This window comes from Ammodytes marinus (assembly GCF_949987685.1).
Source record: "Ammodytes marinus genome assembly, chromosome: 14".
NCBI lineage: Eukaryota > Metazoa > Chordata > Actinopteri > Uranoscopiformes > Ammodytidae > Ammodytes > Ammodytes marinus.
This window is the reverse complement of record NC_137218.1, coordinates 28157039-28301217: the sequence shown is the minus strand read 5'-3', so window position 1 is coordinate 28301217 and position 144179 is coordinate 28157039. Positions and strand designations below refer to the sequence as shown.

The following is a 144179-nucleotide window of genomic DNA, read 5'->3' as shown; positions in this document are numbered from 1 at the left end:
CTACATAGGCAGTGTCACATAGTCATTGAAATGGCTGTCACATCGCTCGTCAATGTCACTTTTGATCTATCTTTAATATTTTTTTGAATAAAAACACTGTTACCCATCTTAATTAGTACACACTGTGAATTCCAACCCAATGGGTATTTACCAAGCATTTAAACAAGAAGAATAAAACACATAGATTACATTTCACAGCCAAATCTATTTCACTACTGAGAAAACAGATGGAACTTAAAAGACAACATCTGTCCTCATGGAGTTCCCTGTTTACTGTTATTTAAAATCATGTCATCATTTTCTTCCCTCCAAGAAAAATACAAAAGACACCCATAGACCAAGACATAAGTGTTATGAGAAGGAGAATTTCTTTTTTCAATGGCAGTAAAAAATCTCATTGTCAATTGTTACCCATTTTAATGTACGCTACACGTGTGACAAATCTCCTGCTGTGATTGTCAACAAAAAATTCATGTCATTTTTCACACATCTGAAACACTATTTGTTTCTGCTTGAATGCATAAAGATCCCACAACAGGTGCCCAATAAATCCAGAATGAGTTGGTATCCCGTTGCTGGCTGTGTCTAACAGAATTAACACTTTAGAAAGTAATCACCTGTACCCTCAAGTGCAATCAATACACATCTCTTGTAAGCATGTCGATTTGGTATACTTTTCCAGACTGATGCGTCTGTGAGAGCCTGTGCGTCTGTGTGGATCAGTAGAGCTGGAATAGATTTGCATACATTTACTGTGACAAGATACTAGCCGCTTTTAGCTATAGGCCTGCATCCACTTGTCTCCAAACCCAATGGAACCAGCATCAGGATGCTATCCAATTGGATCATATCAGGTTTCTCCTGAGAGCTTGAAATGCTTCAGAGTAACATCTTAATCATGTTAGTATATATGGACTTGTGCCTTTCTTCTCAGTGTTTCTCCCTCACTATTTTCCTCTCTACCAGCAGACATGTGCCCAGAGCTACAACAGGGAAAAAGCAAATACAAAGAAAGCAACACCATCTGTGTGATACAGTATATACAATGATGCAACTTGTCTGAAACAAGCTGACTTGAGCAACCTAAAGATTCAACTATGTGCCTCACAAGGTTTGCATTGTCAGTGGTTCTTTACATTTTCTGCTATTTGTTGACACAGTTGTCTTTTTAGATATAGCATTCTCGGTGCATATAACTACCCTAATTAAATTTTTTTTTTTCCAGAGCATTGTACAAGGCACTTCAGTAAAATCCCTGAGTTAGTATTTGCTGACTTATGCAGGGGTGGGTCCTCAGTATGATGCTTTTTTGTTCATGGTCGATATAAATTTCAGTCTGTTTAGTACACCAAGAGATTTTAGTAACTGTAGCCATGAGAAATGAAGTGTAACCCAGAACCACAGACATGCTGTGTCTATATAACAAGGCTGAATCAAAGTGCTACCCACTTGATGGGTGGCAAAAATACACCAGGATGAACTGAATGTAAAGTATGGTGGAAATCAAGTGTCTGGGTGGTGCTCTGAACTTTGTTTTGAACCTTCTCACTAAAACCCTGAGCAACATATTTTGGACTTTGGTTTGAAAAGATCTTTGTGTGATCTTCTTCGGGTCATATTAGAAAGAGGAAGATGCTGTGGTGTATTCACTAGATCTAAAAACAAAATGAAGTGTTACTTGTTGTTTTTAACCAAACTGTAGAAATTCCTCCTGAGATCAGAACAAGGATGGGGAAACTTATTGATTTGTTTTCTGCTTATGGGAAGTCTCCTTATTTGCATTTTTGGTTGTCGTGGAAAGAGACCATTGGGGCTTTTTTATTTTGGTTTATGGATGCTGTGTCAATCTTTTTTCAACATCAGCGCAATTTTGTTTAATTTTGTAAACTTAGCTCCCGTATCAACAGTGGACATTTTTCTGGTCTGCTTAGCAATCGCTGCTATTTTCCTGAAGAAAAAGAGTGAAAAAGGCAAGTGAGAAGTAACCCAAAGCGAAAAGAAAAAGATGAAAATAAATCACCACTGCACTGCCCCTAGGCTCAGCTCACAACCAGGCCTTTGCTTAAATGTGCAAAGATGAATAGTTTGCTTTTGCTCACCTGGCTCCCACCTGAGGGAACTATTTGCAGAGGAATTTCTCACCACTTTCCCTGGGTTATCTCCTGAAGCATCAACACAGCGCTTCATTCCTAATTTATCCACATTATCTCCAGGGAGGGGAAGAAGAAGCCTGCCTCCCCAGAAACACATTAAAGAGCTCAGAGTTTAAATCTTCTTCCAGGAGATCACTTGGAGCTCCCTGTCCGCCTGTGAACATACAGTAGCTACATGCAGATCCCAGTGCTGCAGGCTTTCCTCCAACTTTCTCCTTTTCTCCTATGCAACAACTCGACAGTCCTCCCAGCCAGGCACACAGGTGAGAGGAATTTAGAGAATGAGAGAGACATCAAAAAACATACTGCTATCACCGTGAATAAATAAGCTTCTCGAAGAAAGAGGAAACAAAGAGCCAATTTGCTTTTGCATTCTTTTTTTTACCTTTATTTATACAAGTATATCCCATTGAGACCGAATACTCTTTTGCAAGGGAGACCTGTTTTCCTTCCCCATGTTACCATTCACACACACACACACATTCATACACCGATAGCAGGCTAACTATCGACATTCACATGAGGCAAGTTGGGTGAAGTGTCTTGCCCAACTCTGACACAGGTGGCAGGGCAGAGATCGAACCTCCAACCCTTTGATCATCGGCCGACCTGCTCTACCAACTGAGCCACAGTCGCCCCAATTCTGAAGTCGATAGTTGTGTGCTTGTGTGTTTTAGGGACATGCATAGGGATAATTCATGTACAATACGCTCCAATATACTGTATTTCACCCACTGGATTGGGTGTTAACCAAAAGTGTGTAATGCATTTGATGCATTTGAGATCTAGTCTGCCAGACCGATAAGACAGCTTCAAGTGGGTGAAATAAATAATTCGCAAATAAGCCTTGTTGCAAATACCACCTTATTCTCAAAGGCCAGCGCCTATTGCCACAGGCAGTTATACCGTTGAGTTTTTTTTACCGCCGCTGGAACGCTTGTATTATTGCACAATTTATCTCTTTCTTTTTCTGTCTCTGTCACTCTTTCTCTCTCTCTCTGTATCTCTCTCTCTCTCTCTTTTCAAAGCTTGTGAGCTTTTAATGATATTGAATTAATATTGAGTTATGGATGAAATGCACAGGGAGGGGGAAGTGGATTGTGTGTGCAAATGTAGGTCATATACACTGCCCTGACAAAAAAAAAAGTCACCACATGGATTTTACTAAGCAAATAGGCAAGAGCCCTCCATCGGTCAAAAACTGCAGTGATTAATATGTTCCAGTTGGCAACAATTTAACCCTAACTGATGCAGTGAATAGCTTATAATTTTTTAAACAACCATGTCTGAAGACATATGCTGTGGTTTTGGAAAAGATGTAACTCCTAAGATCATGTTAAGAACTGTCCCAACACATTATTAAAACCTGGATAGATAGTGGTGAACCGTCATTTTTGAGGAAGAAATGGGATGGGAGATCACTTAAAATAAAAACTAATATTTGGTGGAGTTAAAATTTAAAATATCGACAGTAGAACTCCTGGCTATGTTTGATAGTGAAAGCATTTCCACACGCACAATGCAAAGAGAACATAACGGATATGGACCATGCAGATGTGTGTAGCCTTAACAAAACCACTTATCAGTGAGGCTTATCAGGAAAAAATGCTTCAATTTGTCAGGAGGCATAAAGATTGGACTGTGGAGCAATGGACAAAAAAAAGGTTGTGTGGTCTGATGAGACCAGATTGACCCAAGCCTGTGTGGTAGTAGGATCTGGGGTTGCTTCAGTTGGCAGGTCTAGGTTCTAAGCAACCATATGTGCCAAATAAAGCTTATCAGAATGTGTTACGGCGAGTATGTGCCTTAATCAAAGCTAAAGATGGTCTAACAAGATAATTCATGGTGTGACTTCATTTTGGGCGGGCAGTGTAGGATAGGTGCAAATTATTTTGTGGAAACACCGCTAAAACAGGGCAGATTGCGGGTGCTTTTTAAAACCGACCGACAGAGAAACCGTCAACATATTCAATACAATGATTATATTGCCCTCGAAACTCTTATTTTAGCCTTTACTTTGATTGCACACTTTGAGAATTCATTGATTTTTGGGTGTAATGCAGTGTACTCCTCTAAAGCCTGTCAAGAACAACAATCTATTGCCGCAGCTTTGCAGTGCCAAAAAACATGCTCTCCCACTTGATTTTAACCGTGTATAATGATCAAAGCAAAACATTGTTTATGGACCATAAATGCCACAGTTATAACCCAGCCTAATAGCTAAGCAGATGATTTGCAATAAAGGCTTTAAAGCACTCTGGATTAAATTACATTTAGGCAGGAGCTGCATTCAGCAGAAACAAGACCCTGCTCTATTACTTCCATATTATATTACAAGGCCCGTAAAAAAATACTGTGAAAAGCGGGCAAATGAACGTCCGCCATCACAGTTTCTCTCTGGCTACAACATAACAGAGAGCTGTTAGTATATTAATGCAATATCAAGAACACATGTCAAGGGATTTTAAAAGAGCCCTCAAGTGTGTCTTAGAAAAGCCTTATCAATGTCATCTACTTCTACTCTAATAAGTGTTTAGTTTTTCGCCTAAGGAGCTGTCACTCGGAAACGGAGGATGGGAGTGGATCAATTCCTTTGCCCAGGCGACTGTGAACATGTTCAGAAAGAGATGTATGACAAGTTCATTGAAATCTATCTCGGCATGGGACAATGTCATTAAGTGTATAAAATATCAAAATGATATCTCATTAAAGGATGACAGAATCATTCAGATACAGACTTTAGACGTGTGGTGTCTCGAGAATAGTGACAATCTGCTCAAAGCAGGCATGTTGAATGATGTACTGCATGAGTGACAGGTGACAGGTGTCCTGAAATGACTATGAATCGGCTGTAACTTTTCAACTTTTTAAAGACATAACACTAAAAGTTATTTCATAAGCACTCAAATGATGTATTGATCAGGTTAACACACTCAGGATTTGACGTTCAGGATGTAAGATTGATATGACAAGTGTCTTATGTTAAGCTAAATAGCAAACATAGGAAAGACATTGCTATATAACATGTATTCCTGCGCCGGTTTGGTTGAGTTTATGACTCTTCTCCATATAGCATTTATGATATCCCATCATTTCTCCCTTACATGTGTTGTCTTACAATAAAATGCCAGCTTTTACAAGCTCACAAGCTGCCTTTTTATATCCGTCTTGTAACTTGTCATTTCATCTGAGCGAAGTTATGAGGCACTTATTCCAAACTGCGACATTCCCACCCTGAAACTGAAAATATGTAAACAGCTCAGAGGTGAAATAAATAACCATCAAATAAAAGTTGGGTTGTGCACATTCTCATGATGAAAAATATCAAAACATGATCATTCATTGTATGTGTTGCACCAACAGTGGTCCAAATGAAGATGTAGTTATTCATCACTAAAAGAAATGAGGTGAATATTGTAGAAAGGACGTCTTTCTAAGTGGTTGGATAATGTGGGTCTTAAAATAAAATGTTACATTGAGTGGAGGACAATCATAGCCCTCTGTTAAACATGGAGCCATTCAAGTAAGAATGTCTTTATCCACTTGACATACCAGGGGCATTCATTACGGGATCTTAACTTTTAACATCAAAACTCCGCCCTGCCACCCCGAGACACTGGATCGGAATTAATATTACACCATTCACTTGAGCTGTGCTTTTAGTGTCAATTATTAACTCTGGCCATTCTCAAAGTAGCAGCCAGCAGAGGTAAAAGATGGAAAGGCCTTTCCTCTTTTTTTCCCATAACCCTCTCTCCCACTCCTTCCCCGCTGCATTTCTTAAGGGCTTCTCTTTGAAACCTGGCTGGGAGAAAGGAAGCACAATAGGTGTGCTATCAGTGACAGGTGCCCTTGTTGTGCCTCTAGCTCACACTGTGAACAAGCCCTCGGCCAGCCGCCCTCATAAAACATGAAAGGACTTGACATGTGTACCAGAATTTTTTTTTCAACAGAGGCAAACACAGTGGCAGCCTTGAGCGGACAGGGACACATGCAGGTACAAGCTGGTGTAGAAACGTACGTAGGACACATACAAAACAAGCTTCCCCTTCAGGCTACACAGCACATGTCTGAGGAAAGCAAACACTATAGCAGCTCACACTATGAGGTTTGCATATGTTTTATTATACATTTTATTAAACTGCTGCATGCCCAAAGGAGAAAAGGAAGCACAGTCAGTTATTCTTGTGCATCCTCTCTGCCAGCAAGGAGAATCCATCCATGAGCTCTTATAGATTAAGAGGTGGAGTCAGTGATGCTGGAGAACACTTGTTGTCAAAATCACTTTTTGTCAAATTCAGTGAATATCTACTCACGATCCGTCACTGTGTGTATGCTGAAATGAAATCCAGTCTTAAAACACAGCCTAGGCTTTTTTAAAAGGGCATTTCACTAGCCATTGTGGCCCCTTTTGTTTATAACCAGTTTGCAGAGCCTAGACTGTGTATTAACACAGAATTATTTTATTTTCAGCACACTCAGCTATTGGATCATGAAGAGATATTCACTATTTTTGACAAATTGATTTTGTCAACAACTGTCTTCGGAATCGCTGACTTCACCTTTAAGATGTCAGTGGAAATCAATAAGGAATTCAGTGTCACAATCCTGCTATCAAGAGTGGTAATTTTGCTTGTTTAGATAATCGTTTGCCAGCTGAATGGCGGGTTGCTTGAAGTATAACATTTACTGCCATTGATTTGATCATCTTTTATTCGCTGTGAGTCCTGTTAGACAAGTATTATGTAAACCATTCACTACATCAGCAGCTGTGTGTGAAATATATATACACATGGCTTCACTGAATTTAACCAAAGTTGACAGAAGGTTAAATCAAATGGGGGGTTTTGCTCATGGGTCCTTGAAGGCGCGTGAGCAGACGTCTTGGGTAAACTGGATTAATTCTGGATTGTCCTTCTGTCACTTGACTGTCAGTTCCCCCTTCTGAATTATTCACTCTTGCTTTTTCTGCCCCTCCATCTGCCACAAACATGCTGTGTAAACTCTCCCTGACCCTTCGGCCAATCCCCCTGCGCATTCATTCATGAAATGCATTATTTATACCACCTCATCTCCCACATTAAAGTTACTGTTTACATCATAGGCTGCAAAAACATACAGCATACCATGGGGCCGGAGATAAAAGTTCATGTTACAACTCATAGAATAATAGCAATACGGAGTAGCCTGGTCCTACCAGACCATCGTACTTCATTTAATTTGTGCAGAAGGTCTGGAATTGCTCAATTGACAAACATAAAATCACTTGAAGGCGGGTGTCTGTTGAAGTTTAAAACTATTGGATGTGCCCAGTGCCACTCTGGATCTGCCAACCAATCATTATCGTTTTGTTGTGACGTATTACATGCACCCGCTTCTGACCTTAACTGAAACTGGCGCACAACCTTAACGTCATTGTTTTTAGCCACTCCCTCTGTTCGCTGATTGGACAGCCAAAAATCTGCAAAGGAGAAAACCTGCGAATATGCCGCGGACCCAGACTGACTACTGAAGGGAAATGAAAATTAAACGGAAGTAGGTAGGCGGGCGGTGCCAGGCTAAATACAGAGTGGGGAGATAACAAATGTTGTGTAAATATCAAGCCCCAACCACAGCGAGTTCTACAAGCATCCAATAAGGAAGTGACAAATTGCAGTACCTTCCAGTGGCCACGATGACGTGGTACCAAGACTGAGCCATTTTTCTTTGACTCACTTGTTAAACAGGCCGTTTTCACAGTCTTATTAAACCTATTTATGGCCTGGTCCAAAAAAACATTCTAGTCCGTATGTTTAGGTCATATCTCCATGACAACACTGAGGGGGGTGAATTTTTTTCGAGCAGGCTAGTTTTTATTCTTTTGGAGGTTAAAATGTATTGGCGCGATCTCTTGACAGCTCTCCGCCCGTTGTCCCTCACTTTGCCTCGGAGGTATACGTCAGCTAGATGGGCGTATCTCCCTCCCCCCGACGTGAGGCGGAATAAAAATCTCACAAGATGGCGACGCACATAAGCCATGAGAATGCTACATCCATTTGATATACTATCTATGGTAAATATCAATCCGATACAATAACAGCTGGAAGGCCCAAAGAAAAAACTTTTTTTTCCCCACATATATACAGTATGTGTAGGCAAAGACGGGGCAGTTTAACTGGATTGACACATTTGAAACCTGTCTTGTATTATTGTATTGTATTATATTATCAGTCACCTTTTCTAAACATACATAGCTTACACTCCCATACGCCACCATCAAAGTCTATTTCTATCTTGCTTACAGTTAACATCACATTGGTAAAATAGTATCACATTTCGGGAAACTACTAGATATATGCATTACCTACTACATAGTTTTTTTTTTAATTATTCACTACTACATGTAGGGGAGAAAGGGGGAATCTGAGGCATCGGGTAATGTGAGCCACCCCCTGTATCTAGGCAACGGAAAACATTTGTGATCATGTGAGATATATGTTTTCAAGCCCTTCTCATTTCCCCATAGCCCTGAAACAGAGGACCTCATGGTGATGTTGTAAGCATGTTTTTTTCACCAAAATAGGTATTTTGCATGTAAAAGTAAATTTTCTTGCTGTCAACTTAATCAACTGTTGTGCCAAAGCAAATGCATTCACGTTGAAAAACTTCTATCATACATGTTGATGAACTACCAACATATGAAACCATGTGATGATGATAACTGAAGATTAGCCTGAATTGCCGAGAGAGGTAGTTTTTTCTCAAATTGTGGTTGGAGACTGTCTCACATGAGGCACAAGTTAAGTTTAGTCTTAAACCTATTTTAATGTAATATTACATAACATATGTTTTATTTAAATGTCATACACATTGTAGAAAAGCCATCATGCCAAGGAAATACACCAGGAAGACGACCTGGGGCAACCACACGGAAAGAGCACCTTCTCATCTTTCCCTGTAATCTTCAGGGCTGGAATGTAGAGTAGGCCTAGTTGTAGAGTATGACAGGCTGATGTTATAATCCAGTTGGGTCTTCTAATATGTTGTATTTGATTTTGTTCAGAGTTACTTTCAAGTGTTTAGAAAATTTGCTTTGCTTAATTGACCAAACCCCATCATTCTTTTACTAGTCCGACATTAGTTCTGGAATGTGTGGCTAGCTTTCAGGATCCTAAATGTTACAATATGTGTTGTTATGGTATAGTTTCAGAGTGGAAAAAGTAAGTGGATCAGTCTATCCCCAGCTGGTTCACTTTACCCCTTTGATTTTTCTGGTCTGTCTCAGTTTACCCCACAGCTGGGGTAAAGTGAGCCACATGACAACTTTTTTTTAAAACAATCATATTTTCACTGCCCTTTGTCTTGAAAAAAAAAATTCTGCTAATGCCCATTTCTAGGAAACATCCTGAATGAATGGGAAATGTGTACATTTGAGTGATAAATCATTTTAGCTCACTTAGAGCGAAGCAAATGTAAAAAGTGGCTCAGATTACCCCGTTCTCCCCTATATGCATCACCTAATTACATTTGTTTTAGTAACTACTACATAGATATGCATTTCCTACTACATAGGTTTTTTTTTTATTAAAAAGAAATGTAGTAACTGAGGTGGAACTCTGATGGCTCAGGTATCACCCTTTGGCTGAATGTTGCGTTCCTGCCAAGGTGCTTCCACGCAACCACCTTAACCAGCCCATCCAGCTGGCACTACTATGCCCAATGCGGGCTCTTAGGGCTTATATTTCTGCTACCGCCTGTATTCGTCAGTCAGAGCAGCTCTTTGTTTTGCCATGGTGGCCTAACAAGGGTCATGCTCTAACAAAGCAGAGGCTGTCCCACTGGACTGCCTATGGAGGAAAATGATGGACTCTGACATCCACTGCGGTCCCCCCCCCCCCGCTGAGCAGCGGATCCGGGTTCAATTCCAGCCCGCGGTCGTTCTCTGCATGTCACTCCCCTCTCTGCCCCATTTCAACTCTGTCTCTACACTATCAAATAAAGCATGAAAATGCCAAAAAAAAAATCTATTTTATTTTCAAAACTATTTCCGATCCAAAATCAATTTCTCGATTGAGTTCAAAAGAGGATAATCTACTTTCAGGATCTACTTTTTTTTTAACCGATTTTGGCTAATTATGAATCGATTTAAAATCACAAGAGATAGGAATCGCGATTTGTACATGAATCGGCCTTGAAATTGTGTGTGAGTTACATTTTTTTCTCCCCGATGAATTTTAAATGGACAGGGTGTGGGTGTGGTCTTGTCAGGCCGTATGACCAGAAATGAGTCCAGAAAAAAGCAGCAATGTACTGATGCAACATGAAATCTCACTTGAACGTTCAAAATAACTGTTTGTTAAGCAGACAGAATGGCAGTATGGCAGAGAACTGTCTCCAGTAAAGCAGCTAACCAGACAGACAGAATTAATCCATCCGTTCATTTATGAAGAAGCCATTACCAAATGTGGACGTGCTGCAGCATGCTTCTCTAACTAACACTGCTGTTTGGGCAGGATCCACCCCATCTCCTGGGAAGGAAGCCTTAAAATATTCTTTCGTTCTCTATTGGCTTTGTCGGATCGGTTATTATCATTTCCATATATGGAGTAAATCAAGGCAGGAAAACCAAGGCAGGGAAGTGAGAAGAAAGGGGAGCCAAAGTGGTTCCAGGTGGCGCACTGTGATTTTAACAGGGGTGGAATAATTGGCTGTATTATGAAATCATAAAAGATTCATTACAGCCGCTATGCAGGAAATGGGACGAGAGCAGGGCTGTTTGTTCTGTGAGGGTGTGAATGTGCAAATCAGGTGGCACAGACAGGAGGGTGTGTAACGGTAATACAGTATAACAGTGTTTTTCTGATATGGAGCTGCAAATAAAGGTTACATCAGACTTCATCATCACTCTGTTATTGTGTCCTGAGGGAAACAAATCTAATCTGGACAGAATCAAACCTATATCTAATCTATATTACTTTACATCGCTGTCTGGGGGAAAACTTGTCTCCATCTTTTTACATTTTAATGTTTCTTTATGAATCAGTGCTATTGGTCAGACTTCACGTCTGTGTGTAGGTTTTTTATAAAGTTTAAACCCATGAAAAGTATAATTTTGAAAATGCAGTCTTTGGGATCTGCTGCAGTTATTCAAGATTAAGAAAAAAAAAATCTCCCGCAGGACTGGAACATCTGCTCTTGTCTTGGTGGGGTCAATGTTGGGGTCATGTGTATTGGGTAACTGCCTGATTCACTTGTCACAATCACTTTGGATGGATCCACATTAGGTGCCAGATTCCTGTCTTCGTCGTCATTGTAACATTTTCAAAAGAGGATAAAATTGGGAAAACAGGTGTTCCTCATCATCGGGAGGCTAAACAAATTATTTTGTATGATTGAAACGTGAAAAGCAAATCCAAATAAAGCCAAAACAAAACCCCTGCTTCTCCGTACAGAGTGATATATCCAAAAGCTGTCGCACTTTGGTTTCCTTCATGACCAGTTGTTACCAGTTGCAGCACACACACACACACACACACACACACACAAGATTAGGCCATTATATGAATATCCAGCATCTGCGGATTTTGAAGAATTTATGAAAGCTAATTAAGTCTTGTCGGTTTAATAGGCATGGGGTATGTTCGTCATTAGCAGACTCATCACATATTAATTATCGACCTAATTGTGTGCCTTACTTCCATCTTTGCTCCAAAAAAAGCTGCTTTCATCCGCAGAGTAGCTCATGAAATGTCTTTAGGTTGTATGTAATGAATATGCCGGTATTCCCTTCACCAGATTAAACACCCCTGAATTAATATCAGGACGTTTCCGTGTATATATAGCCCGCCAAGTCTATTTGTTCCTTGAATAAACCTGTTCCACTATAAAGTTTATGTGTTCATTGACCATCACCCTTCAACGTGGAAAGAAGGACCAAAGCCGATTCACACAATTCCCAAAAGGTTTTACTTTTCACCAAAAACCTTCACACCTTTTATTACCTTAAAGGCTCTGGTTTAAAGCATGTAACCCTTTGACTCCTGCCTATCTCCAGATCTCCCCCTGTTTTGTCACCTAATGACACATACAATGTCTCTTCTAATTTATCCTAGGTTAAGTCCAGATTTCAGACCTTTTTCCTAGATAGGTTTTTAGAAAGGGGAGATTAGATAATAGGTTTTAATTATTCTGGTGGATGAATACCTTACATTACCCCTGACTTCAAATTAGTCCTCACTAAGTTCATACACCTGGATGAGCTAGGCCAGTAGATAAATGTAATTACCTCCTATTTCAAGGAGTGTGTTATGGGATGTGTATCCTTAATTATCAGTGGTGTTGCCGTAGTGTAGGTTTGAATTGCTTACCTCTGGAGCGCCGCAATCTCTTTAAAGAAAAACCCTAATTAGGTCCTTGTTCCCAACTCTAAACTAAAAATCAGGCACAGGATTTATAAAGTTTTCAAGAAATTTTATTCAACCAATATAAAAAGATTATACGTTCACTATATAGAAAGAAAAGATAAAATAAAATGAAAGGAAGGAAAATAAGTACCTACACTCCCATTAATGTGGTTAATATATGTAGATAAGTCTAAGACTTAGCTTATTTGTTTTATGTCATTTGTTCACATTGAATTTAGTTCATGAGTTCTCTTCTTTAAATTTCAAAGTTTGTCCACTGTTTACACAACTTTAAATATTCTCTGAGTTGATGGCCGAGCTTTCACCAAAGTCATATAAATTTGAATTTCTTCAAACTCCTATAACAATGGTGATTTTGCAACACAAAGAGTCAGGAAAAGTTGGTCACAACAGCTCAAAACTTCAACTGAATGCCATTCCGTAACCTGGTTCATCAATTAATTCCTATTAGTAACCCAAATGTTTCCTTGCCAATCTTCTCAGAAAAAAGAATTGGTTCAGAGCTTCACCCTCTTCTCTAGAACAAAAAATTAACAGCCCTCAATTTTTCTAAGTATTTTGCACTCAAAAAGATTCAGTGTTTCTTTCTAGTTTTTCTTCTTAGTCTTTCGTCCATGCTAAAAGAACAAAAAAGTGGAACAGTCAAAACTTCCCCCAAATAACAGCAGACCTGTCTTGCTCAAAACCCTGGCTTTATATAGTCTGAAAACAGAGAGAGTGGGTGTGTGTATTGGGAGGGGAGAGGATGGGGGAAAGATGAGGGTGTGTGTGTGTCCAGCTCAAGGACCCACTGCCCCCCTTGTCTCTCTCACCAATGACCTGTCCCAGGACAAGCTCAGGCATGCCTTTTCAGAGAGGCCTTAGGAATTCACAATTATATATTTCAGGATAAAAACTTGAATTCAACACTTTTAGTGATTCTACCTTAATATTAAAGGTCACTTGTTACCTTGCCTGTCTTATTCAAAATATCATACTTTTCCATACGAAAAAACAAGAAATATACATTTCCCATTCACCTAAGACCAAGATATGTGCAATGAAAAGTTGCAATATTCTTGCCTATCTCAACATGTTAAAATGACATACGTATTGTTGTACTGGACCTTTAGGCTCTGTATATTGAGCTCTGCCTTGTTCCTGCTGACTGCAGCACTCAACCCTTAAGCAATTATTTTTCTCTCCAAATCATTTACCTGTATCAGACACAAACAGTGTGTGAATTGTATATATACAGTATCTCGCAAAAGTGAGTACACCACTCACATTTCTTCAAATATTTCATTATATCTTTTTATGGGACAACACTGAAGAAATTACACTTTGATACAATGTATAGTAGTCAGTGTACAGCTTGTATAACAGTGTAAGTTTACTTTCCCCTCAAAATAACTCAACCCACAGCCATTAATGTCTAAAGTGCTGTCCAAATTGGGCCCAAAGTGTGAATATTTTGTTCTCTGCTTCAATATGTCACAGTACATGTTGGCATTCAATGAACTGTAGCTCCCCAGTGCTGGCAGCACTCATGCAGCCCCAGACCATGACACTCCAACCACCATGCTTGACTGTAGGCAAGACACACTTGTCTTTGTACTCCTCACCTGGTTGCCACCACACACGCTTGCCACCATCTGAACCAAATAAGTTTATCTTGGTCTCATCAGACCACAGAGATGGTTCCAGTGATCCATGTCCTTAGTCTACTTGTCTTCAGCAAACTGTTTGTGGGCTTTCTTGTGCATCATCTTTAAAAGAGGCTTCCTTCTGGGACGACAGCCATGCAGACCAGTATGATGCAGTGTGCGGCGTATGGTCTCAGCACTGACAGGTTGACCCCCCACCTCTTCTGGCTATGACACGGAGCACGTGCACTCAATCTTCGTAAACTGGGCTGCAGGGCAGTTTCCAACACGCTAACGACCCCAAACACACATCCAATATGACCACTGCCTTGCTGAAGAAGCTGAAGGTAAAAGTGATGGACTGGCCAAGCATAAACCCTATTGAGCATCTGTGGGGCATCCTCAAACAGAAGGTGGAGGAGCGTAAGGTATCCAACAGCTCCGTGATGTTGTCGTGAATGAGTGGAAGAGGATTCCAGTGGCAACCTGTGAAGCTCTGGTGAACTCCATGCCCAAGAGGGTTAAGGCAATGCCGGAAAATAATGGTGGCCACACAAATTATTGACACTTTGGGCCCAACTTGTACAATATGTCCAAAATTGGACCATAGAAGATTGGAAAAATCTTGCCTGGTCTGATGAGTCTCGGTTTCAGTTGCGGCATTCAGATGGTAGGGTCAGAATTTGGTGTAACAATATGAAAGCATGGCTCCATCCTGCCTTGTATCAACGGTTCAGGCTGCTGCTGGTGTAATGGTGTGGGGGATATTTTCTTGGCACACTTTGGGCCCCTTAGTACCAATTGAGCATTGTTTAAACGCCACAGCCTACCTGATTATTGTTGCTGGCCATGTCCATCCCTTTATGACCACAGTGTACCCATCTTCTCATCATGGATGTGCAGCTGCCAGATCTGCAGCAACTGTGTGATGCTATCATGTCAATATGGACAAAAACCTCTGAGGAATGTTTCAAACACCTTGTTGAAAGTATGCCACAAAGAATTAAGGCAGTTCTAAAGGCCAAAGGAGGTCCAACCCGGTAATAGCAAGGTGTACCTAATAAAGTGCCTGGTGAGTGTACATTAGCTGTATGAAACGGTAAAGCACATGATAAATGGGAAAATGCTGCCTGGCTGTTGCGAATGGTGTGCGTGAAGCATGAAAATGGTGTTTCCATGGTTATTCGTAGGAAAAATGCAACCATTTCACACTCTCTACTACTGGGTTCAGCAGTATACTGTTTGCTTCACAAGCTTGTAGTGTTTTCAGACTATGTATTATTTTTCATTATATTTAACACTGTGACAAGGAGAGTAAGCATACAGAAGTTGTGTTGTAATATTCAGACACATACTGTACAGTGCAACTGTAGTAACATTATGAGCATACAGCTGTTTATAGCCGTTGCTGGATTGGATAACAGCACCAATACCCCATAGTCCAATTAACATGCCCTTTACATCGTGTTCAGTATAGGACTATAGTGGCCCACACATCTTAGAAAATACTCTTACACTAAACCCAGATATTAGTCATTAATCAAATTATTGGTGTAACCCTCAGGTGTTGCAGGGAAATCACAACATTTTTTTATAATACTTTATAATACTCCAAGGTTTGGGGAATCTTTGACTAAAAATCACAGAAGTTTTTCGTTGGTGAACCACTTTATAATTGGGAGAATGAAACTTGTGGCAAAGCTGGCCCCTTGGGCAACTTACCTTTGCAGAGTAAAAACCTAGCCTTGTTCAATTTGCTTTACATGAGATAGCTTTCCTACTCCCTCAGGAGTCTTACCAAGGCTGTTCATAAGAACTCAGTTATTCAGTGCAAGGATATGCTGTTTTTTCTCTCTCTCTCGAGACAATCAGTCACTCAGCTAAGGCCAATAATTGTTTCACGATTAAATATATATATATATATATATATATATATATATATAAATATGAAAGGCAAAAGTAAAGCTTGTATAGCTAGCTGAAGTGACCTCAATAAGATGATTGAAAGAGAACATTTCCGAATGAAATGGGCTATCACTGCATCTCCAGAAGGTAACATACTAACTATGCATACCTTATATAACCCTGCTTACACACTTAACTATCCCTTTAAAGACCTGGGGCCGTATTCACAAAACATTTTAAGGCTAAGAGTAGGTCCTTACGTGCTGATTTAGGAGTAACTCTCAAAAATAAGAGGCGTTTCACTCCTAATTTTAGGACTCCTAACTTTTTAAGATAAGTGTAATTCACAAAGCATTTTAGCGTTAAAACTAGCTCCTAAATCTATGAAAAGCTAGAAGTCCTCGAGAGGACTCCTAAGTCACTGAGAGTAAATCACAGACAACCATTTGATGGTGTTTTGGAGAGATTTAAAGTGACTCTTACCTTTGGTGCATTTTTACACTTTTTTTGGATTAGGTTAAAATGGTATTAATAAGGTAATTACACTCTAAAATATAAGACAGACCCACCAGGAGTAAAAACAAACAATGATTTCAATCTCATAATATTATGAAAAATATATATAAAATTCAGCCAATCAAATTGTTCGGACCGAACGATTTGATTGGCCGACAGACCTGTCTGTTTGCGGTCTGCTTCTGTATTGAGCATTCTCAACTAGAGGGTTTGTTTTGATTCCACGGCAGACAGTAGCGAGTAGCGACCATTGTAGAAAAGGCCCCAACGTTCATAAGTTACAGTGTTGTTAGTTCTTACAGTGTGTTAAAATGTGTTTTGTTCAGTGTGGATAGCAGTCAGTTAGGGCCGTGACGTCAGTCGGACAGAGAGCCTGTTTAGTTTCCGTTCTCTTCTCCCTCGGTCAGATGTGTGAGCGTTGCCGCAGTAAGCGATCATTCCACATGGAAACGTGTTTATCTGAGTTTAAATGTGAATCACCGTGTGTGAGTATGTACATGCAGTCCCGATCGCTGTTATAATATAGTTTGCATGCGATTCGCGGGTCGCAACAGCTGTTGTAACGTCTCCTCACGAGCATAGTTTAAACCTTTGTTCTTTTCCCGCGACCTATATGCGACTGTGCCTGTGAAAGAAGGAAAATAAAGAGCGGATAAAACCCTACTCCTCCTCTCCTAGTCTCATGCTTATAGTCTGACGCCTTTGGCCATAAGTGGTATTCTGGCCGACACCTCTGAAGTGAAACCAGTGACACAAGCATGGAACGAGGGTGTGGGGGCATTGGAGGGAGGCGGGATAGTATGATAGTGCTGTAATTCTCAATTGCACGATGGGTGTGAGTCCATTTAATGCTATTGAGCTTTATAAAAGGTAGCCTACCTTTAATAGCTGTAAGGGTTTAATGATCGTAAAGCTAGCCTATATTTAGAAAGTATAGACACATTTATATTTATTATATTTATATAAAACATTATTCATTAAGTTCCTTTTCCTGCAGTTGCTTTGGGTTTACAATGCACTGAAAGTTACTGTTGGTGTCACGTTTGGGTTTAATTTCCTACTAGAGTAGGCCTATATGTGGCGCTTCGCAGCATCTCCTCCGTCCCACAGGTCCGCTACTGTATAGTTGCACGTCTCGCCTTTTTCCTTCAGCATGTACTTTACGATTTCGCCGGCTGTTGTTTCTGAATTGTGAATTTCCTGGTTTGTCGCTGTCTGACTATTGCTGCATAGTCCGCCGTTGAGAAAAATACAGTGAGAGTGCATGGCTTGCAGCTATTCAACGAGGATATTTTTTCCGATTCAAATCATTGTAAAATTTTAAATGAATAGGCCTATGTGGTAGCCTGGCATTCCCAGACCTGCCACTAGGCGCTGGCAAATTAAATTTGCTGCGCGTTTTGGTCTGGACACGCTCCGTTGAAGCTTTATCAAGAAAGCCAGAAATCTGGCTGGTGGTTTCAATTGGTTCTATCTAATATGGGCGCGCCAGAGCCCTTTATATGGTGCTCTGGTGAGGACGTAACCGGATGACGACAGTGACGTGCATGCGACGTCGAAACCGTGATAGTAAACATCAAATATGGCTGCGGATATGTTGTGTGAGTTTGAGACTGCTTTGGCCTCGACCCTTAACGATTTGGAAGACGGCACTCAAATCTTTCATTAGCAAGTAAGTGGAATGTTCTATTTTGCCGACCGACAACGGCAAACGTTTAATTTAACAGTTTAACAGCTGTTCGCTAAACGAAAGGGGCTTAAGTCGCCTTGTGCATCGCTCTGATTGGTTGTAGTGCTATCCAACTGCGTGCAGTGGCATTTGAAATGCACGAGTAGGAGCCGCCCCTTGAGTTGGAAATTACTATTGATCGTGGCCAGACCCTCTATCGTTCAAGATATCAGGGTCTGGATTTCCAGGCTACCTATGTGGCGCTATTGTAGGTTAATTGTGAACGAATGTGTGGGAAACCCTGCAGTATCTTGGTTTCATGTTAAATCAGTGTCACTTGTCATTAATTGTAGGCGATATAAAAACTCTTTTCTTTAATACAGCGACACACTATGGATATCTCCCACAGTGTTTCTATCATAAACTCACTCTTAGGGACTCATTCCCTCTCAGCCAATCACTGTGGGCATAGAAGGTATGAACATGACGTCATCCATAGCAACAGGGTCAACACCACCCTCTAGTCTTAGTTTAGGAGACCCTCCCATTCCTTAGTAAAAGTTGGTCTTAGCAGCTTTGTGAATAGGTTTTAAGAAATTACTCCTTACTAAGAACTTTTAGTGCTCCTTAGGAGTACTCTTAGCGCTAAGATAAAATGTTTTGTGACTACGGCCCCTGTTCCACTACGATGTATCAGGCCCGGCCACCTGTCTGAGCAGCTGAAGGGCGTTTTCTAATCTGACAGGTAATCTGCCCAGCAGACACAGTGACAAACGAGTCTCTGTTACACACAACTCAACTAAATACCCCTCCCTTCTCATAGGAGCCTTATTAATGGAAGCAGATAGATCTTATGTGATAAGTTGTTTGCAGATGAAAAATAGCCTTCTGGCTAATTCTGGCATATTGACAGAAATGTTTGATAATATGCACTGTCCCTGTATTAAATAAATAAATAAATCAGGGGCTGTATTCACAAAACATTTTATCTTAGCGCTAAGAGTACTCCTAAGGAGCACTAAAAGTACTAAAAGAGTATTTTTTTACTAAGGAATGGGAGGGACTCCTAAACTATATGACTAGAGGGTGGTGTTGACCCTGTTGCTATGGATGATGTCATGTTCATACCTTCTATGCCCACAGTGATTGGCTGAGAGGGAATGAGAGCTAAGAGTGAATTTATGATGGAAACACTGTGTGAGATATCCATATTGTGTCGCTGTATTAAAGTAGAGAGTTTTTATATACAATTAATGACAAGTGACACTGATTTAACATGAAACCAAGATACTGCAGGGTTTCCCACACATTTGTTCACAATTAACCTACAATAGCGCCACATAGGTCTATTCATTTTAAATTTTACAATGATTTGAATCGGAAAAAATATCCTCATTGAACAGCTGCACGCCATGCACTCTCACTGTATTTCTCTCAACGGCGGACTATGCAGCAATAATCAGACAGCGACAAACCGGGAAATTCACCATTTAGAAACAACAGCCGGCGAAATCGTAAAGTGCATGCGGAAGGAAAAAGGCGAGACGTGCAACTATACAGTAGCGGACCTGTGGAGATGGTGCGAAGCGCCACATATAGGCCTACTCTAGTAACAAATTAAAGAGGACCTATTATACTACTTTTCTGGTCTTAATTTCTTGTTTTACACTGCTATAGAGCAACCTGACACGAATCACATCACAAAAACTATGTAGATTTTCGGGAAGCTCTTTCTCTTATTTTGGCGATCCAGCACGTCCTGTCAACACTTGAGTGTGTGTGCTTCGGCAATCTCCGCTCCCTCCGCCTGTGCATCGGCCATCTCCGCTACCCTCCCCCCCCCCCCTCCTGCAAGCATGGACCTATAAGGGCGCGAGGCAGACGCGAGGTAGACGCGAGGCAGACGCGAGGCAGACGCGAGGCAGACGCGAACAGGGAAGTGACAGCATTACCATACATGGAAACATCCGCGTGGTGACTTCACAAAGTTACATGCGACGTCACAAAGTTACAAAGGGTAGACCACTTTGAAGACGTAACTTCTCGACTGGCTAGAATAGTGTTTAGTGCTCTGCACAGACACCCCAGACGGTCAGCAGGGAATACGTCGAAATGCATGTAAGTCATTATTTGATAATTTAGTATGGTTAAGCATGACTATGAATCATCATAACAACGTTTATAGGTCATAAAAGTCAAAAAGCATCATAGGTCCTCTTTAAACCCAAACGTGACACCAACAGTAACTTTCAGTGCATCGTAAACCCAAAGCAACTGCAGGAAAAGGAACTTAATAAATATAAATGTGTCTATATTTCTAAACATAGCTTTGCTAAGATCATGACTTAGGAGTCCACTCGAGGACTCCTAGCTTTTCATAGATTTAGGAGCTAGTTTTAGCGCTAAAATGCTTTGTGAATTACACTTATCTTAAAAAGTTAGGAGTCCTAAAATTAGGAGTGAAAGGCCCCTTATTTTTGAGAATTACTCATCAGCCTCTGTGTACAGTACACTGTTCTCCGACCCTGCCAATGTATGTGACGTCGGGTCAAGCTCAACGCTGATTGGCCAACGCGGCTAATCGTCTCGCGTAGGAGCAACAAAAGTTCAATTTTTTGAACTCCTCGCGTAGCTGCGTAATATATACGCGCGTAATATATACGCACGTAATATATACGCGCGTAAACATGTTGCTTTAGCGCGAGTGAAAATGTTGCTTTAGCGCGAGTGACGCATTTACGCGCCATGTACGCGCGTAAACCAATGGTTCCCTATGGAAAAACGGCCGATTTCATACGCGTCTGTACGCGTGTAAAGTGCCTAGTGTGTTCGCACCTTTAGCCTTAAATTTTTTTGTGAATACGGCCCCAGAGCTCTAACACACACACACACACACACATACACGCACACACGTTCATGTTGCCGAATACATAAAGCCACACCACATGTACACTAACAACACTAAACATGAACACATAATTAATTCATATGGTAATTGTTATGGTAATCCCCCTTTCCCCCTGTTGCTTTTTAAAAAGCCGCACATCATGATTGATTTAACAGACCAACTGCACATGAGGTGTACAGATGAGAAGAGAGTACAGTATGCTTTCTCATTTGCCACTTTTCTTTTGGAGCACATGCTAACTAATTATGTTTGAAATAGCATAACTGAAGTTGAGGTTAAATACAGGCAATCAATCATCATCTTCCCTCCTCCTTAATCTCTAACATTTTGCATGTACACACACACATACTGCCCCCACCAAACACACACACACACACACACACACACACACACACACACACACACACACACACACACACACACACACACCATCACTTTAGATAAGCAAATATAAAACTTTCGAGGATGTAGATGACCTTCAAAAAGGTTCCACTGCTACATGATTTCATTTCCTCTTAATATTTAATAGCCAAGCTGCCAAAATGGTGCAACCTGTGTTACAATATCTCCAGGCAATTCTTCCTTTCGTATAATATTTAAAGGTGAAAGACTATTTCCCTTCCTAGGGAATTCTAATCAAAAATGAATAATCAAGGTGGTTCTCACAAATCTTCGGTACTATCCTGCAACAGGCAAACACAATTTTGCTTGAGCTGGGTCCTTGTCTCCAGCCATCCCCTCTCTTTCATAAACACAGGATTGGGGTTAACAGTCCAGAAACAACAGACAGCAACTATACATTTACCACAGACATTTCTCTGTGATGCATTTTAATGTTACAGCAAAACTTCCACAGCACCATATCCACTATCACTCTGCCAAGGGATGACTACACATATATTTCCCTTTTCCACCTTAAGGCATATCCGGTCTCATTTCATTTGGGATCATACATGTCTCACTGCGCGTAGTTTCCCCCTCTCTCACTTTACGTTTTTCCTTTTCTTGAATTCCAGCTAATGTTTACATTATTTTTCCAAGTCGTTCAAGTCCAGCTTGGATCATTATTTTTCCTTACAGGCGGTTTTGAATAGAAGCACTAAGAGGTAGAAAATCTAATTCCAAAGGACCTGGGGCCTCATTTATAAAGCTTGCTGCGCACAAAAACCTTGCGTAGACAGGCAGAAATGTGCTGTGGCAAAACGTTGGTATTCATAGAAAAATTCTTTGCGGAGAAGTGTGCGTATTCCCACGCCAACTTTCAAATCATGCGTAGAGCTCCCGCAAAGTTTTCCCAACTCAGGGGAATCAGCGACACTCAATGGCAACACCACGAAATAAAGCTCGGTCATCAGAAAAACACTTCACAGTGCCAAGCACTGTGAAGTGCTTGGCACCCAATATAGTTAAGCAATTATATGTATAAGCCTACCTATATGGCATGCAGTTATGATTGAATTATTTATTAACATGTTTTGGTTATATTTTTAAATTGGATCTTATAGCGCTACTCTATAATAATATCATATACCTCGGAAGGTGTTTCTGTGTGCGGCCAGCGGGAGAGCAAAAAGTCTATATTTTAGGCGGTGTGTTAAAAGTTGTTTTGTACAAAGTTAAGGCCAACACTATTATTAAAACTGTATATTTTGTTAGATAAAATCATGTTATGGATTCAGCAATTTATTACATGCATTCCTTTCCCATAACAATTTACCCTGGAAGTTTAAACCTTAATCTGACGTTGTTGGAAATGTGTGGATCTCACGGGAGGGAAACACTGCTCTGGAATAGGCTATAGGCTAATACATTATTTCACTTCTCACAACACATTTTATATAGGCCTACATAGTCAGGTAGGCTAATACGTTTTTCATACAGTACAAAGTTGGGCGAAACTGCTTTACAAAGACTATAATGACTGTGCCAATCATGATATGTGACCACAAGCTTTCTTCCTTTCCAGTCGCTTTCTTTGCGGCCGGTTGCTTCCCTTTCTCCTCATGTCTGTCAAGATGCTGTGCTTATTAAGAGCGTCACCATATTCAGGAGTTATTTAGCATTCACCATGTATGGTAGATTGTGGGATGAAACTGGGAGGTGAAGTGAGAGGACATGGGGCAGAGATCGTCCGCGCACAATTCACCGCAGGTTGGTAATTATAAAGGGAAGAATGTGTGCAACTGTGCGCAGCAGGTTTTATAAATCTCTTTTTTTTTGCGAAGCACATTCTCGGTTTTGTGCGAATGCAATGTTTTGGGTCTCCATTACTGCATTATATCAATAACTGATTCCTCTTCACACTGTTAATATAATCCTTTCCCTGCCTCCCTTTCTTCTTCACATATTCCCCCTTTTTGGTGTGAATGCTGAAAGCATTCTAAGCAAAAGGATGTCTGACCAACTGCAACAGTTTTTTTAATATTTTTTTTTACAAACTGAAACTAACTGACACATCCTGACGCAGTGCTTCAAACTTAGTACACAGGTTCATTATGGCTCAATGATGACCTCATAGGATTTTAGAGGTCAAAGGTCAAATTCACTGTGACCTTAAGATCATAATTCATTCAACATTTCAGCTATAAAGTCCATTCAAGATTCCAAATATTCCACATGTATGTTTCATACATTGTATTATTTAACTAACGACTCAATGATGACTTCATAGGATTTTAGAGGTAAAAGGTCAAAAATATTATTCAACTATTCTATTCATTCAGAAATACTCATCCTTCGTACTTCATCAACATTCAGCCTTTTCAGCATCAGCTTCGGCACTCAAACCGCAATTTCTTCGTGAATTGCATTTTTAGCTTTGTGATTAACTAATCAGCCACTCACTATACACTGGACTCTTTCCTTTTGTCTCTGTCAGCTTCTTCAGCATCAGCTTCAGCAGCATTAGCTTCAGCAGCATCAGCATTCACACCGCAATTTCTTCAGGAATTGCATTTCTAGTTTTGTTTTGGTGTTAATACTTTTGACATTTTGATTTTGTAATTTTAAAGTGGATAGCAGCTTACAAGTGCTCGTATTGCCATTGAACCAACAGTGAGTAATGAATTGGTCTCTTCCTGGATGTGATGGGTGGTGTGATGCGTTGTGGCTACCTTCGTCTCTGTCATCAATATTACCAGCACATCTAGGCAGCACATCATCTCCCTTGATAATGGCTCATTAGCTTCTATTACAGTGTCATTGCACCACACTCGTCTGCATGCCAACAACTATGGCAGCCAGTCGCCTTCAGTCTGCTACATAAAACCGAGGAACATTTTCACTTCTTCAAAAGTGACTTCTAGAAATGACTTGTGTAATGATTTAGTTCATGCACATAGTTTTCTCAGTTGTTTGTATGACACTGTAAGGGCAGTCATAAATCAGAATTCAAATTATGGTGAATGCCAGGGAATAGGGAGAGAATGTTATGGCAGCTCTACATCATGAATAAGTTAATAGGCATATGCCTGAATACGGATGACTTTCAGAGTCGCATTTAAGCGACTAAACCAACTTCAAGCCACTCAGTAGTAGGGGTGGGGAAAATAATCGATTCTCTGATGCATCGCGATTCTCTCTCGAACGATTCCGAATCGATTCCGAAAATGTAATAATCGATTTTTTTTTACTAGTATCTAATACTAGTATTCCCTGCGCTACTGCGCATACACACCACACAAGTGCGAGTTGTTAAAAGTGGCGACAAAAGGGCTGAGAGCAGCAAACCCATATGACCTGCACTGGCGTTGTTACTGTTTACGTTTTTGAGAGCTAAATTCCAAGCCATACTTTTTGCACAATGTGTTGAAATGACATAGAAAATAATAGAATAGAAATCCTATAGAAACATGATTTACAAGAGTAGAAAGAAAATTTAACTGAATCGGTTTAGTTTTTACATACTTCCATATTGTGTTGAAATGCAAGCTGCATTGATTATTGCACTGTTCATAGAAAGTTATATTTGTGACAAGCAGGGCCGGCGGTAGCCAGGGGCCAGGGTGGGCCGTGCCCACCCAATCAAAAAAAATATATATATATTATTTAATTTTTTTAGGTGGAAGTCCAGACCCACTATCAGACGGACCTGTTCATTCGCTGTCCAAGAACATGTCAAATAAAATTCAGACAATTAAGTAATACTAAAGAATATACCATTTCCATGCATTGCTTCTAATTGTATAATTGGGTGGGCAGGACAGCCTGCCTCCAAGTTACCCACCCGCTTATAGTGGTCACTGGTCAGCAGAGCCGGCCCGAGGCATAAGCGAAATGAGTGGTTGCTTAGGGTCCCGACTGCCAGGGGGGCCCCCCCAATTTTTTTTTTTATTTAGTTATTTTTTTAGTTTGTGTGTTTGATATCAATATCATATTATGTAAATGATCATACAGTAAAAGGAATACAATGTTTTGGTAGATAGTTAATAGCTTAATAATTGAATCAGTTCATCTGGTAGGTAATCCGAGGTTAACTGATCACGTCACGTTGCATGGCATGCACAGTGTGTATTGAGTTTATTTAAAAATATTTGAAAATGGGGCTGCCCTCAATTGCCCATGCACTGTGTATAGTCTATAGCCTATTTCAGCCTCGTCTGTGGGAAAAAAGATAACTGGACAACAGAGTTCTTCTGCTTCGTTCCTCTCACTGCATTTAAATGAATTCATTGTATTACAGAAAAATATGTCCCGTAAAAGAAAAAGAGCACCAAGCCCATCCCAGAGGACCCTGCATAATATTTTATTTCAAATGTATATTTCTGTGGAAAATCCATGTGTCTTTCTTCAATAGCTTCTAATTCATCCGACCCAGTGTCTCCAAATGATTTGTTCACACAAAATTCCTCAGATTTAGCCTCTTAGGGTGTATTCACACTGGGAAAGTCCGCTAGTTCACTTGCTTTGGTCCAGACCAAATAGAGTTTAGATTTTTTTTATTTGGTGTGGTCCACTTTCATATTGGCCCTTTTGCAAGTGAACCAGCATTAAGAAGTAAAACCACACGTAATCTGAGGCCATTCATTCATTGGACAGACATTCTGGGGGTGGAGAGAAGCAGGAAGCACAAAGTGAAAACTGCGAAATATATAACTGATACGATATGGGGTTAAAAATAATAAATAAATAGGCCTACATCTAGCCTATGAATAAAATAAACATAAAATTATTGTTGTTTCATTATGGGCTCAGCTCCAAACTGACATGGGATAGTATTGACGGTCCCGTAACATGGGAAGCAAAATAAAAACACACACTTCATACAAGGCGCAGCGTGAACCTGTTGTCACTGTGTGGGAGACGCTCCCCTCTCCTTCATCTGATCGCTGAACACATCAGCATGTTTACGCGTCCTGTCTATCAAATAAAAATTAAAAATATTCGCTCGGGGCTCCCGGTCAAACCTCAACTAATCTTCCAAACAGTGGCGACAACAACACTTTCCCATAATGTGAAGCTGACAGCAATTTATTAAAAAAAAAGGCACAGTGCTTCCTGCATTTGGTTTGGATCGAGTCCGGACAAATTCACACCACAAACGAACTGCAGCAGAGTGCGTATGGAAGCGCATCGAAACCACCTCTTCAGCTGGGTCTCGGAGCGTTTGTTTGGCCCGCCCCCGAGTGCGATTGCTGTATTCACACATGTCTGAAAAATGCGCACCGAAGGCGGACGTGCATCTGAGTTCGTTTCAACCGAACTAAACACGGCATGTGTGAATACACCCTTAATTTTCCTCTCAAAGTGCACCAGATTCATGCATTTCACTTTAAAATGGTAAAAAAAATCTCCCGGGGGTATGTACGTAAAAAAAAAATTGCATCGGGATGCATTGATAATCGATTTTGAATCGAATCGTTGACCTCGGAATCGAATCGTTAGGTGCCAAGAGATTCCCACCCCTACTTAGTAGTAGTGAAAAACGTTGCCTAGGCTTTACAAAATTTAAGCTTTAATACAAATAAAAACACATGTTTTCCAACACGGCAATAATTGAGGTTATTCTTGTTTTTTTATGTTTGTATCAAATTAACAATTATCACCAAACACACACACACACTCCTTTGACAGACAGATGGAGGAATTCATTGCACATATTGCCATTCATACTCCACTCCGCTGTCTGGCAGTCTGAGCTGTGACATCTGTATGACACGCTAAGTACATGATGTCAGCTACAGCTCAGGCTGACTCTGTGTGTGTGTGTGTGTGTGTGTGTGTGTGTGTGTGTGTGTGTGTGTGTGTGTGTGTGTGTGTGTGTGTGTGTGTGTGTGTGTGTGTGTGTGTGTGTGTGTGTGTGTGTGTAGACATTTGCCTCAGTGGGCTTTACATTCCATACAGTATGACACCCTCTGTCTCTGTCGGCTGAGAAATAACTCCCAGTAAAAACCCTTTATCGGAATTAAAAAAATTAGAAATCTCAGGGAGAGTTGACAGAGGAAGAGATCATTAGATCATTGCCCAGATGTTCACATGGTAATACTAAAGTAAAATGTGAATAGTGAATAGTGTGGATGCAGGAGGACTTCAAATGCTGCCAGAGGAGGGACCTGATCCACACGTCTCATCTCCACCAGGGAAACCTGGACGAGGACAGACAGACAACCAATGAGCCAAGCAATCTGTATCTGTATCAGTAGCTGTGTATGTGAATCTTATGGCAGTGGGGGCGGGACCCGATAAGCCTTTGGCTTCTCCTACCACGATAACGCAAAGTAATATGTATGAATATGCAAAGGGAAAATTGTGTATTGTGTGTAATTGCCCGGAAGAATAATAATAAAAAAATAAATAAAAAATAAATAAAAAAAGTGAACATAGAGAGTGAACAGGCATGAGAGTAGAACGAGTACTATCCTGCTGGGCCATGAATCAATGCTGATGTGAGGTACTAGCAGCAGGGGAGAGTTTGTTCCTTGGACGGCTGATCCCGCACAGAGATCCGAGTTAGTAGAGAGACATGGAGAGTGCTTGGAAGACAGGGGGGAGAGAACACCCGATCGTGGAAGATAGAAAGAGAAACACAATGTAAGACAAATGCATGAATAGATATTCTATAATCAGTTATCTATATCTATTAACTGTAGCGGTCACAAGTGGTTCAGATTAATTTTGCTATTAGAAATTATTTGAAGATTAATAATACCTTAATAATGTATCAAAGTTCAAAGTTCGGGATACCAGCGATCCACTTAGGAAGTTTGTCTCGTTTTATCAATGATTTATTCTCAAATGTTGATTAGTTTAATGTTCAGTTAAATAAATCAATATTAATAAATCCTAGTCACAATGATCATTTCCATAAAATAATGTAATCAAATAATTACTATTATAAATTTGTTGATATGACCATAACACTGAAGGCTACAGAATTCTTGACTTTTCGGTTGTTGACTTTCCAATAATATCCACACAAATAAATCACAAACACTTCTGGTTATAATATAAGAAATTATTTTAACCACAATGAAACTTAAGGTAACATCCATTTTATACAAGCATAAAGCAAATACACTTAACAAACTTAATAAAAGAAACGTCAGCTGAATCTGTGCGGAGACGGCGAAAGGGGACAAATCGGATCGACTTACTCTCCTTGTTCCAATTGTGGCCACGAGAAACAACCACAGCCGACCCCCCAACCACAGCGACCCGACCGACCCACACAGACCCGCCCTGCCAACGAAGCAAAGCCAGAGGCAACGAGCACAGAGGGCACGGCGCATCCGCCCAGAGCCAGCCAGACGCCAGGCAGCGAACACAGACGCCCACAGCAACGCCACAGAGCGGATCCCCAGGGAGGGATAAAACAATTAAAAACTGTTTAAAACGCAATTCCATTACTTTGAAACGATGTATCCGCAGATCGGCAAATCATCTCAAAGTGATTAAAACCAACCTATGTCCAAACGATTAATAACATCAGAGTGCACACCACCTACCAGTGCACCAATGACACAATCCGTCTTTATGAATGTGTGTGCATTTAGTGTGCAAGGCTCTTCTCCTCACACTATATGGTGTGGTATCAAGGGACTACATTGAGTGTGACATACTATTAACACCATCCTAGGTTGCAGATTGGGGCTGTATTAATGAGCTGTTATTGGAAAGCTGTATTTAACTGGGACTAAAGCAGCGGACTCCATTTATATTGGCATAGTGATTAAGGGGTTCCAACGCTCCGATCTCCTTCATTACACACACACACACATGAAAGGCGTTGTATCATCCAAAGCAATTAAAATCTTAAAACTAAAACATTGCTACCTCAACTCACAATCTGATTATCACAAGAAGAGTGATAAGCTGTAACCAATAATACCAGCCTCTATATCTGCTCTTGATCCACACATTATTTTTCTGTAAACAACTCCTCTGAAACTCAGGAAGTGGTGTGTTGTATACGACCCCAATTCCGAAAAAGTTGGGATGTTATGTAAAACCTATATAAAAACTGAATGTGGTCATTTGTTAATCCTTTTTCACATACCATCAAGTTGAAAACTATGGTGGCGCTGAGCATTCAGCAAATAAAAAAAAGTTTTACACTTTATCTAGCCGTTAGCACACCAGGACCTCGTAATTACGACATCAGGATCGCCCCTGTGACCCCTCTCTCATTCATCAATAACATGGCTGGCTGGCTGCAGGACGGCAAAGATGACGCTATCCGACGTTAGTCATTGACAAAAAACGCATTTTTTTTTTCACATGACGTCAACAAATGAAACTGACAGTTTGTAAGGTAGCAGCCCTTTCTTTGAATTAGTTCAGTTCACATACCAACACAAAGCAACTATCTTAACCAACATCTTTATTTAATACAATAAAAAATATAAGTTCTTTCCCTTTTCCATGGAAAGGGGATCAATGATTCCATGGCTCACGGTAATATGCAATCAATAGGAAGGAGGAGGAAACACGGTGATGGATAAATCTGGGGGGGGGGGGAAAAGATGAGGTCAGAGGTATAGGGATGGAAAGCCCTGGACTGGCATTCAAGATAGTCAACTGTTGTATATATAGGAGGTTAAATGGGATCAGTGCATGCACGGCTAAAAACTGCCCCCAGTGTGTGTAAGAGAAACAAGCCCGGGGAGGAAATGATTAATATTGATGGAACAACTAAACAACAATCCAAAATTGCTCTGACTTCCCTATTTAAAACCGTTTGTATTCTGACATTCACACTAATTGCTGTGGCTTCTTAGTCAGCTCTTTTAAAGTTACAACAGCCACGCTGTCCAAAATGATTTATTACCCCAGCAAATTCAACACTATAGGCATTCCTTCCTTTTCGTGTCAGAATATCTATATGTTACAGCAGTTTTTTTTCTTCTTCATTGCATTACTAGTGAGGATCTTTGTCCCTCCTCACACAAACACACACAGTCGTGTTTTCATCACTTCGAAGGACATTTCCTGGAGACTTGCCCTTACAAAAGCCACCACTTGCCTTATCCTTACGGCCCCCACACACATCCTGCGTCTACCTCTGGAGCGCGTCGCGTTACCTTACTGCTGCCTCTCTCGGACTTTTCTCGGACACACATGCAACGTCTCAGCAGTTGCTGCTGCTGCAGCGCTGCTTCTAAAAGCCCTATCTTTCTACATAGAGTTTTCATAGATAATTCCCATTAAAAATGAAGTTCTTTCATGTCATCTATGATGCATATGATTTATATTGAGTCTGGACAGTAATCCGTGCGCCCCATTGCCATTTTTTTTTTCTTTTTTTTGCCATATTTTCGCTTGTTGGAAGTTTTATTTTGAAGGGGACACACCAGGAAATGGTGAAACTACAGCGAAAGATGCCAGTATGAAGTCAATGCGACTCTCAGCAGAGTATTTCAAAAATCACTTTACTGATTTATACGGGAGAGAGAGAGGGGGGTGTGGTCGGGGAAGAAGAAGGCTGTAGACACAGAGCAACGGAAAACTGTTGCGCTCATCATGATCTTTTTTATTTCTTCACTATATTGGATCTCTATATGTGTCATTTATCCAAAAATAAAATGCCAGAACTAATTGAAAATTAGGTTTTAAATCCCTCGGATTTTGATTGCACAATTAAATCGTGAAATAAAGGGATTATTCGCGTATACGACTGAGGGATGTTTTATTTTGAAATAAACACACCGGGTAAACGTGTAACTAGAGTGAATGCTGCTGGTATGACTGTCAGCAGAGTATTTCTCTATCAGTTAAAGCACAGAGACGCGAGAGAGACGCGCTGCTCTCAGAAAAAAATAGGCGAGCCTCCTGAGGTGAAGGGGAGCGTCGCTGCAGACGTGCCTCCGACGCGCCTCAGCAGTGCGTCTGAGGTTGGATGTGTGCTCGCTCTACGTTGATTTCACAGTCTGTGACAAAAAGTCAGACGCAGACGCGAGGTAGACGCGCAGTAGAGGTAGGATGTGTGTGGGGGCCGTTACCCTTACCCTAACCCAGTGGTTCTCCATTATTTATTTATGTACAAAACCACTGTATGAGTTTCTGGCACGAGCATTCTGCATACAATCACCTTATTATCAAATTAGATAACAAATTAGCTGAGATAACTTCTGCAGCAAAAAAATTCAAAGTGCAGTTTATTAGCTCAATTTGTAACATTTAAACAAGACTGCTCAGTCTGTGTGAATCTCAGGACAGAGAAACAAGAGCAAATGATTCACTGAGGTTTGCATTTCATTCAAAACATTTTTAAACTGTAAACATAGTTAAGGTGGTGTTTTTTTTTATTATTATAGGCAAATAGGCCTTCTGTGATGCGATAACCAATAATTCATTAATGTTATTATTTCTTTTTAAATAGCCTACAGAGACACTTGGAGACACATGTGGACATTTATTTACTGCAAGTCGCGGCCTTTCGCGCAGATATGACCATACACAAGCACACATCGCGCTTGCTAGCACTTAAAAAAAAAATATATATATATATATATATATATATGTATATATATATATATATATATATATATATATAGGGGAGAACGGGGGAATCTGAGGCATCGGGTAATGTGAGCCACCCCCTGTATCTAGGCAACGGAAAACATTTGTGGTCATGTGAGATATATGTTTTCAAGCCCCTCTCATTTCCCCATGGCCATGAAAGAGAGGACCTCATGGTGCTGTGGTAAGCATGTTTTTTTCACCAAAATAGGTATTTTGCATGTAAAAGTAAATTTTCTTGCTGTCAACTTAATCAACTGTTGTGCCAAAGCAAATGTATTCACATAGAAAAACTTCTATCATACGTGTTGATGAACTACCAACATATGAAACCATGTGATGCTGATAACTGAAGATTAGCCTGAAATGCTAAGAGAGGTAGTTTTTTCTCAAATTGTGGTGGTGGGGGAAAGTGAGCCAAATGCTGTGGCACAAGTTAAGTTTAGTCTTAAACATATTTTAATGTAATATTACATGACATATGTCTTATTTTAATGTCACACACATTGTAGAAAAGCCATCATGCCAAGGAAATACACCAGGAAGACGACCTGGGGCAACCACACGGAAAGAGCACCTTCTCATCTTTCCCTGTAACCATCAGGGCTGGAATCTAGAGTAGGCCTAGTTGTAGAGTATGACAGGCTGATGTTATAATCCAGTTGGGTCTTCTCCTGTGTTCTGAGTCCCAGGCTGTTCTCGCTGGTTCTGGTTTTCCTATGCTTTGACCCCCAGACACAAGCTGGCTCTAAGGGTCCTGTGTTCTGACCCCCAGACTGAGTTCTAATCTAACTGGTTCTATCTTTCATTTTAATCTTATTAAAACCGTTTGAATTATAATATGTTGTATTTGATTTTGTTCAGAGTTACTTTCAAGTGTTTAGAAAATTTGCTTTGCTTAATTGACCAAACCCCATCATTATTTTACTAGTCCGACATTAGTTCTGGAATGTGTGGCTAGCTTTCAGGATTCTTACTGTTACAATATGTCTTGTTATGGTAGTTTCAGAGTGGAAAAAGTAAGTGGATCAGTTTACCCCACAGCTGGGGTAAAGTGAGCCACATGACAACTTTTTTTAAAACTATCATATTTTCACTGCCATTTGTCTTGAAAAAATTCTGCTAATGCCCATTTCTAGGAAACATCCTGAATTAATGGGCAATGTGTAAATTTGAGTGATCAAATAATCTTAGCTCTCTTAGAGGGAAGCAAATGTAAAAAGTGGCTCAGATTACCCCGTTCTCCCCTATATATGTTTTTTTTTTTGGTCAGTTGGAAATCAAGGCAGCCCGCGCCCCCCTGACAACTCACGGCGCCCCCCACCATTTGAGAAGCACTGCCCTAACCTGAACCTTAACATAAATCCAGACCTAGTCTACCGTTTCCTTAAAGCAAGTATTCACCCTAAAATGTAATTATTTAGGTTATGAGGACTTCCATTTAGTCCCCAAAAGGAAGGCACGACCCCACAATATCACTGTGTTGACATAAAAATGTCCCCACAACATGAGTTATACACACACGCAAACACAAAACCACACAGCAATCAAATCCACCAATCCCATCCTCCAATCTTCCTCCAACCATTTCACATACAAAGTTATTGAAACGCTGCATTGTGTCATTCACAGACAGACACCCAGTTGGCGGATTAGTGACAAAGAGAGGAAGCCATGTTCAAACAGTGGTAAATCCCTTAATTGAATGCAGATTTATACAAGCCCTGTGCATGGACAGGATTTAACACACTATTCTGTTGGGGGAAAATCAGACTATTGCCTGCTGTGTATAGAATATTGATTCTTCACGCCTTTTTTAGAAGACCAATGTAATTTTACGCATCACATTAATTCCTGGTCCCTGCTCTTTCATGGCGAATGACGCTGGCAGTATAACCTCTAGTGGTTGCCCCGTCAGTGCTGCTAAGGCATCCACCTGTCAATGGCCTTCTATAGCACTATGGCTGTGCAAATGAATGTCATGTTCAGCCAATCAAATCATCTTTCTGTCAATTATTTATTTTATTTAACCTTTAATAACCAGGAGAAAAACCTATTGAGTGAGGTTTCCCTCACTGTTCTATATTCAAAGATCCGACTGGCAGTGAGGAAGTAACATGTCCTTACATTTATACAAGGGTTCATTATCATTCTAGCTACTGCTCACATGTGTTTATGCCTGAGGTGTCAGTGGGTTTTATTCACTGGGGCCTGAAAAGAGATCTATAGAGTCCCACTCTTCCAGTGAGTGCATTGCAGTTATTTCAAGTGTGTAAAACATAGTGTGTCAGTGGTTTGATTGCATTTATGAATTGTACCTCGAGAGAAAATCAAAACGTAAAGAGAGTAATTTGCCATGAGTTAGTAGTGTGTGTCAGTTGCGAGCAGTTGCAAGGCCAAATGGTTATTCCTGAGACATAAGAAGTGACAGAAAACAACTGTAATGGTAGACAATTTGTACTGTGGCTGAGATCTCTGTGCACTGCTGCTAATAAAGAACACAAAGGAAGCAAATTAATTGAAAACATTTGCAGATAATTGACTAAGTAAACACATGCAGCATGGTATCCGCCAGTGACTGTGAGGCACTTTTTTCGGACACTTTTACCTAGCAGCCTTTGCTGAAGAACCAGGCTGACAACTGCGCACCCTTAACACTTTACCATCACATTTAGGGTTAGGAGTGAGAGTTATTAGGGGAAGAGATCAGCAAATTAAACCGGCCAAATAACTACAGGATGTCCCCCGCTCTGATTTTTTAATTAACTTTTTTTAATTAAGCAGTTTTTAACGTGATCAGGCATGACATTTAGCCTACGTGATAAGGGCTTATAGTTGGTTATATTTACTTAACACCCAGTCCATTTTACCTGCTGAAAAATAACGTTTTATTTGACTGAAATTACTTTTAATCCCCAGTAGCAGGATTGGAAATAATATTAATCTCAAAAGAAATCTAGTTGTAGTCTTGCAATATGATACCCCCTGTCTTTGCAAAATCTTACCCCTGAAACACACATACCTCTACTGCACGTCTGCATCTGATTTTTTTTCCAGTGACCGTGTAAACACACTACAGGGGCCATACATTCGCCCTGCCAACGGCCATCCACTTCACCTCACGAGGCTCGCCTATTTTTTCGGGGAGACGCGTGTCTCTCTCGGGTCTCTCTTCCTTAACTGATAAATACTCTGTTAAGAGTCATACCAGCAGTTTTTTTTCATATTCCGTCTTTTGTATATTCTTGTCTTTCTGTGTTGTGTTATAAAATTTGTATCAAAAAAACTTGTATGAATAAAATATATATATATATATATATATATATATATATATATATATATATATATATATATATATATATATATATATAAAGAGTCATACCAGCAGCATTCACTGTAGTTTCACGATTCCTCTGTCTTTCCCTTTCAAAATAAAACTTCTCACAAGCGAAAACGTGAGAAAAAAAGGAGGAGCACTAGGATTACTGTCAACTCAATATTAATCATGTCACATGCCATTGGCATCAAACACAACCATATTCCTATACGTTTATCAGAAAATTATAAATGGCATATAAGAGAATACATTTTACTGACATCCAACCTTTCAAATGTAAGAAATATAGGTGGATACTTTTAAGTGTTATTTTATCTCAAATAAGTACAACCATAATTTTTATTTTTATTTTCCAAAAATGAATAATTTTAGCCATAAAATTCTATTTATTTTTTATTTTTTTTATATTCAATTTGTGTAGTATTATGCCTAACAAGACAACACTCAGTTAATGCTATCATTGTTATAACAGGAAATGTTGATATAGAGTGATACAAATCCAAATTGTCAATAGAATAGAAGTTAAGGTCTTTTGCCTTCGTATGACCCATTATTGTTTTGCAGATAATACAAAGGCAGAGTACAGTAACTTCCGAATAAGGGTCAAAGGTCAAGTTAAAATTTTAGATTTTTGAGGGATAAATAACTTCCTTTTCATACAATAACGTGCCAAATTTTCAAGTATCTACCTACAAATGATTTGGCAGGACAACAAAATAACTTTGAACTCATTTTTCTCAGTTCTACACTCTGGTGAGTTAAGGTCTTTTGCCTTTGTAGGGCAGTATAGTTAACAGTTGAAACTTATAACTGTCCACGCGTTCCTCAGGGTTTAAATGCTTACTTTTATTCATATACAAACAAACTGCAGGTACGACTTGTACAGACAACTATTCACTGGTAACCTGAGCTTTGTAACCACGGTCGAAAACTGTTTGCCTTCCGGCATGCAACACCTTGCGTCCCTACTACGCCTGATTAGTAGGCCTGCATCCGGTTTCACTGTGTTGCCACCAGGGGCCTGTTTCAGGTAGCTGGTGTTGAGGCAACCCAGAGTTTGGTCGCTCTGAGTTAGTGGAAACTCTGGGTTTTCCGTAGCAGGTTCAGCGCAACCGAGAGTCAGTTACTGCGGCAACATACGCCGTGGGTCTAACCTGCTGGATAGGTGATTTGACCTACTCTGAGTTTGTTTTCACTTTACGCTGCAGCTCCGACTGAAGAAAGAGTGTCACTGTTACAACGCGTCACTGTACAGTTTGAAGCAAAATCACTCCATAGAAATCTCCACCGGGATGTTTTAATCATTTCCTGATGATTTTACGTTTGATCGATCATTTATCTGATCAGTAGCCTTGTTCTCAGCCCTCGGCCCGTTCATAAAGGCGGCCACCTTACACATCGTGACATGCTCTACATTCAGATTAATAAACCTATTTGTATTGTATGCTTTTTAACATCTGTGCCACTGAACAGATTTATGTCAGGTGGATTAATGTAACGTTGCGGCTGCGCGCGATCGTTACTGTTCACTTGTGCGGTCCCAAAGTCCCAGACGAGCCTCTAGTCAGCTGCAGATATGACTTGACCCCCAACAAATTCTAACAAAAGGTTTTTCAGTGGATTACAGTAGTATCAGATGTACTTAAAAACATACTAAAAGTTTGATGCCAAGAAAGGCCCCATTTTCAAAATGGCAGCCGTCAGGTCCTTAAAGTGACCATTACTCCTTTAAGTCCAGCAGAAAGGTGCAATATATGAAGGAATTGTGGTTTTGATGATACACACATGAGCTTTGGCACACTGTTAGAGCATGCCCCAAGGAAAATTGTTGGCTAAAAGGCCATCGCCAATTTTTTCCTATGGCACCAGTTACGGTCGTCATTTTACATGTAGCTTAGTTTCTAGACCACCTAGGATCTTGGTTCTGGTGGCTAATCCTACATTTTCAAGGATGAGGAAGACAGTGGCACTATTTAAAACATGCTGGAAACTACTAAAGTACATATACCTGGCACTCAGGGAGCAAAATCATAGTAAAACCATTGAATATTAGCGGAATATTACATATTTTCCTGAATTACAAAATTATTCCATGAGTTGTGTGTAGACCTCTTATGTTTACATGTATATATCTATTCAAGAGCCTGACCAATACATTGTTTTTGCCTGTTTGAGCTGTGTAATTACTATTGTAACCATGTAACCCACTCTGAGTAAACGGCTCTAGGTTCCTAAAGAGCTTAGTGGTATAAACTGTAAACACAAAGTAAGTACTAGGCAAGGTAAGTTTCAAGCAGACTTTTACTCACATAAAGTTATATATAACAACCCAAATACATTTGCATAAACAGGAATTGACTTGCCTGATGCAGTTACCTCTGCTCTCCCATGTGACTGTAGTGACAACTGTCATACTTTTCTGGTTCAGCGTATGGTGGAGTGGTGGTGCTAGAACTAGTGGTGGTGCTAGAACTAGTATATTGTCCTCAAGTAGCATAGTGCATTGAGGGACCATGGCCAAACTATTCAAAGTGGTGGATCCTAATTGGCACAAACCCCTACTCAACAAACTTTGTAGACCTCTTTGCCCGAGAGGCCAAGTACCAAACTCTGTCTTCTCTCTCTGTACAATAGAGTGAGATCCAAGAAAGCACAAAATATAACATAGACAATGTTAACCATGGCATTGCATTCGCTGCACTTGTCTCCTATAATTAGGTGCATTGAGAATCCCCTGTTGCACCAAGGTGCAGGGTAACCAACCAGGTGAATCTGTACAGTACCATGCTGGAATAACTAGAAATGCATGTGAAGGGGCCTGTCCACTCCTTAAAAATAGAATACTGAGTTACATCCCAGACATGGGTGCTCACAAGCAAGGTTGTGATGTTGCCCTCATTTGCGATGAGGATTTTGGTGCTGTATTGGGGAAGGCATGTGAGCATGATGCTGACAATGAGGAGGAGTCAGAGCCAGTTTCACTCTCAACACTAGTTTCCATGGTGTTGTATGGCACAAACATCACAGCCCAAAACAGCTCTATGTTTATGCCTTAACCAGCCCCTCACCCTCTCACCCTATCATGTACAACAGTTTGGTACGCCAGAGGGAGATTTCCAACACATGTTGGTCCTCCATCAGGCACAGCCAAGACCGGGAGACACCATAGCCCATATACCTGGGCATCATGATCCATACGAGGACCCACAAACGAGTCCTTGTGGACATCCTTTTTGACCTGGTACTGTGTGCATTTCATATGATCAGGTGCTAGACATCTCCACAGAACTTGTAAATGTGGAGCTTGCCAGCAATTCAAGGTGAAGATTGAGATTTCAGCACTAAAAGGTAATTGGCACCCTCTTTGAAGATAGCGAGGGGACAGAAGCAAATGTACAAGCTGGGGTTGCTACTGCTGGGACAATAGATCCCTTTCTGAAAGTCTCCAAAGTGACACGTAGCTGCCATGCTCATCAGGTCACAGTCAGCATCCTATACAGGTGAAACTCGAAAAATTTGAATATCGTGCAAAAGTTCATTTATTTCAGTAATTCAACTTTAAAGGTGAAAATAATATCGTATACAGACTCATTACATGCAAAGTGAGATATGTGAAGCATTTATTTGTTATAATTGTGATTATTATGGCTTACAGTTAAAGCTGCAGTTGAGAGTTTTTTTACTGTAATATTTGGCAAAACTGTCATAATAGCCATTCAGCTATATGTAGGTGAAGTGGTCTGAAAATATTTTTTTATCACTTTGCTCCCCCCTGCCTCTGTGTGCTGCCCCCCAAAATTGCCACCGCTCATGTTAATTTTGACCAATCAGAGCGAGGTCAGATTCTCCGTTCTTATTGGCTGTGGGACCTTGGCAACGACGTTGATGCGTCAGTTGCGTGAGCGTTCACGACCCTAGCAGTCTGACACTAGCCTACTGTTTGGTACAAGGCTACTACGGCGGACAGCGAGTAGCAATGTCTTCACAAACGAACCCTCAATTTACCATTCCCAGGATACTAACAACTAACACCGCTAAGACAGCAAAAAAACGAGGAAAGACGAATGTTGAAAAGTTAACTGCTGAAAGGGAGACGGAGAGAGCTTGAAAAAAAGTACACCGGCCATGTCTTCTTGCCCTATCACATCAAGACCTCTCTGACCGCGACCTCGTCCCCTTGCTCTGCCCCTAGGCTGCCTGCCGCTGGCCCCATATAGCCCTCGTCCTGTGATCAGTGTTGCCAACTCAAAGCGATTTTGTCACTATATTTAGTGACTTTTCAGCCCCCCTGGCGACTTTTTTTTTTCAAAACAGCGACAAGCGACAAATCTAGCTTTTTTTTCTGGTGTATTGGTGACTTTTTTCGCCAAAGCAAGTATCATCTCTTCTCAACGAGCAGCGGGAGCACTGACACGCAGCCCGCTCCTCGCGCAGCAGCCCCGAGCTGAGAGGTGTATCTCCTGCTCTGACCGCAGCTGGAAGGGCTGCTGCGCGAGGAGCGGGCCGTCTGTCAGTGCTCTGTGACGGGGGACGGGCCAGGAGGCTCCCGCTGCTCTTTGAGAAGCGTTAAAAGTGATATTTGCTTCGGCGAAAAAGTCACCAATTACACCAGAAAAAAAGCTAGATTTGTCGCTTGTCGCTGTTTTGAAAAAAAAGTCGCCAGGGGGGCTGAAAAGTAGCTAAATATAGCGACAAAATTGCTAAGTTGGCAACACTGCCCGAGCAGCCCCTCCCAGCTGCGGTCAGAACAGGAGCATAGATAGTAGGAGATACACACACACACCTCTCCGCTCTGTTACAATTAGTTTGCCATCTTGCCTGGCTGTTACAGCTACTTTTGTTAGGCCTACCAGCACACTTACAGTGATTTTAAGCTAACATACATGGTATGTCTGTGATTAAAATGTATGCTCAATATGTACGTATGTAGTTATCATTACTAATGTTTAATCACCTCGGAATCGGACATGGTGTTTGTCTCCTGTCAATGTAACTGAATTCACGTGAACGCGCGTAGCTGTCGTTCAGAGGGAGGAGCTACAGCAGGTAGAGCGTTGGGAAAACAGCCGTTGGGATCCCAACGGCTACAATTATCAACTGCAGCTTTAATATAAACCCCAAATTCAAAATCTCAGAAAATTATATAAAATCAATAAAAAAAGGATTTTAAATACAGAAATGTCGGCCCTCTAGAAAGTATAATCATGCATATGTACTAAGTACTTGGTTTGGGCCCCTTTTGCATGAATTCTTGCGTTAATGCGGCGTGGCATGGATGCTATCAGTCTGTGGCACTGCTGAGGTGTTATGGAAGCCCATGTTGCTTTGATAAGAGGCTTTCAGCTTGTCTGTATTGTTGGGTCTGGTGTGTATCATCTTCCTCTTGACAATAGTCCATAGTTTCTCTATGGAGTTCAGGTCAGGAGAGTTGTCTGGCCAATCAACACAGTAATACCATGGTCAGTCAACCAGTTACTTGTGGTTTTGGTACTGTGGACAGGTGTCAAGTCATTCGTTAATATTTCTAAGTCTAGTGGGAGGAGCGGAGATTTTTTTTTTTTTAAATTTGAGAAGTGGGAGGATCAATCATTTGTTTCTCCTGTTTCTATGGTGAATCATGTTATCAGCGATCCATTGACGATGGCTTTTACACACGCGATCAACCCACAGTGAACACGCTCAGAGTTGATTTACCCAACACTGATCCACTGTTCTGAAACCGAAAACCCAGAGTTGCTCATCAACCCTGCGCTCTGAGTTGACCAACTCATAGCGCAGGATTAAAACCAGCTACCTGAAATAGGCCCCAGGCGGTCGAATAAAGGCTGTTACATACTCCGCGAGAAGAAAGAACAAAGTTCTCGGTGACAGAGCTCCGAGAAGAAAATTACGTCATTTTCTTCTCACAGCTCTTGTTTAGCTGTTCTCGCAGCTTGTTCTCGACACATCACCCGGGCCGAACTTTCTTCTCGCAGCTTGTCCGAGAACTATTGTGTGATTGGTCAGTCTGAAGTCAATGAGGAAAGCGAAGTGAAATCAGCTGGCGCTACTGAGTCAATTACCATGGTAACAATGCGCCGCGGTGAGGAGTTCGGCAGTTGAGTTCTCATGAAGTATGTAATGTCAGACCAGAAAGAACTTCTCGCAGCTCTGTCACCGAGAACTTTGTTCTTTCTTCTTGCGGAGTATGTTACAGCCTTAAGGAATAACAAGACAATAGAAACAAACAAAGAAAAGGGTATATGGCTCTTACAGGGTTTATTAACTTTTGAGAAACTGATTTACTAATGATTAGTTAATGGCTAAGCAATCCTTAAAAGCAGACACAGACTGGAGTTAAAACAGACCTGGAACGGGGCTGGGAAATGGCTTGTTGGTGAATGGGGAAGCAGGGGAGAGAGTGAGGCAGGCAGGCTGGAGTGAATGATCCGGGGGTACACGGGAGTGTGAAATATGATCCGGAGCTGACTGCAGAGAATACAGGAGTATATGAAGAGGAGTTGATTGCAGATGAAGACCAGGTGTAAGAAGATTGCAGATGAAGAGGTGGCTCACGTTTTGTCTATTAATGTTGGCCAAATGATCAAATGTTAATAAATTATGCTTTATAATTGAAAACGCTTTAAATAAAAACTGTCTACATCACAGCTTTGCATAACGGGTTTTCATAAATTTTGTTACAAAAAGGGTTGACAGTTAATTCTCTAAACTGCAGCCTTAGATAAGTCAGGATGGTGAATCCTATGTGTTAGGTATTACACCAACAAAAATAAACCCCTATGTAGTAGATAACACACAAAAAAACTGTTAGGTAGCACAAAAAAAACGATGTAGTAGGTAACACATATCTATGTAGTAGGTACTACAATTTTGTGTACCTTATTGTAAAGTGTTACCAAAGAAAGAAACCGACTGACTGATGAGACACTCTTTCAGCTCATGCAGATTGGATGCACTAATATTGAGATTGACATTCAGTCTATTGTACGCCAGCAGGAGAGGCCATAAGTGTATGTAATATATGACTCAGGAATGTGGATGTTTGTTTCTGTGTTACGTTCACAACTTAACCATGTTGAAATGTTGACTTTTCTTATGAAAAACAGAAATGTTAAAATGGTTGGCCCACTTGGGAGCCTTGTCTGGGTCATGTGTTCTTGAGAGAGCCAAATCATCTGGGATTTTTGAAAATTGGGATAATAAGCTTTGATTGCAAGTTTATATTTCGTTCTGTTTATTAAATTGGTTAGCTATAGGCCAAATTACAAGGTTATAATGGTGGAAGTGCATGTTGATATCTGGCCCCTCTTGTAGAGTAGTGACAATTTGTGTGGCCCTCCCTTTCATCAAAGCTGCCCATCCCTGTCCAAGATTTTAAACAAGAAAAAGGTTTTGAGCTCCAGAGGACATGGCAGCTGCTAGCTTTCATATGAAGATTGCCTCAAAAAAGTCTTCCAGGAAGATGCATGGAAGATGCAGTGACTAATGTGTTCCAATAGGACTATTATGCATTCCACCATTTAATACATGATCTTTGGTTTACTAGGGACAAGGACAACTTCACAGCAGGTGAAAAGATTAGTTGCATGTCTTCTGTGGCTCTGGAGGGAGCTTTCAACATTTTAAATAAATCCAGAATTTTGAACACAAACCTACGGAGCCCCTCGGGTGACAGAACACCCGCTCCCCCCATTCTTCATAAGTTTGTTTTAATTGGTGTATATAATTAGCCTGGCATTCCCAGACCTGCCACTAGGCGCTGGCAAATTAAATTTGCTGCGCCTGTTGGTCTGGCCACGCTCCGTTGAAGCTTTATCAAGAAGACCAGAAATCTGGGCTCACGTTTCAATTGGTTCTATCTAATATGGGCGCGCCAGAGCCCTTTATATGGTACTCTGGGAAGGACGTAACCGGATGACGATATGACGTGCATGCGACGTCGAAGCCGTGATAGTAAACATCAAAGATGGCTGCGGATATGTTGTGTGAGTTTGAGACTGCTTTGGCCTCGACCCTTAACGATTTGGAAGACGGCACTCAAATCTTTCATTAGCAAGTAAGTGGAATGTTCTGTTTTGCCGACCGACAACGGCAAACGTTTAATTTAACAGTTTAACAGCTGTTCGCTAAACGAATGGGGCTTACGTCACCTTGTGCATCGCTCTGATTGGTTGTAGTGCTATCCAACTGCGTGCAGTGGCATTTGAAATGCACGAGTAGGAGCCGCCCCTTGAGTTGGAAATTACTATTGATCGTGGCCAGACCCTCTATCGTTCAAGATATCAGGGTCTGGATTTCCAGGCTTGTATATAATCCCTGCCAATAATAATAATTAAAATGTTATAAATATTTGATCACTTTATTCTGTGTATCTTTGCTAGTGCGTGCATTTGTTTAGGAAGCCAGTGAAAGCAAGACATTAAGTGCAGGAGGCTTCTACAACTTGTTTCAACCGTTTAGTTTTAATCAGAAGACAAATTAAACCAACATTGCATTTCTATTTATGCATTTTCTTGCATACACAACATATTTTGAACAAACTTAGCGAGGTAATTGTTGAGTATGGATTGGTGCATGTACAGGGTTTTTCCTGGCTCAGAATGGGCCTTTGGGGGGTCAGTATACGCGGACCGAGTTTTTGGGGGTCGCGACTATGTGCAACAGTAAAGGCAAAACGTTTGTGTATTTTAAGAGGGGTGTGGGGTTGGGAGAGGGCAGTTTCTGTCCAGATAAAGAGCATTTCAGTCAACCTGTCAATCACTGTGTTACCATGGAGCTCACTGACTGATAAAATCACAATAAAGAACCTGTAGATATGAAGTCAAAATACTAATAATGACTAGGCCTACCTATTTAATAATGTAATTGTTTCTAATTGATCAAAACCATGGAAATTGCAAGAAGGTAGGGCTGGTCGATTATGAAAAAATCATAATCATGATTATTTTGATTGACATTGTGTAATCACGATTATTAAAGACAGTTAATCATTAATTTAAGAACATCATGCATTTATTTAACTTTTAACAAGGTTGTTTCTATTAACACAATGACTTTGGACTTCAAACATGGGCCTAATTGAACTGAAAACAAGGAAAATAGAAATAGGCTAAATAAGTGAAAAATATTTTTAATAATTGAATAAAATAAATGTCAAAATAAAAATAACACATTGCAAATGGTGTTAATAGGGCATGTATTTTGCTAGCAGGAATATGAGTGCATCATATCTCAAGGAGCTGGCTGGATAGGCAGTTGCATTGTACAGTGTCCGCGTGTGACATAGGCTATCTTGCACGTTATTTTAGTCTGTTGTGAGTCTGAAGTGTTTTCAGACAACACAATTAGTTTTACCTTTCCTCTCGACCAAAGGCTGACTTACTGCCGTCCTCCGAAGTTTTTCAAAACACCCGGCAATGCGCAACATCTCCCTCCTTCTCTCTGGACCAGCCGATAGCTAAACTATTAGGTGAGGGAGGGGCCGAGCGGAGCGCATAGCAGAAGGGTTCGCTGCATTTACAAGCCTGCATCAGGCCCATGGACATATAAAGAAATGGACACCGTATTGAAAAATGGCGCTCATTCATTCCTATGAAAGCTTCTCATTGGCGCAGAGAAGCAACAAGGAAGCTGCCATATTGCTTTCATGAGAGCCCTGGCACGCCCGAGTGTATGACGTAGTGGCGCCATCGACCTATCAAGAAAGAGGGGGCGGCAACGGGCGGCAAGCGTAGCGGGCTGCCCACTCCCTCCTCCTCCCTCGAAAACAAACTGAAAGCCGTTAAAAGCCGTTGGGCTAATAAAACGCTTGATGTGGCGTTTTGAAATGAAAAAACTTCAGGTTTAATAGTATATGGTCTAAAGATAAGTTTGAGCCTATGATTGATATCCAGAAAAATTTTGCGGCGACACAATCTTGTTCGCCGCTTGTATTGGTGTGGACGGGAAAATCTGCCTTAGGGCTTTCATGGAAAATAAGCTCCCATTCACAGCATGCAGTACTAATGGGTTGGCCACTAGTCCATGCTGGTTGCTCGGAAAAGGCAGTGTCCTGGGGCCCTGATCAGGCCCCCAGGACGCTGCCTTCTCCGAGCAGCCAGCATGGACAGGTGGCCACGCCTGGTATTACAGGCATTTGACTGTCTGGGACGGATCCGTAAAACAAAATGGAGATCATAGTGGCCCTGGCCCATTCATTCCCAATATAATTTTGTCAAACAAGAATGTATCTCCGCTACATTTTTTCTGGATATCAATCAAAGGCTCATACTTTTCTTTAGACCATGTACTAATAGAATGGAAGTTTCCGCTTTTCAAAACGCCACCGAAAGCATTTTATAGCCGTTTTATTTTCAGTTTTAGCCGTTAGGCGTGTAGCCGCTAAAAGGAGCCGTAGTGAAACAACCGTTGCTTCGGCCGGCCCGGCCTCCGATGGCGGGAGGAATCTTTGTTTATTACTTTACAACGACGGGCTGTAATTTAAAGATTACATAAGAGAATCATCGGGGATTAGTAATTTATACTTCCATGGTCGATAAACAATGCAACTGTGCTCGTCCCGCTTAGCTTAATGCACGGACATATTATAACGTTACACTGCTCGTGTCATGCTTTAGGGGTGTGCCAGGGCCACATGAGAGCAGTATGGCCGCTTCCTTGTTGCTTCTCTGCGCCAATGAGCAGCTTTCATTGGAATGAATGGGCGTCATGTTTCAATACGGTGTCCATTTCTTTATATGTCCATGGCCTGCATGCCCCGGCATGCGGAAAAATTATAGTTTAATTACGATTATTTTGTTTCATGATTGAGGGAAGCCGTAATAGTAATCGAAATTCAAATTCAAGTTATTGCCCAGCCCCTTAAGAAGGATGACTTAAATTGGGCTGAATTTGGAGAGGTTTTAAATGGCTATATTTATTCCCAAATTGTATCATTTTGGCACTGGTGATTTTCCTTTGGCGCTGGGTAAATCCTCTTTGGGGGGCGCCAACATTTTCTCTATGCAGGAAAAACCCTGCATGTAGGAGTTGTATATCACAAATATGCTCATAACTCACGTTGACTTTGAGTAATCCTAAATAAACTTAGTGAACACATCCTCAACTTTGTCCATTGACATCAATTAAGGCGAAACAGGGAAACATATAATTTTTCAAACACTGGTCCATTTTGAAATAGTTAATTTTGCTTCCTTCTTTCATACTAGTATAAATCAAAGTTCCAAAATGTACATTTAGGTGTTTATTTGACTAAACCTTGTTTGTTTGCATCTGTACATTTCTGTTATACAACCATCTGTAATGGCCATTATCTCTACATTAATTTTTTTCAATAATCTGAACCAAAAATATCAACTCCTAAAGCGCTTAAATCAACTAAACTTTCCATAATCATTCTTAGCACTATCCTGAAGGTTAGTACTAGAGAAGTATTTGTTCATATGTTGGTCATTGTCTGATTTATAAGAAATTTTCTTCTAAAAAGATGCCAAGAAATGCATTTTTAAGACCTGTACAAAGGATTTATTTTTATTTATGTATTTAAAAAAAAAAGTTTTTAACTCTGGGTTTATCCAACATGTAGATTTTTGATTTTTAAAGAGATGCAAAGGTAAAGTCTCCTAAGTCCTCTGCAACTACTTTAACTAGTCTTACCTGAACAGAAGAGCCCTAGTGTGAATTGGGATGAATATGGTTTGACACAGTTCCTTAAAGCAGACCCAGTTTGTACACAGTCAGATCTGATGCCCCACACCGGCCTGTCTGTGGAATCCTCTGTCCATTCTATTCTAACAGCAGACCCACAGTCCAGCTCTTTACAGGCTACAGCTGCTTCCCTAAGGGTCCAGTCAAACCGCCAGTCGTGAACCGGTCTCCACTCGTTCTGGTGTTTCAGCTCCAGGGTCCCATCACAACAACCGGATCCTCCCACCAACCGCACAGGCTCTGAAATGGAAACAAGAGGGTTATGAGTGAAATATTAAAGTCTAAGTAGAACAGGAATTAACCAAATCCAATCAAATAGAGACCTCTAAATGTTAACAAGTGTTTTGGAGAAATCTTTTGAAGGGGAGTGAGTGGGTTTTTGACAAGATGAGGTCACCTTTTCTAAATGACCTACCTGTTGGTAGGTTGCTGGAAGGTGACCCCTGATTGGTTCATGTAGTCATCAATTTAGCCTAAAGTCAGACCGGACCCTCCCCACTTTCTGTCTGTTAGTGGAAGGCAGCCCCTGATTTGTTCATGTAGGTTGCGTTCCGAATCGCATACTCTTTCTTTTTTCTATTCTACATACTACATCCGACGATAAAAAGAATCTAGTTAGGATGCAGTAGACATACTATTGGGACATACTTTTCTCTCTTATTTCATCATAACATTGCGCCTTGATCTTGCCTCTTGCTTTTATATCCGTCGCATCCCCGTTTGTTTTCATAACATGGACCTATAGGCTTCGTCGATGTTACGTCACTTCACGTGCGCACTGGATTGTGGGTCAGAATCGCCCAAATAGGATGCACTTTTCAACACTAACAATCTTGGCCGCATGAAGTAGACCATCCGGGTATTCTAACCATCCTAAATCTGGCCACAAGAATCGGGACATCCTAAATCTTTTTTCTACATACTATATAGTAGAAAGTATGCGATTCGGAACGCAACCGTAGTCATCAATCTAGCCTCCAGTCAGACCGGACCCTCCCCACTTTCTGTCCTTTAGTGGAAGGCAACCCCTGATTGGTTCAGGTAGTTTAGGAAGTCAACATGGATAAAATAATAAGCTCATGAGATGAGACTGGATCGACGACCACATGAACCAGTCAGAAGCTGCCTTCCACTATATCATAAGGTCAGAACGCAGGTCCCGATTGGCCCGGTCACTTTTTGACCAGACTCCTCCCCACGGAGATTGGCAAAAGGCCAGACCAGGTCAGGCTGGCTGCACCAGGCTAGTGTTAACATTGTTGAATGCACTTATTTCTCATAGAATAATAAATAGGGCTGGGTATCGTCAAGGACTTCGCGATACGATACGTATCACGATACACTGGTCACGATATGATATATCACGATATATTGCGATATTCCATAAACAAGTTGCCTTGTCAAACATAACAGCACAATATATTGATAATTGCACAGACAAATAAAGTCAAAAATGTCATGATCCCGCTTGGGCCCCTTGGCCTTGTGTGTGTTTTCCCTTTCACCCTTGTCTTTGTGCTGAGCTAATTATATGGGTGGAGCCAGGTGTGCTGGAGTCAATTACCAACATTCACAGCTGCCTTCAATCATCATCTACTGCTCTACATATACCCGGGCCTACCTTCCAGACACTGCCAGATTGTAGCTTCTGTTTTCATACAGTCAGTTCTCTTTCTTGCTCACCTGTTTACAGCTCCGCGTTTTTGCATTTTTTCCTGGTTAACCCGTTTCTCCCACAGTTCTCCCGGCCTGACTCCAGCCACCAGCTCCAGCCCTAACTCTCCAGCACTACTCCTCGGACCCCTCCTGCCTGCCTGCTCTAGACTGCTTCCAATCAGCCCCCTGGACTTGCCCCGTTGCTCTCTCCCTGGACCCCCATGCCAGCCAGTTCCCCTCCCCGGGTCACGGTCCTAACACCCTGCTGGTTTCTCCTGAAATAAATCATCTTTTACTTATACTGTCTCCGCGCCTGTGTCCTCCAGACCCAACCGTTACAAAAAATATTTCATTCACAACTTCCTTTACTATTTTCTTCCTTTTTTTCTGGTTTTGGCAAATGATCAAACACTGCTGCAGCTGCCATAACATCAAAATAACAAATCCAATTCACTCTTGTACTAACTGTACAGGACACAATGAAAATAAAAACACATCTGTGTGCTTTTGTGACACAGTGAATCTTAAGTGTTCTTATAAACAAAACTGATTTAACTTCAATAGTCAGTATCCTAGAGCAGGGTGTCAAACTCTGGCCCGCGGGCCAAATCTGGCCCGTTTCAATATTTAATCTGGCCCGCGAACCAATTTGGTAATTCCATTAAATTCGGCCCGCGAAAAAAAAAATATATATATATATTTTTTTTTTTTCTCTCTCTCTCATGCGGAGCCTGTGCCATATCCCCACGTCACACACGCTCCCAACTGTTAGGACAGTCGCACAGCTTACCACTAGGAATGTCTGCTGGAAGTTCCACAGCTCAGGATTTTAAGCCATGAATTGATGAACTTGCATTGAAGAAAAGATGTCAGTTTTCTAATGGCTGTAAATAGGCCAATCTATGTGGCTAAATAGCATGCTAATATGATGGTTGATTGTGTCAACTATCTAAGGAAGAATGCTAACATTATCTGGTTCCTAACTTTTGCCTCAAGTTACAATATAGCTCACTAGCTAACGTTAGATAGCCGTTGATAGCCCACCCCTTTCATTTCCAATGGTGGCTTTGCATTTCATTACCAATGTAAAGTGTCATAAATAGTTAACACTGGTGCTGGGTCATGATTCCTATAAAAAAATAAAATAAAAAAACGTGATATGTTTTGAAAGTGCAGAAAGTTTTGAAAAATCCAAGAGAAAACATATTGTCGCTCAATCCAGGATGCCTGAGAGCCTTACTGCATTATAGTCCTTTATAATTGTTTCACCAGGAACCTGAATGTTGTCTTTTCCTTTAGAAAAATAAAGACATTTCCACAATAAATTGATGCAGAAAAGGCACAGAAAACAGAAACATCTACCAGAATACAGGAAATTAAGTGTTTGACGCACAAAAATTTCTGGGGGAGCACCCCCATACCCCCCACCTATAATTTGTCCCCCAAAATATGTAAACGAAACCTAGCCTATGCCCCGTATGTACGCAGGTTATATACCTAGATATGTTGTTTGATTTTTGGAATACAAAGAAGGCATGTCAGTAAGCGACATGTCTGGCCCTTCGTGTGATTATCATGTCGTAATTCGGCCCTTTGTGAAAATGAGTTTGACACCCCTGTCCTAGAGGCTCAGGCCTGACAGCAGACATGGGTTTGAATCTGACCCGTGGTTGTTCTCTGCATTTATTACCCTCTCTGCACTGTCAATAAAGCCTTGAAAAAAAAAAAAACATAAACAAATGTTTTAAAAAAATATCGATTTTTTGTTATAAAAATCGATACTGATATCGCGAAACTAAGTATCGCGATATTTAGATTTTTTGACACAGCCCTAATAATAAAAGTGTGTTACAGTAGAACAGACATGAACCAAATCAGAGCTTTAGCTCCTCTTGTACCTGAACAGGTGAGTCCAACAGTGTGTCCTAGTGAGCAGGTGTCTCTAGTTGATGAGCTTCTACAGTCCATGAGAGCAGACTCGTTGCCTTCACACTGGAACTCTTTGGTCCACATCGGAGCCTCCACTCCTCCATAGAGTGCCCCCTGGAGGCCTGAAGGAGCCCCACAGCCAAGCTCCCTGCACACCACCTCTGCATCCAACTGGTCAAAGTCCTCTTCACACACTGAGGACCACCACTGGTTAGACATCAGCTCCAGTCTGCCTGAACACAGGCTGGAACCATTCACCAACCGGACAGAGTCTGGAGAGAGAGAGAGAGAGAGAGAGAGAGAGAGAGAGAGAGAGAGAGAGAGAGAGAGAGAGAGAGAGAGAGAGAGAGAGAGAGAGAGAGAGAGATAATATTGATTGAGATTCAGGGGTTGACACTAAGGTTTCAAAAGCACTTGGCAAGTACAGGTAATGTTGTACTTGCCCGAATGTCGTGTTGACTTCCCCAAACAAATAAAAATAAATGTTAAACAGTGATATATGCTTATTAAAATATACATTTTAGCAAACCTTATCTCTTAAATGCAAACACTGCTTACTTGTCTGATCCTAACCACATACAACCAACAACAATTCATATAAGCCTAGTGTAGAGAAAATTAACTTTTAGAGATGCCCACTCATAATACATATATTACACATGATAGCTTTAATCAACAGGCACTAGAATATACACATATTACACATTATAGCTTTAATCAGGAGACCCTAGATGTGAGGAAGTCACTGTAAGACAGTTTAAATCACCAGACAATCTTATTGCGGTTGTTTGCACAAAGAAGAAGAACTGACACATGTAGTATTTATACTGACCCATAGCACTGTGGGATTGCAGAAGTGAAACGTGGAAAGAACTTTGGTTGACCTTAAAACGCACACACACACACTTAGAATAAGACAGAGTTGCATAATGAAGATGTACACTATTACATGACAAGATGTGCCAACTGACATGATTAACAGTCGAACATGTACCAGGCACTAGATTAGATTAGATTGACAAGGGGCCCCCACTTAATGCACCTCGACAAACATGCACACATCATCACTGATAAGAAGAGGAAGATGAACCCTGGAAGAGAGAGAGCCGGTTTGAGTGGCCATACTCAGTGCTCTGGAACCAGGCCACGTATAGTAAAGTACGCCCCGCCTGCATCATGTTTTGACTTTGACCTATGGGACCTCACAAGAGGAATCCCTATATATACTATGCGCAAATATTGTCGAAGCGCCTTCTTCTGGGAACTTAACTCTAGGTTGACTTCTCATATTTAGGACCGTGCACGCTTAACTGTACGGAGCCATCTATTCTGCTTTTTGGTGAAATAAATATCACTTTATTAACTTTACCTCCTGACTGGAAACTCTGTCCTTTACGCATCCTGGTTGACTTATTTTCACAACACTAGATATCATGACATCACACATACAGCCAAGAGATTGGTCCTGCTGCAGCATGGTGAAAGGGCCTCTTTTTGCTATGCACCTGGCCTGGTTTTGGGGGTCTCAGAAAACTCAGTCTAGCTCAGAGTCAAGCTGAATGTTAGCTTCCACACAAATGTCTTCAGAAAAATTTCACTTATTTAACTTATTTAAGGCGAGACACCCCAGGTGAATAGGGATTTTTTTTTAACTTGTAGATATCATCACGAAACTTTGCCAGTTGATTACTGACACTAACACAATTATTTTTTGTATTACATGTTTTTCTTTAGTATTATATTAAATATGCAAATATGGCAATATTTAACCAATTATGCGTAAATTTGGGTCATTTTTCGAGAAAAAATTTGAGATGTTGGATAAAGCCAGAGTTAAAATCTCTATTTTATTTTAAGCACATATTAGTTTCTAAGGTTTTTACACAACAGATTTTGGATACAGCCTTTTTTCATTTAATAAATCAAAAAATACTATGTACATGTCTTTGAAATGCATTTTAGGCATGTTTTTAGGAGGAAAATGTATCATAAATCAGACAATTAACAATATATTAACAAATCCTTCTGTAAAAACCTTTAAAATAGTGCTATGAATGATTATAGAAAGTTTGGTTGATGTCAGTGGTCTAGAAGTTGAGATATCTTTCGCAGAGTATTGGAAAAAGCTCATTTTGAGAAAACGGCCGTTAAAGATAAAAACGTGAATTCTGCTGATAATCACTGATGATAGCTAGAGTAATTTATTGAATTAGGCCCTACACCCTTCAATGCCATATAGGCCTACCACTGCTTAACATATAAACCATAGCATAGTAACATTTACATCCACATGCTAATTTAAACGTGATTCATTTATTATTAGCCACTGTCTGTCAACCTGCTCCGGAGTCGGCACAGACGCTCTCTCTCCCCACCATGTCCCCTCTGATCCTCTGACAGTCTGTGTCTCTCCGACGTGATCGGCGTGATTTACATGTCTTTAACACTTCTCCCCTTCAAATGGCGATCATGTAGTGTCCGTAGCCAATTGATTAAGTATTTTTTTTGTGTTGGTTTGGCATATTTTCGACGTTTTTCCCATTTTATTTTGTGATTTTCGAGCTACCGCGGCTAGCATCACGTGATGCCTTTTAGCGAATCACATCGTCAGAAATGTGCATTAGCCAATGAGGTCGCGTTCCTAGCATGGAATCCCTCCTCACACTTTCACGATTGGTTACTGATACAAAGGAAATGACCATATTTGGATCCGATAACGTTGTTCTTGAGATTCAGAGCTTTCCAACAGTACCATGGTTATTATGATTCATACAGCGGTCGCGGTGCTGCATGTTACGTTAGAATGCTCACTTTTGACGAATTTAGGAGCAAAATACAGACGCAAGCAGTCAAAGTTTAGTAAAATAAACACCTAAAACGTATATTTTGGACCTTTTATCCATACTAGTATGAAAGAAGAGATGTCATGGAAGCTAAATAGACACAAATCTCAAAATTGACCAGTGCTTAAAAAAACGATGTTTTTGCCTGCCGTGTCTCGCCTTAAAACGGTCACATTGTGGAGTCACGTGACGCAGGTGATGTAGATGGCTGCTTGAAAGACATGCTCCGCCTGCCCTGACGGTGAAACTTTTAAATACACTGCGAAAGTCAGATTTTTTCGGACCTTAGTATACTCTGTGATCGAGGAGGACAAAATGCCCAAAGGCGGCCACAAAAAAAATATTAACCAGCAGTTGCTGTCGAGTTTTGCCATGGCTAGCCCAAAAGCTAACGAACAAGCTAATGAAGCCGATGCGGACACTTCCACGCAACAGGAGCCAGCAGCTAGCAACACTCCCACTGCCACCGATAGGATAGTGGCGCGAGAGCTTGCCAACATGTCCAGGCTTATCAAAGACACCTCCGAAGCACAAGACAAGAAACTGGAAGATATTAAAAGGTCCACATTTGCAGTAGAAAACAAGCTTACAGAGATCTCCGAGCGTCTTAATCACGTCGAGGCCCGGCTAACCTTCCTCGAGGAAGCTAATCAGGAGCTACAAGAGAATCCCCCCGCTACCAGAGAGGAGGTCGAGCTGCTTAGACAAAAACTCGATAACATTGAGAACAGGGAAAGGAGGAATAACCTACGTTTTGTCGGCTTCCTGGAGGAGTGCGAGAGCGGCGATGCACGGGCTTTCCTCTGTGATAATATTCCAAAAACATGGAACATCGATTTCGCTTAGAGGCTGGAGATCGACCGAGCACACAGGACGGGAGCAAGGCGTCAGTCGGAACCGGGCCAGACACCAAGACCGAGGGCCCTTATTGCTTCTTGAGATTATAGATTCTTGATATTCCAGGACAGAGAGCGCATCGTGGAAGCAGCCCGTAAAGGGAAGGTTACCTGGAACGAGCATAACATAATGGTATTTCCCGATTACTCCAAGATCGTCACTGACAAACGCCTGCGCTTCAACGAATGCAAGAAACTGCTCCATGACCGACGGATGAAGTTCTCCTTGGTATTCCCGGCTTTGCTCGTCATCCGGGCGCCGGAGGGTCGCCGTGAATTTGATGATCCAAAGAAGGCATGCGCCTACATCCACTCCCTGGGTTAGCGCAACGCGCTCCTCTTTACGCATATGGCCAGACGGCCGTGAAGTTGCCATCGGATTGTGGCGTTAACAAAATGTTTTGGAATACTTTCTCGTGCAAGATGGTTCACTCACCCTTCTTTCCTCCTGCGATCCTGCTCTCTCCCCCCAATTTAGCCTACGAAAAGGTTGGATTACTGATTTGACTCTATTGCAATTTCACCACAGACTTTCTATCTCCCCCTTTTTTTGTTATTTTTTATTACTCGTCCTGGGATTATTATTTGATGCTTGAACGTTTAAGAAGGATGTCCTTTGTCTCATCAAGAAGAGGGGAGAATACGGTTATGCTTATGGATGAGTCAGGTTTATTTTTTACTTTTCCTTTACGTTCTCGTTTGAACTTTGTTCACAAATGGAATATTTTTTTCTTTTTGGGATCGCGCAGGAGGATGGGACCTAGAACAATACTAAGTGGACGTTTTATTACCCAATCGACGGACATATGGGGAAAAGGTTGGATTTATTTATTATTATTATTATTTTGTAGTTTTTCCTTCATGCATATAGTAATAGTCTATTCTTTGTAGTGGTGTTTGAGCCTCACTTTTTAGACAGATAAACGCTTAAGGCTTTGTTTTTATAATTGTTAAACATTATATGGCTTGACGCTTGCTCATTATGTTTAGTTAACACTGCAAAAATTAAAATCTAGCCAAGATGAAATATCTTAAATCTAGGCAAAATATTCTTGTTTTTTGTCTGTCAAGATATTTCTGCTTACCAGGCAGTTTTTGCGTAAGAGCATTTCACTTGATTTAAGTGTTTTATTCCTTAATTATCTTAATAAGGCATTATAACTTGTTGTTGAGATTTTTTCACTGGTTCTGAGTATGTTAATGCTTAAAATGAGAATTACCCTTATTCTAAAGGTGTTAGATCAATACTGATAAGTACAAAAGTGCTAAGTCAAAATCTGAATGTCTTATTTCAAGCATTATATCTCTTAACATTAAAAACAGATAACAATCAAATAATTGATTGTTTAATTGTCAATCTTGCAACACACTGCTCTAAGTTTTAGAAATCGAAAACGTTATTTTGAGAAAGTATTGATATGTTTCACTTCTCCATCTTGTGTAAACATATCCTGATAGTGGCTGCTGAAATTATTTAAATAATATATCATTTTTCCATCTTGTTCAGAGGAAATCGTCATCTCCACCACACTGCATAAATGTGGTTTTTAAACAAAACTATGAACTTAGCCCGCATTTTTAAAATATCTTAGTAGTTCCACAGACAGATGTGACCAGATGTATAAATAATTTATTTTCAGGGTTTTAAAGCTAACATTTTACCATTGTGAAGATGCTTTTAGCTAATCAACTTAAAGGTAAAGTAAGCGATTTATTTATGTTAATTTAAGTGTTAAATAGCTCTTTATTCATACAGTGATCACTTATATGTGCGCATTTCATAGAGTCGATCTCTCAGTCACACGCTTTGCATGTAGGCTAATCGGCAAATAAACTTTTCGAGGATCCCCCTACTGATAACCAATCAGAAGAGAGAACGCTACAAACCGGCACCCGTCTCACTGCCGGTGCACGTGCAGAGCGACAGATGGGTGAATGTTTATGCGCCTACAATGGCGGAGCAGGTAAAAATCTTTCCCAATGCATCCAGATCCACACTTATGGATCTGAGATGATGCTAGATAACTCGCTGCTTGAAGACCGCAATGCATTAATGTGGTGACGTAGGGACGAGCGAGGGGACTGCTAACTGCAGTAACTGACAGGAAGTTGGCTAAAAGAACCATTTCGTTTACAGCACCTTCAATCAATTTCTTACGTGGCAAAATCATGATGATCATGATTTTTCTAGACCAGTATAGTTTAATCATAACAATAGCTGAACAATTTTAAAAATCATAAAACAAAATAGTGCTATTTTTTTTTATTGTCTATGATTTTTACTTCAAAATATGTGTTGTGTTGGTAATGACTGTGTGGTGGAAATTACAGAATGTGTTGGAAATTACATGTGACAAACAGTAATGTTGAAAAATATGTAGGCCTATATGAGTTAGCTAATAAATTTGTTTTGCTCTTTAACTTATTATGCATATTTTCTAGGTAGCCTATATAAGCCAAATGAAAAGCATTTAATAACAACGCCATTGTCATTTCCACCACAGGTCCTTCATTACATTGAAAAGTGGTGGAAATGACATGTTGTCACATTATTTGAAATATCTGCTAATACTGTATCAGCTTGGAAATGTCCTTTTTTTAGAGTTAGCATTAAATGTACTCAGAATACACATCATAAAATGTTTATTATTATTTAATCATTTAAAGGAAATATTAGTTGTTTGGAAATGACAAACAATAAACATTCTTGATTTAACCAATCTTTACCTTGGCTTCTACGGTTGTCTGTTCCCACTATGGAGCTGAATTTCTCTTCTAGCCATGTACTCTATACTGTCAAAAGACTGCTGTGATCACCTAGTACACATATAAGAAACCTTCCATAATTCACATTTTGTTCAGTGTGTTGGAAATTATGGTGAACCCAAGGGACAGGTGTTCTTGTAGTGAAATAATACATACAATACCAATATTTCTAACAACACAGAATACATCTAATTAAAATAGACTTTTTTTGTATTATTAAATGTTTAAAGTAATAGCCTATTATATCAATATTATTTTTTCAATTAAGAAGGGTTAAATGTCCAAAACTGGACCATGGGACAAAGGAGATATAGCCAAAACCACATTTAAAACACAACTTGTTATATTGCCTGATCTACTTTTTTTTTTTTTCATTTTAGTGTAAATTAAGGGACAACATTAAAAAAAAGAGGCTTCTGTTTTCTTAATGTCTGCCAAGGACACCAGAAGGTGAATTATTGCCCAACTATTTAATGTGGATGTTTATCCATTATCTAGCTATATAGGGGAGGCCAGTGAGTCAAGTTTTTTCTATATATAGGTGTATACGCCATAATAACATCTGTGAATAACCTGTGGAATGAGTGCATATTCAAATATATTGAAGTAATTTCACCCATGACTGAATCAGTTTATGATATTCTCTATATTAACAATATTTAAAATTTCTCGTAACCCCTCTTTATGAAATGGTACCATCCAATGGGAAAGCGCGGGCAAGCGGTCAGGTGCACGTGACGTAGCTAGCTTTAGCACATACATTGGTGGCTGGTTGGCAGGCTTTCACGTCGCCACACTCCACAGTCAGAAGCCGTCTATGCTGCACGACCGCGAGTTTCATCTTGTTATTAGCTTTAACTACGCGATGGACGACGGTGGAGGAGATGCCATATATCCGGGCATGGATCATATAACAACTGCAGTATTGAAAGGTATTGTATCCTTGCATATTAATTATATATTTGTTTATATCTGTACCTCTCAGATAACATTTATTTGAATTTGAAAGTTGGCTAGCAAGTTATTGGGGGGAGGGGAGAGTGCACATTTACAAAACGGTTACACGATGGACATTTTAACCATTAAAAAAATGCACTATGGGGGAGAGGGCAACACGTTGCGTTAGCATGCTAAACTAGCTAGCTAGAGTTTACTTAGTTACATTGTTGACGTAAGCTGTTAATAACTGCACTATCGACCAATTGCAGTTTAGTTAATAGTGGTTTAGTGCCAGACACAGTATGCAAATGAGCTTTAAATTGGTCTTAAATATATATTGAATTGTTTAGCTTAGCGATTAAGCTAAACAATTAACTTTCCCTTTTTGAAGGCAAAAGCCGTCCTCAACTTTTAAAATTAATGTGCGTGGGTCACACCATGGACCACACAGGACGCGGAAGCGCGCGAAACGCCCCAAACTCTTTTTTGTCGGCCATATCTTTCTTTATAGGTCCATTGGCCATGTCACTACACGATCTGAGGAGCCTGTACGATATGAGGTGCGCGTGCGCAAAATGGCCGCCATCGTTGACAGCCTGCTTAGCTCAGAGTGTTTTGGAGAGCCACAGACTGCACTAAAAACAGACTGTAACTCGCTCAATTCTGAACCGATTTTCATGAAATTGAGTTTGTTATGAAGATAGAACAATTAATCATGCTACTGATTACGTGTTGGAATTAAATTCAGTTAAGGGGCCGCTGACCCACAGACTTTGTGTGTTTGAGTTTGTGCTCACGGGGGAACTTTAGGAGGGGGCGGGGGTGAGGACGCTGACGTGCGTTGCCTAGGCGACTGCGGGCTTTCCAAGATGGCGGCCGTTCTGCACATGCGGTCCTCATATCGTGCAGGCTCCTCAAATCGTGTAGTGACAGGCCACATCCTTCTATAAAACGTCCATGGCCACATCAGGAGCGAGTTTCTCCTCGCCATTCTGGGTTGAGTTGGTCTTTACTATGGCTTGGATAACAACCTCATCAAAATACAATGTTTTTATGTTTTCTCACGAGTGTGCATGCATGTACACATCAGGAGGGGGGGGGGGGGGCTAGTTTTGATATCTTTAAAAAAAAATGCATTTTATTTTCCCATTCCCAGTGTGAGTTGTTATCCTGATTCAGTTAACACATCAGTTACACCTTTGTAACCTTAGCCTAGTGTCCATGAAACGCGCTTTTTCAAGGCGGAGAGGCTGTCTGCAATGCATTTCCTATGGTAGGACGTGTTGGCAGCGCGCCTATTAAAATGCCACTGACGTTTAAAGAAGCTCGGAGTGCGTTATGTTACTTTTGACTGTTTGCATGTATAAAAAAACTTTCATAATAACCTAAATATTTACTCTGTTATTAAATGTGTTTTTCAGCTGCTAATATAAGTACAGACATGCTGCCCTGCCTCTCTAAGGAGGATTTGCGTGATCTCTTTCCTGGGCCAGAGCACTTCTTAAGAAGACGAACCATTTGGAGACTCACTCATGATGAAGATAAGGTAATGATACATTTTAACAATTGAGTTTTTTTTTGTATGTTGTCACAGTGTACTGTTCTTTGCCTTAATATTACCACAAAATAAATGTATATTTCATACAGGGTCAGGAATCAGACCTGTGCACACCAGGCACCTCCTCTGGGACCAGTGATTTCAGCCCCACTCCCAACCCCTCAGTTTCCTTTCCCTCTCCCTCCCTCCCCTCTCCAAGCCCAAGGCCTCAACATGGTTCCGGCAGAATCGTACAGCTTGTCAGCCCACAGTATGTTGTATACACAGACACAGAATTGGAGCAAGCAAGAAGCACCTTTTTTGAAAAACAGCGTACTGGAGAAGAGGGAGAATATATGCTTTCCAAAGAGCTTCGCTGTCGATTAATCAGGAATACAGTAACAAGCATGAATACTATTAAGAGAGCAGCAGGTGATGACTTCCAGTATCCATGCAGCCGTGAACTCACTGTAATGGCTCAGCGTCTCATTGACTACTACCCAATGCTTCGGGACAGATCTGCGACCACTAGAGCTTAGTGGGTAAGTCACTATTCAGGTGTCCATCTTGTGGGTAGCATTGTTTTCCACTGCATGACAGTCAAAATGCAAACATTTGCCAATTAAAATGGGAGGGATGTGTTTCATCTAGTTTAATCAAGGCAACATGCATGTACTGGTTTGGCTTAATTTCCAGATACGACTTTGTTTAATGTGATTTATTAAACACTCCGTTTGTCTGTCTTTTCAGGAATCTGTGAAGAAACAGCTTAAGAAAAGGGTCCAGAATGTGACAACCCCCAAAAAGAAGCAGGGGGCGACTCCTTCAAGAAAGAGGCCACGGAGCCTTAGCTTTCAACAAAGCCAGGAGATGTCCACCGACACTGACGAGTCCACCTCCTCAACTTTGATCTTGGAGAGATCACCACCATCCAGTTGCAGCTCCCCAGAGTTTGAACAGTCTCATTGTAAGTACACACATTGAAACAGTAGATTGCGTTTCAGTATAAATGCAACTTTTAATATTATATTTAACAAGGGACAATTTCATATTTTTAAGAAAATTCTACAATGTCATCATGCTGTTTTGAACCGTTCTTGTTCTAGATTACTCATATGTTATTGTCCTATTTTAATCACTGTGGGTGTTTGTTTGTTAATGTCCCATTTAAACTGTAATGTATAGAAATGGTAATAGTGGTCTTAATGATAGGCTACATTTAAATGTTAATTGGTGTGGTTTATGTTTTCTAGCGTCAGAAACTACTGAGAGCCCACAGAACCAGGCAAGACATTATAAAACTTTACAGGAGATGTACAAAACCAAGGCCAGACCCAACAAGAAGGATGTTTCTCAGCTCCTGGACCTTGAATTCCAAGCAAGACGGGCCTTCATTGACTCTGATGACGCTAAGGAGCAGGACAGGCCTACCAATATCCTTCAAGCTTATCCCTGCTTCAGAGAACTGGATCATGTAAGCAGATCTATTCAATGTATATGCTTCTTAAGCCTGGTTAGTGGTTTGATGTTTTGGTTCGTTCAGGTTGTTCTTACAGATCTCAGTCTAGAAAGATTCTATAATGGTTTGTACCTATTCAATTAAATTTTTTAGTTGTGGTCCCCATATTTTCACTGTCATAGAAAGTTTTATAGCCAGATTTTAATTATACTTTAGATATTAATATTTCTTTGTCTTATGTCTGTCTGTGTGTTAGCTAATGGATGAACTCCAGCGGATCCTGAATCGAGGGAACTCCCACTTCATAACTGAAATGAAGACCCGGTGGAGGGACTTTTATGCGAAGGCAGAGTTTTATGGAGTTTTCAAAAGGGTCATGAGAACTCCACTGCTGGACAAAGGTGAATGACTCGACATCATTGCAAATGAGGGTCACCCCTCCATTTATCACACGTGTATAAATAAAGGTTATATGAATACTGATAATGGAGAATTCCATAAAAGTATTAATGTTTGTTTAATAACTGGTTGCAGGAAAACAATGAGACTTTTTTTGTTTTTAACAGTAAAGCAGTCACTCGCCCTGCTGAAGGCTTTGCCAGACATGTTCCCATCACCTGTGGTTCCACCCAAGAAGTTAGGACATGCTAGTGAGGCTATGCTCCACGTCCTCGGGGTAAGACAATTCTGCATGTATTTAAGGGTGTATTCACGCATGCCGTGTTTAGTTTGGTTGAAACGAACTCAGATGCACTTCTGCCTTCGGTGCGCATCTTTCAGGCAGGTGTGAATACAGCAATCGCTATCTTATCGATAGTTTCCTATATCGATTTTTCCTATACTTCACGCGAGCTGCGCGTCCAGCAGCAAAAATACAGTAAAAATGATGTTTCACATCGTAGGCTACAAGCCACATAACGTGGCATTGACATGGGGCTACATATTATAACCATATGAAACAACAATAATTTTCTGTTTTTCTTCTTTATTTAAAGGGTAGATGTAGGCCTTTTTATTATTTTTAACCCCATATCATATCAATGATAAATTCGCAGTTTTTACTTCGTTCTTCCTGCTTCTCTCCACCCCAGAATGTCCGTCCAATGAATGAATGATCTCAGATCACGTGTGGTTTTGCTTCGTAATGCTGGTTCACTTGCAAAAGGGGCAATATGAAAGTGGACCACACCAAACAAAAAAAATCTAAACTCTATTTGGTCTGGACCAAAGCAAGTGAACTAACGGACTTTCCATGTGTGAATACACCCTAAGAATTTTCCAATTATTTTACCGTACGATACAAAGAGTGAATTGTAAGCATATTTTTTCTTTTTGTGTTTGTCAGTCTGCAGAAGACCCCAACACCTTTCTTCAGACCAGACCGCTCTCCAGCCCTGTCGTCGTTGTCTGCGAAACTAACTGTATCCTGGCCATTGGAACAACGCCTGTTCTAATCTTCACAAAAGAGGACATCTATGACTGTGTAATGTATCTCATGGCATGTTATTATGCCCTTCACCTTACGTATCCTAAATGCATCGCAACACTCCTGTCTGTGCTGCAGACCGAAGTCCTCTTGGACACGATCCACGGCCGTGATATGACTTCTTCCTACAAAAGGGCTATGGCAGAGTGGAAAAAGTTCACTGAGTAGGGTTGCACATGCAATGTGACATTTCTTTTCTTTTAGGAACACAAACACACAGTAATAATGTGACATATTTCTGTATATCCCTTTTAAGATAAGTTGTTGAGTCATGTGCTGGTTCTTCCCATATGCATGAAGACCAATAAAGAAGTGAAAAGAAATTGATTCAGATTCATATCTTTATTTAAGCAATCACCACGGCACATTTAGTTCAGATTATAAATTATTTTTTTCTTAATTTCCATGAATACTGCAATAACATTGGATGATAATGATAAATTTAAGTATATTTTTCTACATATTAAGAAAATAATTCTTAAATATTTTCTTGTATCCAGACAAATGTACTTGTTTTAAGTGTAGCTGTACTGATTTTAAGATATGTTGCCTAAAATATAGCCTTATTTAAAGATTATGGCACTAGCATATTCTGAATTTAAGCACATTTTCCTAAATATTGAGAAAATAATGCTTAAATATGTTCTTTGTATCTAGACAAGTGTAGCTGTACTGATTTTAAGATATGTTGCCTAAAATATAGCCTTATTTAAAGATTATGGCACTAGCATATTCTGAATTTAAGCACATTTTCCTTAATTTTGAGAAAATAATACTTAAATATTGTCTTTGTATCAAGACAAATGTACTTGTTTTTAGTGTAGCTGTACTAATTTTAAGATATGTTGCCTAAAATATAGCCTTATTTGAAGATTATGGCACTAGCATATTCTGAATTTAAGCACATTTTCCTAAATATTGAGAAAATAATACTTAAATATGTTCTTTGTATCTAGACAGATGTACTTGTTTTAAGTATAAACTCACTTGTTTTAAGAAATGTATGGGTTTTTTGAGGCTAGATATACAGTATCTCACAAAAGTGAGTACACCCCTCACATTTCTTCACATTTTTCTTTATATCTTTCCATGGGACAACACTGAATAAATGACACTTTGATACAATGTAAAGTAGTCAGTGTACAGCTTGTATAACAGTGTAAATTTACTGTCCCCTCAAAATAACTCGACACACAGCCATTAATGTCTAAACTGCTGGCAACAAAAGTGAGTACACCCCTTAGAAAATATTTACAAATTGGGCCCAAAGTGTAAATATTTTGTGTGGCCACCATTATTTTCCAGCACTGCCTTAACCCTCTTGGGCATGTAGTTCACTAGAGCTTCACAGGTTGCAACTGGAACCTTCTTCCACCCATTTATGACAGCATCACAGAGCTGGTGGATATTAAAGACATTGCGCTCCTCCACCTTCCGTTTGAGGATGCCCCAAAGATGCTCAATAGGGTTTAGGTCTGGAGACATGCTTGGCCAGGCCATAACCTTTACCCTCAGCTTTTTTAGCAAGCCACTGGTCGTCTTGGAGGTGTGTTTGGGGTCGTTATCATGTTGCAATACCACCCTGCGGCCCGGTTTACGAAGGTTGAGTGCACATGGTCAGTGTCGTACACAGAGGTTGCCTTTGGAAAATAGACGTATGAGTGCTGCCAGCATTGCTGAAGGGCTTGAAGGGGTGGGGGGTCAACCTGTCAGTGCTCAGACCATACGCCGCACTCTGCATCATACTGGTCTGCATGGCTGTCATCCCAGAAGGAAGCCTATTCTAAAGATGATGCACAAGAAACCCCACAAAAAGTTTGCTGAAGACAAACAGACTACGGACATGGATTACTGCAACCATGTCCTGTGGTCTGATGAGACCAAAATACATTTATTTGGTTCAGATGGTGTTAAGAGTGTGGAGCGGCAACCAGGTGAGGAGTACAAAGACAAGTGTGTCTTGCCTAGAGTCAAGCATGGTGGTTGGAGTGTCATGGTCTGGGGCTGCATGAGTGCTGCCAGCACTGGGGATCTACAGTTAATTGAATTCTAACATGTACTGTGACATACTGAAGCAGAGCATGATCCCCTCCCTTCATAAACTGGGCCGCAGGGCAGTACTGCAACATGATAACGACCCCAAACACCCCTCCGAACGACCACTGGCTTGCTAAAGAAGCTGAGGGTAAAGGTTATGGACTGGTCAAGCATGTCTCCAGTCTTAAACCCTATTGAGCATCTTTGGGGCATCCTAAAATGGGAGATGGAGGAGCGCAAGGACTCTAATATCCACCAGCTCCTTGATGTCGTCATGAATGGGTAGAAGAGGGTTCCAGTTGCAACCTGTGAAGCTCTAGTGAACACCATGCCCAAGAGGGTTAAGGCAGTGCTGGAAAATGATGATGGCAAAACAAAATATTGACACTTTGGGCCCAATTTGGACATTTTTTCTTAGGGGTGTACTCACTTTTGTTGCCAGCAGTTTAGACATTAATGGCTGTGTATCGAGTTATTTTGAGGGGACAGTACATTTACACTGTTATACAAGCTGTACACTGACTACTTGACATTGTATCAAAGTGTCATTTATTCAGTGTTGTCGCATGGAAAGATATAATGAAATATTTGAAGAAATGTTAGGGGTGTACTCACTTTTGTGAGATACTGTATAATCTTGTTTTAAGAAGTCTTGGCAAGCCCAGTTTTCTTGTTCTGTTGGCAGATAATTTTGCTTATTTCAAGTAAAATATCCCTCATTTTATTACTTTTTTTTCTTGTTTTTTTAGGCCGAGTTTTTGCAGTGAATCTGACTTCGCTTACTTTCCCTCTCTCTCTGTGCTGCGTTTTTCCGTGGTGCCGAGAGAGTGGCTATGATGACGTCACCGCAGGGTGGCTCTCTGTCTGGAAAGCAGTTAAGTTAAAGTGTCACGGTCCAAAGAATAATTCGCGTTTCTGGCATCATGTTCAGGAGATGCCAGCTGATGACGACAGGTCATCTGAAGTTTAATTTTTGTTTTATATATATTTTTTTTTGTTTATGTGTGTTTGGTCTAATGGTAATGATGCACCTTTTTATTTTTTTTTATTAGCCATGGAGTTGCAGCATTTAAATACGTTTAACACCCACCAAAATTATGTCAGCCAGCAATAGTGATTTAAGGCGAGACACGGCAGGCAATACATTGTTTTTTTGAGCACTGGTCAATTTTGAGATTTTTGTCTATTTAGCTTCCATAACATGTCTTCTTTCATACTAGTATGGATAAAAGGTCCAAAATATATGTTTTAGGTGTTTATTTTACTAAACCTTGACTGCTTGCGTCTGAATTTTGCTTCTAAAAAGTTTGTCAAAAGTGAGCATTCTAACGTAACATACAGCACCGTGGGCGCGGCCGCTGTATGAAACATAATAATCTTGGTACTGTTGGAAAGCCCTGGATCTCAAGCACAGCGTTATCGGATCCAAATATGGTATTTTCCTTTGTATCAGTAACCAATCGGGAAAGTGTGAGGAGGGATTTAATGCTAGGAACGCGACCTCATTGGCTAATGCACATTTCTGACGATGTGATCCGCTAAAGGCATCACGTGATGCTAGCCGCGGGTAGCTCGAAAATCACAAAATAAAATGGGGAAAACGCCGAAAATATGCCAAACCAACAAAAAAAAAACTTAATTAATTGGCTACGGACATTACATGATCACCATATGAAGGGGAGAAGTGTTAAAGACAAGTAAATCACGCCGATCACGTCGGAGAGACACAGACTGTCAGAGGATCAGAGGGGACATGGTGGGGAGAGAGAGCGTCTGTGCCGACTGCGGAGCAGGTTGACAGACAGTGTCTAATAATGAATTAATCACGTTTAAATTAGCATGTGGATGTAAATGTTACTATGCTATGGTTTATATATGTTAAGCAGTGGTAGGTAGGGGTGTGCACGTGTACACGTGTACACGTGTAACCGTTTAGTAAATCATAACCGTTTAGGAAAAATCAATAAACGAAAACCGTTTTTTTTTTTTTTTTCAAATTTCAAAGTTTTTAAATATGTTCTGGAGACACGCGTTTATTGATTTTACATCACTAATAAACTAATTGGGGAGGATAAAAGCTAGTCTGCCGAGAATCTGTCTGTCCCTCGGCGAGTGTGTGTGTAAGTGAGTGTGTATCGGCGCACACAAACACCACATTAAGCTCCTCCCCTTTACCAAATTAGGCTCATCCCCTTTACCACATTAAGCTCCTCCCCTTTACCAAATTAGACTCCTCCCCTTTACCACATTAAGCTCCTCCCCTTTACCAAATTAGGCCCCTCCCCTGTACCACATTAAGCTCCTCCCCTTTACCAAATTAGGCCCCTCCCCTGTACCACATTAAGCTCCTCCCCTTTACCACATTAGGCTCCTCCCCTTTACCAACTTAGGCCCCTCCCCTGTACCACAGTAAGCTCCTCCCCTTTACCAAATTAGGCCCCTCCCCTGTACAACATTAAGCTCCTCCCCTTTACCACATTAAGCTCCTCCCCTTTACCAAATTAGGCTCCCCCTTTACCACATTAGGCTCCTCCCCTTTACCAAATTAGACTCCTCCCATTTACAACATTAAGCTCCTCCCCTTTACCAAATTAGGCCCCTCCCCTTTACCAAATTAAGCCCCTCCCCTTTACCAAATCAGGCCCCTCCCCTTTACCAAATTAAGCCCCTCCCCTTTACCAAATTTGGCCCCTCCCCTTTACCAAATTAGGCCCCTCCCCTTTACCAAATCAGGCTCCTCCCCTTTACCAAATTAGGCTCCTCCCCTTTACCACATTAAGCTCCTCCCCTTTACCAAATTAGGCTCCTCCTCTTTGCCACATTGGGCTCCTCCCCTTTACCAAATTAAGCCCATCCCCTTTACCAAAGTAGGCTCCTCCCCTTTACCAAATTAGGCTCCTCCCCTTTACCAAATTAGACTCCTCCCATTTACAACATTAAGCTCCTCCCCTTTACCAAATTAGGCTCCTCCCCTTTACCAAATTAGGCCCCTCCCCTTTACCAAATTAAGCTCCTCCCCTTTACCAAATTTGGCCCCTCCCCTTTACCAAATTAGGCTCCTCCCCTTTACCAAATTAAGCTCCTCCCCTTTACCAAATTTGGCCCCTCCCCTTTACCGAATTAGGCCCCTCCCCTTTACCGAATCAGGCTCCTCCCCTTTACCAAATTAGGCTCCTCCCCTTTACCAAATTAAGCTCCTCCCCTTTACCAAATTTGGCCCCTCCCCTTTACCGAATTAGGCCCCTCCCCTTTACCGAATCAGGCTCCTCCCCTTTACCAAATCAGGCTCCTCCCCTTTACCACATTAAGCTCCTCCCCTTTACCACATTAAGCTCCTCCCCTTTTCCAAATTAGGCTCCTCCTCTTTACCACATTAGACTCCTCCTCTTTACCACATTAGACTCCTCCCCTTTACCAAATTAGGCTCCCCCCTTTACCACATTACGCTCCTCCCCTTTACCAAACTCCTTAACCATAGGTCCCATAGGGGGCGCCACAAATGCTGTTATTAAGCCCCGACTGAAGAAAGCTTGAGAGGCCACGCCCCGCACACCGTAAGTCCGATTGACTTGAAATTTCTCTACAAAAAATCTTGGATCATTAAAGTCAACCTGGAGATAATTTCGCTAATAAGCATGAACTGAAAAACAGGGTTTTATCCACAACTTTGTCAAGTTTTACTTTATCAACACCAAATGTCTCACGAAGCCCCGGGGGACTATGACGCACGAAAATATTAGTAGGATAGCTTGGAAAACATGGCCGCCATTGACTAAAACGTTTATGTAGTGGCAGGGCTTAATAACAAATTGGCCATAACTAATTGATCATAGGTCCTATCATCATGAAACTTGCAGGATATGTGCAGAAGACATGTGGTAGCATGGTCCTCTAAGCTTGTCGAGATTAACCCATAGGGGCCCCCACAAATGCGAAAACCATCATTCAAAAATGCAATGTTTGACAGGCCACGCCCCTCGACCCCCCTTCTTTCTTCCCTAACTTACATGACCTGAAATACAGTGAAGTCACATTCACTCTGTGGATTTCCAACCTATCATCACCAAATTGTATACACAGCATCAGGGGACGGCCACAACTCGGGACTGGAGTTCGGAAAGAAGCGGCGGTTCGTAGAAGCGTTCTGGCCCGGCCGACGGGCGGGGCGCCGCCGAAGCGGGGATTGACGGCCTGCGCAGGGCTGCCCGTACTTTCAAAATCTCCGCGGGATTTTCTAGTTATTATTATTATTTATTATTATTATTATTATTATTATGATGATATAATGATAATTACAATAATGAATAATAATAATGGAGAATAGAAGAAGAAAAGTACTGTAAAAGTTGTGGTGTGTAAAAAAAAAAAACGCCTGCTGTTTACATGCGTTTTGTGTTTTAGTTCTAGTTCTAGTTTACAAATGTTGGCTTACAACAAAGTGGGCATCATTACAAATAGATGGAGGGGGTGAATCTGATGAAATAAGTTCAACTCTCTTTCAAAATATCAGGTATTTCATGGAGATTACATAATCCAATATGGCCGCCGCCATATGACGTCATAATATGCAAATTAGATGAAAAAATGTATTCCCTAGATAAACTTCAGGACATTCTCAATATTTGTCTCATTAACTTTTTGTCTCTATCTCAAACCACTTTCAATCCAGAGCCTTCTGAAATTTAGGTGTCAAAATAAAGTATTTTTCAAAATTAAACCCGGCGCCTAAAGGGTTAAGGGCCTTAACCATCCAATTAAAAAGAAAAAGGTATTGAGTTTTGTCAAATCTAAAAAATGTGACATTGTCTTCCTACCAGTGTTAATTTTGGCAGCAAATTCTGATTTAGTCTTAGTCTTAGTCTTTTGAATATCACACCATTTAGTCTTAGTCCTATTCTAGTCATCTAAAATCTTTTAGTCTTAGTCTAGTCTTAGTCTACTAAATATAAGCAGATTTTAGTTTGACTAAATCTACTGCGGACTTCGTCGAGTAAGTGTTTTTTTCTTCATTGAATGGTATTAAGTTTTGAATATGCAATACATACACAGATTTAATGGTTGTAATACAAAACATGTATTCTATTTCATTAGTAATAATCTCACATAAAATCAGTGTACCTGACTGGATAGGGGGGAGGGGGACTTTAAGAGCCTTTGCCCGGGGGTCCATTATCTCATGATCTGTCTATGAACCAACTGGATTCCACAATCGTTTTTCTTTTTGCGGGGAGCATGCACAAGCATTATTTATTAAAATAAAGAAAATATTTTAAAAAAGTGGGGGGCCCCACACTAGGTCTTGAAAGGGGCCCCGAGATTTTTAAGGCCGCCCCTGGGCAGCAGCAGCACGCAGTTGAGGTGCTGATACATTTGAGCAACTGCGCCTTCCTTTAAGCAACACTGCTGCCGTTGTGTGTGTTCGGACTTCTTTTGCATCAAAGCCTTTTAGATAATACAATTAGAGGTTTTAATTGAACGCTGTCCATGCATCGGAGTTGATTGTAACTTAAAAACAGAAACTAACGGACGGAGGCGGCAGTTTCGCATGGCTCTGTGTATTCAAACTCGAGACAGAGCCTACTACAAACAGATCGCGGAATTTAGCCGTTCCCCTAGACATCGTTAACGGGCAGGATATCCCTGACTATCATTTTTGTCCATCATACCGCAGAGTTTTTCAGCACAGCGGCTCACTCCACCCGCTCACACCTGCGCGGTCTCCCGTCGATTTTCACCGAAACAGGGTTGCATTCGCTGCTTTGCACTGATTGGATTTCTTCCCAACTTGTCCCACAAAAAGAGTAGGCCTAGTTCTGATTGGATCTCTTCTCCATTCGTCCCGCCCTAACAGTTTCGTCTAGTTCCTATTCGTAGACTATAGTGTCAGTTAAATTAGTCTCAGTCTTCGTCATCACATCTGCCTTTTTATTTAGTTTTTATTTAGTTTACGTCCGTGAAAAAGGTTCGTAGACGAATATTTTTCGTCATAGTCTTAGTCTACGAAATTAACACTGCTTCCTACAGGAGACCCACTTATTAGCCCAGGAATCACAAAAACTACAGCATGATTGGGTCGGTTTCGTTGCTGCCTCTTGTGGAAGTAAGAGTAGTAGGGGAGTGGCCATTTTAGTCAACAAACATTTGCCTTTTAAATGCCTCAAACAGTCCTCAGATGAGGGGGGAAGAATGGTTTTTATACTGTCAGAAATTCAGGGACATAAAGTTATACTGGCTAATGTATATGCCCCGAATACAGTTGACCCATCATTTATTGGTTTGCTGGAGAGTAAGCTCATAGATATGGGCGACTTCCCAATAATTATGGGTGGGGATTTCAATGAAGTATTGGATCCGATATTAGACCGCAGCACACCTACGCAACGTCCTACAAGGACTTGTATTGCCCTGCAGGATATGTGTAAAACATATGGGTTGGTAGGTATCTGGCAAATACACAACCCATCTAGCAAGGACTATACATTTTATTCTTCACCTCATAGGAGTTTCTCTAGAATAGATTTAATTTTGGTATCAAATTCTGTGATCTCCTCCTCAATATCGAGTAACATTGGAAACATTATAATATCAGACCATGCACCTGTATTTCTCCACATGGTTCCCTTTAGCAAATCACAAAGATCACCCAGATGGAGGTTTAATTCTAGCCTCTTGTTGGATCCTAGTTTTAGGGAATCTTTGAGAGCCCAAATTAACCTTTTTAAAGAGACAAATTTGCATTCTACACCATCACTGGGAGTTGCTTGGGACGCCTTAAAAGCGTTTATCAGGGGACATGTAATCCAACACGCCTCCTTTAAGAAAAAGGAACGTATGGCCAAACAGTTGGACCTAGAAAAACAAATCAAGATAGCCGACACTCAATTTAAACAAAACATGTCCCCCGGTAACTTGACAAACCTGACTAGGTTGAAGTACAAGCTTAATACTATACTTTCTCAGAAAGCAGAATTTTCTCTTTTTAGGGCAATACAAAAATATTTCGAGGAAGGCGATAGGGCTGGCAAACTTCTCGCAAGGTACATCAAACAGAGGGAAATGATGTGTACTATACCAGCCATCAGAGACTGGCAACTTACTTTCAAACACCAGGGAGATAAATGAAACCTTTAAAACATTTTACGTTGAACTCTACACCTCTGAATCACAAGCTGATACAGAAAATATTATGTCATTTCTTGCCCCCCTCAAACTTCCCTCGCTATCTGAGAACCAAATGGAAGATCTCGATCTTCCAATTACTAAAGAGGAAATACTACGGGTCATTAAACATCTACCAGCAGGCAAGGCCCCTGGCTTAGATGGGTTTACAGCTGAGTTCTATAAGGCCTATCCGGAAGAACTAGCCCAGTTTCTTTTGGATATGTATAATGAAGCCTTGGCGAAGGGTAGGTTGCCACCATCATTATCAGAGGCGCTTATTTCGCTCATTCCGAAAAGCGGCAAAGATCCACTAGACTGTAAAAACTATAGGCCTATTAGCCTGATTTCATGCGATAGCAAAATATTATCCAAAATCCTCGCTAACAGACTGGATAGGGTCATAACGTCTTTGATTCACGCCGACCAAGTCGGGTTTATACGCTCACGCTCTTCTGCTGATAACGTTAGGCGCCTTATTGACATTATGTGGGCCCAACAGAATGCCAACTCCCCTACCGCCGCTATCTCGTTAGATGCCAAGAAGGCTTTTGATAGGGTGGAGTGGCACTATCTCTTCTCTACCCTAGAGACCTTTGGAATTGGCAGTAAGTTTATTAACTGGATCAAACTTCTATATGCCCAACCCAAAGCATCAGTTTCCACAAATGGTTTTTTCCCCCCTCATTCGACCTCGGTAGGGGAACAAGACAGGGCTGCCTGCTGTCTCCGCTTCTTTTTGCGCTGGCTCTCGAGCCATTAGCTGAGGCCATCCGAAAGGACCCAGACTTCAAAGGCATCCAGATAGGCCAAACTGCCCAGAAGCTAATTTTATATGCAGATGACATTCTCCTGTTTGTGTCCGAGCCAGAACACTCTTTGCCCTCTTTACTCAGAATAGTTGACAGTTTTTCAGGAATATCTGGATATAAGGTTAATTGGCTTAAATCAGAAGCACTCCCCCTGACAGCATATTGCCCTAAAACTCTCTTCCAGTCTTGCAATTTCTCCTGGCCTGAAAAAGGCTTAACATACCTAGAGATAACATTACCTCCGAATCTGTCTGATTTAGTCAAGAGTAATTTTGAACCTCTATTGGCAAACTTTTGGACTGACACGGAGCGCTGGGCTCCACTTTTTCTATCTCTGTGGGGCAAAGCCAATGTGCTAAAAATGACTTGTGCCCCTAAATTTAACTATTTGTTGCAAGCTCTCCCAGTAAAAATTCCCCAAACATACTTTAAACAATTTGACAGAATTTCCAGCATTTTTCTATGGAATAACAAACGCCCAAGACTAAAATTACGGACACTACAGAGGCCAGTGGATCATGGTGGGTTGGGAGTCCCAAACCTCAGCTTTTACCACCTAGCATTCAGTCTCAGACACATGGCACACTGGTTTTTGCCCCCAGAAAGAGCCCCACCCTGGTTTGCCTTAGAGAGCGGGTTATGTGACCCACTCTCCCCAGTGCACTTCATCACAGCTAAGTTTCCTTCAGAAGTAAACAAGCATCCAGTTGTCTCACATTTCCAATGGACCTGGAGGAGGGTCGCACAGGTTCACGGGGTCAATCCCTAGGGATGGGGATCGAAACCCGGTTCTATCAAGGACCCAGTTCCGCTTTTTTCAAAACCCGAAAATCAATAACGTTTGGGCTTATCGATACCACTAACGAGTCTCGTCGTTTTTTTTCTTCCCCGTGTGTCCCTCGAGTCGCGTCACGGCATTTAAATCAAATCAATCCAATCACTGCAGCGTGTCCACCAATGTTTATGAATGAAATTGTAAGCAAACAGGTATTAAAAGTAAAACAAGTGAAGTCTGGCAGTTAACTTCGCTCGCGAGGATGGCTGAACGGGCGAAAAGGTCTCCAGTTTGGCTTCATTTTACCAAGCTTAAAGATAAAGCAGAAGCGAAATGCAACTTATGTTGCAAAATCATTTCTTGCAAAGGGGGGAACACAACCTCAATGGCCAAGCACATCAGCATTGTGCATCAAATAAAGGCCAAATGCAGTACCTTCGACTGTCTCCGGACTGAAAAGACTCGGTCTTCTCCTCCTCCTCCTCCTGCTGCTGCTGCCGCCGCACCACCACAGACGGGCCCGTCTTCATCATCCACTCAAAGTACCAGCGGTAAGCGCACACACACATACTTTGTAGCTTGTTGTCCCGTCAGTTAAAAATAGTAATCCAATTGTGAAATCCGTGTTGTAATCGGCAGCATACAAGCTAGTTAGCTTAAAAAGTAAACAAAGTTTCAGACGTGCTGCGTGATGATGTGTTCAGGATGGCTCAGTAAAACGACTATTAGGTTATCATGATGCGTTCAAGTGTAACGTAAAGGAATGGGAAATTGAGATTTTGGCGAGAAACATGAGTACTACAGTTGTATAGTGCTCTCATCATTTTAAAATATATAAACTACTAATGCCAATATTTATTAAAAATGTAATTTAATTTAAAATACAATTATTTATTTCCTAAATATTTTCCTAATCACTAAAACATGATGAAAAGTGACAGTAGACAATACATTAACCAACAAGTGTGAACATTTATATATTTTTTTCATAGATAGTATACACTTAATTTTTTTAAACCAAAAATAATATTTTCTTCAAAATATAGGACATTTCTTAAAATAAATTTTTTTCTCACTTCCTTTCTGTCTGAGAAGAACATTTGGAGGACCTTGTAATGATTTGTTTTTAAGTGAAAATATATTTACCATTTCCCTTTCCCATTCATTTAGATGGTGGTCAGCTCAAACTCACCTCAACTCCAGCCCCCATTGGCCTACTCCAAACTCCCTTCACCCTGGCTACCAGGAAGATGCCTTCTAATCAAGTGGAGCAGTGTCACAGGGCTGTCACAAAATTTGTGGTGAAAGGGTTGCACCCTTTTGCAACAGTCGAATCATTGTGGTTTAGGGAAATGACAAAGGCCCTCAATCCACGTTATACCCCTCCTTGCAGGACTGTTCTATCAAACACCCTCATCCCTGCATGGTATGAGGTTGAGAAGCAGAATGCAATTTCAGAGCTGGCAAATGTGAGCAAGGTAGCCATTACAAGTGATGGGTGGACTAGCTTAGCGCAAGACCACTACATTACTGTGACCGCCCATTACAGCAGCCAAGACCAGCTTCACCAAAAAGTCCTCCGGACCAAAGCTGTCTACAGAGCGCAGACCGGGGAAACAGTGGCAGTGGAGATTGGGGAGGTGTTGGAAGAGTTTGGCATTACTCACAAGGTTGTTGTCATGACTGTAGACAACGCTTCCAACATGGATGTTGCTGCAAAGAAGCTGGACATCCTCAAACTGGGTTGCTTTGCCCACACCCTTAACTTGGCTGCGCAAAAAGTTTACAGCATTGCCACGGTGACCCGGTGGGCAGCAAAACTAAGAGCAGTCATTGTTTGGATGAAACGATCTTCAATGGCGAAGATAGTGCTCAAAGAAAAGCAGCTCCTCCTCAAAGTTCCTCAGCACACCATGATACTGGATGTGAAAACCAGGTGGAACTCCCTGTTTCTGATGGTTGAGAGGTTCCTTGAGCAGTATCCGGCTCTCCAAGCTGCAGTGTTGGATCCACGTATCAGAAAGCCCATGGAGAGGGACAGACTGGATAGGATCACAGATGAGGACTTTACCAAAGCAGGAGTTCATAATGTTCATGAAGGTCATGTACACTTCTACACTGTGTGTATCTAGTGAGAAAACCCCCACCTGTGGACAGATCCTTCCAATACTCATGAAACTGAAGGCCCACTTCACAGTTCAGGAAGGAGACTCTTCATTCGTATCCGACATTAAACGGAAGGTTTTGACTGACCTATCTGGACGTTACCAGGAGGGAAAAATCCAACAGTTCCTCGAAGAGGTGACAGCGATGGACCCAAGGTTTAAAGCCAAAGGTGTCAGGAGCACCACCTGGGAACGTTTGCAGGAGGCAGCTGTAGCAACAAATGCTTCAGAAGCAGATGTCCCAATCCCTGAGTCACATGACGACAGCGACACAACCGAGGAGGCCATGTATGAGAATCCTCAGGTTGAAGTCAGTCCAGCACCACAACCCAAGACTGCCTTGGAGGAGCTATTTGCCGAGGAGGAACAAGAGCGACGGGCCATCCATATGAATAACTCCAACAGCAGCATTTAGCAGAGAGTACGTGAGGAAATCCAACTCTACAGAAGCATGCCTACGATTTCAATGGCAGATGACCCAGTTCTCTGGTGGTGGACAAAGAGAAACACAGCTAGCGGAACTCTCTCAAGGCTACCTTGCTGTTCAAGCGTCTTCCACCCCTTCAGAGAGGGTGTTTTCCACTGCTGGGGATACCATCAGCCAGGAGCGTTCGAGGATCATGCCTGACAAGGCAGACATGTAAATTTTTCTGCAAAAAAATACCTGTTAATTTATGAGCTGATATTTTATTCCTTTTGTGTGACCCAGCATAATATTTAAATTTATATACATTATGAAGTTTTATTTTCCATTTGGTGCTGCTGATATATTCTTTCTATTGTTAGTTTTATGTCATTTCGAAGTGGCCTATTACATTAGCCATGTTTATTGAAGGCTAGAAACGTTTTTGTTATGCTCACTTGTTAAGCAATAAAAGCAATACCAGTTCTGTTAAAAACATATTGTTGCGTCGTCTTTCAACCAAATAATAGAAAAGTATCGATAGTGGTATCGATAAAGACCCGGATCGATAAGGCGTATCGATAAAGGTATCGATATCAATAAATATTAACGATCCCCATCCCTATCAATCCCCATCTTCATTTACATGCAGGAATCTGGTTTAATCCTAAACTTCGTATTGACAAAGAACCCTTCTTTTGGAAACTGTGGTACCGAAAAGGAATCAAAGTTCTAGGTGATATGTATGAAGAGGGAATAATTAGATAATTTGAAAATATAAAATGACAATTTGATATCCCACAAAATCAGTTCTGGTGTTACTTGCAGCTGAGACATCTGCTGATACAGACCTTCGGTTCGGCCTCTGTGGCTCCCCCTAGTTTGGACATCTGGCATCGCATATTAGATATTTTTGGGAAGGGTCATGAGGCAGCAGCATATTATTCCATACTGCTTCTCAACTCTGAGGACGATTTGTCAGCCCTCAGACTGTCATGGGAAGCTGATCTTAATATTGCTTTCTCAGAGGAGAACTGGAGTCTGATCCTTAAAAACTAAAAAAAAAATGTTGAGAACTTAAAACAAGACTAATACAATTTAAAACATTGCATAGAGTTTATTGGACCTAGTCCAGGCTACACAGAGCAGGGTTGAGGGACGATGCAGGGTGTTGGAGGTGTACTGTCAATAATGGTACCCTGGTGCATATGCTATGGGGATGCCCAAAGGTACAGTCATTCTGGTCCAGTGTCCACGATTATATTAAAACAATTACTGGCCATGATATCCCTTTCACCCCAAATTTGTATATCTTGGGGGATCCTATGGTATTACAGGATTTAACGCCATCTAACGCTGAATGGGTGCAAACAGCACTTATGCTAGGACGAAAACTCATTATAACAAATTGGAAAGCCTCTACTTTACCTGCATCGTCCCTGTGGTTCCTCCAATTGGGGAAATTAGCTGCACTGGAAATGTTGTCATTTAGGCTGATTAATAGGGTGGACAAGTACCATCAGAAGTGGGGGCTTTATCACACCTACATGGAGGATAGAGCATCATAGTGTTTCTAAATGTGTATTGCTGCCTTTCTTGTGCTGTGCTTTTTGGTGCTTTTTAATTTGATTTAACATGACCATTACTGTTTGTCTTGTTGTTTTTTGTTGTTTTATTTTTATTTTGTATTACTGTTTTCTTAATACAACCGTATTTGTGTGTATGTTTCTTCCTTTACTTCTTGTATAACTTTTTCATGTATATTCTCATTGGCCACGGCTATAATTAGGTTGTCTAGTTACATGCCATCCAGTTGTTTTGTTTGTTTTTTGTGTATGTTTGTGCAAAATGGATGTTGAAAACTCAATAAAAATATAAATCATAAAATTAAAAAAAAAAAACGGTCACATTGTGCCAAAAAGTGATCGTCTGCCATAAAATGATTAAAGTCCACCATGTTAAAGCTCCCATATTATACACTTTTCGGTACTATTATACACCATATTATATGGTCTTAGTGGTCACTAATACGTTTTTCTTTAATTGTTTGCTGAAAAAAACTTTCAGATAATTTATTGTACTATGCTGAAGTTCAGCTAATCTCACAATGGCCTATTTTTTAAAAAGAGCTGCAGCTCCCCTCGTAAATATACAATCTTTGCGCTGCCCCCGCCCCCTGTCCGGAAGCGAAGCCAGATACGCCTCGCCCTCTGTCTGTCAGGGCCGTGGACCAATAAGAAATAGGGGTGTGGGCTGCACAGTGGAAGCTTCTGGCTTTCCAGTTTGTGAGGTCAGAAAAGGGGAAAATTCTGACTGGAGTATATTGGGTGGGGGAGGGGTGGTGGTTTCAGAAAGGGGGATTGTGAGAAAAGGAGAGTGTTATTTTTAAAAATATTTTGGCAGTCTCTAGGCACACTGTGGACCCATGGATATGTTAGAACACATTTAAAAAGTGCATTTAGCATAATATGTGACCTTTAAAGCTATTGCCCGGTTATACTGTAAGTAAGGAGGGGGATCATTCATTTCTTTTCATATTGATACCATTTTAAAGGCTCCACAATCCAAATCTTTATTGATACTTTTGTATTCTTTTGTTGAAAGAGAACTGGTATTGCTTTAATTGCTTATAAGATTAGCAGAGCTAAGGATAGGACTTTAACCCTCTGGACCCGGAGCCCGCAGTACTGCGTTCTATGGCGTTCTGTCGGTGATTTCGTTATGTTTTAATACATTATTTAACATTATTAAATCGCAGCAATGTGGTTTAAATATCACCGGAAAGCTGAGATTCTCCCCTTTCCGGGAGATATTCTCGCGTGATTCTACGTGACTCACAGCCAGAGATATGTTGCTGAGAGGCGCGAAAATGTATCAACCCTTTCCCTTGCGCTACTGGCTGAGCCGCTTGTCAATCAACATTTTGCGAAAACGTCATCGGCCCTTTCCCTTGCGTGATTGGTAGAGCTGCTTGCTGTCATATTTTGTGAAAAACCATCCAATCAACTTAGTGTAATCACTAAGGACCTCCCACTAAGGTCAAACATACACAATCACTGAACAAAGGACTCCTATCATGCTCCTAATTTCGATTTCACCATGGCGCGGATGTTCGACAGCTGAGAGATTCAGAGGAAGACGCCAATTCCGACATTGAGGGCTTTGACGAAGAGGAATATGAAGGTGACATGGATCCATTTGAAGACGGGTAAGAGCATTTATTTGACAAAACGTCTGTTTTTGTAATGGAAGCTAAGTGTGAACATGTAAACTAGCTTGAATGTTGCGTCCGTGACGTGACCGATTTTTTTTTTGGAACTGACGTGACAGAGCTGTATACTCTTGTCGCCAGCCTTCTGTTGTTTGAAAACAAGTAATAGTTTGAAAACAAGTAAAAGTAAGCAATCTTCCCCGTGTGTCTCAATTTTGTTTGCTAGCTGTCTCGCATAAATGGACACCCGGGGTGTGTGTGTGTGTGTGTGTGTGTGTGTGTGTGTGTGTGTGTGTGTGTGTGTGTGTGTGTGTGTGTGTGTGTGTGTGTGTGTGTGTCAATATTTTGACACACACACACAGCGCTGTCTGTTGTGGGAGATGGAAAGCCGTCATTTAGTCTGGCTGAGGGGAGGAGACAGAAGTTACGAGAGAGAGAGAGAGAGAGAGAGAAACAAACAAACTGTAGTAGGCTATACAGCTGTTTATAAACGGGTATAATAATTTATTTTAGAAATTGCAAATGAAGCTCTGTGTGTAAATGTAAGATAGCTTGAATTTTGCATTCTTGACATTACAGGGACTGATTTCTCTATTGATAGCACTACTTTTGTTTACTTTTGTTTGAAAATAATAGTAATAGATGTGTATTCTGTGTAAAAGTATTTCCCTTTACAATTTACAAATAGTACTGAATGGAAATGTTTTTGCATCGACTTTTATTACACTGTTGTTTGCAAATACAAGTTGTGAAGTTTAAATATTTTTGTTATGAGATAATGAGACTGATTTCTGTGAATCTGTGGCAGCACCAGGTCCAGGAGAAGAGGAGAACCACCCGCAAAGAGGTCCCGTGTCCTAACTCCACCAGCACCCCCTACGCAGCAGCGGGCTTGGAAGACTGAGGAAGACCAGGACACCGCTCCTCCTGTCTCCAGGTTTCAACCTGCACGCACCCCTGGCCCACAGCTAGGCACGCACTTCTACACACCAATTGAGCTCTTCAAATTGTTTTTCACTGCACACACTGTACACACACTCTGTAGCAACACAAATAAACAGGCTGCCAAAAAAATTGCCATGGGTAAAAAGTTTAAATGGACCGATTTGACAGTTGAGGAGTTTTACAAGTACATTGGACTCCTCTTTTACATGGCCCTGGTTAGACTACACCACATTGCTGATTACTGGAGGCAGAACCACAGTTTAACCTGTCCATTTGCCGCAACAGTCATGAGTAGGGACAGATTTGGTGTCATCTCCTGGAACTTACACATAAGTGATCCAGATGAAGATGTAAACAATGATAGGAAGAAGGGAACGCCACAATTCGACAAACTCTTCAGGGTCAAACCTCTCCTCAATTTGATCAAAACCGCAGCAAAGACCTATTTTCATCCATACAAAAACCTAGCTGTGGATGAAAGGATGGTTGCCTCAAAGGCTAAAACTGGAATTACTCAATACATGAAGGCCAAACCTACTAAGTGGGGTTTCAAATTGTTTGTTTTGGCGGACTCAAGCAATGGCTACACCATAGATTTTAACATTTACACAGGGAAAAGTGACATCCCCTCCGGACACGGCCTCTCTTACGATGCTGTAATGTCAGTTTTTGTTTTTGTAAACCACATTTAGTCCCGTTTTTATTAGTCAACAATAAAGCATTATATATTTGATTATAGTCTTCGTCACATGACCACCATTTACGTTGCGTCTCGTCTCGTTTCTGTCACGTGATAAATGTTCGTTGACGACGATATTTTGTCATACATTTCGTTGACAAAAACAACACTAGTATCAAGTCGTTATTCAGTCTCATTTTGCTTAATTCCTCATATGTGGTCAAAGTAGAGTAAGAGACTATTTGTATTTTGGGAAATTTGATTTTAGTCATGTTTTTTGCACTTCCCAACTTTTTTTGGGAAAATGACAGTGCATTATAGAAGCTAATGCTTTGTAAATGGGGATAATGCTTTCGCTCAGCAGGATAGTCTTTTTGTTTTCATGCCTGTTCACTTTTCTTGGCTCATTTGTTGTCTGTCTGTTCTCTTCCAGTTTTCCCTGGTGGAGACGAGACGGTGTGGATCAGGTCCTGGCAGCATCTGAAGTTCTCCTGCATCCACACTATTCATATTTTATTTTAGTATTAGCATGTTAACATTAGTCAATTATTGTATTCCTTCGCTAAGCTAATGTTTTGGAGAGGCAATTTCAAGAGCCAAAACAATTTGTCCTGGTGAATAAAGGTATTATTTCACATAAGTTTCCACATTTTTCAAAAATCTGACTTCAAATTGCAGCATTTGTGTCAAAATATTTTTGTTCACATTGGACTAGGGCAAAATTGAACCTTCCTAACTGAGAGCTGAGAGTGTTCTGAACATTTTAATATGAATCAGCTGGGTATTATGTTATCTACTTGCCCTCTAAAATGGTAATTTATAAAAGCATGTAAAATCGAGAAAATGCCTTTAGATCTCAACCAAAAAAACGTTTGGACAAAAAGATCATTTTAGTCATGTTTTTTGCTCTTCCCAACCTTTTTATGGAAAAATTCCAGTACATTTTAGAAGCTAATGTTCTGGAGAAGCAATTTCAAGAGCCAAAATAATTTAATCAGATGAATAAAGGTATTATTTCACCCAAATTTCGAAATTTTTCAAAAATCGGACTTCAAATTTCAACATTTATGTCAAAATATTTTTTTTTTACATTGGACTAGGGCAAAATTGAACCTTCCTCACTGAGAGCTGAGAGTGTTCTGAACATTTTGATATGAATCACCTGGGTATTATGTTATCTACTTGCCCTCTAAAATGGTAATTTATAAAAGCATGTAAAATCGAGAACCAAAAAACCAAAAAACGTTTGGACAAAAAGATCATTTTAGTCATGTTTTTTGCTCTTCCCAACCTTTTTATGGAAACATTCTTGTACATTTTAGAAGCTAATGTTTTGGAGAAGTAATTTCAAGAGCCAAAATAACTCAATCAGATGAATAAAGGTATTATTTCACACAAATTTCGAAATTTTTCAAAAATCGGACTTCAAATTTCAACATTTATGTCAAAATATTTTTTTTTTACATTGGACTAGGGCAAAATTTAACCTTCCTAACTGAGAGCTGAGAGTGTTCTGAACATTTTAATATGAATCAGCTGGGTATTATGTTATCTACTTGCCCTCTAAAATGGTAATTTATAAAAGCATGTAAAATCGAGAAAATGCCCTCAGGGCTCAGAGGGTTAAACAGGTCATAATTCCATATTTAGGCCTACTAATTATTTTATATTGCTTGGAAAACAAGTTTTTCACCCAAACTGTTTTATTCAAGCTTCTCGCGAAAAACTAAAAATAATTTTTTCTTGATGTTACATTTGAACACATCATGATGTCCTTTTTATTGACCTTTGCCTAATAATCATTTTACTGAGCCGACCTGAACACATCACATTTGAACCGTTTGCAATTTTTTTTTAAGCTAACTAGTTATTATCCTGCAGATAATATGGATTTAGGGACTTGCTAAAACAGTCTCTCGTTTGTTGATCACCTCAGCGGACGGGGTTTTTTTTTTTTTTTTTGGAGACAGAGTTGAAGCGGGTTGAAGGAGTTTCTTCAACACAGTCGAAGGTACAACACTTTAGTTGAAGATGACTCTACTCGATATTTAAAATTACATCATGTGACCTACTGGACTCCATAGCGGTATCGATAAGCTCAAACGTTAGGCCTATTGATTTATGGGTTTTGAATATAGCGGAACCAGGTCCGTATAGCCTAATAGAGCCGGTTTTCAGAACGTAGACAGCGAAACTGCGCGCACACAGGCTGTTTTGTGTGTGTGTGAGAGAGATAGAGTGTGAGAGAGAGAGAGCGTGATGCTGCTGGCTGCCGCAAATATAGCATAATATCTATTATGTGTGGGTTAGCAGGAAAACATTTTTTTGCGGACTCTAAAACACATAAATAAATAGCCTAGACTACTGACAACCCCTCTAATATCCACTTGCCCGTCCGGGCAACCAAAAAGCAATCTCAACTTGCCCAAACATTATTTTCACTTGCCCCTGGCAAGCGGGCAACCGTTAGTGTCAATGGCTGAGATTGTTATCTTATGATATGTACTGTAGACTCTGATTGGATTTTCTGGTCGGCCACCAAGGTGAGGAATGGCTGTACCACATCCAGAGACCATAGCGTGGTTGATCTCATTTTAGAGAGAACAAAAAGCTTAAACACTGCAACCACTACAGTAGCTTGGCTGTGTGTTGTGCAGGATAGGGCGCCACCCACTTATGACTCTTTGACCAATCAGTAGATGGGACCTCCTTTTTGGAACCTTGTTGGAGTTGGTACCGAAAAAGTATATACCAGGTACTTTTACATAGTGGAAAACCAAAAGAGAGTAGAGTAGATTAACTGTATTAATGTGTTGTTTATTTAGCAATTTAGAAGGAGTTTTCCCTCAACAGTATTAAGGCGTATGTCACAAAAAAGTCGCAAAATGCTTCTTAAAGCTCGAGAGGAGGTACCATGGAGAGGGAAAAGCACCAATATTGTGATGGATAACTTTGTAGTCAAGACAAGAGGAAACCACAGACTGTCATTACACAGGCAAAGGAACACATTGGAACAACTGTCAGAGATAATACTACTGATGGTCTTACCTGAGCAGGTGATCTCCAGGAAGTAGGAAGAGGAATCTGGTCTCAAACAGTCCCTCAGAGTAGATTCCGAATATTCACAATCTGGTCGGATCTCCCACACGGGTCTGTCTGAAAACTCCTTTATCCGTCTTGTTGAAACAGCAGAGCCACAGTCCAGCTCTCTGCAGATTAAAGCTGCTTCTTTCAGGCTCCAGCGAGAGTCTGACAAAGGTCTCCACTCTCCTCTGTTTATCTCCAGTGTTCCCTCACAACGACTGGCTCCTCCCACCAACCGGACAGGCTCTGAACATTAACAGGGCAGATATCAGTAAAAACGGACAATTAAATATTAAGTTTTTTGGGTCTTTTTTCAACCAATGTAAACTTGGTTATAGTTCTGGGCTGGTGCCAGTGTTCAGAGTTGGTTCAACTCACAAAACTTCTATAACCCTGTTTTTTTCCCCTCAGGTCTTAATGTTACTGTATAGCCTTACACTCAGTGGTAAATTAAATTGACTCCACTTACAGTGTAGTGTGAAAGTTTGTGAACCCCTTGAGCCTTTTGGAATTTTATTTATTTTAACCATTATTAATTCATTTTTATCAATACCAGTATTTTTTATATGAAATAACAGATGTTTGTTTATCAATTCAACATTTTTCTTTTCCAGAAATCAACTGTTAAAACAGATAAAACAAATTATTTGACTAATGTTGTATGTGCAAAAGTTTGTGAACCCTGAGCTGCATTGCTTAAATCGAGCAAGGTAAACACAATCAGGTGGGCCAAATCGAGTGATGAAATAGACCAATGTAATGAGAGATCTTCAGGGAAGAAATTGGGCGGCACTAGATAAAACAAAGATAAAACCAGGTCAGTTTAGGCCCACCAAACTGAACCCATACAGGTCAGACATGCTCAAAGGGGAAAAAATCTCAGAGGATCTCAGGAATAGAGTTTTGATGTTGCACATTTGTCTGGGGACAGCTATAAATTCATATAAAAAAGTTTGAGCTCCATCGGTCCACCATGAGGCAAATCATCTACAAATGGAGAGCTTTAAGAGTGACTTAACATCTGCCTAGAAGTGGACTTCCTTCAACAATATCCTCAAGCGCCACAAGAAAAGGGATTTTTCATGTAAAAGCCAACCCAAACATTACATCTGGAGATTTGCAGGCCATTTGCCACCACCGTTCTTCACTTGGGAGAAGGTTCTCTTGGTGGTAGGCAGAGTTGCGTTTTTGCCCAAACATGGCGGTTTTGGTTATGACCAAACAGTTACATTTTGGACAAATCTGTCCACAGAAAAGACTTCAGGTATCTCCAGGTGCTCTCTGGCAAAGTTGTGACGAGCACTTTAGTTCTTTTTTGAGAGTAGAGGCTTCTTCAGCAACCCTCCCTTGAAAGCCATGTTGACTTACGGCCTCTGCACACATCCTGCGTCTACCTCTGGAGCGTGTCGCCTTACCTTACTGCTGCGTCTCTCGGACTTTTCTCGGACACACATAGAACGTCTCAGCAGCTGCTGCTGCTGCAGCGCTGCTTCTAAAAGCCCTATCTTTCTACATAGAGTTTTCATAGATAATTCCCATTAAAAATGAAGTTCTTTCCTGTCATTTATGATGCATATGATTTATACTGAGTCTAATATTGAGTCTGGACAGTAATCTGTGCGCCCCATTGGCTTTTTTTTTGCCACATTTTCGCTTGTTGGAAGTTTTATTTTGAAAGGGACACACCAGGAAATGCTGAAACTACAGCGAAAGCTGCCGGTGTGAAGTCATATGACTCTCAGCAGAGTATTTCTCTATCAGTTAAAGCAGAGAAACCCGAGAGAGACGCGCGGCTCTCAGAAAAAAATAGGCGAGCCTCCTGAGGTAAAGGGGAGCGTCGCTGCAGACGTGCCTCCGACGCGCATCAGCAGTGCGTCTGAGGTTGGATGTGTGCCTGCTCTAGGTTGATTACACGGTCAGTGACAAAAAGTCAGACGCAGACGCGAGGTAGACACGCGGTAGAGGTAGGATGTGTGCAGAGGCCGTTATTCTTATTCGTATTGTGGAACCATGTGTGACCTCTGTGGTCGGTCTCTCGCACAATAACGTCTCGGAACCCAGGTTTTGGCAACAGCAGTTTTTAATGGCTCTGCATCTGCATATTTTATAGAAAACAACAGCGGAGAGAGTCATCAACGTGGGCACGGACAAGAGTGTGTTCACTCATGGAATTCTCTCAATGGCTTTTTAACTATTTCTGTAGTGATCGTATAGTGGTATTTGGTTCACATTAATAAAATAAATAAAGCATAACAGAAGTCTCACTCTTCTTTTAAACAATAAAGATAAATAAAGTCCTATATAATAACAAAAATACATTCTTAATTTCACAGAGCTCACATAAGTGCATTAACCTGCTATTACCATATTTTTAGTAATCTCTTAACATGTATTACAAAGTGACAATAAAACACATAAACCAGCAGACAATATTATAGCTGCACAATATTAAAACACCTTGCAAAAGTAACACATAGCTACTGTACATACCTGCATATTTTATAGAAAACAACAGCGGAGAGAGTCATCAACGTGGGCACGGACAAGAGTGTGTTCACTGTAAAGACGGCACATAACGTGAGCTAGCTTAAAACAGGAATTTTCCCGACCAATAAAACATACAAAAGGCGACTTGAAAACAAGCAAAAACATGGCGAAACGTATCTTTAACATATATATTTTCCTACTTTACATAAACAGCTCAACTTCTAACTACAGTTCATATAGTTAATTATTAAATATGCGCACAGACTCAACACACGTATTACCTCATGGAATTCTCTCAATGGCTTTGGAGAATCCCCAGAATTCATTGCCCTAATGACCCAACTACTCCGTGCAGGTACACGTTTACGACAGTAGGTGGCACTGTTGAACCATTTTAGCTGGATTTAAACAAGAACTCAACCAACCATGTTACACATGCACATCTGTCCCAGATGCTGCAAGAGAGGTCTGCAAATCACTAGATGTAATGTTTGGGTTGGCTTTTACCTGAAAAATAACTTTTCTTGTGGTGCTTATGGATATTTTTGAAGGAAGTCTACTTCTAGGCAGATTTTCAGTCACTCTTAAAGCTCTCCATTTGTGGATGATTTGCCTCACGGTGGACCGATGGAGCTCAAACTTTTTTTAAATTAATTTATAGCTGTCCCCAGACAAATGTGCAGCATCACAACTCTATTCCTAAGATCCTCTGAGACTTTTTTCGCTTTTAGCATGTCTGACTTGTATGGGTTCACTTTGGTGAGCCTAAACTGACCTGGTTTGATCTGTTTTATAGACCCCTTTTCTGTTTATCAACACGGCGGATGCGCGCGCTGCCATCCTGCAGAAAGAAAAATTGTTTGGCTGGTTGCCATGGTTACCCGTTTGGTTATATTGCACTTGCGGTGTTTCTTTATAGGTCCATGGTGCTAAATAGCGATGTTGTCAGCTTACTAAAAACAGTTTATCAGCGAGTGATAACATTGGTTATGCGGAAACATTAACACTATTGAACGAGATACGTCTTAATGACCCATACGCGTTGTCGGCAGTTGAGTAGATAAATGATGAGAAGAAATGGCCCCGACGACTTCAGTGGCCGGACTGCTGTTGGAGAGCGACAGTTAAGACCGGCAGACAGATAGACAGAGAGAGGCAGAGATGCCTTTATTTCATAATTTAGCTTTTTGATTTAAAAGTGATCATAACTAGCCGTGATCATCTGTTTTTAGACTGACTCCTGCTTTCGGGGCCGTTGGGCTCACAAGCCGACCAGCTTATCAGACCAGCTGTTTGAGACGGAGATGAAAAGGAAAGTGAAACTTATGGTGGAGCAGTTAAATAGTTAAATGAATAAATATTATAACCAAACACAATAATGTGTTGTGTTATCTGCTTTAGTAGCCTACAGAGGCTAGCACATGTCGACCCCACTCGGTTTTCGTTTATTGATTTTTCCTAAATGGTATGATTTAGCCTACTTACCGGCTACACGTGTACACGTGCAAACCCCTACTGCCTAGTCAAACCATAGAGTCAAACACAAGGGAAGAGGACGGAGATGTATGTGGGTCATTGTAAATAAGCCTCCATTGCTATAGCCTCGTCTCCGGTCACTGTCCTTATTGTAAACATTTCACAACTCATTTATGTAATTATACAGCGGTGCATTTGGGCATTTACTAGCTTTATCACCATTCAAACTAAAAATAAACGGTTTGTGCATCCAACAGCACAACAAGACATGATTGTGGCTCGTCTCGCTCTTGTCTCTTTCTGCATTGGGCATGCGCAGTTGAGCGGGTAGTGACGCTGTGTGACGTAGACTGATAAGGGGTCTATCTAGTGCCGCCCAATTTCTTCCCTAAAGATCTCTCATTACATTGGTCCATTTCATCACTCAATTTGGCCCATCTGATTGTGTTTACCTGCTCCATTTAAGCAATGCAGCTCAGGATTCACAAACTTTTGCAGATACAACATTTGTCAAATAATTTGTTTTATCTGTTTTAACAGTTGATTTCTGGAAAAGAAAAATGTTGAATTGATAAACAAACATCTGTTATTTCATATAAAAAATACTGGTATTGATAAAAATTAATTAATAATGGTTAAAATAAATAAAATTCCAAAAGGCTCAAGGGTTTCACAAACTTTCACAAAGCACTGTATATAGTGCTTTTCTCTGTTTTTTCACAGACTCAAAGCGCTTAACATTGTTTTGTACACATTCACCCATTCACACACACATTCATACACCGATAGCAGCAGCTACCATGAAGGGTGCAATCTAACTATCGGGAGTAATTTAGGGTTCAGAGCCTTGCCCAGGGACAATTGGACATGTGGCGGGGAGTCGGGGATCGAACCAACAACCCTGCAGCCCTGTGGAAAACTGCCCTAAACACGTCGCCAGAGCTGCCCATGGTACATTTCGGAAGTGTAACCCCTGATCGGCCTTGCCTTTCCACTGCTGAAAGAACCTTTACTTAGAAGGCAGAGTTCATGCCGGATGGCGGTAGCCGCGGCAGCTACGGAAGTATGGTGAAATCATGCAGCACGACACTGTGTAGCACGCCAATGAAATGTTCTAAACTGGGGGCGCCCTTAGCTCAGTTGGTAGGGCGTCCCCCCCATGGGCCCGTGGGGGGTCGTTCTCTGCATGTCATTCCCCTCTCTGCCCCATTTCAACTCTGTCTCTACACTATCAATAAAGCATAAAAATGCCAAAAAAATATCTTTAAAAAATATATATACCGTAGTTTACGGACTATAATGCCTCGTTTCCACCGAGTAGAGCGGGTCGGATCGGAGCGGTTCGGTCCGGGTAGTTTGGCTTTTCATTTGCCAAAAGTTGGGTAGGGTACGGTTTAAGCGCACCTAACCGCTCTGAGCCGCTCCCGATCTCAGTACTCCTCCGTAGCGGTACTAGCCGCCTGAAAGCGGGCCGAAACGATTTGATTGGTCGAAATAATCATTTCCGCCATGTGTAGTCATCTCGGCAAGAGTGAAGAGAGTCTTGTGTATTGGCGAAAATGTGAGCACAGCAACGTTTATTGTGTGGTGTTTTTCCTCGTCAATAAAGTTGGTTACACTGTGTCCCAATAGTCACGTAGCTGCCGCAGCCAGCGCTGTTCTCTCACTGTATCTATCAGTTGCAACTTGCACCGAGCCGTCTCCGTTTGTTTTCGCCATAGATAGTATGCTAGTAAATACACGCTCACAACAACACGGGGGGAATAAATAAAGAAACGGCTGGTTTGACCAAGCAAAAACGAGAGATCGCTGGCTTGTGAGCGCGGCACTGTTTATTGTGTGGTGTTTTTCCTCGTCATTAAATGAATCAGTTGGCTACACTGTGTCCCACTGCTACGATGTCACGTAGCTGCCGCAGCCAGCGCTGTTCTCTCACTGTCTCTATCAGTTGCAACTTGCACCGAGCCGTCTCTGTGCTCACAACAACACGGGGGGAATAAATAAAGAAGCGGCTGGTTTGACCAAGCAAAAACGAGAGACCGCTGGCTTGACCACAGTTGTTCCACAGCCTGATAGTTTAACCCACATTCTGGCGGCGGCTATCGCAGTCCAGCCTAAACCCCGCCCCACCAGTAAGGGTAGGGTCCGCGGTGGAAACAACACCGAGATTCTTAAAAGTGAGCTGTCCCGCTCTGAGCCGCTCTGATCCGACCCGCTCTACTCGGTGGAAACGAGGCATAAGCTGCGACTTTTTCCAACTGCAACTTCAACTTTTTTATTTTTTTTTCAACTTTAACTCTATGGGCTCTATGACCTGTCCGCGCCCACCTTTAAGTGGTGGGCTCCAGCAGGGAAAGCTGGAGGCCGGAAAAGAGTGAGACAGGTGGTAAGAGAGACAGAACGAGAGCGAGACAGTTTGCGCAAGGGAAGCTATTATGGAAAACAAACGTAGAAGTGCATATGATGCAGCTTTTAAGTTAAAGGCAATCAATCTGGCTGTAAAAGAAGGAAATAGAGCTGCTGCACGTAGTCTTGCCATCAATGAGTCAATGGTGAGACGTTGGAGACACCAGCGGGAAGAACTGTCTCAATGCAAAAAGTCTAAAAAAGCTTTCAGAGGTAATAAAAGCAGATGTCCCGAACTTGAAGACTTTCTTGAAGATTGGTTGAACACACATCGAGCAGACGGCCGAGGTGTTTCCACCGTGCAGATTCGACTGAAAGCTAAAACAGTCGCCACCAAAATGAAAATTTTAAATTTTAGAGGAGGACCATCCTGGTGTTTCAGATTCATGAAACGAAAGGGACTGTCCATCAGGGTGCGGACGACTGTGTGTCAGCAACTCCCTCCCGACTACCAGGAAAAAATAACAAACTTCGGCGAATTCACTCAAAGAAAGATAGAGGAATATTCCATCGGACCGGACCAGATCATAAATATGGATGAAGTGCCTTTGACATTTGACCTGCCTCTCACTAGGACTGTTAACAAGAAAGGTGAATCGTCTATCACGTTGAGAACCACTGGCCACGAGAGAACGAATTTCACTTGTGTTCTTGGCTGCACAGCATCTGGATTAATGACTTTTCTGGTAGGCTGCTATATTTTAAGCAGCCATGTTGCTGCAACTTTAGGCTTACGCGCTTACTGTCGTGTTACATGCACTTTATTTTGCACTTTAAAAAAAACACATTTAATTTAGCCATTGATGTTGCCTCGTCAAGCACTGTAAGATTTGTTTTTTGTTATGTTATTACTGTAGGCTATACTGTAGGCCTAGATCAGTGGTTTAAACCACTGCTGTAGCCTAGATCACTGCCGGTAGACCTATGTGCGCTGGGAGTGCACCGTTTAAGTTTGAAAGTTGAAAAGTTTACAGCACAGTATATGTTCTGTAGCTACTATTGCACTAAATGGTAACACTTGAATACATTATGCAAATATGCAGCTTGTTTGTTGAAATGTTAATAAATGGGAGCATCTCAAGCAGCCATCTCTTTCCCAACAATCCCCTCTGTGCACAAACTCTTACATATGGTAATCAAACATTAAAACACCTGCGGCTTATAGATGTACAAATCATTAAATTCAGCTGCTGCGGCTTATAGTCCAGTGCGGCTTATATATGTACAAATCATTAAATGTAGCTGCTGCGGCTTATACTCCGGTGCGCCTTATAGTGTGGAAAGTACGGTATATATCTAAACTGAACCGCTCAGTGGAAACAAGGCTTAAATGTCTGATCTCCAACACTTAAGCCAACTTCAAGCAGAAAAAGAAAAGCAAGGATCTGGTTGGAAATTGGGTACCGGCTCCGGACCGCCCCCCAAACTGCTTTAGTAGAAAAAGGGAATTCTACCTGAACAGGTGAGTCCAACAGCTTGTCCCTGTGAGCAGGTGTCTCTAGCTGAAGATGAGCTTCTACAGTCCATGAGAGCAGACTCGTTGCCTTCACACTGGTACCCTTTGGACCACATCGGAGCCTCCACTCCTCCATAGAGCGCCCCCTGGAGGCCTGAAGGAGCCCCACAGCCAAGCTCCCTGCACACCACCTCTGCATCCTGCTGGTCAAAGTCCTCTTCACACACTGAGGACCACCACTGGTTAGACTTCAGCTCCAGTCTGCCTGAACACAGGCTGGAACCATTCACCAACCGGACAGAGTCTGGAGAGAGAGAGAGAGGGACACAGCGAAAGAGAGACAGAGTGAAAATGAGGTCTGCACTTGGTGCAGCATTAGGCTGGACTCTCCTTACAGCAACTCAATATTTTCATACTGGGTAGATCAAAGGGTTTCTTACACAGGGATCTTTTCATCAATATAAATAATTAGTTTCAACACAGAATTTACTGTCACACAAAAAGGCAAGCATTTAAAATCAGTATACCCACTGACAAGATCAAGATAGAATAAAACTTAAGAATTTCTTTCTACAGATGTCATTGTCATGGATAACTTTACAGTTAAGTACAGTAGTTTCGGGCGACTGTGGCTCAGGTGGTAGAGCGGGTCGGCCAATGATCGAAGGGTTCGCGGTTCGATCCCCGACCTGCCACTAGAGTCATGGTTGTTGTGTCCTTTGACAAGATACTTCACCCACCTTGCCTCGTGTGAATGTCGATAGTTAAGCTGCTATCAGTCTGTGAATGGTAACGTGTAAATGGGAACAGGTCTTCCTTGAAAAAGAGTCTCCTGTCTCAAGGGGATTTACCTGTATAAATAAAGGTTAAACATTTTTTTTTAAATAGAACGCTGATGGACTTGCCTGAGCAGGTGATTTCTAGCATGAGGTTTAAGGTTTCCGGTCTGACACAGTCCCTAAGAGCCGACCCAGAATAAGCACAGTCTGGTTTGATCCACCACATGGGTCTGTATAAGGACTCCTTTCTTTGTCTTGTAAAAAGAGCTGCTCCACAGTTGAGGTCTTTACAGAACACATCTGCTTGCTTCAGGGTCCATCTGTAGCCGTAGACTGGTCTCCACTCTCCCTGATTTATCTCCAGTGTTCCATCGCAATGACTGGATCCTCCCACCAACCTGGCAGGTGCTGTATGGAAACAAGACAGGCATTAGCAAAATCATGATAATGAAGTTTCATTACAAAAGAAATTAACCAGATCAAAGAATCAACTCATATTCTACCTGAACAGTGAGTCAAATAGAAATGTTATGTTTTTACAGCATCTTGTTGATGCAAATGTTTGATTTTTGGCAAATATTTTAAAAACAAAATGTGGAATTCTACCTGAACAGGTGAGTCCAACAGCGTGTCCTGGTGAGCAGGTGTCTCTAGCTGATGAGCTTCTACAGTCCAGGAGAGCAGACTCGTTGCCTTCACACTGGAACTCGTTGGTCCACATTGGAGCCTCCACTCCTCCATAGAGCGCCCTCTGGAGGCCTGAAGGAGCCCCACAGCCAAGCTCCCTGCACACCACCTCTGCATCCTGCTGGTCAAAGTCCTCTTCACACACTGAGGACCACCACTGGTTAGACTGGTTAGACTTCAGCTCCAGTCTGCCTGAACACAGGCTGGAACCATTCACCAACCGGACAGACTCTGGAGAGACGGAGAGAGAGAGAGAGAGAGATAGAGAGAGAGGGGGGGAGAGAGAGAGATGTTTTATCTTTTGATTATCTATTTTACCTATTCACATTTTCACATATTTTCTAAATACTTGTGCAACGATCTCCACGTCGCCTGAACTGCCAGAAGCTCGCGTATCTCTTCATCCCTCCAGTTTGCAGACATTTTCATCGTCATTAAAAGTACTCTCCTCCTCCAGCCTCTGACATTTGTATTTTTCCGGTCATGCTCAAATTGCGCCGTATCAATATGCTCACACCCGCGCCCGACCATTCTCACATGAGGCCTGATGGACTTACCTAAGCAAGTGATGTCCAGGAAAGTTGAAGATGAATCTGGTCTGACACAGTCCCTCAGAGTTGACCCAAAGTTAACAAAACCGGATCTGATCCCCCACACTGGCCTGTCTGAGGAATCCTCTCTCCATTGTATTGAAACAGCAGATCCACAGTCCAGCTCTTTACAGGCAACAGCTGCTTCTTCCAGGGTCCAGTCAGAGCCGTACAACCGTCTCCATTCTCCCTGATTTAGCTCGAGTGTTCCCTGACAGCGACTGGATCCTCCCACCAACCTGACAGGCTCTGAACAGAAACAAGAGAGTCATCAGTAAAAGTATCCTCATATCCAACTACATCCTGTCGCATTTTGCAGTGAGCACACCATCATACTTTTTGGGGGCAATTTTGACATACAATCCAAACAAAACAAACCCTGATGATTGGACTTGAAGAATATATGTCTATTGCTGGGGCTCAGGCTGATGATTCAAATCATCGAATTTCACGGGGCAGCCCTAGCAAACTACATTATTTTCAAGGGCAGCTGAGGTACGTAATATTGTACAAAGAAAATGTATGTGATTCAGAATGCAAGGCAAATCAAAGCAGCAGCTCCTCTTGTACCTGAACAGGTGAGTCCAACAGCGTGTCCTGGTGAGCAGGTGTCTCTATCTGATGAGCTTCTACAGTCCATGAGAGCAGACTCGTTGCCTTCACACTGGAACTCTTTGGTCCACATTGGAGCCTCCACTCCTCCATAGAGCGCCCTCTGGAGGCCTGAAGGAGCCCCACAGCCAAGCTCCCTGCACACCACCTCTGCATCCTGCTGGTCAAAGTCCTCTTCACACACTGAGGACCACCACTGGTTAGACTTCAGCTCCAGTCTGCCTGAACACAGGCTGGAACCATTCACCAACCGGACCACATCTGTAGAAAGGGGAGAGATCATTCTGGGACAATTGTCTTCAACATTACATTTGCATAGAATGATTTATCTTGACACCTATTTAATTCCCTCCAATTAGGGTCTTCTGTAGAATCTACCAAATCCTGTAGTCCTATCACTTTGGTTTCTAGATTTCTAATGGCACTTTTCCATTACATGGTACTTACTCTATTTAGTTTTCCATAGTTTTTGTTGTCAGGCACACATCCGAGACAATGTAATATATAAATATAAGATCTCTATCTAGCAAAACGTTATTGATAAATGACTTGCTTATTGAACACAAGTTAGACATGATTGGTCTATGTGAAACATGGCTTCAGCCAAACTTTTTCTACCTCTAAATGAGGCTTCTCCAACTACTCATGTGGCCCGGGATACTGGACGGGGTGGAGGTGTTGCCCTTATTTATGAATCTATTTTCATGTGATTAATTCAAGGCTCTGGTAATGAGGCCACCTCCTGCAAATCGGAACAATGGTTTTCATGAAGAGGGTTTCAATTTGGTTGTGATCTATAGGCCCCCTGGCCCATACTCACAATTTTAGAACAATTTGGTGACTTTCTTGCGGATCTTATCACACATTCTGATTAGATCCTAATTATTGGTGATTTCAATATTCACCCAAATAAGGCAGCAGATCACTTAAGGAAAGCCTTGTTAAGTATTATTGATAGTTTTGGGTTTGTTAATGAACCTCCTCATTGTGATGAAAACACCCTGGACCTCATCCTCTCCTGGCAAGTGTTTCTCCTATCACTTCTGTAATATCCAATAATTTTCTTATGAAATTTGAGGTTGCTCTGGGTTGCCCTTGCGGTGATGATGGACCGGTGGTAACCAGTCGCCATATTGGTCCGACAACTGTGACAACCTTAAAGGGAAAATTTGCCGCTTTTCATGTGAATGGTATATCAGGGCTGAGTATATTAGTAGTCAAATGAAAAAAGCCACCAAAAAATGTATCCGTATTGGCTCTCTGCCACACAATGATTTCGGATTTGCACTGATGACGTGGTGCTGACACAGCCGTTTTTACAGTTCCTACATGCCCCAGGATGCATTGCGCGGGGGTTAAGCTCTGCAGCCCACCCAGATTCCGAGCTTCTTGCGTTACCATGGTTACATACACACAGACACAGCACCTGTGTAAACTGAACAGTAATAGCGTGCTTCGTATTATTTCACTGTTTCTTCTCACTGTTACGTGATGCATAGCCCCAGCCCATGGACATACACTCAACAAAAATATAAACGCAACACTTTTGTTTTTGCTCCCATTTTTCATGAGATGGACTTAAAGATCTAAAATTCATTCCAGATACACAATATTACCATTTCTCTCAAACATTGTTCACAAATCTGTCTAAATGTGTGATAGTGAGCACTACTGCTTTGCTGAGATAATCCATCCCACCTCACAGGTGTGCCACATCAAGATGCTGATCTGACATCATGATTAGTGCACAGGTGTGCCTTAGACTGTCCACAATAAAAGGCCACTCTGAAATGTGCAGTTTTGTCTCACAGCAAAATGCCACAGATGCCACAAGCATTGAGGGAGCGTCCAATCAGTGCAAAGCAGCAAATTCAACCCTGTGTGTCGGTGAAAATCGACGGGACACCGCGCCAGTGTGAGCGGGTGGAGTGAGCCGCTGTGCAGAAAAACCCGTTAACGTTGTCTAGGGAAACGGCCAAGTTCCGCGATCTGTTTGTAGTAGGCTATGTCTCGAGCTTGAATACACAGAGCCATATGTCCCCAAACTGACTGCGAAACTATATAGGAAATGAACTGTGAAACTGCCGCCTCCCTTCGTTAGTTTCTGTTTTCACCCGAGTAAGTTACAATCAACTCCGACGCATGGACAGCGTTAAATTAAAACATCTAATTTCATTATCAAAAAGGCTTTGATGCAAAATAAGTCCGAACACACACAGCGGCAGCAGTGTTGCTTAGAGGAAAGCGCAGTTGCTCAGTTTTATCAGCACCTCAACTGCGTACTGCTGCTGCTGCCCAGGGGCGGCCTTAACGATCTCGGGGCCCGTTTCAAGACCTAGTGTGGGGCCCCCCACTTTTTTAAATATTTATTTTATGTTAACTTTTTATAAATAATGCTTGTGCATCCTCCCCGCAAAAAGAAAAAAGATTGTGGAATCCAGTTGGTTCATAGACAGATCATGAGATAATGGGCCCCCGGGCACAGGCTCTTAAAGCCCCCCTCCCCCCTATCCAGTCAGGTACACTGATTTTATGTGAGATTATTACAAATTAAATAGAATACATGTTTTGTATTGCAACCATTAAATCTGTGTCTGTATTGCATATTCAAAGCTTAATACCATTCTATGAAGAAAGAAACACTTAGTCGACTAAGTCCACTGTAAATTTAGTCAACTAAATTATATAATATATAATATAATATATAATAGGGGAAGGTGGGGTGATTTGTGCAACTTTTTACTCAAAGTGATTTTAAAGTGAGGCCTTGACAGTTATGTCTCCAACTCAAATATGTACATATATTTCAGGATGTTGTGCATCCCTGGCAATAAAAACTTTGGATCTGGAATAAACTGTTTAAGAAATATAGCTTTCGGAAAAAAAGTTGTCTTGTCGCACAAATCACCCCACGTAGTGGGGTGATTTGTGCGTCATTGTGTCACAATGACAAAGTCACCATCATCATCTTTCTGGCCATCTGAACTCTCATCAGTGGTGTCGTTAAGTGGAATTGAGATGTCACTCTCTCCTGAGCTACTGTAGACTATCACTTTCTTTTGGTGACCAGCGTATACAGCCATGCCACTGGCACAACTCTCAGAAATGTACTTTGCACTAGTTGCTCCGTGCTTGTGGAACCAACTGCCACCTGACAAATGTGATTCCCCCTACATTTCTGCCTTTAAATCAAGGCTCAAAACCCATATGTACACCCTGGTGTTTCCTCCCCATTAACCTCTGCACTACTTACTTACCTCTGCACTACTATCTGTGTTTATGTGGATGTATGGGCTTTACGTCTTTTATTTTGGTTATTGTTATTTTACCTTCATTGTTTACCTACTGAATGCACTATGTACAGCACTTTGGACAGTGCAAACTGTCATAAATGTGCTTTTATAAATACATTTTACTTACTTACTTACTTATAACTCACCCAGGCCCTTGCGCACAAATCACCCCATCCCCAGAATTTTGGATAATAGGCATGATGCAGCAATTTAGGGTTGACATTGTGCTAACTATATAGACTCAAAGTGTAGCATACCAAAGCACTAAAACATGTGTCAAATGTTTTCAAACGTGTCTATAATTGTTCAGACACAATAATCAAAAAACCTTGATCATGGAAATTTTACTTTGAAAGGCAAAACACAGTTTTTTGAGCTTAAATGTGCTTATATCTTATTCCTTGTGTCTCCCTTCTTTACAGGATGAGTCAAATGGATGGCTCTTCTTAAATATGTGGTCACATTTCCAATTTCTTCCACGGTTTTCTAGAAACAAGGGGTTTTGCAACTTCCAAAATGCACAAATCACCCCACCTTCCCCTATATACAGTATCTCACAAAAGTGAGTACACCCCTAACATTTCTTCAAATATTTCATTATATCTTTCCATGCGACAACACTGAATAAATGACACTTTGATACAATGTCAAGTAGTCAGTGTACAGCTTGTATAACAGTGTAAATTTACTGTCCCCTCAAAATAACTCGACACACAGCCATTAATGTCTAAACTGTTGGCAACAAAAGTGAGTACACCCCTAAGAAAATGTTTCCAAATTGGGCCCAAAGTGTCAATATTTAGTTTTGCCAACATTATTTTCTAGCACTGCCTTAACCCTCTTGGGCATGTAGTTCACTAGAGCTTCACAGGTTGCAACTGGAACCCTATTCTACCCATTCATGACGACATCAAGGAGCTGGTGGATATTAGAGTCCTTGCGCTCCTCCACCTTCTGTTTGAGGATGCCCCAAAGATGCTCAATAGGGTTTAAGACTGGAGACATGCTTGGCCAGTCCATAACCTTTACCCTCAGTTTCTTTAGCAAGCCAGTGGTCGTTCGGAGGGGTGTTTGGGGTCGTTATCATGTTGCAGTACTGCCCTGCGGCCCAGTTTATGAAGGGAAGGGATCATGCTCTGCTTCAGTATGTCACAGTACATGTTAGAATTCAATGAACTGTAGATCCCCAGTGCTGGCAGCACTCATGCAGCCCCAGACCATGACACTCCAACCACCATGCTTGACTCTAGGCAAGACACACTTGTCTTTGTACTCCTCACCTGGTTGCCGCTCCACACTCTTAACACCATCTGAACCAAATAAATGTATTTTGGTCTCATCAGACCACAGGACATGGTTGCAGTAATCCATGTCCGTAGTCTGTTTGTCTTCAGCAAACTTTTTGTGGGGTTTCTTTTGCATCATCTTTAGAATAGGCTTCTTTCTGGGATGACAGCCATGCAGACCAGTATGATGTTCTAATGATGCAGAGTGCGGCGTATGGTCTGAGCACTGACATGTTGACCCCCCACCCCTTCAAGCCCTTCAGCAATGCTGGCAGCACTCATACGTCTATTTTCCAAAGCCAACCTCTGTGTACGACGCTGACCACGTGCACTCAACCTTCGTAAACTGGGCCGCAGGGTGGTATTGCAACATGATAACGACCCCAAACACACCTCCAAGACGACCAGTGGCTTGCTAAAAAAGCTGAGGGTAAAGGTTATGGCCTGGCCAAGCATGTCTCCAGACCTAAACCCTATTGAGCATCTTTGGGGCATCCTCAAACAGAAGGTGGAGGAGCGCAAGGTCTTTAATATCCACCAGCTCTGTGATGCTGTCATAAATGGGTGGAAGAGGGTTCCAGTTGCAACCTGTGAAGCTCTAGTGAACTACATGCCCAAGAGGGTTAAGGCAGTGCTGGAAAATAATGGTGGCCACACAAAATATTTACACTTTGGGCCCAATTTGTACATTTTTTCTAAGGGGTGTACTCACTTTTGTTGCCAGCAGTTTAGACATTAATGGCTGTGTGTCGAGTTATTTTGAGGGGACAGTAAATTTACACTGTTATACAAGCTGTACACTGACTACTTTACATTGTATCAAAGTGTCATTTCTTCAGTGTTGTCCCATGGAAAGATATAAAGAAAAATGTGAAGAAATGTGAGGGGTGTACTCACTTTTGTGAGATACTGTATATTATATACTAAACTATATAACTGCTTATATTTAGTTGACTAAGACTAGACTAAGACTAAAAGATTTCAGATGACTAGAATAGGACTAAGACTAAATGGTGTGATATTCAAAAGACTAAGACTAAATCAGAATTTGCTGCCAAAATTAACACTGCGTTTCACTGACGTTACTCATTCTCGAGCAGTGTAAACATTATAATATGTCTGTGCATTAAGCTAAGCGGGACGAGCACAGTTGCATTGTTTATCGACCATGGAAGTATAAATTACTAATCCCCGATGATTCTCTATACGTAATCTTTAAATTACACCCCGTCGTTGTAAAGTAATATAGTGATAAACGAAGATTCCTCCCGCCATCGGAGGCCGGGCCGGCCGAAGCAACGGTGTTGTGTCTCTACAGACTGTGTGGATACTTATGGTGAAAGACGACAGACAAGAATATGCATAGAAACGTGGCTACTTTAATAGCAGGCGTACAGCAACAATGAACATGTCTGTTTCTCTTACAGACTGGCTTCTTCTGGCAACTCATGGTTACACAGTTACATATAATCTATCGCGCCCCCTACAGGCATAACCAGATATAACATGTTTTCCATTCAAACACCACAAACGGTTGTTTCACTACGACTCCTTTTAGCGGCTCCACACCTAAATAAAACGGCTATAAAACGCTTTCCGTGGAATTTTGAAAAGCGAAAACTTCCATTCTATTAGTACATGGTCTAAAGAAAAGTATGAGCCTTTGATTGATATCCAGAAAAATTTAGTGGAGATACATTCTTGTTTGACGAAATTGTATTGGGAATTAATGGGGATGGCACCCTATGATCTCCATTTTGTTTTACGGACCCGTCCCAGACAGTCAAAGCGTGTAATACCAGGCGTGGCCACATGTCCATGCTGGCTGCCCGGAGAAGGCAGAGTCCTGGGGGCCTGCCCCTGGAAAAAGAATCCAAATAAAGGTAAGCTAACGTGAGCTAAATTGCATAGTAGTCATGGACATAAAGAAATGGACACCGTATTGAAACATGCGCCCATTCATTCCTATGAAAGCTGCTCATTGGCGCAGAGAAGCAACAAGGAAGCGGCCATACTGCTCTCATGAGAGCCCTGGCACGCCCCTAAAGCATGACGCGAGCAGTGTAACGTTATAATATGTCCGTGCATTAAGCTAAGCGGGACGAGCACAGTTGCATTGTTTATCGACCATGGAAGTATAAGTTACTAATCCCCGATGATTCTCTGTATGTAATCTTTAAATTACACCCCGTCGTTGTAAAGTAATATAGTGATAAACGAAGATTCCTCCCGCCATCGGAGGCCGGGCCGGCCGAAGCAACGGTTGTTTCACTACGGCTCCTTTTAGCGGCTACACGCCCAACGGCTAAAACTGAAAATAAAACGGCTATAAAACGCTTTCGGTGGCGTTTTGAAAAGCAAAAACTTCCATTCTATTAGTACATGGTCTAAAGAAAAGTATGAGCCTTTGATTGATATCCAGAAAAAATTTAGCGGAGATACATTCTTGTTTGACGAAATAGTATTGGGAATGAATGGGGCAGGACTCCCTATGATCTCCATTTTGATTTACGGACCCGTCCCAGACAGTCAAATGCGTGTAATACCCAGTGTTGGGAACGTTACTTTAAAAAAGTAATTAGTTATAGTTACTCACTACTTGTTCCAAAAAGTAACTGAGTTAGTAACTGAATTACTTTATAATAGAAGTAACTAGTTACCAGGGAAAGTAACGATTTGCTTTAGCCTACTGTAAAAAAAAAAGTTGCTATATGTCAAAAATTTTGATTTTTCTGAGCAGTTTTCACAAGTCAGTTGAAATGAGTAGAACAGACAGGTAGGCCTACTTGTAGGCTACATAACCTTTAATAGCCTATTTATTGCACATCAACATACAGCAAGATGTTTATCCTGCACTTCAAGTATTTTGTTCTCAACAAAAGTAGTAGAGGAAACTGCTGAATGTACCGTGCTGATCTGCTATATCACTGGATTCACTTCAGGGGTGTCGGCTAAAACACCACTTAAGGCCAAAAACGTCAGACTATGAAGCATGAGACGATGAGAGGAGGAGTAAGGATTTATCCTGTTTATTTCCTTCTTTAACATGCACAGCAGCATACAGATCCCAGGAAAAGAACAATAGCAATATTCGGCTCGTGATGACACGCTAAACAGCTGTTGCAACCGGCGAATCGCGGCCGTTTAATAACGTGCATAAATTATAATTTATATAGATCGGGAAACTCCATGCACTTACTCACAAGGGTGATGCAAACAAACTCAGGGAAAGCACGTTTCAACCGTGGATTGATAGGTGGTTACTGCGGCAACGTGCATGCTCACACAACAGAGAGAGAAAGAAAAAGAAACTAAACAGGCGCTCCGGCTGACTGACGTGACGGCGCAGTTATACAGGTAATGTCATCCACACTGAATAAAACACACTGGTCTCCTCACTAGCAGTTTGTATAGTATGGAGCCAGGGGTGCGTTCGGATTACACAATTTATTCAATTAATTCATAGTAACGCACCGCATTTAATGTTCAGTAACGATAACGGCGTTGTAACGACGGAAAAAGTAATGAGTTGGATTACCCCGTTACTGAAAAAAGAACGGCGTTACCTAACGCCGTTCTTTTAAACGGCGTTATTCCCAACACTGGTAATACCAGGCGTGGCCACCTGTCCATGTTGGCTGCTCGGAGAAGGCAGCGTCCTGGGGGCCTGATAGTAGTCTACTGTAGTTAGTATCAGTGTTTCCCCTACATTGATATTGTGCTGCCCACACCGCTATTGAATATTGTGTCCCGATGTAAGGCTGATTGGTGGGGCAAGTGATGAGGAATTAGCCTACCTAAGGCTGTAGCTGTAGCCAAGTTACCTTAGCCACTAAGGTAACTTAGCTACAGCTAGAAGTGAACTCGTGAGGGGAACAGCAGGCCCCTCTGTGTAACATCAATGTTTTGGAAGGAGGGAAATCTTGTTTTCAGAGGTTCTACAGGTAGGCTAGTTTTACATATTACGCACATATTACACAAGTGCACATTTACAAAACCTGCTGCAATGTCTAGATAAGGAGTGCCCATTACGTCGAAGGCATTGTGGGTAGATCGCGAAGGCATTCTTAATTATATATTTTTTTTTACTGGCTCAATATAGGCTCCTAATCTTTGAAGACCCCGAACAACTTTATTTAAAAAAATAAACAATTGACTGGCTCATTATAGGCCCCTAACCTTAGTAGCTAGGGGGGCATACAGAGATCTGGCACCAGTACATTTTTGATATTTTTTTAATTACATTGTTCATGGCTACAAAGAGCATGGGCCTATATTAAGGTATACTGTATTTTAAAAAAAAGAAAAAGACTTCACAGAGAGATTTTTTAAACCTGTAGATTTTTTCTTTCTGCTTTTTGGTATTTCTGTGTCCCCAAATTATTCCAGAAAATAGTACTAAATAGCTCACATAGGACACAGCTGATTTAGCCTTAGTATTCTTCTCAAAATGCATCAGATTGATACATTTTACTTTAAAAGTTTCACATTTTTCTTCCGGGGGGCATGCCCCTGGACCCCCCTAAAAGGCCCTGAATATTACCTTCAAATGATTTGTTTATTAATCAAAATAAATATTACAAGTTTTGTGTTGTAAGACGGACTCTCAGGGGGCCTACGAAACCTCTCAGCCCCAGGGCCTAATATGTTTTGCATTTTTATAGTAGGTAGATCTTCTTGACTTGGTCATTATAAAAGTAGCTCACAAGCTGAACTTGTGGGCACCCCTGGTCTAGATAGTAGGGGAAACACTGCATATATTGTGGTAATATGAATAGACTTACTGCATTTTAGGTTTACATCAGCGCCACTATATAACGTTACTGCAAATCATTATGAAACTTTACAAAACAAAGTGATATCTGCTCATATTTCTATTTGTAGACCGACGACCAAAGCACCAGGAGCCTTCATGACAGCCACAGTCAGTTTGCCCAAGATGTAATGCAACAATCTCAATTTCAACTCCGACAAAAAGTGATCACCCTCCAGATGTAAGTCCAATTTTCTTGTCCATCATTTTAGAAACGTTCCCCTGAACCTTGAGGAAGATTTAGTTGCATTTGCAAGACTGTTTGTGTGTGACTGTGTGTCTGTTTTCCATGTGCATGGTGATAAGCGATGTTGTTAAAATCATCAGCTTTTCAAAATCATAAACAATTGCTATGCTGATGGTGATGACTGGGTGATTAGCACTGTCCCTAGCCTTGTGTCGTCTTGGCTCTTACTATACAAATGCATAGCCACACCCTGGCATATGCTTGGCTGCTAATTTAAACATGATGTCTTCTAAGACAAAATACTACTGTTGTGTTAGTGCACTAACTGACTGACCTAACTATGGTTACATATTGGTAGTCTGTTTTATATATTTATTGCAACATTATCTTACTGTATAACACTTTGTTTGTCATTTTAGGATGTCATTGTTCCGTCATTATTAGAACCAGAGGCAGGTCCATCCAGCAGGCACTATATTTTCAACACCAGATAGAACAACAGGACCCGGTGCACGATAGATGTCTTTGATTGTAAGTAAACGCAATGTGTAACAATACTTTTAGATATGAGTCAGTCATACAAGTAAATTATTTTTGTAAAACCAGTTCCTCATTAACCTGATGCATGTTTTGCTACTCAAATTGATGAATTCAGATTTTTCTTGTGTCATTTCTTCATTGCTGGCCTTGTGATACAATCATAATTTGTCATTTCAGGTGAGGTCCAAAGGAAGATGGTGTATTGTCAGAGGACCACGCAATCTGTTGTGAAGACTGTTTACATCCCACACGCACCACTTCAGAGCATCCCTCGTAGAACTCGACATCACACGAAGGAGACCCTACCGCTGCCTGCAAAGTGCTGACATCATCACTACAGCCTGCCCTCCCTCACAACATGTCCAAAACCAACTACAGAAGAAGCGGCTGCAAAACATCACTCAATATTTCAACATTACCTTGGCGAAGGATGCATTATGCTCCAATAGTTTTTCCCAACACACTGGAAACTCAAATCTTCTGAAAATGATATTTTTCTTTTTTAGATTTGTATATGTACATACTTTACAGTTGTGTGTAGAATAATGCACATAGTTTGACTTGCTTGATATTTTAAACTCTGCCTCTTTTATATCAGGGATCAATACAGTGTTTGATTCTCTAAAGCTGCGAACACACCGCACTGGCCGCGCGGCGAGATTACATACAAAGTCAATGTACTAGCGCGTGGCCGCGCATTCACCCAAGAATCATAGTGAAACTCACCCAGCTTGCGCGGCGCGTGGCCTCATCAAAGCGCGTGAATAGAAGGCGCTGCCATTTGCGGCGCAGCCAACATATGCGGCGAACGCAGAAAATGAAATTATTAATCTTTTTGGCGTCGCCGCGATAGCCAATCAGCGTTGAGATTGCCCGGTGGTCTGCAAGACGAGGTAGTAGTAGTAGAAAACTTTATTGTCCCCGTGGGGCAGTTGGGTTTGCGGCACAGTCGCACTTCATGACATGACATCAGATAAATGACACAAACAGACAGTCCATACATCAGACACTGACATACATAACATGAAGAACATACATTACACACTACAATGCACTATACACCTTTGGACATGACCAGGCCAGCTGGACATAGCTTATTTTGACTGATTTCAGACTTTAATGGCTTGTGGTACAAAAGAGAATTTGGATCTGTTCTTGGTCATAAGGTGTCGGCAGAAACGACGACCAGATAGCAGTAGTTTAAAATGGGATGCCAGGGGGTGTGTACAGTCACATACACTGTTATTGGCCTTTTTCACCCGTCTGTCTTTGTAAATGTGTTCAATGCTCGGTAGTGTGATCCCAAGTAACTTGCTGGCAGTTGTAACTGTTTTTCTGATTGTCTTTTTCTGTGACTCTGTGGCATTTCCAAACCAGCAGACAATACAGAAGGTTAAAACACTTTCAATGAATGCAGTATAAAACATTTGGAGCATTTTGTTATTGACATTAAAAACAAGCATTTTCTTTAGAAAGTACATCCTTTGCTGTGTCTTAGTGTGCAAAAGATCAGTCCATGAGTCCCATTTAAGCTTGTTGTCCAGTACAATGCCAAGGTATTTGTAGTTTGTAACAACCTGAATAGTCTCCCCATTGATGAAAGTGTCAGTGGATTGTTGTGACTTTCTAAAATCTATGGACATTGCTTTGGTCTTTTTAGTGTTTAAAATTAAGTGTGACTTATTGCACCATTCTAGAAAGGAGTCTAAAACTGGCCCATGATCTACCTCCTCATCCCGTAGCAGACTCACTAGGGCTGTGTCATCTGCGTATTTAATAAAGTGCCTGTTTTGTAAAGTGCTAGTGCAGGAATTTGTGTATAAAATAAATAATAAAGGAGATAAAACACATCCTTGTGGGGAGCCTGTGGATGTTGTCATGGCATCAGACAGAAATGAGCCCACTCTGACCCGCTGGACTCTACTGTTAAGAAAGTTCATGATCCAATAAATAATGCCTGTATTAAGATTGAATTCACTTGCTAAAATGTCTGCAAGAATGTTAGGTTGCATGGAGTTAAAAGCAGATGTAAAATCCACAAATAAAATCTTAGCATGAGTCTTTGGTTTCTCAAGGTGAGTGTGCAAAAGGTGCATTAATGTTGAGATTGCATCATCCACCCCCCCTGGAGGCTTGATAAGCGAATTACAGGGGGTCCATAAGATGGTGGGTTTGGGATACAATGTACCTCTTTACCAGACGCTCCAGGCACTTCATGACCAGGGATGTCAGCGCTATTGGTCGGAAGTCGTTGGACTCTTTGGGTCTTGGCAGTTTTGGCACAGGTACAATTGTAGATGTTTTCCACAGGGTAGGAACTTTACAGAGGTTAAGGGAGGAGTTAAAAATGTCAGTGAACACAGGGGCTAACTGTTCTGCACAGTGCTTAAGGATATTGCCGCAGATGTTGTCAGGGCCAGGGCTTTTCCGTGGGTTACAGTGACTATAAAAGGTGAAAGACGTCCGATTGTCTGATGTTTAGGTCAGATGCAGGGGGTGGAGGGGGCAGCACGATGCCAGCTCCAGCATCGCTGCCACTCTCAAAGCGACAGAAGAAACTGTTGAGCTGGTTTGCCCTTTCCAGTCCCTCATCTCCAGGCAGGATCAGGGCAGGTTTCCCTCTGCCCTTGTGTGGTCATGGTCTTAATCCCCTGCCATGCCTCACGGGAGTTGCCTGACACCAAGGTGGCCTCAATCTTCTGTCTGTAACTGTACTTATCCAACTGTATTTGCCTTTTAATCTGTCTCTGTATGTCCCTTTTGGCTGTGTCATCCTGATTCCAGTATGCTTTTTTCTTTTCAATTATAAGATGCTTTAATTTGTTGGAGATCCAGGGCTTCTCATTTGGGAGGTCGTTTTCATGGGTATGACTGTGTCTACACAGAAATTGATGTAGTCAGATATTGTTTCTACCTGTTCATTAATATCAGGGCAATTAAAAATATCTGTGCAATCAAAACAACCCTGCAGGGCCATAATACTGTCATTATTCCATACTTTAACTGAGCGTTCTTGGGGCTTCACCCTCTGCAGGAGTCTCTGATATGTAGGCCGGAGGTAAACCACATTGTGATCAGATGCCCCTAGTGGTGGGAGCAATGATGCAGAGTAGGCTTCTTTGACAGTTCCATAACACAGGTCTAAAAGCTTATTTTTCCTGGAGGGACAGTCCACATACTGATAGAATGTACGTAAGCACTTTTTCTTCACAGGACAATTATTAAAATCTCTAATAATAAAATTAGGGGCATCAGGAGACAGTGATTCGAGCTTGTGGGAGAGAATGGAAATAATGTCCATTGCCCTGTCAAAATTAGCCTTTGGGTGAATGTATACGATATCTGAGGGAACTCTCTAGGCAGATATGAAGGCCTCAGGGAGACGCACAGCAGTTCAATATCAGAAGTACACAAACTCTCTCTCACCACCACTCGTCCCGGATGAGTAGACAGACCCCGCCCCCACGGGACTTCCCGGTGATAGTGGGGTCCCGGTCAGTCCTGAACACAGAGAAGCCGAGGGGTCCTACCTCGCTGGACGTGATGTTGTTGTCCAACCATGTCTCTGTGATAGCCATGACACAGGCGCTCCGGTACTCGTGCAGGTAGCGGATATTTGATGTCAGCTCGTCTGTTTTCGCTCTTAGGGACTGGGCGTTGATGAGCAGCGTGACGGGCAGAGGGAGTTTGTTTTTCAATCTCCTCAGTCTTTGCCGAATGCCACCTTTAGATCCGCGTTTGCACTTTGTCCGGGTAGTCCATTTCTTTGGTTTGGTCCTGAGATAGTCCGGTATGGAGTTTACTACGTCTGCGTAGAAATACGATCTTGCATCAGTAGGAGGAATTCTCTGCTATATTGGATTTCACCTGCCACGCCAGCGACATGGTCATGGAAGTGTCCATGGGCCAGACAAGTGTTTAAAATCACGATAAGCAGTCTGATCGTGCACCAATAAACCAGGTCCATGGTTACTTTTAGTGCAGTGAGGGATTAGACGGATCCAAACATCCAAACAATAAAACGCTCACGATAACGAACAATAAACAAACAAAAGTGCCAGAAGCGAGAGGCAGCACGGCAGCCACAGTGCAGCGCCGGAAGAGAGAAAGGCGCTGGAGTGAGGACATAAGGCTTCCAATACATTCTGCAAATATGTGTATTTTGCAGCTGTTTAGCAGTTGGTTGTACTTTAGCCAAGGTAGCGCCGGTTAGCATAGTGAAACTCACACAGCTGTGCCTGTGTGCTGTTCCAGAGGATAATATGAACCCATACTTGACGGCAGTGTCCGTGTGGAATTCCAATATAGTACAGCGAAGCGCCAGTGTTGTCCTCCGTCCGCCGGCACACTTTCACTTTCAGGTAGGCTGATGTCTGCCTTTATTTTTGCCGCTGAGCACACACTGCTGTTGTTGTTGTGTTTAGTATGTTGCTGAATTGCTGTTAATGTGTAATGTGTGTGTATTTGCGATCGGGGTGCGTCTTCATGCTGTTTTAATGATATTTGTGACATGACTGCCGCTGGTTACACAGTGTACCTACATCTGTATTTTTTGGCACAGCTGGACCATGTTATTGTTGTTGTTGCACCGTAAGTGTGACGGGTCTGATCTCGTTGTCAGCGTCAGGAATATATGGCCCAATATGATCAAGTGGCGAGCCTCTTGCGTTCACGCGGTCAACCGTCGCCTTCTATGTGGCGGCCGCGGTGAATATGGCCCAATATGACCAAGCGGCGAGCCTCCTGCCTTCACGCGGCCAACCGCCGCAGGGGGCCAGTGCGGTGTGTTCCCAGCATAAAACTATTTCACTTTTATTTGATAAGTCATAAATCCTGCAGGTAGAATTTAATCAAACCTATGTAATAAAATGGTTGCCTATGCTATGACAAAAAACAATCATGTTTATACAAAATTATTTCTATTTGTAAATACAGTGAAGGAGAATGAACACATTTGCATATGATTCTTCAGCCTGTCCTCTGTAGTGACCATTTGGAGATGGATATTTGGCTCTGTTGCGCTGTATGACACAAGCAGGTAAGACGATGCGGTCCCCTTGCCAAGTCTCTCCCCTATGGAGCACCCACTCAATAAAGAACCGACGTGCAGCAAGTTGATTATGTCTAAAGAAAGCAAAACACAAAACAAGTGGTTATTCTCCACAAAGCTATAATGTAACAATAGCAGCCAAAAACTGGTCATTTTATTTGACTTGTTGTAAAGGATTGTTTTGAAAAGTGCTATAGGAAAATGACATGCTACGAAGTGCAACATCAGTGTAATGGCTCAGACAACACAATGTGACAAAGATAACGTTACAACATGCAAAAAAAAATAATGTTACTCACTCAATCATCTGCCCTCCCGGTCTTGCTGGTATGTGTTGTCTTTTCCAAATCTCTTTTGTGATATTGAAAATGCCTCTCAGTTTCTAGTGGGTCCCCTCCAGTTGTATTGTCTTACATGGCCAGGGCAGCTGCAGGCTAATGCTAACCAAGACTAAAACAGCTGCAGCCTCGGCCTCTCTGCACGCTGTATTTCCTCTTTCTACTGAATTTCTTCAGCAGTGTAGGCTACTCTGGCCCAACTAAATACCCTGCCGGTTAATTCCAGTCAGCCAAAACACTTTTAAAAGTATCCTTATCCATGATATCGTCTGTGCTTGTGTGAAAAGATGCAAAAATTCAATGCAGGAAATTATACTAGTAAACTGTCACGAACAGACGGTTTGTTTTGGTTTGCACGTGCATTTAGAGCCCGCCCCCTGGATTCACAGGGAGGGGGGTTGGTGCTCGGGACTGTACTGCCCTACAAAGGCAAAAGACCTTAACTCACCAGAGTGTAGAACTGAGAAAAATGAGTTCAAAGTTATTTTGTTGTCCTGCCAAATCAGTTGTAGGTAGATACTTGAAAAATTGGCATGTTATTGTATGACAAGGAAGTTATTTATCCCCCAAAAATCTAAAATTTTAACTTGACCTTTGACCCTTATTCGGAAGTTACTGTACTCTGCCTTTGTATTATCTGCGAAACAATAATGGGTCATGCAAAGGCAAAAGACCTTAACTTCTATTCTATTGACAATTTGGATTTGTATCACTCTATATCAACATTTCCTGTTATAACAATGATAGCATTACGTGAGTGGTGTCTTGTTAGGCATAATACTACACAAATTGAATATAAAAAAAATAAAAAAATAAATAATTTTATGGCTAAAATTATTAATTTTTGGAAAATTAAAAAAAAAATATGGTTGTACTTATTTGAGATAAAATAACACCTAAAAGTATCCACCTATATTTCTTACATTTGAAAGGTTGGATGTCAGTAAAATGTATTCTCTTATATGCCATTTATAATTTTCTGATAAACGTATAGGAATATGTGTTTGATGCCATTATGTGCAAGTTTTCTAGAGTCAGTGAAAAAACACTGCGTTTTTGATGGAATAGAAAATGTATGTGTATGAGAGAGAGAGAGAGAGAGAGAGAGAGAGAGAGAGAGAGTCCGGATTTCAGGGACTTAATTCTTCCCACAACTATTCTAATAGGCTACTCTTTATAATTATGAAAAAACATTTTGTAATACACACTTTCACAAACACATTGGTGTTTGGTTAGGCCCCACTTCATACCCTGAACATCCAGAGATAGCGCGAGCAAATTTGCGTTCTTGTATGAAGACATAGCCTACTTTTAGACTAGACTACATAGATGTTTAAAAGTGGTATTCAGCAAGTACCGTGAGACCAAAATCACTTTATGACAGCTGATCACTTTAAGGCACCGCACGGGAAAATATACAAGCCAGCGAATGGACTAATAATACTGATAACTCTTTATGGATTTAGACAATGGATTTTTCTCCTCGGTGGATATTTTTTTGCCATGGATTTTGACCAGATTTCAAGAAAAGGTAAACTGCGATCTAGGATCTGCTGGATTGGTTTATCGTTCAGGCTATGTTTTCTCCGAGCCAGGGAGGTGTGTCTTGAGGCATCGCCATCTCGCTCGCGTTGTTTTCAGTCAGTGAGTGGACTGGACTGTCATTGGCAGGCAGCTTATTACTTACTTTATTGAAGTTAATGTGTGTGTGACAGAAGTAGGTTGACCAGATGTCCCGCTTTGTGCGGGGCAGTCACGCATTTCAATTACTTTTGAGACGTTGTCCCACATTGTTAATTACAGTGAGCCCGCATTTTTAAATGCGTGTTTTATAATCTGGCATGTATCCGATAGCTGTGTGGAGACAGCAGTCTTGCTAGTTGCTACTGGAGCGCTGCCGAGCTCAGTGGGCTCTGTGAAGGTGCTGCCCACCTTCCTGTTACTTCAAAATAAAAGCCAACTCACGTTTGTCCAGTGAAATGCTAATGTGATGGCAGTGAAATGCTTTTAATGTGGAAGCGCAGAAGTGCTTCAATTACATGCAATACACAGGCAAATCACCGTAACTCCAGCGCTGTAAACAGTAACTCCACTGTGGTGCTTTGTAAAACCATTCACATATAAAGAAGTAAAACAAAGGCAGAGCGCCGTAACTCAGCCGTAACTTCATCCGAACGTTCCATAGCGACACAAAAACAAAGCCAAAGGACCGTAACTGATGTTACGGTCTTCTGCCTTGGCTTTCCCTCTGCTTTTGGAAGTTACGGCAAAAACAGCATCTTATTTTGATAAGAAAACAACAGAATTGACTCAAGATATTTGTTCACATGATAAAACTGATGGCCAGTGTTCCAAAAATGACAAAAACTCATTTTTGAAAAAAATGAAGTTACGGTCTTTTGCCTTTGCACGGCAGTGTAGTCCACAAGTCTTCCTCCCATTGCCAAATACGTCACAGAAACATCACTGGTGAATGGAATTTTGATGCTCGGTCCCGCTCGGTCCCCGCGAAATGGACAATGTTGCAAAAATACACGGGGATATAATGCGACCCAAAGGATATTATGGTAGATGAGTTAAGGTTGAAAATCGTAGAATTTTCCCTTTAAGGGAAAAACTTCCCATTGTCCTGGCCTCTTTAGCACCTGTGACAGAGTCTGATAACTGTTCTGAACTCAACCCTCTCTACCCTTCTGGATTCAGTGGCACCTCTCTCCACAAAAACCAGACGAACGAAGAGGACTTCTTCCTGGTTTACTGATGACACTTGACCCCTGAAAAAGGACTGCATGAGACTGGAACAAAGATGGAGGAAATCGAAGCAAGAGTCCACCTACCAGCCTTGGAGAGAGAGCGTCTCACATGAGTCAAGTTTAAGTAAGTTTACAGAAGTGCCACACTGTTACTGTCTTTGACCTTTGGAGAACTGCATTTATTTGTGTTCTGCAAATATAGATCCCTTGTGATATTGGGCTATACAAATCAAACCGATTTGATTTGATGTGTAACCCCTAAAACGTAAAACTACAAATCAGGCATCAAGGTGTGTTGAAGCACTGACCTTCCAGGAACAAGACTACTTCTTAACCCTTAAGCATGTCATTGTCCTGGATAACTTCAACGCTCAGTCATATAAAAAACATTGACTGGTGATATGATGATATATGGTGGATTTACCTGAGCACATGATCTCCAGGAAAGTGGATGATGAATATGAAGTCGCACAGTCCCTTAGAGCAGATCCGTCTTGAACACATTTGGATCTGACTCTCCACACGGGTCTGACTGAAAGCTCCTTTCTCCATTCTATTGAAACAGCAGAGCCACAGTCCAGCTTTCTGCAGATTAAAGCTGCTTCTTTCAGGGTCCAGTCCTCCTTCCAGTCATTCACTGGTCTCCACTCTCCTTGTTTAATCTCCAGAGTTCCTGAACAACGACTAGATCCTCCCACCAACCTGACAGGCTCTGAACACACACAAGTGAGTCGTCAGCAGAATAACAAAAGTTTACGTTGAATGGAAATGAACCACACTATGACGGAAAATCACAATCAAAATTCATGATCTTAAATTACGCTCTGGCAAGTGTAAATGAGCGCCCATGTGATCTTTAGTAACTACTACCCTTTTGTATTTGAAGGCCACATTAGCTTCCTGTAAATCCTCCCAAAGGGAGAGGTTATCAAGGGAGTGTTGCACTCTAGAATCTTCTCTACCTGAACAGGTGAGTCCAACAGCCTGTCCAGGTGAGCAGGTGTCTCTATCTGATGAGCTTCTACAGTCCAGGAGAGCAGACTCGTTGCCTTCACACTGGAACGCTTTGGTCCACATTGGAGCCTCCACTCCTCCATAGAGCGCCCTCTGGAGGCCTGAAGGAGCCCCACAGCCAAGCTCCCTGCACACCACCTCTGCATCCTGCTGGTCAAAGTCCTCTTCACACACTGAGGACCACCACTGGTTAGACTGGTTAGACTTCAGCTCCAGTCTGCCTGAACACAGGCTGGAACCATTCACCAACCGGACAGAGTCTGGAGAGAGAACGATCAAATTTAGTCACACACTCAAAACAAAACAGTAAAATGCAGAGAAGGACAGAGTCCACTTCAGTAACTATAAGGGTGTATTCACACATGGAAAGTCCGTTAGTTCACTTGCTTTGGTCCAGACCAAATAGAATTTGGATTTTTTTGTTTGGTGTGGTCCACTTTCATATTGCCCCTTTTGCAAGTGAACCAGCATTACGAAGCAAAACCACACGTGATCTAAGGTCATTCATTCATTGGACAGACATTCTGGGGTGGAGAGAAGCAGGAAGAACGAAGTAAAAACTGCGAATTTATCATTGATATAATATGGAGTTAAAAATAATAAAAATGCCTACATCTAGCCTATAAATAAAGAAGAAAAAAATCTAATTATTGTTGTTTCATATGTTTATAATATGTAGCCCTATGACAATGCCACGTTATGTGGCTTCTAGCCTACGATGTGAAACATCATTTTTACTGTATTTTTGCTGCTGGACGCGCGACTCGCGTGAAGAATAGGCTCAAACTGAAACACAGCTGATTAAGCTGTGTATCAGCTGGGTGTCAGTTCGGCGCAGTTCAGCACCAAACTGACACGGGGACAGTATTGACGGTCCCGTTGGGAAGAACAATAAAAACACACACTTCATGCAAAGCGCAGCATGAACCTGTTGGCACTGTAGGCTACGGGAGACGCTCCTCTCCATCTGATCGCTGATCCGCACGCGTCATTATCAAATGTAATATTTTCACTCGGGGCTCCCGGTCAAACCACAACTAATCTTCCTAACAATGGCGACAACAACACTTTCCCATAATGTGAAGCTGATGGCGATTTATTAAAAAAGAAAAGAAAGAAAAGGCGCAGTGCTTCCTGCAATTGGGTCGGATCGAGTCCGGCCAAATTCACACCACAAACGAACTGCAGCAGAGTGCGTTTTGAAGCGCATCGAGACTACCTCTTCAGCTGGGTCTCGGAGCGTTTGTTTGGTCCGCCCCCGAGTGCAATTGCTGTATTCACACCTGTCTGAAAGATGCGCACCGAAGGTGGAAGTGCACCTGAGTTTGTTTCAAACGAACTAAACACAGCATGTGTGAATACACCCTAAGTGTTTTTCTGCCCCAAAATAACCATTTCCTAGTCATAAGAATTTAGTTCTAAGAATGGGCATTCATGCTTCACGCATAGATTTGCTTCAGCTAAATTTTTTCAACTAATACGAAAAACCTTGATTAATGCAAATCTTTGATTGCATGTTTGGTGTGGACGCATAACTAAGATGTCATTGTCCTGGATAACTTTACAGTTCAGTCTAAAGGATACCACTGGCTGTCACTGTGACAGAGAAAGGAACACACTGTAAAAGTTAGTTAGAGATGACATCACTTAGGGACATACCTGAGCAGGTGAGCTCATAGCTGAAGTGAGAAGAATCTGGTTTCACACAATCCCTCAGGGCAAACACAGAGTGAACATATTCAGACGTTGTCGTCCATGCAGATCGGTATGAGGACTCCTCTCTGCTTTCCATTGAAACTACTGATCCACAGCCCAGCTCTCTACAGGCAGCAGCTGCATGTTTAATAGTCCAGTCATAGCTATAAACTGGCCTCCACTCTCCTTGTTTCACCTCTAGCGTTCCATCACAGCGACTGAATCCTCCCACCAACCTGACAGGTTCTGAACAGAAACAACAGAGTCATCAGGGTATTTCACTTCAAGAATGCTAGAATTAGTATGGGTATATTTACCTTTCAAACAGGTGTTTATATATGCTTTACTGTGCTCTAACAGTTGTGAAGCTTGTGCCAGGCTACACTTATTTCTCATGATATAAAGAAGTGGATAAAGTAGAACAGACATGAACCAAATGAGCAACAGCTCCTCTTCTACCTGAACAGGTGAGTCCAACAGCGTGTCCTGGTGAGCAGGTGTCTCTAGCTGATGAGCTTCTACAGTCCATGAGAGCAGACTCGTTGCCTTCACACTGCAACTCTTTGGTCCACATCGGAGCCTCCACTCCTCCATAGAGCGCCCCCTGAAGGCCTGAAGGAGCCCCACAGCCAAGCTCCCTGCACACCACCTCTGCATCCTGCTGGTCAAAGTCCTCTTCACACACTGAGGACCACCACTGGTTAGACTTCAGCTCCAGTCTGCCTGAACACAGGCTGGAACCATTCACCAACCGGACAGAGTCTGGAGAGAGAGAGAGAGAGAGTTAAGTTGCTTTCTTGTATGAACTTATGTGTATGTACTTATACTGAGAGAGTCGGAGTAGAACTGCTGCTCCTTTGGTAGAAAGGAGCCAGTTAAGTGGTTGTGGCGTCTGGTAAGTGTGTCGCTTGGTCGCCTAGGGAGGTGTTTCAGGCACAACCAGCTTGGAGAAGGAAGAACCTGGATGGAAACGCACTTTTGCTTGCTTTATTCACATGACTGTTTTAGAGGTCTTCAGATAATTCGAAGTAGATAGAAACATGGTAAATGGACTCCACTTATTTATCGCTTTTCCCTGGTGTTTCACAAACCGAAAGCGCTTCACATTGTTTCGTACACATTCACCCAATCACACACACATTCATACACCGATAACAGCAGCTACCACGCAGAGTGCAAGCTAACTACTGGGAGCAATTTAGGGTTCAGTGTCTACTGTGGCAGGGAGGCGGGGGATTGAACCACTGACCCTGCAACCCAGTGGATGACCACCCTACCCACTTCACCACAGCCGCCCGTAACATAGTGATGCACTTACCTAAGCAGGTGATCTCCAGGAAAGTAGAAGATGTATATTGTTTGACGCAGTCCCTCAGGGCATAAGCAGAGTCTACACAGTGAGGGCTGAACCTCCACATGCGTGTGTGTAACGACTCATCTCTCCATTTCACTGACAGTGCGGAGCCACAGTCCAGCTCTCTGCAGATAACAGCTGCTTCCTTTGGGGTCCATCTATCGCTACTCACTGGTCTCCACTCGGTTTCATGATTCAACTCCAATGTTCCTGCACATCGACTGGATCCTCCCACCAACCTGACAGGCTCTGAACGGAAACAAAACAGTCATCAGTGAAAGAACAATTATTTTTTTCTTTAAAATATTCTTTTGGGATTTTCAAGCTTTATTTGATAGTAAAGAGATGAAATGGGGAGACAGAGAGAGGGGGGATCACATGCAGTAAAGGTCCACGGTTCGGATTTGAACCCGCGACCACTGCAACAAGGACTGAGTCTATATGGTACGCGCTCTATCAACTACGCCACCAGAGCGGCCCCAAAAGAACAAAGTTTGAGCCTTTTCCATGAGGCAGTTTGAGGGCTGGTGCGAAGCCAGTCACAAATTGCAAACCAGTTCTGTGTGTTTCCACTGCAGAAGAATCGTCTCTCTGCAGGAAAACTGGTTTCAGAGCAAGAACTAAGAAGCGCTTACGTCAGCAGGTAGGGGGGGTTATAGTTTGACCAACCAGACAAACTATAACTTTGGGACCCACATCTTCATGCATTCATGCTGGCAAAAGCCGGATGCCAAAAGTATTGTTTTTGGGTTGTCCGTCCGTGCGGGCCATTCTTGTGAAAATAATATCTAATGAACAGTTTGAGGGATATTCTTCAAACTTTGCACTAATGTCCACTCTGACTCAAAAATTAACTGAATATATTTTGGAGGTCTAAGGTCATAGGTTATTGTGACCTTCCATACGGTTAGGTTGCAATGACCTTGTACCATATTGTTCCTTCTGAGGAGCTTTACCTTTTTAAATGCATTGCCTACCACCACTGGACTTTCAGAGTATAGCAATTGTTTACCTCACGGAGGCATCTTACCACCAAGCGTTATTTATACATAAAGTCAAATCAGAGCTTTAGCTCCTCTTCTACCTGAACAGGTGAGTCCAACAGCGTGTCCCGGTGAGCAGGTGTCTCTATCTGAAGATGAGCTTCTACAGTCCAGGAGAGCAGACTCGTTGCCTTCACAATGGAACTCTTTGGTCCACATTGGAGCCTCCACTCCTCCATAGAGCGCCCCATGAAGGCCTGAAGGAGCCCCACAGCCAAGCTCCCTGCACACCACCTCTGCATCCTGCTGGTCAAAGTCCTCTTCACACACTGAGGACCACCACTGGTTAGACTTCAGCTCCAGTCTGCCTGAACACAGGCTGGAACCATTCACCAACCGGACAGAGTCTGGAGAGAGAGAGAGAGAGAGACAGACAGAGAGAGAGGGGGGGGAGAGAGGGAGAGGGCAGAAACTCAGAACAAAACAGTGAAACACAAAGAAAGACATAGTCTAAATTAGGTCCGGGCGATATATCGAATATATGCGATGTATCGCGAGATGTGCACCCCGGGATGTATAAAATGACCCTATCGCGACCATCGAATACAAACTGGCACATAATGTGTTTTTTTTAGCCGCCGCCGCCACCGGCAAACTCGCTGGTGTTCGCTTCTCTTGCTCTTTCCTGTGGCTCTCTGCCTCACAGACTCACATGCATTGGCAGCTCACTCCCCCCTCCCAACCAGAGTCTCCTGGGCGCGCACCTGTGACGTAGTCTGCAGTGCGCCCTGTGTGTGTTTACTTTTATCGCCATGTGAAAACAACGAGAGGGGGAGAAAAAAAGACGAGGGCTCTTGTGCTCTTATGACAGCCGAACGAGCGGGTGGAGGGGGCGCGAAAGACAGCGATGGTGGCCGTCGTTCATAGCATGGACCTTTTTTGTAGGTCCATGCTTTATGAGAAGAAGGCTACACAGGCAAACGACCGGGGGAGGCGGCCGCTGTACACAGCACAGCCTGCCCTGGTCCTTATTAGAGGAAGGCTAGTGGCTACACATGCGAAAGAACGGGGGAGGCGGGCGCTTGACAGCATAAGCGGCTGCTGTACAGAGCCTGGTCCTTATGAGAGGAAGGCGAACGAGCGCCGGGGGGCGGATTACTCCGACTTCACGGAGAGTTTTTGGTCCAACGTCACACAACCACGGTATCACATTTATTACGGGCAGCCTCTTATAATAGGTCCATGTCAGCACCAAGGGAGGTGCACACCGTTTATCAACTAAAAGTCTATGTAAAGTAGGCTACATTGGCGAGTATTTTTTATAAAATAAAACATAGTGTTTTAGTGAAAATGCAGGAGGGCTAATTAAACAATAAGGCAGGTAACAGAGGGACGATGAGCCACCTGCTGTTGGGCGCTCGCATGAATCTCTCTCTCTCGGACTAACAGGCAGAAAACAAAACTTAACTTGTACATTATAGACTGGGAGCAACTGCTCTTAAAGCGACAGTAACCATTATAAATGTTAGAGCCTTTTATACACATAGACTACTATTATGGAGAAAAACCTGTTCTGCATTTAAAGTGTGGCTGCTATCTTCAGGGGGTTAGTGGTGATAAACAATTAGTAAGTGGTTGTAATGAGTCATAATTAGTGTTCTCAGTTTACAGCTTAACAGATGATGGAAAAAACTGTTTCCAAATAAAATAATGCTGGATCCATTGTATGGGAGTGGAAGGATGTGGAATAATCAATACAATGTACAAACGCTTTGCCATGTGCAAGTTTCAAATTGTTCCAATAGAAAGCACTAAAGAATATAAACAAGATGTTGTTTCATGTAGCCTGATGCATCGTTAGTGCAGACACATTTTGCAGGACAATTTAAATCATATTACTGGTGTGATGTTATGCAAAAAATAATTAAATTGAGCATTTAGGATGTGCCATAGAGGAGATTTGAAATATATCAAGATATATATTGTGTATCGAGATATAGTAAAAAAAATATCGAGATATTGATTTTAGCCCATATCGCCCAGCCCTCGTCTAAATAACATTAAGTGTTTTTTGGAATACAGGAAACATTTCATAGTTCTAGAAACTTAGTTGGAAGAAACTCCTGTAAACGTGAACTATTATAGTTCTTATAAGGCAAGATAATTTCTATAGCACAATTCAGACACAAGGCCATTCAAAGTGCTTTACTGGGTAATGAAACTCATCAAGATTAAAATACATAAATTATTATAGAATATACATTAGAAAAGTGAAGAAAAAAAAATATATATAGGGGAGAACGGGGTAATCTGAGCCACTTTTTACATTTGCTCCCCTCTAAGCGAGCTAAAATGATTTATCACTCAAATTTACACATTTCCCATTAATTCAGGATGTTTCCTAGAAATGGGCATTAGCAGAATTTTTTCAAGATAAAGTGCAGTGAAAATATGATTGTTTTAAAAAAAGTTGTCATGTGGGGTGAACTGAGACAGACCAGAAAAATCAAGGGGGTAAACTGATCCACTTACTTTTTCCACTCTGAAACTACCATAACAACACATATTGTTACAACAGTTATAATCCTGAAAGCTAGCCACACATTCCAGAACTAATGTTGGACTCGTAAAAGAATGATTTCTTTGGGTTTCTTGGGGTTTGGTCAATTAAGCAAAGCAAATTTTCTAAACACTTGAAAGTCATTCAAAAGGTTTTAATAAGATTCAAATGAAAGATAGAAGTAGTTAGATAAGAACACAGTCTGGGGGTCAGAACACAGGACCCTTAGAGCCAACTTGTGTCTGGGGGTCAAAGCATAGGAAAATCAGAACCAGCGAGAACAGCCTGGGACTCAGAACACAGGAGAAGACCCAACTGGATTATAACATCAGCCTGTCATACTCTACAACTAGGCCTACTCTACATTCCAGCCCTGAAGGTTACAGGGAAAGATGAGAAGGTGCTCTTTCCGTGTGGTTGCCCCAGGTCGTCTTCCTTGGCATGATGGCTTTTCTACAATGTGTATGACATTGTTCTGTAATATTACATTAAAATATGTTTAAGACTAAACTTAACTTGTGCCTCATGGGTGGGGAAAGTGAGACAGTGCCTCACTTTCCCCCACAGCATTTGGCTCACTTTCCCCCACCACCACAATTTGAGAAAAAACGACCTCTCTTAGCATTTCAGGCTAATCTTTAGCTAATATCATCACATGGTTTTTAAATGTTGGTAGTTCATCAACACGTATGATAGAAGTTTTTCTACGTGAGCACATTTGCTTTGGCACAACAGTTGATTAAGTTGACAGCAAGAAAATGTACTTTTACATGCAAAATACCTATTTTGGTGAAAAAAACATGCTTACCATAGCACCATGAGGTCCTCTCTTTCAGGACCATGGGGAAATGAGAGGGGCTTGAAAAGATATATCTCACATGACCAAAAATGTTTTCCGTTGCCTAGATACAGGGGGTGGCTCACATTACCCGATGCCTCAGATTCCCCCGTTCTCCCCTATATACAGAAATAAAACAATTAAATAACATAAAAATTACAGAACTACATTTGCAGCTGGATGGCTTAGTACGTACACTCTGGTACAGGAATCTAGGGTTTAAATCCCGGAGTAAGTCCAGGTCCATAGGCAACATCATTTACCAACTGTTGCAAAAAGTTGTCACCTCTGATCTTGCCTTTTCCTCAATATTCCAGCTGAATAGTTTAAATTTGCCTGTCTTCTTTTCAGGTCCGTTATAACCATAAAACCACAACTGTTTGTGTCATGGCTTTCAAACATAAAACAATGTAAAGCCTATAAACGCCTCGGGACGGACTAGTCTACACATTGCAGCATCACTTACTTGTTTTGATTGAAGATGGGCAGGTTGTAGTGTGACTTCATGAATTAATAAACGAATGAACGTGTGTGTGTGTTGCGAGTGTATGCGGTATCAAAGTAATCAAACAAACAAACTCAAAGCCAATGCATGCATCCAAAACTGTTTTTTTTTAAAGATATTTTTTAGGCATTTTTATGCTTTATTGATAGTGCAGAGACTGAGGTGAAATGGGGCAAAGAGGGGAGTGACATGCAGAGAACGACCGCGGGCGGGAATCGAACCCGGGTCTGCTGCTAGGCCCGCCCCGTGGGGGACGCCCTAGCAACTGAGCTAAGGGCGCCCCCATGCATCCAAAACTGTTAGTTCAAAACCAAATAAACAAATCAAAACCAGCGTCACTTATTCGCTTTCTTTTCGTTTCAAAACTGATGCGTTAATACTGAGTGGTACCGAGCGGTTGAAAACTATTTCTGTTGGCGTCTCATGTGTGTGCCTTGCGCACCTGTGGTAGATTACTTATTATGGCACGGGACACACAGTGATTGCGTCACCGCTCAAGAACCACACAAGTGCGACGCTGGCAGTTCTCTTAATCAAATGCTCCAACTGTTTGAAAACACCTATTACTGTCAGAGATGGTGGCCCCTACCTGAGCATGTGATGTCCAGACTGATAGTGTAGAGACTTGGCCTCACACATTCCTTTAGATCAGGTCCAGACCACTCACAGTCGGAGCTGATCCTCCACATGTAGTATCTATGCGACGAAGCCTTTGTCTCTCCCGCTGAGAGAGCAGAGCCACAGTCCAGCGCTCTACAAACCACCGATGCTTTCTTTAAGGTGAACTGAGAGCCTTGAACTGGTCTCCATTCTCCCTCATAGTTCATCTCAAGAGATCCAGAACATCGACTCGAACCTTCCACCAATCGGAACGTCTCTGAATGTAAACAAAAGAGTCATCAGCAAAACAAGAAATTTTAATTTTTTCATTGAACTTTTATTTATACTCAAGAGATCAATTGAGGTGTGTGTGTGTGTGTGTGTGTGTGACTGACCCTCATTTACAATGATGTTGAGTCAAATAAATGCAAAGCAAAAACAACACACAATATACAATTCAAATACATCAAATACACAATAACTGATAAAGAGAAAAAAAATATTTAAACATTTGGACAGTGATATAATTTATTATAAAACTACTTTTTCATGTTGTTTAAGTTGCTTTATTTGTCAATTAACACAAGGCAGAGTACACTCACACAAGGCTATGTTATTCTCCATTTATAATTTAGGGTCTACATACCGTTGTGATTGTGGATTTCTTCTGCCCCGAACCCTGAGTCTGCAAATGAGAAAATGACTGGCATCAAATTAAGAGCCTTACTGGTGTGACAGCCCAACTTGTGAACCTTCTGAGAACCAGTTCGCATTCAATGGGGTAGAGAATAAATGCAAGGAAAATCTTCTTATTGTAAGAGTAGCTATATAGTTTTTTTTATGTTTATTGATGTTTTTTGGTTGTTTTTTTACAACTTACACAAACAGACATTTGCACCATCTTATTAAGAATACAAATTAAGTAATTACTTAAATATGAAGTGATAATAAAATATATAGGGGAGAACGGGGTAATCTGAGCCACTTTTTACATTTGCTTCCCTCTAAGCGAGCTAAAATAATTTATCACTCAAATTTACACATTTCCCATTAATTCAGGATGTTTCCTAGACATTGGCATTAGCAGAATTTGTTCAACACAAATGGCAGTGAAAATATGATAGTTTTAAAAAAAGTTGTCATGTGGCTCATTTTACCCCAGCTGTGGGGTAAACTTAGCCTGGTCCAACCAGACCATCGTACTTCATTTCATTTGTATAGAAGGTCTGGTTGTGCTGTAATTGACAAACGTTCACTCACTTGGAGGCGGGTGTCTGTCGAAGTTTAAAACTATTGGATCTGCCCAGTGCCACTCTGGATTAGCCAACCAATCGCATCACGTTTGGTCGTCACGTGTGTCATGAGCCGGCTTCTGAACTCGGAACTACCAAGTCGGAAATCTCCTTCTTCCGAGTATAAAGGAACGCAGCATTCAACTGAAACTGGAGCGCGACTTCGACGTCATCGTTCTCAGCCACTCGCTCTGTTCGCTGATTGGACGATTGTAGATTCTCCGGAGAACTGGGAAAATGCACTGTACACCCAGACTGACTACTGAAGGGAAATTGAAATTTGGCCGGAAGTAGGCGGGCGGGCGGAGCCAGGCTAGGGTAAACTGAGACAGACCAGAAAAATCAAGGGGGTAAAGTGAACCAGCTAGGGGTAAACTGATCCACTTACTTTGTTCACTCTGAAACTACCATAACAACACATATTGTAACAGTTAGAAACCTGAAAGCTAGCCACACATTCCAGAACTAATGTCGGACTAGTAAAATAATGATGGGGTTTGGTCAATTAAGCAAAGCAAATTTTCACTTGAAATTAACTCTGAACAAAATCAAATACAACATATTATAATTCAAAATGTTTTAATAAGATTCAAATGAAAGATAGAACCAGTTAGATTAGAACACAGTCTGGGGGTCAGAACACAGGACCCTTAGAGCCAGCTTGTGTCTGGGGGTCAAAGCATAGGAAAATCAGAACCAGCAAGAACAGCCTGGGACTCAGAACACAGGAGAAGACCCAACTGGATAATAACATCAGCCTGTCATACTCTACAACAACTAGGCCTACTCTAAATTCCAGCCCTGAAGGTTACAGGGAAAGATGAGAAGGTGCTCTTTCCGTGTGGTTGCCCCGGGTCGTCTTCCTGGTGTATTTCCTTGGCATGATGGCTTTTCTACAATGTGTATGACATTAAAATAAAACATATGTTATGTAATATTACATTAGAATATGTTTAAGACTAAACTTAACTTGTGCCTCATGGTGGGGGAAAGTGAGACAGTGTCTCACTTTCCCCCACAGCATTTGACTCACTTTCCCCCACCACCACAATTTGAGAAAAAACTACCTCTCTTAGCATTTCAGGCTAATCTTTAGCTAATATCATCACATGGTTTTTATATGTTGGTGGTTCATCAACACGTATGATAAAAGTTTTTCTACGTGAATACATTTGCTTTGGCACAACAGTTGATTAAGTTGACAGCAAGAAAATGTACTTTTACATGCAAAATACCTATTTTGGTGAAAAAAACATGCTTACCACAGCACCATGAGGTCCTCTCTTTCAGGGCCATGGGGACATGAGAGGGGCTTGAAAACATATATCTCACATGACCACAAATGTTTTCCATTGCCTAGATACAGGGGGTGGTTCATTACCCGATGCCTCAGATTCCCCCGTTCTCCCCTATTATGATTTTTTTTTAAATAAAGAAAAAAGGCAAAGTTATCTTGAAGAGTAAGTAGTTTTGGTCTTTCAGTTCCTACCCGAGTTCCACAGCAACAACAACAGAACCATCAGTGTGTGAACCATGTCCAGCATCTTCAGAACCAGGTCAAAACTTTCACTGGGCTGTGAATCAGAGAAGGTAGGAACAGACACATAATGGATACTGCAACATCCAGATACTTTCAAGCAGTGGTTACGGCCTCCACACACATCCTGCGTCTACCTCTGGAGCGCGTCGCCTTACCTTACTGCTGCGTCTCTCGGACTTTTCTCGGACACACATGGAACGTCTCAGCAGCAGCTGCTGCTGCAGCGCTGCTTCTAAAAGCCCTATCTTTCTACATAGAGTTTTCATAGATAATTCCCATTAAAAATGAAGTTCTTTCGTGTCATTTATGATGCATATGATTTATATTGAGTCTAATATTGAGTCTGGACAGTAATCCGTGCGCCCCATTGCCTTTTTCTTTTTTTGAATTTTCGCTTGGAAGTCTTATTTTGAAAGGGACACACCAGGAAATGGTGAAACTACAGCGAAAGCTGCCTGTATGAAGTCAATATGACTCGCAGCAGAGTATTTCTCTATCAGTTAAAGCAGAGAGACCCGAGAGAGACGCGCGGCTCTCAGAAAAAAATAGGCGAGCCTCCTGAGGTAAAGGGGAGCGTCACTGCAGACGTGCCTCCGACGTGCATCAGCAGTGCGTCTGAGGTTGGTTACACGGTTAGTGACAAAAAGTAAGACACAGACGCGAGGTAGACGCGCAGTTGAGGTAGGATGTGTGTGGAGGCCGTTAGACTTAAAGCTCCCATATTATCCAAAATGCACTTTTTCGATGTTTTTGAATATAAATATGGTTGCACGGTGTGCCTAGAGACTGCCAAAGTATCAAAAAAAAGAAAACTCTCCTTTTCTCACTCTCCCCCTTTCTTAAATCCCCCACCCCTCCCCCCAATGTACTCCGTTTAGAATTCTTCTCGAGATGTCGTCATAGCGAGAAGAAGCCACTTCCCCCCACATTAGTAACCAGAAACTTCCACCGTGCAGTAGTCTATGATAACCCCACCCCCCTATTTCTTATTGGTCCACGGCCCCGAGATCCTCTGGAAAAATATTCCTTCACCTCCATCTTGTTTTCCCCGCTAAGCAACAAGATGCCTGTAGTACAGCAAATCATGCTAAATGTTGCATAAACCAACACAGTAGCCTTTTGCTCATAATCCACTAATTTATCTTAACCACAGCAGTCTATTAATGCCTCGGTTTTAATAACACAACGGATAGGAAGCTACTTGTGCTTTTTTTCAAACGGTGAAACTAAAATAAATGTTTTTATTGGGATTTTTGCATGACTGTGTATAGCTATTAGCTTTGGGACAAGCATCCAGCTTTTGCTCATAATAACCTATTCATATTCCCCACACCAGTCTGGCAATGCCTCGTTTTTAGCAAGACAAAGCATTGGAAGGTAGTAGTGTAGTCGTCAAACTTCGAAACTAATTTTTTCACTGATTTTAGTGATATTTTTAGCCGCTAGCTCCCATGCTAGCTTTGGGAAAAGCATCGATCTTTTTCTCATAATAAACTATTTATATTCCCCACAGCAGTCTGACTGCCTCGTTTCTAGCAAGACAAAGCATTGGAAGGTAATAGTATAGAAGTCAAACTATGAAACAAATTTTTTTCACTGATTTAAGTGTTATTTTTAACCGTTAGCCCCCGAGTAGCTTCGCAGTAGCCCCCATCTTTTGCTGCATTTTTATTGTGAACATACCATTTCCATTAGCTTGTGGCTGTCAGTGCATCTGTATGAACATACTGTAGTCTTTCATGTAGACAAGGATCGGTCATGTCAAACTGTTCAAAGTGCGGCTGAGCTCCTGCGTTACTAGCACTAGACATGGTTCTTCTCACGGGTAAAACTAACCGTGGTGGCACAGCAAGCTATGGACCTATGGACAGAGGCGGGTGAGGCCAATGGCTTCGCTTCCGGACAGGGGCGGGGGGAGCTCATAGATTGTATATAAAACGAGGGGAGCTGCAGCTCGGTTTAAAAAATAGGCCATTGTGAGATTAGCTGAAAATCAGGGTATAGAGGCATACTACAATAAATTATCTGATTGATGTTTTTTTCAGCAAACAACAAAAGAAAAACGTATTAGGGACCTCTAAGACCATATAATATTGACAGAAAAGTGTATAATATGAGACCTTTAACAATAGTTTTTTCCCCTTGTGCCATCAGGTCCTTGAACTCATAAAATGTGTGTGTGCATTGATGGCTAACTGTATACTGTATATATTGTTATTTCTCTCCTTTTATACTATGCTATATTTAATTAATTAACTTATTCCTGTCTTACTAGTTTACCGTTTTCTTTTTAATATTTATTATGCACTGGCTGAAGAAACACTGTAATTTCATTGGATACCTGATATGCAATGACAATAAACATTATATTCTATTCCCCAGTGGGTCGTGGTTTGGGTGTGGGAGATTCACGATTTTTACGATAAAGTATCTCTTTCTCTCTATCTATCCGCTGACGGACTCCTACTCCTCCTTGAATCCACGATTTCTCAGTAAGCGATAGTGTACTTTTAGCTAGGTTCCTGTCAGTGACTCCAGATAGCAGTCCCCTCCCTCGTCCCTACGTCACCACCACATGAACACATAGCCGTCTTCATCAGATAGTGCCGCGATGGAGAGCAGCGAGTCATCGTTAACTGGCACAGAGACCCGCCTCTTTATAGCGCTCTGCCTCCTGATTGGATAAAAACGAGCGGGCTACTCAAAGGTTTAACTGGCAATTACTGCAAAGCTGAATGACTGGGAGACCTGTGTAATGAACTGTGCATACTGTTTAAGTGATTGCTGTATGAATATAGAGAAATGTTACATGTACAGTCCCCTCCATAATTATCGGAACAGTGAGGCCAATTCCTTTATTTTTGCTGCAGACTGGAAACATTTGGGTTTGACACCAAAAGATGAATATGAGACAATAGCTCAACATTTCAGCTTTCATTTCCAGGTATTTACATCTGGATCTGATACACAACTTAGAAGATAGCATTATTTGAAAAGGAACACCACATTTTTAGGCGAGCAGAAGTATTGGAACAGATAGACTTTAAATAAATTAAAGTGAATAAAACGTAATATTCTGAGGCAAATCCTTTGCTTGCAATAACTGCATCAAGCCTGTGACCCATTGACATCACACAACTTTTGCATTCTTCTTTTATGATGCTTTTCCAGGCTTTCACCGCAGCCTCTTTCAGTTGCTGTTTGTGTAAGGGGGTAACTCTCTTAAGTCTCCTCTTTGGCAGGTAAAATGCATGCTCTATAGCAGGGGTGTCAAACTCATTTTCACAAAGGGCCGAATTACGACATGATAATCACACGAAGGGCCAGACATGTCGCTTACTGACATGCCTTCTTTTTAATCCTAAAATCAAACAACATCTAGGTATATAACCTGCGTACATACGAGGCATAGGCTAGATTTTGTTTACATATTTTGGGGGACAAATTATATGTGGGAGGTATGGGGGTGCTCCCCCAGAAATTTTTGTGCGACAAACACTTAATTTCCTGTATTCTGGTGGATTTTTCTGTTTTGGTTTTCTGTGCCTTTTCTGCGTCAATTTATTGTGGAAATGTCTTTATTTTTGTAAAGGAAAAGACAACATTCAGGTTCCTGGTGAAACAATTATAAAGGACTATAATGCAGTAAGGCTCTCAGGCATTCTGGATTGAGCCACAATATGTTTTCTCTTGGATTTTTCAAAACTTTCTGCACATTCAAAACATATCACGTTTTTTTTATAGGAATCATGACCCAGCACCAGTGTTAACTATTTATGTCACTTTACATTGGTAATGAAATGCAAAGCCACCATTGGAAACAGAAGGGGTGGGCTATCAGCGGGTATCTAACGTTAGTTAGTGAGCTATATTGTAACTTCAGGCTAAAGTTAGAAACCAGATAATGTTAGCATTCATCCTTAGACAGTTGACACAATCAATCATCATATTAGCATGCTATTTAGCCCCATAGATTGGCCTATTTACAGCCATTAGAAAACTGACATCTTTTCTTCAATGCAAGTTCATCAATTCATGGCTTAAAATCCTGAGCTGTGGAACTTTCAGCAGACATTCCTAGTGGTAAGCTATGCGAGTGTCCTAACGGTTGGGAGCGTGTGCGACGTGCCAATATGGCACAGGCTCCGCATGAAAAAAAAAAAAAAATCATGATATTTATTTATTTATTTTTCGCGGGCCAAATTGAATGGATTTGCCGAATTGGTTCGCGGGCCAGATTAAATATTGAAACGGGCCAGATTTGGCCCGCGGGCCAGAGTTTGACACCCCTGCTCTATAGGGTTCAAGTCTGGAGATTGACTTGGCCAGTCTAAAACCTTCCACTTTGTGCCCCTGATTAACTCCTTTGTTGTGTTTTGGGTCATTATCTTGCTGCATGATGGAGGATCTTCCAATCAGTTTGGTTGCATCTTTCCTTATATTGGCAGACAAAATGTTTCTGTAGATTTAGAGTTAATTTTGCTGTTGCCATCATGTGTCACATCATCAATGAAGAATAATGAGCCCGTCCCAGAAGAAGCCATGCAAGCCCAAGCTATGACATTGCCTCCACCGTGTTGCACAGATGAGCTTGTATGTTTGGTATCATGAGCAATTGGCGTCACTGTTCCGATACTTATGGAGGGGACTGTATATTAACAGAAAAATATCACTTACTTCTCCTTTATCCACTTGTTCCTAGTTAACCAAACTAGATTCCTCTCTAGTGAAGCTTGGTAGCTTACAAAGCTATATTCTCCTTCCAGTAGCTTCCCCAACAACTGGCGTTTAGTTACAGAGACGTTCTGTTGTTGTATAATCTAAATAAAGTTTGGTTTGAATCACAGCCGCACCCAAAGAATAGAACACAGATTGAAGATCAAAACTCAGCGCCAACAGTTCACTCACTGAAGTCACACTTACCCGTGTCTGTCAGTGTGTGTGCTCTTGTAGCAGTGAGGTCACAATAACTTTTGACCCTCAGCAGAAAAAGCCCGTCTTTCTCTGCAGCACACTCTCCCTCTCTCGACAGCATACACACACACACACCCACACTCCCTTTCTCGACAGCACACTCACTCTCCCTTTCTCGACAGCACACACTCACTCTCCCTTTCTCTGCGGCATACACACACACACACACACACTCACTCTGCTCTCCAGAAAGTTTTCTTGGTGAGGTTTTTTTCTTTTGTTATGAAAGAGTCACGTGACTTCTACTTGGAACAAAACATAAACAAAAGCACATGTTGGATGCAGATCTACGGCTGTGTAACTCCCCTCCGACATACTTAACATGATGTACGAAATACTGTCTACTTAACCATCGATTGAGTGTGCGAGGTTCATACAGAAGCAATAGAGAATTTAAAGAAAAATACTTTAGTGAAGTTTGAAAAGACGAAATCGATTGTGGGGCGGGTAGTATGAGTAGGCCGTTAGCGGGTAGTATGAGTAGGCCGTTAGTAGGGCTTTTAGTATGAGTAGGACTAATGTCCTAGGGCTTTTCGAACACAGCCTACATCTTTAGTTTGGGAATGTCTTGTGATGCTATTCTGCCACTAGGTGAAGCAACTGAGTCAGATGGTTGGCACCGCCTTTTTGAATTTTATATTTAAAAAAAATTCTATGAACAGGTCTTAAAAATGCATGTGTTTAAGATGAAAATGTCTCATAAATATGACAATGAACAACATATGAACAAATCCTTCTGTAATAACCTTCAGAAAAGTGCTAATAAGGATTATGGAAAGTTAAGTTGAAGTAAGTGCTTTATTTATTTATTATTCTTTCGGACAATTCCACACAATACACAATTTTCTCTTGCAAATATTCATACATCATACTTTGTGTTGTCCGAAGGGAGACGGAAGAAGCCAAAGGCTTATCAGGTCCCGCCCCCATTTTCATCAAATTCGGATTCAGTTACTGTTACAGAAAATAAAAATAAAACAAACAAAACAATTTTTATATATATATATATATATATAAAATATTTTTTAAGAATCTGCAGTCCAATACACAATCAATTTTAATCTAATTGCTTCAGCTTTTAAGATCAGTTCAGCACAGTTCAGTTTTTCTGTGACAATGCCAAGTGTATAAAGTGTGAAGTGGCCTTGTATTTGGCCTGTTCCATTACTTAACTGGTAGTCTAAACACTTCTGCAAAAGTATTCAAAAACAAGTCTGTCTGCTGGCCTGTATTATTCGTTACAATATTGTTATGAAAGTGACATTGACATTGTGCTCAGGTTATTAGTCTGTAATTTTCAATAATTTTTGAAACATAATTTGCTTTGAAATTGCGCAAACTGCAACTCCCTGTGACAACTTCATCAAGTCCATTCCACAGCTTAATACCATTTACAGAAATCGAAAAGGATTTAAGTGTGGTCCGTATATTTTTCTCAGTGAATTTACCTTTTCTTCTTAAATCATGCGAAACTTCTCTGTCTTCAAACATTACTTGTAAACTGTTAGGAAGGCTTTTTTTTTAAGCCTTGTAAATAATTTGTACTGTGTGGTAATTTACCACATCACGTAATTTGAGAATTCTACTTTAGGAGCAGTGTTGGGAATAACGCTGTTTAAAATAACGGCGTTAGGTAACGCCGTTCTTTTTTCAGTAACGGCGTAATCTAACTAATTACTTTTTCCATCGTTACAACGCCGTTATCGTTACTGAATGTTAAAGGGACTCTTACCGATCCTGCAATTGAGAATTACAGCACTATCATACCATCCCGCCTCCCTCCAATGCCCCACCCCCTCATTCCATGCTTGTATCACTGGTTTCACTTCAGAGGTGTCGGCCAGAACACCACTTATGGCCAAAGGCGTCAGATTATAAGCATGAGACTAGGAGAGGAGGAGTAGGGTTTTATCCGCTCTTTATTTTCCTTCTTTTACAGGCACAGTCGCATATAGATCGCGGGAAACGAACAAAGGTTTAAACTCTGCTCATGAGGAGACGTTACAACAGCTGTTGCAACCCGCGAATCGCAGCCGTTAATAACATGCAAACTATATTATAACAGCGATCGGGACTGCATGTACATACTCACACACGGGTGATTCACATTTAAACTCAGATAAACACGTTTCCATGTGGAATCTGACCGAGGGAGAAGAGAAAGGAAACTTACTAAACAGGCTCTCTGTCCGACTGACGTCACGGCCCTAACTGACTGCTATCCACACTGAACAAAACACATCTTAACACACTGTAAGAAATAACAACACTGTAACTTATGAACGTCGGGGTCTTTTCTACAATGGTCGCTACTCGCGTGTTACAGCCATTAGTTTTGTTCTGCCGTGGAATCAAAACAAACCCTCTAGTTGAGGACGCGCAATATAGAAGCAGACCGCAAACAGACAGGTCTGTCGGCAAATCAAATCGTTCGGTCCGAATGATTTGATTGGTTGATATTATGTGATATTTCACATAATATTATGAGATTGAACACATTGTTTGTTTTTACTCCTGGTGGGTCTGTCTTGCATTTTAGAGTATAATTACCTTATTAATACCATTTTAACCTAATCCAAAAAAAGTGTGAAAATGCGAGAAAGGTAAGAGTCAGTGTGGATGACATTATAACTGTCAGTTAACGCCGTCACGCCAGTCAGCCGGAGCGCCTGTTTAGTGAAGTTTCTTTTTCTTTCTCTCTCTGTTGTGTGAGCGTGCGCGTTGCCGCAGTAACCACCTCAATACACGGTTGAAACGTGCTCTCCCTGAGTTTGTTTGCATTGCCCTTGTGAGTAAGTGCATGGAGTTTCCCGATCTCTATAAATTATAATTTATGCACGTTATTAAACAGCTGCTATTCGCCGGTTGCAACAGCTGTTTAGCGTGTCATCATGAGCCGAATATTGCTACTGTTATTTTCCTGGGATCTGTATACTGCTGTGCATGTTAAAGAAGGAAATAAACATAGGATAAATCCTTACTCCTCCTCTCATCGTCTCATGCTTCATAGTCTGACGTTTTTGGCCTTAAGTGGTGTTTTTGGCCTTTAGTGGTGTTTATAAAATCGCCAGAATGCGAGAAACAGTGTCTTTGAAGCTCAAATTTTTCTTGGGGGGGGACCCCCCTTTTTGTTGTGAGCCCCACCTGTTTTTTACACCTAGAAACGCCACTGTACATGTCTGAGGATGAAGCTGACCACATTCCTCCACATCAACTCTGTCGGACCAGACAGGAACTTTGGAACAAACTGAATTCTAAAAGTGGCCGTTCTACTGGCCAAGTGGATTAGGCCCTGTCCCCCCTCCTCTCTGGATAAAAACCGCACTCCCTGTGGCACCCAGTGCAACACAGTCTCACTCCGAACTCGTCGAAAAGCTCCGCTTGGTCAAGGGCTTTTGGCGTTAGCTGCTCTCGCCAAAGGGTACCCGTGTGCCTCTTCATTCCACGCAGGGGGGTTTTCAACTCATTTCAATGTAATCCACCCGCGGTATATATGAAGCCCTGGGAATGCGCATATTAATATTAATTAATAGGTTCATTCATCAGGTTAATTAACCTGATGGCATCACATAGAGACGCTATGACCATTCATCCCATTGGCTAACGGAATATATATATATATATATATATATATATATATATATATATATATATATATATATATATATATATATATATATATATATATATATATATATATATATATATATATATATATATATATATAAAACTCCTACACAGCCCGCAAATTCATATGATCTGTCTGAAGTCTGATCATTCTCAAGAAATGTGCGGTACATGTGTGTTGATAAACGGGGCAAAATCAAAGATAGCACATACACACAGCTGACAAGAGCACTCCCTCCAATCTTTTTTCTGATTTTTTTTTCACTGAGAATATTTTTGTTGTCAAGGGTTGCCATGGTGACACAAATACGTCCCACTTCAGCTAGTGAGTGCATAAACATATGTTTTGAAAACATTTCTAGGCAGAAATACATTATAATATCATTATATTTGGTCATTGGAAGTATCTAATCTCTATTTGGTTAGTTATTATGGTGGTTTGCCGACGTATTTACCACCGTTGCTATGTAATCCTACATTTCCCATCATCCTTTAGGGCTGGGTGGACCCGTTCGACTCCTATCACAAAAGTGTCTGCCGCATTCAAAGTGCATTCCATTTAAAACTCAGGGCCTCCGCCGTAAAACCAAGTCAGATTCACACGGCTGACACTTCCGTTCTGCCCCTTTATAATAAAAGCACTTAACAGGAAGTAGGTTACATTATTCCCCTCCTCCGAAACGTCCCCGTTTCCACACAGAAACATCATAAGGGCCCTTAAGGTGCGAACACACCAAACGCGTTGGGTGCGGTGGCCAAAGCGCCCAACGCACCTGATCTGGCGCTTGATAATTTTGTGTCAAAAAATGGTTCAACGCGCCCAACGCTTCGCAGCTAGTCTCCCCCGATATATTTATTCCCCTAATCAACCATGGCTGCGATCAGACCCGACCCGACACAACAGCGTTCATGTCCGCACAAAAACAACAACAACACGGCCAACAATTGTGCCAAAAGACAAATAAACAGCAACTGAACGGAACAAATAGCCTTAAAACAGCATTACAGATTCACGCCACTCGGAAATGAACACAAACAGCAAGGCAGCACCATACCAAACACATTTACAGCAGCATTGTGCACAGGGCAGTAGAAAATAAAGGCAAGTAGCCTAAATATAAGGAAATAAATCATCATGGGCCCCTCAACTAGTAGGGGAGAAATACAAAAGCAATTGTAAAGCAACAGCATTATTAGCTCTGTCTTAGGGGCTTCATGAGGGGCCTCTAAGGCCCCCACACATACAGGAATAAACTTTCTATGTGTAAATTCTATACTGTTCATAAAAAGTAGCTATCCACCCTTTATCTGCTGAAATGGGTCTCTCCATCATATAACATGGGTCTGCAGACCAATCTATTGTTTTTGCAGTTGCAGAGTAAAGGATGCTGCCTGCTTAAGAAAAATAATGTTCCTTCTGCAGCTCAAGATTTGATTTAGCCTCTAAATGTTCCTCTCTAAGTGCATCAGATTGATGCATTTTACTTTAAAACGGTACACATTTTCTTCCAGTGTGCAATGCCCCCTGACCCCCCAACAAGGACCAGGGTCCCTCCCACAGTGTCCCAAAATCATCTGGGAAACACTGACTTTCTTAATATGTTTTTTGCCAATAATTGTATGTATCTGTGTGGAAAAGTCAGTGTAACTGACTGGATAGGTAGGAGTGGGGGACCCTTTGAGAGTCTTGGTCCAGGGGCCTATTATCTCATAATCCGTCGAAGAACCAACTGGATTCCACAATCTTTTTAATTTTGCATTATTTGTAAAAAAAAAAAAAACGGGGGGCCCCACACTAGGACTTGAAACGGGCCCCCAGATCGTTAAGGCCGCCCCTGTGATAATGACAGAACTGGACTCCTACAGACGACAGGCCAGTCATTTTGAACATTGTGTGCACTGCCTCACACACAAACTCTCAGTTCAACCAAGTCCACAAACAAAAATATAACAATTTACAATAGCGTTTTTCTCTTACTATGCATGTTGCTTAGTGGGACTTACTTTTAGCATGGAGTGAGCTGAAGTGGCGCTAGTGACGCCTGGCATATAAGACAGAATGGCTTGGTATAACGTTCAACAAAAAATATAAACTCTCCCACTCTGTTTCGGAGCGAACTTGACACAAATTGTTTACTCACGGAAAACCTCCCTCCAAGCTGAGCGGGCAGTTTTAGGTTGCGTCCACACCAAGCGTTTGCGAACGTTATGTTGCGTCCTCAATTAAACATTTGCGAACAGGCATAGACATACACATTAACAAATTAAAAAATGAAATAATAAACAACATGTAAAACGAACATAAGAGCCGCATGAAACGTTTGCGAACATGCGCCCACACAAAAAAAAAGTATAGAAAAAAAAAATTATTATTATAATCACAAAATTTGATATGAACTGAAGAGCCGCACGAAGCAAGGCAAAGAGCCGCATGCGGCTCGCGAGCCGCAGGTTGGCCACCCCTGCATTAGACTTTCATATATTTTAGATTCATTACACACAACTGAAGTAGTTCAAGCCTTTTATTGTTATAATATTGATGATTTTGGCAAAAAAAGTAAAGAAAAACCAAAAATCCCTATCTAAAAAAATGTGCATATTTCATCCGACCAAAAAAAGAAAAGTGTTTTTAATACAAAAAAGTCAACCTTCCATCACTGACTGTGGGTACTTGACACTGGACTTCAGGCATTTTGGCATTTCCTTCTCCCCAGTCTTCCTCCAGACTCTTGCACCTTGATTTCCGAATGACATGCCTTGCCCTTCAGTGCACAATGAGAGCTAAAATAAACGTCATGCATGACCAACTCCTCTGGCTAAAAGTAGATGAGAGGGTAAAAGCTTCCCTTCTCTCATTTGTGAAAAATATCAATGTACTTAAAACCCCTGATTGTTTGTATAGGCAACTCACACTCAGTTCTAATGCACACACATACCCCACTAGACATGCCACCAGTGGAAACTACACTATTCCACAAGCCAAAACAAATTCAAAACAACGTACAGTGTTGTATAGAGCTATGGTTGAATGGAACTCCCTCCCAGGGCATATCTCTAAAAATCAGAATAAAAATGGGTTCAAAAAACATGTGAAACAACACCTAATTGCTGTCCGCATTAGAGATTAGAAACCTGCTATTTTTAATTTTTTTAATGCTTTTTGTTTTTTTGTGTATTAATGGTTTCGTTCCTATATGTTTTGTGATTGTTTTTCTTTGTATACATTTATTTATTTTTGTTTTTTATTTATTTATATATATGTTTTTTTTTATATGTTTTTCTTTTTTTGTATATGTCTTGTGTGGACCCCAGGAAGAGTAGCTGATGTTTCTGCATCAGCTAATGGGGATCCTAATAAAATCAAATCCAATCAAATATGACTATGTAGGCTACATAAAGCCATTGTTGTCTGACTGAAGCACTGAGTACACACACAGCAGCCAGCCTTCATAACGTGTAGCCTACAGACACAGTAGCTGTAGAGGCCAAGCCTTTGTGTGCGACACAGCATAGCGTGGTATTTGGGCATAAATCAAACAACAGCCGCTTGGACTCCTCAATCCACTCAGTTGTTTGTTGTCAGCAAAACAATTTCATCATGGCTTAATGTTTTCATTTTAACCACAATAAAATGTAACAGTTCATCTTCCACTATCACCTTCCCACAATCCGTTTTGTAAATGTCAGGTTTTGTGAGAGGGCAAGCAGAGCCTCCACCAGCAGCACCCACCGCCGCCGCTATATTATTCCTGTCTATAGATATAGATTTATAGTGAACCATGTTGGGAAAACAAACCCAGTGATTTTACCAAGGCTGTTATACTCTGTGGTTTTATAATCCAAGCAAAGGCTCCTATGTGTCAGCCAGGCTCTCTCTCTGATAGGATTTCCACATGCAGCAGCACAGACCCTTCGGTGAAGTGCACAGACAGTAGCAGTAACAAGTGTCAGGAGGATGGTATTGTGAAGCGGGAAAGCGTCATTGCAGCGGAACGAGTTGACACAAAGTTGTTTAAGCCAACTTCACAAAAACTCTCTCAGTATGGCGGCGTTAACAAACTAGGACCTGAGTCATTGATTTGACAGTTTCATTTGAGGTGGAGCTCAGCCATATACCTACAGTAAAAAAATACCAAGCTTATAGGTAAAAGTAGTAGTAGTAGCCTATGGGTAATGTTCCCTCGACATAAATAATACCTTTAACCCAGTCAAATGTATTAGCACCGGTTTTAGCAGCTGAAATATTCACTGCCACAACCCAGATGTGCAAGGTGAAATGCTGTTGCACCTTATCTGATAAGAAGCTAATTTGAAAAGATACATGTATCAGGATGGAAGAGTTTACAGAGGAAAAGAGAAGTTGATGGAGAAGCGAGGATAAAAGGCATTAGGAATATAATCCTTTTACACTGTGTTGTAGAGAGAGCTGATAGCCTTTGTGTATTTGTTGTGGTGCCTTGGTGATGCATTGTACATGTGTCGATGTGATTGAGGATTATGGTCCAGAAGTCTTAACGGTGCTTTATCCTTGCAAATAGCCTCAGGAAAGAAGAGGAAATGGGTCTTAAGCTGCCTTCACACCAAACGCCATGACTATAAATCGTAACGGCCCTAATGCGTCACTTGATCATATTTTGGTTAATAGCGTCCATGGCATCTACTGGCGTAGATCGTCCCGCAATTTTTCCCCTCTAATCAGCCATGGCTGAGATCAGACCTAGCACCACAGCGTGCATGTTGGCAAAAAAACAGCCAACAACTGTGCCAAAAGATGAAAAAATAGCAACTTTACGGCACAAATAGTCTAGCTTTAAAGCAGCATTGCATAAAAACCTATAGATTTAGTTGTGAAAGTCAACACGGACAACTGCTGTCAAGTTGGGTTCATTATAGCCTCCAAAGCTGCAACTTGGTTTATCGGCTAATGCACAGCCGCACAGCATATTCACTCGCTCACTCTCCCCTTCTTGTAGAACCCTGAGCGGCTGTCATACAGCACCGGCTGTTTGCAAAGACATTTTTCTTCTACGTGTTTCTCAGCCTCAGTGTTCACTGTCCTGTGTAGATGTCAGTGACGTCGGGTCAATCTCCAAGCTGATCACGGCTAAGCGTCACGCTTTATCGCGTGAAAAGTTCAATATTTTCAACTCGACGTGAAGAAAGGGATTTCATTGCAACAAACGCTGCATCGCACCAATGATTTCCTATGTAAATAATGTCCTTATTTTCATTGTGAGCATCGTGTTTGGTGTGATCGCACCTTTAGGGGAGAGTGCAAACAGTCAGTTTTTACAAAACAAGTTTTAGCCTAGGAGGTGGAGGGAATATAGTAGTTTAGTAAAGAAAATAGAGGTGGATGAAAGATAATGAAGAGATGACAACCTCTGCTCTTTCCCCCATGATGTACAATACATTAATTAATTAATAAATAATTTTATTTGCATGTCCCCCAAGGGATGACTCAGACACTTTAAAGCAAAATGAGTGCTGACACTTAACAGAAATAGATACAAAAGTGTAAAAATAAAGCCTACATTTAACTATGAATAACATAAATAAAAATTAAAAGTAAATACAACTCATTTAGAATGAACATTTCAACATAAAACACTTGCATACCAGCATAACCTTAGGTAAAAGTGTAGGTAAGAGTATAAAATAAACAAATGAGGAAAATACATAAGTATTCCAACTAGGGTTGCAAAGGGGTGACAGTTTCCGGTAAATTTCCGTAAACTTTCCACGTGAACTTTTGCTCGGGAATTTTGTGAATATTCAAAATTGGGAATTATAGGAATGAACTAAATGACGGTCATTTAAATGATTTAACATAAATCTAAACATATAAACACTATATGTTGTCATAGGCAGACTAGTCTCGCAAAGCCAGACCAAACTACATCAAGTAGTATGGTCTGGAAGCGCGCCGTTTTAGAGCCGTCTATTCGGGGGGAAACTGGGCTGGCCTGTTTTTATTGCTTTAAACTAGGGCTGTCAAGCGATTAAAAAAATTAATCTAATTAATTACAGGCTCTGTGATTAATTAATCTAAATTAATCGCATACTTTTATGACACTTTTATACCTGTTTATAAACAGCTGTATAGCCTACTACAGTTTGTTTCTCTCTCTCTCTCTCTCTCTCTCTCTCTCTCTCTCTCTCTCTCTCTCTCTCTCTCTCGTAACTTCTGTCTCCACAACAGACAGCGCTGCACTGCCACATATGCCTATGCCGATTCATTCACCATTGTCGTACTCATAGGCAAAAATATTGACACACACACACACACGGGGCGGGCGGCGGGAGACGAGACAGCTAGCAAACAAAATTGAGACACAGAGGAAGATTGAGAGATAGGCTACTGTTTTGAACCTATATTGTTGCACCACTAAATCAATAATGCCCAGACACTGCGGAGAATAAAGTAAGATGTCTTCCTACCTTCATGCTTATTTACCATAGAGCCCTCGGCCCCGCCCTTTCCTCTGCTTCTCTCTCCCTTTCACCCGTGCGGGCTGTAAGCTACAGGTGCAGCTCACCGAGCTGCGCACCACTTTTGCACCGGGTGAAAGGGCATTATAGAAGTGCGATTAATCTGCGTTAATTTTTTTAATCGCGTTAATTTTTCTGTGATTAATTAATCGAAATGAACGCGTTAATTTGACAGCCCTACTTTAAACCAATCACAATCATCCAGGGCGGGGCTAACCCCGGGAAGCAGCAGCGGTGTCCATGCAAAATAGTGCCGGGGGGAACTTATTTTGATGGAACTTCTTCACGTCCAGAGGCTGTCAGAGAAATGGCTAAATCTAACCCGCGAACACCACAAAAAACTATTAAAGACAAAAGGAATACACAGTGTGTTGCTTTCTAACCAGCATGTCAAGACACCATACACTTTAGCCCCCGAGGAGCTCACAGGATAACTTAACCGGAATTAACCAGCCACGTACTAGTCACGCAGTGTTATCTCTGATAACATTAGCATCGGTGGCCCGTTGTCCTGTAAATCACCAAAGAAAGGGAACGGCGGATCTTAATCAAGCTGGTTATAAGGTCCGGTGCTCAATCCAAACCCCCACGCTTCATTTTCCAGAGTTTATGAGGGTATTTCTGCCCGGGGGAAGTTGTTCCATGAAGTTGGACAGCTAGGCTAGGCTGCGTCCCTGACCGCTATATCCCAGACTTCTCACACCCTGTGTGTGTGTGTGTGTGTGTGTGTGTGTGTGTGTGTGTGTGTATGTGTGCGCGTGCGTGTGAGAGAGAGGGAGAGCGCTGCACAGAAGCACACAGGTTGACTGAGCGAATTGTTTCCTAGTTTGAGGGGGAGCTCAATACGGGAACGCCAGCAACAGGAAATGGAGGCGTAGCGTTGTTAGCCGACGCTAATAGACGGTTCAGCCAGACTATAGGCAAAAAGGAAAAAAACTGCTTTTTACTGTCTATAACGTTTGCCAGGACAGAAATAACATTGTTAAATTGAGTAAATTCCCGTTTACTCCCATAAATTCCCATGGAAAGTTTCCAACTTTGAAAATTCCCGGAATTTTGCAACCCTAATTCCAATTAAATGATTACAATAAGGGTGGGCAAACTGGAGAGAGAGCAAGAGTGAAAGAGAAATAGACTGTGTTGTCATGTACTTGTGTAGCAAATGATTACAATTTAACCTTGCAATTTGAGTTCTTGTCATATTACTGATGGAAAAAGGAGACAAATGGCACGCTGTCACCATTGCCATAGGTTTGACAAGAGCCACCTCTCCTAGATATGAAGACAAACATTTTGTGATAGCAAATCTGCCATCTGTGAGAGAGAGGGAAAATAGCTAGTGTGACAAGGTGCTCTTACTCTACAGCTGCTGTCTGGCAGAAAGCTTCATCACTCTCCTCCACACAGGCACTCCCCCCATCACATGTCTGTCTGAGGAGAGAGCTGCAGCCCGGGGCGACAGCAGGACAGAGACAGGGGACATCAAGCCACCAGACCACAGCAGAAGGGATGAGACATGGCTGAAAATGGCTGGGACAAAAAAAAATTCAGGGTGTCTCTCTACTATGAGTCTTGATTAGCAAAACTGGTAAAATCATCTGGAAGCCCAAAATATCTCACTATTCAGAGGTAACACAACACAGACAATCCCTGCGTGGCATTATCGGGTGAAAAGGGCCATCATTCACTAATATGTGCGTAGAAATGTCCTTACTTTGTGAACCAAACAGGTGAACATGCAAAATTATCATTAGATTTATGACATATTAAAAAGTCAAACAGAATTTCATGACTACATAAATTGAAACAACAGTGTCCCAGATGGAAGTCAGAAGAAAGGAACAGTCTTTGAAGGTGTTCCCTTGGGAGTGATGATGGTAAGAAACAAATGAGGCCTGGGCAGCAATAACTGAGACAGTGAATGTTGTCTCCCCTGCTGTGTCTCTCAAACTGAGAGACTTGTCACAATTATAAACATCCAGAGGTGGGATATGATAGGATTAAGTTATTTCAGAATTGTAGGATGATTTTAGAATTTTACCAATGAGACAATGTGTTTCGTCCAAGCCCCAACCTCAGCGATTTTTACCAGCATCCAATAAGGAAGTGACCACAACTGTAGTAACCCGGAAGTGTCACTGGGGGCTGGATGCAGAAGACAGCCATTTCTCATTGACTCCAAAGTTAAACATGCCGTTTTCACAGTATTATTAAAGCGACTCTTACCTTTGGTGCATTTTTACACTTTTTTTGGATTAGGTTAAAATGGTATTAATAAGGTAATTACACTCTAAAATATAAGACAGACCCACCAGGAGTAAAAACAAACAATGATTTTAATCTCATATTATGAAAAAAATATATAAAATTCAACCAATCAAATCGTTCGGACCGAACGATTTGATTGGTCGACAGACCTGTCTGTTTGCGGTCTGCTTCTGTATTGCGCATTCTCAACTAGAGGGTTTGTTTTGATTCCACGGCAGACAGTAGCGAGTAGCGACCGTTGTAGAAAAGGCCCCAACGTTCATAAGTTACAGTGTTGTTAGTTCTTACAGTGTGTTAAGATGTGTTTTGTTCAGTGTGGATAGCAGTCAGTTAGGGCCGTGACGTCAGTCGGACAGATGTGTGAGCGTTGCCGCAGTAAGCGATCGTTCCACATGGAAACGTGTTTATCAGAGTTTAAATGTGAATCACCCGTGTGTGAGTATGTACATGCAGTCCCGATCGCTATTATAATATAGTTTGCATGCGATTCGTGGGTCGCAACAGCTGTTGTAACGTCTCCTCACGAGCGGAGTTTAAACCTTTGTTCTTTTCCCGCAATCTATATGCGACTGTGCCTGTGAAAGAAGGAAAATAAAGAGCGGATAAAACCCTACTCCTCCTCCCCTAGTCTCATGCTTATAGTCTGACGCCTTTGGCCATAAGTGGTATTCTGGCCGACACCTCTGAAGTGAAACCAGTGATACAAGTAACAAGGGTGTGGGGGCATTGGAGGGAGGGGGGATGGTATGATAGTGCTGTAATTCTCAATTGCACGACGGGTGTGAGTCCCTTTAAAGGGATAGTTTGGAATTTTGGACATAGGGCCTGATTCCCAAGTTAGCCTAATGCCTCGTTTCCACCGAGTAGAGCAGGTCGGATCAGAGCGGCTCAGAGCGGGACAGCTCACTTTTAAGAATCTCGGTGTTGTTTCCACCGCGGACCCTACCCTTACTGGTGGGACGGGGTTTAGGCTGGACTGCGATAGCCGCCGCCAGAATGTGGGTTAAACTATCGGGCTGTGGAACAACTGTGGTCAAGCCAGCGGTCTCTCGTTTTTGCTTGGTCAAACCAGCCGCTTCTTTATTTATTCCCCCCGTGTTGTTGTGAGCACAGAGACGGCTCGGTGCAAGTTGCAACTGATAGAGACAGTGAGAGAACAGCGCTGGCTGCGGCAGCTACGTGACATCGTAGCAGTGGGACACAGTGTAGCCAACTGATTCATTTAATGACGAGGAAAAACACCACACAATAAACAGTGCCGCGCTCACAAGCCAGCGATCTCTCGTTTTTGCTTGGTCAAACCAGCCGTTGCTTTATTTATTCCCCCCGTGTTGTTGTGAGCGTGTATTTACTAGCCTACTATCTATGGCGAAAACACACAGAGACGGCTCGGTGCAAGTTGCAACTGATAGAGACAGTGAGAGAACAGCGCTGGCTGCGGCAGCCGTGACTAGTGGGACACAATGTAACCAACTGATAAATTTATTGACGAGGAAAAACACCACACAATAAACATTGCTGTGCTCACATTTTCACCATTACACAAGACTCTCTTCACTCTTGCCGAGATGACTACACATGGCGGAAATGATTATTTCGACCAATCAAATGACGGCTCCGCCGTTTCGGCCCGCTTTCAGGCAGCTAGTACCCCTACGGAGGAGTACTGAGATCGGGAGCGGTTAGGTGCGCTTAAACCGTACCCTACCCAACTTTTGGCAAATGA

At 41.5% G+C, this 144179-nt stretch overlaps 1 protein-coding gene and 1 long non-coding RNA gene across 2 annotated transcripts; one reads left to right on the top strand and one right to left on the bottom strand.

The window, feature by feature from the left end:
• Window positions 1-47113: 47113 nt before the first annotated feature.
• Window positions 47114-130145, bottom strand: LOC307261225 (scavenger receptor cysteine-rich type 1 protein M130-like; the record flags this gene model as incomplete). Its single annotated transcript, XM_080041716.1, has 18 exons — window positions 130016-130145; window positions 125042-125126; window positions 122907-122945; window positions 122250-122537; window positions 117859-118164; window positions 116739-117023; window positions 115880-116182; window positions 115385-115666; window positions 113674-113985; window positions 113136-113423; window positions 94410-94712; window positions 93807-94088; window positions 93169-93480; window positions 92689-92970; window positions 91782-92087; window positions 83923-84204; window positions 50733-51035; window positions 47114-47418 (listed from the first exon to the last, which is right to left on the bottom strand). The coding sequence occupies exons 2-18, from the start codon at window positions 125094-125096 to the stop codon at window positions 47114-47116; spliced, it is 4533 nt and encodes a 1510-aa protein (XP_079897842.1). The 5' UTR covers window positions 125097-125126; window positions 130016-130145.
• On the top strand, window positions 79109-81345 carry LOC307261226. Its single transcript, XR_013845212.1, has 3 exons — window positions 79109-79247; window positions 80059-80187; window positions 81308-81345. It is a non-coding gene; the product is annotated as an uncharacterized lncRNA (long non-coding RNA).
• Window positions 130146-144179: the final 14034 nt, after the last annotated feature.